The sequence below is a fragment of the Muscardinus avellanarius genome (assembly GCF_963383645.1).
Source record: "Muscardinus avellanarius genome assembly, chromosome: 11".
NCBI lineage: Eukaryota > Metazoa > Chordata > Mammalia > Rodentia > Gliridae > Muscardinus > Muscardinus avellanarius.
In genome coordinates, this window is record NC_137797.1 from 59,958,719 (window position 1) to 60,102,897 (window position 144,179).

Below are 144,179 nucleotides of genomic sequence, written 5' to 3' on the forward strand. Positions count from 1 at the left end.
TACCATTTTCAAAATAATATGCTATCTAAAAAGCAATATAATTTAAGAGACTTGGCTATAATTTTGTGAATAAAGTAGTCATACTTTGATGGAATTGGTAAAGTTACCAATTACTTGCTATTTTCATTTAAGAATACTTTACCAGATCTAACACAGAGGCTTCTATATCTTATTGTGAACATTTATAATTTAAAAAAAAAGAAAAGAAATATCGCATGTTGAAAGTAGAACTAATTTTATTACCCATAAAATTTCACATGAATTTACAAGTATATGTGTGTAAGAATAACATCAATTTGTTGAAATTACCAAAAATTATAGACCATCTAAATATTTTTTGGTAAAAGTCATTAAGTGAAATTTGGGGCACTTCATAGCAATGAAAGGAAAATGGACACATTTCAAGATAGAATTTTTAAGATTATATTAAATTTAAAGCAGAGTTTCAGAAATGCATTTGAATTATGATATAATTTCATAAGATATCAGAGAACCCATGTTTAAATTGCACATGAACATTTAACCAGGCATATACACCCATGTGTGTACATTCACACACACACACACACACACACACACACACACACACACACACACTCCACACTCACTTATAACTTAATTATTGGTAGTCTTTCCTCTTGAGAAAACTAGGGGTATTTGAATAAACATAAAACTGACTCCATCATTATCCATTTCATTACATTATACAAAACTTTAATAATCATGTTAAAATTGTGGTAGTGGTACCATTTTAAAATTGTGGTAGATACTTTGTGATGTTCAAGAATTTTCGACAATCTTGTTAGTTAAAAAATCAAATGTCTCAATCCTCTTAAGCTTTTATAGTTGTTCTACTTATAATTTTCCAATGTTTGTTATTTTTATGGTATTGTTTTTAAGGTAAATTGTTCTTTGCTTGGCTCCTTTGAACTTTGTCCTGTGCATGAGCAGATTAGTATAAGTGGGAAATTGAAGGGAAACCCCTCTGAGCTTTCTCCATCTTTTTTCAAAATATTTCCTATCCTATATTTTCTGTTCCAAAAATTCCAGCTGTCTCATTAACTCACAGTTTTAATCTGCTCTATCTCTGTCAACCGAACCATCACACTCTGAGCCTGCATTCCTTATACCAGAGTGGTACACATAAAGCCAAAAGCAAATATCTGATCAACTCTCAAAAATGTAATAGGTCTGAGATTTACCATATTTGAAATCTGACTGGTTGACATACTATTATTTCATAGATACTGTTAAAGGATGTCAGTCATCTGGGTCAGAAACAGAGGGAAAGTAAGCTGAGTTTTCCTTGTCACCCAAGTCTCATGGGTGTAACCCACAGGTAGGCAAATACCGATGCTACCCATACAGTAGTGTGTGTTTTCATTTAATACAGAGACGACCCTTGGCCATGCATCCAGAGAAAATGAAAGTGACCTAAATTTACAGTTATTTTCATGTAAAAACTAATCAGGTGAAAGTCACAACAAAAGAGAAGTCCCAGTTAATGTTGTTTTGAGGTTATCTATTTAAAATAACATGTAACCCAAATAATTATAAGTTTTTGAAAAACAGAACAATTGAAAGATGTTTTAGATAAAATTAGTATCTTTGCATGAGTTAAAGAGTTTAAATATTTTCTTTCAGTTTGACAAATATCTGTGTATAATGCATACATATGTATCTATTACACTAATATATAGAAAAATATATTTATATATGCTTAGATAAATGCATACAATATGGCTTACTCAATATTTGCTAATTTGGTAAGTACATATCTTATAGATTTGAAGTTAAAAAAAGATTTATTTGGTCAGAAAAATTTTAGTGCTCTAAAATCTCATTATTTTGTCAGAATATATTTTGTGCCTAAAATTTTTTTCTAATTTTATACCCAGATCACACCAATTTATTCTTTAAAACCATACATAAATGGTTTTAAATATATATTTAATATATATAAATGTTATTTTACTTATATAAATATATAAATGTTATTGTATTATATATAAATGTTATTTTATACCATATATAAATGGTTTTAAATATATTTATATATATTTAACATATATATGAATATATATATTATTTATGTTATTTTACTTAGACCAGTCCTGAGTTTCTATTATATGAATGAAGTACATTATCTATACATTATCTAAATGTAAAAATTTACAAATTAACCCCCTCTTTATTCCCTCCCTGATATTCCTGGCAGCTCGAGTAAGTTGATTTGGGGTCACACTCCTGGGTTACCCACAGATGCAAAGGAGATGCCAGATTTTACACCATAGCCCTAATTTATACCTTCCTAAGACTATCTTTTCTTCTTTTTACCTTTTGTCTCTCAAGTTTCACTTCTCAAAGATGTATCTGTAAATAATAGGCTCAATTAAATTTATGTAATTTTACTTTCAATAAAGCTTGGAGCTCTACCTGCATTTCTTGCATTGGAGATAAAGATTCTAAGTTAATGCTGCTCACAGAAAACTTCTAGAACCCTTACTCAGTGTAGATAAAAATTACGAAAAACTAGTTGAAAACGAGCTCTTATAATGTTGGATTGTTGAATATAGTTTTTAGTACTTTAAATATTTCCCTAGATATTATATCAGTCTACTAACCTCCAAAATATCCACTGTAATGCAGGGCGTGGTGGCGCATGCTTGTAACACCTGTGCTTGGGAGGCGAGACAGGAGGATCACACTGGTTCGAAGCCAGCCATGCTGGCTTAGGAGACCCTGTTTAAAAAAAAAAAATAGGTCTGGGAGTGTAGCCTGGAGGTAAAAGTGTTTCCAGGAACCCCAGTGCAAAATATATATATAATTTTATATATAATATATATATTTATATATTTATATATATTTATAATTATATATTTATGATTTTAATATATATATATGTATATAACCTCCACTGTAGTTTCCATACTACCTTGCCTTTGTAATTACAAAAACAAATACAATATAAATATAGCTTTCCTTTAATTTTTTGGTCAAGCTACTAGTTTCTCCTTAAACTTTACAAATAAGGTGATTTTCATTCTGTTTTCAGACAATAAATACCATGTGAATTACCTCATATGTGAAAGTTCAAAATGTGAAAAATGTTGGAATAGTATTAAAATTTTGATTTTAGTTATTACCCAGTCTATGCCAAGTATCTACGTTTCCATATGAAAGAGAATGTGTAGGGAATTTTAAGACAAATATTTTGTAAATTTATAGGAGAAAGTATATATTCATGTACCATGTTTTCAACTCACTCAAAGCTATGTTTATTAAAAGGCAGAATGAAAGCAGTTTGGGGCAGAGGCTTTCTCAAAGCCTATAATCAGTAGGTGCTTTTGCCAGAAGACTGAAATATCAATTTTATAGGAGTCAGAAATTTTCTGTAAAAAGTAAAAGAAAAATTGACAACTATTAGGTGCTTTACTAGCAAAATGGATATAAGTAATTTTTAGAAATTTTATTATAAAGCAAACATAAGTTGCATGTACAATATTTTTCCAGAGAACTAATATCAACAATATTCTAAACAGAATCAGGAATTTAAAAGACAAAAACAGCCAGGCCTGGTGGTGTACGCTTGTAATCCCCACGCTTGGGAGGCAGAGACAGGAGGACCTCGCAGGTTCGAAGCCAGCCACGCGTGCTGGCTTAGGAGACCTTGTTTCCAAATAAAAATGTAAAGATAGGTCTGGGAGTGTAGCCCGGAGGTAGAAGGGCTTCCAGGAGCCCCAGTACCACCAAATAAATAAATAAATAAATAAATAAATAAATAAATAAATAAATAAAATAAAAATATAAGACAAAAACATCCTGGCTGGTTCCATAGTTTGGCAATGCTGAATTGTGCGGCTATGAACATGGATACACATGCATTAATTTAGTAGTTTGGTTTCCATTCTTTTGGGTTCATAAACAAAAGTGATATTGCTAGATTTTATCGTAGATTTGTTCCCATTCTTCTGAGGATCCTGCATATTGTTTTTCAAATTGGTCACATTTTGAAATGAAATTTTGAAAATTAAAAGATTTTGAAAATTTTGAAAATTAAGATTAATTTTGAAAATTAAAAGATTAATTTTCAATCTCACCAACTGCTTGAGAATAACTGTTAAGTGAAGAAAATAAACTATAACAAAACAAGCAAAAAACAATAAAAGCACTAAATGTAACAAACACTAAAAATGAATCAGTAGTTGTTTGGTATGAGAAGCTCCCTTTACTCTTCTGAAATTTAATTTTCTCAAAGCATCAGTGAAAAATCTGTTCATGTTACCTGTCAGTTATTCTCCTAAAGCTCTAAAATGTATTGACACTCTATGAATAGATTATTTTAACCAGGATATAAATTCAAATTAAGGCACAAATTGAAATGTGACTTCATTTTGCTTAACGATAAATTTTGACAATCTTTCTTGAGTTGTTCTAATTGACACTCTAGTTTGAAGTTAAAGCACTTTAAGTATGATGGAGAGATTTGAAACAATTAATCAATTTAGTTTGATATATGTTAATAAATTTAAGCTACAATTTAGTTTCCAACAAAGACTGCTTAACCACAATCTATTCTCTTCTATTGCCACTTTAGTTCATTTTCTAAGAATAGAAATGATATCATGAAATCATATCACATTGTAAAATACTTTAATGCAGCTTTCAAAATATATTGCTTTGATTTAAACATAAAGGTTGCTTTACACATATATTGCTTTGTTTTATGATGAAGTGCCAAGTTTAATGGATCCCTGGAGAAATGTAAATAAATGTTATCAGAGAAATATTTCTTAATCATTATGAATGCATAACATTATTTGATTTTTGTATGTACTAAGCTGACACAATATTTCAAGTATTTGTCATTTCTAATTTAAGTAAACATTTATCCCTGGATTATAGGAGTACAAAACTTTTCCTATTGGCCGGGTGTGGTGACGCATGCTTGTAATCCCAGCATTTGAGAAGCTGAGACCTCAGGATTGCTGTTCACCGACAGCCCTGGCTACTTAGAGAGGTTCTTTGTAACTCAGTGAGACCCTGTTTCAAAATAAAGAATAAAAAATAGGGCTGGGGGTGTAGCTCAGAGGTAGAATGTCCCTGGGTTCCATTCCCAGTACCACAAAAAAAAAAAAACCAACTTTTTCTATGTAGTTACTGAATAATGTAAATGAATCAAAATTAAAGAAAATATTTTATTGATTAGTGGATATATTTGCTTCTACTTTGGCTTATCTAAAAATTTCTATAAAAATATAATTAAGCACAATGAATTATCTGATTACTTGAGATTACTATGACATCAATAATACAATATCCTGTTATATATATTTCCATCATATGACAGATAAGACTACAAAAAAGAAAAAAGATTCAGAAACAGGTCACTAACTTTGGCGAGTAAGTTAAAAAAAAAAAGGAACAAGCTTGAAATGTAGCATAGATTGTGTGCAGGGAAAAAGGAAACCTCTAAGAAGAAAAACTTTGCAAAAGGAAAGTAGTTCTCAATAATAAAGACAAGTAAGGTTCAAAGTCATGTTGTAGATAACTAGACTGGACTGTTCTTACTACAGCTGTCAAAATGTTTCTGTGACACAGTCAATCTATTACAAATATTTTTGCAAGATATACCACTTGGTCCACAATGTATAATCAAAAAGGCAGCTAAAAATATTTATTTTTATTTTATACTTAATTATGAACACATATTAATTGTGCAAATGAGTGGGATTTACTGTGATATCTTCATACATCCCTATAAGATACATTGATTATGCCCATCCACCCATCTGCATTTTTTCCTTTCTTTCTTCTATTTTGAATCTCCTGGTCCTCTTTTCAGTCCCTAATAATTTCTCTTCTGCCTTCAGGTCATTTATTTCTCCCAAATGTGAGAGAAAAGATGTGTCTAGTTTAATTTGTTGAAAATGATATTCTATAGTTCTACACATTTTGTTACAAAAGGCGGGCTCTTTTTCTTTAATGACTAAATAAGACTCCATGGTGCCTTATATTTTTAAATTTTCTTTTCCTTATCTGTTTGTCTTTGTTGTTACCTAGGCTGACACCCAAATTGTGGCTGTTGTGAATTCTGCTGTTATAAATATGAGTGTGCAGATGTCCCATTGCACGCTAACTTGATATATATACCAGAGAGTGGAGTAGCTGAATCATATAATACTTTAACTTTTAGTTTGGGAGGAATGTATAATACAGTTTTCCACCAAGGTTGTACTAATTTACATTCCTACCAATGATATATAAGGATTTTCCCCCCACATCCTCACTAGCATTTGCCATTTTTTTGTGGTTTTTTTTTATGGTAGCATACCTAAATGGAGTGAAGTTTTGAGGGGTTTTTTTTGATGATTAAAAATATTTTATTTGTATTTCTTCTTTTTAATTTCCTATTTTATTTGATTATTTCTTATTTTTTAAGTTCCCTATACATTCTGGATATTAGTTCTCCATCAAACGAACAGCTGGCCAAGATTGTTCTTCTCTTTTTCAGGTTGTCTATCCACTCTATTTAAATGGTTTTTTTCTATGCAGAATCTATTAGATATATTATCATTTGTCAATCCTTGCTTTTGTTTTCTGTGCTTTTGTATTATCCAGAATCTGGATACCTGTGTAAATAGCTTGAAGTATTTCCTCTCATAGTTTCAGTTTTAGGTCCATTTTATGTTGATATTTGTACACAGTAAAAAAGAATAGAGGTATAATTTAGTCTAATGCATTTGAAGAAGTTTGTCCTTTTCTGAACTAGATTTATCATACCTTTGTGAAGAAATCTATTGTCTGAAGATGCATGGATTTATTTATAGGTTTCTATTATCTTATTATTTTCTGTATTATATCTTTATTATCTTATTATTTTTATATTATCTGTTATTTTCTGCTTTGGATATTTCGGGTTTGTGTTTGAGTATGAATTTTATGATATTTTTAGTTCTGTAAGTAATGTCACTGGTATTTTGATGAAAATTTCATCAAATCTATAGGTTGCTTTGGGTGGTATGGCCATTTTAACAATATCAATTCTCCCAGTTTGTAAATATGGGAAGCCCTTACACCTTTTTGCAATTTTTGCATCTTCTTCAATTTCAGTGTTTTGTAATTTTGATTGTAGAAGTGTTTCATGCCCTTAGGGGTGTGTGTGTGTGTGTGTGTGTGTGTGTGTGTGCTGTGTGTGTGTGTGTGTGTGTGTGTATGATTACTTTCCTGAATTTTTTCTAAACAGTTCTTACTGATATAAAGAAGAGATATTTTTTCTTCCTTCATTTATTTTTTGTGGTACTAGAGATTAAATCCAGGACCTTCCATATACTAGTCAAGCACTCTACCAGTGAGCTATATCTCCAGCCCAAGTTATTGATTTTTAAATATTAATTTTAAAACTTGCTACTCTACTGAATTTGACATTTACAGTAGTCATTTGGTGAAGTACTTAAGTTTTTCCATGTATGGACTTATATCATCTACAAACAGATAATTTAACACTCTCATATTTGTTTGTCTTTTACTCTTTTTTACTAATTGCATGGAATAAAACTTCTAGTATGATACTGAATAGGATGATAAAAGTGAACATTCTTGTTTTGTTTTGTTTCTTAGAAAAATATTTTTCACTTTTTCCCATTCAGTATGATGTTGGCTATGGAATTGTAATACATAGACTTTATTATTTATTATTGTGGTGTAAGCCTTTATTGTTTTATATTAGGTATAATATTATATTACTTATTAGTTATATGCCTTCTATACCTATTATATTGTTTCTATAATAAAAGGGTATTCAATTTTATCAAATGCGCTTTCTATATTTCTTGAGATAATCATGTGTTTTTATCATTTTATAACTAATTATATTTATGTGTTATATTATGTTTATTGATTTGTATATATTAAATTGTCATTGCACCTTTAAAATGAATACAAAGTCATGATAAAATAAAATTAAATTAAATAAAAATTTAAAATATGAAGAAAGAATAAAGTGTATGCATGTAAACATATTTATATTCAATAAAAATAAACTTTTTAAAATAAAATATCAAAACCAAAAGAAAAAATATGACTTACTCCTCCTATCTGAGATTCAGGAACACAAGTGATCAAGATAATCAAGGTGTATGCTAATTTCAGCTTCTCTCCACATAATAGGTTTTACACTCTGGAGGCAAGAAGTTGTACCAGGGTTTTTCACTTACCAGTTGTTTCAGTAGTAAAACTTGCCAGCTATCAGAGCTAGGGGGTGAGGAATGGGTTGTCCTGGCTAAAGATAGTTGTAATATTTCTCACCCTTGGAGTACAGCAGGAATATTGGTTGTACCTAGCTTGTGTTTTCTCTGGAGCTTTTTTAGGCTGTGTTCCTGGGAACAGTGCAAATACATTGGTCATAGTAGACCCTTGTTCCTAGAGGAGTCAGGAAGAATTTCAGGCCATACCAGACACACACTCTCTCCAGACCTTTTCAGGTTGTGCACCAGGGCCTGGGTTGAATACCAAGACCACAGTAGGTAGATTCTACTGAATGAGCTAGAACAGATTACATGCTGCACCAGGCATATATTCCCCATAGAGCTTTTGGGGTAAATGTTGATGCTGCAGCCCATTTCTAGATGCCTCTAATGGCATGTGGGAATGACTGAACCATGGAATTCTATGCCAGATTGTGGAGGACTGCAAGAGTCACATGATCTGCCACACCCTTGCTCTCTAACCTGCTGTCTCCAGTCTTGGCCCCTTTTTAAAACCACACATGGGTGGTCTGTCCCCACATCTCAGATAGCAGGTGCACAGACCTACCAATTCCCATTTCCGGAGTGCAGGGTCCTCTGCTTCTCTCCACAATACAGTCCATGATCCTGTTCCATAGCACAGATGTCACAGCAGATTTATGTCAGAATCTCTTCCCCAAACCAGGACTGTCTTGTGAGGTTGCCTCTTGCCCATTAGATGTTGTTGAGACTATATAGGGTCCCTGAAATATGAATATACCATGACTTCTGATTCCCAAAACTGCATTCTCAGACGATAGGACCCTTTCATGATGGCTCCTGTGTATAGAATTCTGAGAGTTCATAAGGAGATGTAGTGAATCTTTCATCATAATTAGCAGGAGACTCTAGGTCCCTTAATTTATTTAAGCTGTGGATCTGCAGGGTGCAGGCTTCTGCAACAAGCTGTGACTATCATTTTTTTTTTTTATCTTTACCCCTTCAGAGCAGAGAATATTTCACTCTCCATTGTGGTACCAGGCACCAGGTACTGGGAAACTCTGTCTTTCCTGGTGTATTGTTATCCCTCATCTTTAAACTTTGCCAAGTCAGCCGGGTGTGGTGGTGCACGCTTGTAATCCCCACGCTTGGGAGGCTGAGACAGGAGGATCGCACAGGTTTGAAGTCAGCCTCAGTACTTAGTGAAACCCTGTTTCCTAATAAAATAAAAAATAGGTCTAGGAGTATAGCCCAGAGGTAGAAAGCCCCTGGGTTCCATTCCCAGTACCACCAAAAATAATAAATAAATAAAATAAAATAAAAAATAGAAATAAACTTTACCAAGTCTTAGTCTCTCTGCTGTTGAATTTCAGTGCTCACCTTCATCCACTCACCTCTTTCTTTCGTTGCATATGTATTGTTTTGGTTCTATACCACAGAGAAGTATATGAGGGCTTGGTACCTTTATTCTACCATTGTCTTGGTAGCTGCTATGATTTGGATGTGAGTTGTCCCCTGCAAGAACTCATGTATTGATGTGGGGGATGTATTGAGGTAAATGATTAAATTATGAGGGTTCTGGTCTTATAAATGAATACATCCATTAATTAGTAGACCGGTAGGGTGTGACTAGAGGAGGAAAGTTGCTGAGGGTGTGGCATTCAGAACAATATCTATCCATAGGCCCCTTCTCTCTCTTTCTCTTTCTGCTTCTAGTATCCATGATGTGAGAGAAAAGTCCCTTCACTTCTGTTTTTTCTCTGTTTTCTTCCGTCATGCCCTGAGCTCCACACATCTAGATTAACATGGACAGAACCCCTAAAATATCCAGAACTCTGAACAAATAATATTTCTTCCTCTATGTTATGGGGCTCAGATGTTTTAAAGAACAGTGGTAAAAGCATTGACTGAAAGATTAGCTAAAATACTTAATGGCAAAAGTACTAGTCACTACCTGTTTAAGCTCATTTTATGTTACAATAGCTGAATATCACTGGATAGTTCATAAAAAACAAAGTTTATTTAGCTCATGATGTGGAGGTCCAAGCACATGGCACTGGCAATCACTTGACATCTGGTGAGAGCCTGCTTGCTGGTTGGAACTCTGTACAGAGGACTAGAGCTACGTAGGGCTTCAAGTGGAACAAATTAGTGTTCTGGCTCACGTCTTTTTTCCTTTCCTTATCCAGAGTTCCATTGGGTTATGGACCTACCCTATGGATCATTTAACCTTAGTTACCTTTCAAATGTCCCACCTCTAAATGTACTTTCACTCTCTTCAAACCTAAAATAGAAGTTAGATCTCAACATAAATTTTTATAGGGACATTCAAATCATAGAATCCTCTAATTCCTATTTGCTATAATAAAAAGCAATAAAAATTAACAAATAAAAACTCAAACCAACAAGGAAGTTTATAATAATATTGAAAATAGAGGATGGTTTTTTGGTAATTATGAGTCTACTTGTAGAAAATAGGAGATATGTAATAAAAGAGGACTAGATATTCACAGAGAATATTTATTTAGAAAAATAGAAATAATCATTATTTTATATCAACTAATTTCACAGGTGCTATTTTTATTGCTGCTTATTCAATTTCTTCTTAACTGGTAATTGATGTTAATTTATATATATATATATATTATATTGATGTTAATATATATATATATATATATATATATATATATATATATATATATATATTGGTCGAGACTAGAAATGCTGCAAACAAATTATTCCTTACAACCCCATGACTTAGTCCAACAAATATTATTTATTGCTCACATAACATTTTCATTATAGGTTAATGTAATCTTTATCATATCTAGATAATTATTTAATATATGGAAGGTATTCTTCAAATATTCAGGATAGGTATATGACCTTGTAATTGTGCTGAGATATGTGGCCTCTGTGACTGTTGAATTAGCAATTAAACATTTTTTCCTAAAAAAATATGTGTTACTTTCACACAAAATTCTTTGGCAGAAACCAGTAATTTGATCCTCCATAACTAAAACCAAACAATGATAACTCTTACAGTGTTCAGCAGGACAAACTTGTTCCCACTAACATTAGTTAACCACAGGATAAAAAATATCCAGTCCTAACAGCCATACCTGTGAGCTGGTAAATGAAGAAGCTCAGAACTCAGTTTCTTTTGGATTATGAATTTCAACAAAGCTACTTTTTAAATGCAAGTAGAGCCGGGGTTGGTGACACACGCTTGTAATTCCCACGCTTGGGAAGCTGAGACAGGAGGATGGCACGGGTTCGAAGCCAGCCTCAGCTACTTAGTGAGGCTCAGCAACTTAGTGAGAACCTGTTTCTAATATAATATAAAAAATAGGTCTGGGAATATAGCCTGGAGTTAGAAAGCCTCTGGGTTCCATCCCCAGCGCTACCAAAATAAATAAATAAATAAATAAATAAATAAATAAATAAATGCAAGTAGAAACATGGAACATGTTATATTTTCAAACACACAAAAGTTTTGTCTTTAACTACAAACCTCACTATTCTGAGTAACCAAGTTTTTTCCATAATAAAACATTGAAACGAAAGTATTTCCACAAATTACTAATGCTTTTTGCTTACACAAAATTACTGTCTTTTCTACTATAATAATTTTTCTAGTGTCATCCTGGATAGATATGATTTATGATTGAAATGAAATAAAATATTTGTGTGGTGAATGCTTAAGTTAGAGATATTATTTTAGAAACAACTACATCAAAAAGAAACAAACAAAAATTACTGATTTCAATTAAACTAGATACTTTTAGCAATGACTTGCAATAAAAACTGACTCAGAGCAACCAAGACAAATGTAGTCAAGAAAATTAAGCAGATTTTAGAAATACTTCAGACATTATACCACTGTGTTTTAATATAGTTTAATACAATCTTGATATGAGATGCATTTTTCAATGTCACAGAATATAAAAAATAAACCAAATAATTCTTTAAATTTCCATAGGCAAAAAGAAATTTAATAGCTAAAATAACTTAATTTGACATATTTTATTTTCTGGTTCCTTTCAAATTTATAAACATAATTTTGGTGATGAAATACATAAAGTATTTATACTTGGTTAAACTTTATGCAAAAATATGGTCTGAAACCAAAACGACAGAAATAATTCTGGACTTTCTGCAAAACACATACATCTTCAAAATAAATTTTAGGTTTCATAGGTTTAGAGGAAATTATTTCAATTCCTTCCCCCTCTTCTCCATTGCAAGGTTAATTTTATGGGTCCTCAAAACTTCTCCATGTTAAATTTTCTTTGAAAATGATTTTTTGAGCATGTAAAATCTTTTATTTCAGCCTGATATTTTTTGTAGAAAATCAGTTGTTTTTCCCCATACTTATCTTTTCAGATCTGGGCAGATAGGGCTGTTGGAATTGTAGATGATTAGGGTTTTAGAGGAGTTTTATTGTCCATATTTAATTGTCTGTAGGACATGAAGATTTTGCAGAACCTAAGTCTGGGAAGAAACAATGGATGGGTGGTTTTGACTTAAGCATGATCATCTGATGCTTCCAAGCCCTCAAGCATTACATTTAAAAGATTTCTACCAGAGTTACCAAGAAATTCCTGTTTAATGACCAAGCAGTCCTTAAGCCACTGTATCATGACTAACTATTGTAACTGTGAGGTCATTTACCACATTTTCAGATATTTGTTCAGAAAGGAAACAACAAAGCCAAATGAATTTAGAGAGTTTATTATTTCAATATTAGTTATTTTTATTAGTTCATTGTTCAGTTACAATCTAGAATTTAAGCTTCCTAATTATTAAGACAACATAAGTCACTCTTCTATACTGGAATAAATTTTCTCACATTTATATTGTTAAAGGTTTATTAGATTGTGAACCTTGGTTTTGGACTATTGTTATGTTTAATTTTTTGTGTCAGTTTACAACATAGGGTACCCAAATATGTATTCAAACATTATTGTGGGTGTGTCTGTAAGGTGGGTGTGGATGAGATCAAGATTTGAAAATCAGTAGGCTAAGCAAAGCAAATTGACTTTCTAATGATGTGGGTGTCCTCCATCTAATCGGAGGTCTGAATAGAACCAAACAGTGGTATAAGAGGAAGAGTCTCTCCTGACTTTTTGAACCAGGATATTGGTCTTCTTTCTTGCCTTCAGATCTAATTAAGAATTTTGGCTTTTCTCAGGTCTTGAGTTTGCCAAATTTCCAATTAGTCCTACCACATTTACCTCCAGATGCTGACTGCAGGTCTTGGGACTTTGTATCTATAATCACACTAGTCTGTACCTGAAGGAAGATCTATTTTTGCTGCCATTTGATAAAGCCATTGACTCTAGAGATACGGTGATTTTTTTTTTTTTTTTTTTACTTAAAAAAGTAAGAGCTTTACTTAATGGCTGACAAATGTAGAAACAGGAGCTCTGCATTCAAATCTACTTCTCTCCTTCAGGGAGCTGAGGGGTTGCAGATGTAGGATAAGAATAATGACAGAGAGAGATAAGCTAGTAGTGGAAGGAACAGTCATGGGTTTCCTTGGAATTGATGCCAATCTTCCAGGGACTTAAGTGTCAGTTCTCTTGGCTCCTTCCATGGTCTGGTGCTGTTGGTGGTGGCCATGGGCTGGTGACCTCTTCCTGAAGGGAAAGAAGGAGACTAAGCAAGTCTAGGTCAAATTAATTAATTCTGTGTTATAGTTCTGGACAAAATATACACAATCAAGCAGTCTGTCAAACTGTGTTGTGCCTGATCATTCCCTTAAGATTGGTCATTACCTATAAGATTGGTCTTATAACTTATCAGTTATAAGAAAGTTGTCGTCTCCTGGGGGCTAGTGTCAACTCATCACAACATGTTCATACATAAGAACTTCTGTTCCTGAAATGCAAGGAGTAAAAAAAGACAGAGCAAAAGAGACAGATGGAAGACAGAGGCACAGATGCCAAGAATCTTATCTTGCTTTTAGTATATATTGTACATTTTCAGGTACAAATAAAGGGTCTAAGTCCTTGTTACAATTGATGAGCTCAAAATGAACATGCCCAGGCATGTACCCACCTTTACACTTACATATGATACATTTTTTGTATTAAAATGTATATATTTTATTAAACAACAACAAAATATCCTTGCTTTCTTGGGAGGAAAACACTTGAGATTTATCTCCAATGCTTTTCTTACTTGATGCAACTAATAAATCTCTCTTTCCTTTTATCTTCAGTTGTGTTTATTGGTTTTGCATTTGCCAAAAGGCAAACTCATTGCATTCAGTGACAGTGTCCGTAACTGGACATAATATATCATACATGAGAAACCAGGTACAGGCCCAGGTGCAGTCAGAGATAGCATTCCCAGTGTACTATGGACCTCTGTTTTTACCCTGACAATGACACTCCTTGTTCTATATTTATGTTCAAGTTTTTAGAATCAGTTTCCTTAAGAAGTACAAATTATTTCTTACTTGAGTACCTCCAAAGTTTATTCATTAAAATTTTTAGAAATTATTAGAGTTGTTAAAGGGTTCATTTTTTAATGGCTAGTAAAATGAGGGTGTCTCCTTCTTAGGTACAATATGCATTGGCACAAGTATACTGATTGTTAGGAATAATACACTTTGGCACAAGTATGATGATTGTTAGGAATAATATGAATTATTATTGTGTTTTTTTCCTCTAATGATACCTTTATCCTTTGAGTGAACATGTTTGTGACAGTACAGGCTGATCTGTTTAGATAGCTATGACTGCCTCAGTTGAGGAAACTATACCAGAAGACTATCTGTGTCTGCACAGAACATACCATATTGGACAAGTGTGCTCTCTTATCAAATTAAGCCACACAAGGACAAATTGTTTATAAGCCACAACCACAAACTATTAAATTAGACTCTCTGAGCTCCAGTATGCCATCTTTGAGGCTGAATGCTGTCTCAGCCAAGGCACTCCCTGGTAACCCTCAGGCTATTCCTCAAGATTGATAGGTTGGGTCACTTCCCCTACCCTCATGGAACAGGAGGCAGAACCCTGAAAGCCAGAAGCAGAGACATCGTGAGACTTCAGAGGTCACAAGACTCCAAATGTCATGGGGCAGACTCCAGATGCTGCGAGACTCCAGATGTCGTGAGAGGACTGGCAGTGCCACACCACTCACCACACTCCAAGACCCTAGCTACATTAATACCCTCACTTCCTTTCTGTGGCATGATTCTGCTGACCGTGACTCTGATGATGGTGACTCTACTGCTTGATCATTGGTCCCTTCGCCCAAAGTCGGCAGGCCTCACTCAAAAGTGCCAGTTTAATTAAAGAGGCTTGGTCTCACACAAAACTTGGCTGGTTTTTGCCTTCTTTGCCACCCCAGAATCAATTCCAATGTTACATCTGGTGTTGAAACCCACCAAACTTAAGTGGATTTATTTTTCTCTTATTTACACCACCTGAACCTCTGTGACTCCCCTTATAAGCCCTCCTCTTTACTCCCAGGAATCTGGACTCTCTAATTCTTAATTGGACAGACTGCTTCCACTTTCAGATAGGGTAAGTTCCCTTCTCTTCCTCTGGTCAGTGGGTCTTCTGGTTTATTGCCTTCTGGCTTCTTGCTTCTGGCTTTTTTGTCCAAATGTGTGGCTGCGTTAGAGTTGCCTCTGGACCACCAGGTCATCCTCCAGCCTTGAGAAGGGAGTGGGGAAATCCCTCACATCCTCTTTGTTCCTCTGGCCCTGAGAAGGGAGTGGAGAAGTGCCTCTTGTTCTTTTGGCCCTCGTTCCTGGGCATTGATCAGGATAATTGAGAATGCCTGTTTTCTGTTCTTCATTCTCATCCACAGACCAGACATGGGAAGCCAAAATTCCAAAACAATGGATCACAGTGACCCCAAAACAGAACTTTGGATTTTAATATCTTGACCTATCTCAGCAACTTTTGTAAGCAGTCTGGTAAATGGTTGGAAGTCCTCTATGTGCAGGCCTTCTTTTTCCTCTCCCCCCATCAGACACCATTTGCCCACCAGCCACCGTTTTCTTACTCTGCTCGATCACAGTCATGACCCTGTGGCATTACACAGTCACCATTTTGGTCGTCCCATGTGGCAGCATGCGTTCACCATCCTGTGACCCTGCCAAGTAAGAGGCTCAGTCATCATCTTGTGACCTTGTCAGGTTACAGCGCCGTTTTCTGATTTTATCCGGATCCCCAGGATCTCTCCTCACTGTCCCAACCACCATTCTACCCTAAAATGGCTTCTCATCCTAACCAACTCCTTTATTCCTTGCCGTCCTCCCTTAAGGGTCCCTCAGACACCTATTTGAGATTTGGTGAACATGGAATTTAAAGATTTTAATTCCTAAGAAGAACAGGCTGAAATGGAGCATACAAACAGGTTCCACCAAAAAGACATATTTACAAGCCTTTGCCTTAGTAGCAGCCCTGTGACCAGCAGTGGTGGCTCAGCCCTCTGGGCAATGAGTACCATGTAGAGGTGAAGGACAGCAATGACCACCACCTCCAGGAGCCTGCTTAAAGTACAAGGCCACACCCACCAACCAGACCTTGTCCAGTGTGGGGCCAAGAGGGACACTGGAAAAATGATTGCCATTGGAAAAACAGTGAACTCCAGATGCCTCAATGCAGAGGGACCACCCTTCCAGACCAGGCCCCACCACTGGCCCTATTCAACTTGGCCAAAGACTGAAGCTCCTGGACTTCTCAACCTACATCATCCTTGCCAAGCCCAGAGTAACTCTCAAGGTAGCAGCTGACTTAGCAAAGTCAGTGACTCCTGTTCTACTTATGCCACTGTTTCTTCCCAAGGAGGCCTTTTTCCCTCTTTTTATGCCCACCAAATGGGAGAGCATTTGCCAGGATAGGACTGGCAAATTGATTTCACCCATATGCCCTCTCACAAAAACTAAAATATCTTCTTACCATGGTCGACACCCTAACAGGTTGAGTAGAGACTTTTCCCTAACAGGTTGAGTAGAGACAGCCAGCAAAGTGGCCAATGCTCTATGATTGGACATCATCCCTCAGTTTGGACTCCTCAATTTGTTATAGTCTGATAATGTACCAGCTTTTATTTCTAAGGTTACTCAATAGGTGGCACAGGCCCTTAGCATTTCTTGAAAGCTCCATATTCCATATCAACCACAGATGTCAGGGAAGCAGGCCTACCTGTTTGTGTCTGGAAATTCATCATGCAGGAGACCTAGTTGCCCCCATGAATAAAATGTTGGGCCGACCACAAGGTGGGATCAGTGCAGTGCTCTCCTTCTCTGGATGCTATGGCTATAGTATTAAACTCTTTCTAAAATCTGTTACTGATGCTCCTGACCCTATAGCATGTTTTCCACTTAACCAGACTCACCCATGTTTACTCACTACTAAAAAGGATGATGTGTGTCTGTTTCTCAGGAAAAAAATGCTGCTATTATATTAAGTAATTTGGTCTAGTGGAGGGAAATATCTAAACTTTGACTAGGTTAAACGAGAACCTAAAATCATGGTACTGACAGTCTACCTCATATCTGGAAGAATTCCAAGGGCCAGTAGCTCCTGGGCTCCTTCCTTTCCCAGAGCTCATTCTCATGAGTTGCCTTCTCTTTTTAATAGCTTCTTTTCTGCTAAAGGTCATTCAAACATGCATTACCAAGCTGTTCAGGGTAACCTCCAATCAACTCCTGCTGCAGCCATACTTCCAACTGCCCTCTTCTGAATGACCCAACCACTCCTGGCTAAGGGGCCCTTATAATGATGTCCCTCTAACAGCAGAAGTAGTTATTGACTGGGTCGTCATCCAACATCACCAAAAAAACAGGATGATAGATCAGGTCCCTTCCTCACCCCTCAAGGGACAGGAGGTGGCACTCCTGAAGCTAGAAGTGGAAACATCAGGAGACTCCAGAGGTTGCAAGACTTCAGAGGTCGCAAGACTCCAAACATCACAGGGAAGACTCCAGATGTTTTGAGAAGACCAACATTCCCATGCTGCTAGCCCCACCCCAAGACCCTGACTACATAAATACCCTCACTTCCTCTCTGCGACATGACTCTGCTAACTGTGACTCTGCTACCTGATCATTGGTCTCTTCCCCCATGGTCGGTAGACTTTGCCCATAGGTGCCAGTTTAATTAAAAAGGCTTGGTCTCACACAAAAACTTGGTTGGTTTTTGCCTCCTTTGTGACCCCTGACTCAACTTCAACATGACAACGATGACTGGCAGATGCTCATAGAGTTCTCCCATCTTCTATTAGTGAGCCACGGAAACCTTTGCCACTGTGATATAAGATCCTGCTGCATTCAGTGAATGACCTCCGGACAATGACCTACTAACCTGCTCTCCAGTGATTGGTTAGAGTTCCCTGGCTGAGGCTCTGATAGTTAGGATTAGGATTTGTACTTCTCAATAAATTTAGCAGCATACCTTGACTTCATTTTTGTCCAAGTTTGGGTTGCAAATCCATCACAACACTTCTCTTATATCATTCTTTTTCAGTAGATTTTGATGAATGACATTCAAAGCCTAGTAAAGGGTTTAAAAATAAAAAATTAAGTCAGAGAAAGATGTAAGGTGTCCTCAGAAGACGTATTTAAAGAAAACAGTGAAAGTTGAACCAGGTGTGGTGATACACATCTGTTATCCCAGGACTTGTGAGGCTGAGACAGGAGGATTTTAGGTTCAAGGACAGCCTCAGGCAGCAACATAATTAGACTTTTAGCAACCTGGTGAGACTCTGTTTTAAAACTAAAACATAAAATAGGCTGAGGTGTAGGTTAGAGGTAGAATAACCCTGGGTTCAACCCACAGTATCACCGAAAGAAAAAATAAAAAAGAAAGAGCGAGAGCGAGAGTGAGAGCGAAAGAAAAAGTCACAGAAAGAAATTAAATAGAAGGCACTTCAATCCCTTATTTTACAAAGAAAGAAAACTCATGTATCCTCGCATTCACTTACATTTTTCCTGTGACCACTTCTCCTGACCTGAGTTGAAGGAGAGGGGAGGGTCGTGTGTCTCTTCTCATTTTCTTCTTTGCTCATCCAATGCTTGAAGTGTCTGGATCTTCTAATGCTGGACAAAAGGGAAGAGGGAGAATTAAAGTAAAAGGGTATCATATCAAGTAAAATGTACTGTTAGATCTCTCATCAAAGCTTTCAGTGTGTAATGGACACAGACATTTGTTTCTTTCTAGGCCATTTAATAAAGTTTTTAATCATTAAGACCTCCCATTTATCTGTCCTTTCTCTTGCTGGCAATTTATAATTCTTCACCAGGGCATGACATCTTAGAATGCAACTTCCATAGTGTCTTTAATAAGTCATTCTCAACTAATTATACACTACAAACAAAAATAAAACTCCTTAAGTCAACCAATAGTACTGCTAGTTCAAACATGAGTATATGATCGTCAAATTAATGATAAAATAAGTATAAATAAAGGCAAGATATACATTTTTTGAAAAATGCAAATACTGTGACAACCTGACACCTAATATGCCAGTCACATTTTATATCACATATTGAAATTTTGTTTGGGTGTTGCATTTGCTATATTTCCAATTTTTGCATATTTTGTTTTAACATTTAAGCATAAACATTTATAGCTAGAGAGACACTCCTCCTCCTCCTATGTTAGCTGTTTCTTAGGCATTAACCCAGTCAGTAGTATGCCTTTTTTATGGATATTAGCTAATCCAGATCCATACTTCCACGTCTGGCTCATTTACCCCAGGAGGTAATATTCCACTGATTCAGCATCCCAGGGCCAGGTACAAGTCAACTAGGGACACCTCCATCCTTTTGGAGTCTGCTGAATTTATTCAGACTAGCTAATCCTAAACTTTCCCCTACTCTACTTTTCCTTTCCTGCAGACTTAGGTTTTTCATCACTGTCACCATACACCTAATGATAACATCTTCAAAGAGAAAGGATTTATTTTGGTTATTTTATGGTTATTTTATTTAGTTATTTTTGCTGAAGATTTCAGAGAGAGAGGAATAGGTAAGGAATAAGATATAGATCTGTCCTTCCTAGGCATTCTCCCAGTGACCTACTTACTCCAAGTAGACCCTACCTCCTATACATCCCACCATCTCCAATAATGTCATCAAATTCTAAATCCACCAATAATGTGTGTGTGTGTGTGTGTGTGTGTGTGTGTGTGTGTGTGTGTGTGACTAAGAATTAAACCCAGGGGCATTCTAACTCTGAGCTAAACCTCCAGTTCAATTTTACTTATTTGGAAAAAGGGTTTTACTAAATTGCAGAGGGCCATAATAAGTAGCTGAGGTTGGCTACAACTCTGCAATCATCCTATCTCAGCTTCCCAAGTACTGGGATTACAAGTGTGCACCAACATGCCAGGCTCCACCAATAATGTATTAATCTACCTATGGCCCTTAGGATCTAATCATATCCCAAAGCCCACCTCTGAACTTTGTTGCATTGGGAACCAAGACTACAAAACAAGAGCCTTGGGAGTCATTGTAGGTCCATACCATGGCACCCATCAAGCTCTGCCTTAACACTGCTCTCCTTGCTCTTGTCTTCTACCTTCTGACCACCCTGGTGACATCATGTGGTCCTGAATGGTGCATATGTCTCTGGTCTCTTGGACTTTACAAAGATGTTTTACTTGACTAAACTTTAGCCAGGTGTTTCAACTTTCTCCTTAACCTATCTTTGTATCTTTACAGAATCTAGTTTTAGCAAAGATTTTCAGATCAAGTTAATAAGAAGACCCCACTCTCAATATTTTACCCTGCTTGAGATTTGATCAGGTTCCTCATTTTTCTTATCCACCATGTGAGGTTCATCATCCTATTTGTAGTATAACTCTCCTTAGGTTAATTTAGACAGAATCCTTTCTTCTAATGTTTTTTCTTTGTAATTTTTCATCTACTGACTCCTGGCCTTGGTCCTTGACTATAAATATCTGCTCTTCCTTGTTTTATTCAGAGTTGATTCCACTTTCTCTCTCCTGTTACAAAATTCCATTGTTGGTGGTTAATTAAACATACTATGATGGTCTTAAAGCCTTATTTATTATGCTTCAGTAAGTACCATTGAGTATATTAAAAAAAACAGATACATGAATAAAATAATTTTTTTGAGCCTCTCTTGTGCTTTCTCTGTGTTCACAAGAGGGTGAACATTTACTGAAAGACTACATAGATTTAACTGATTTTGTTGAAATTAGTGATTGAAAAAGACAAAATAACTAAAAGATAGACAAAATAGATAAAATAACTTCAGTTAGTGTTAGTGTTAGTAATCCAATGTGCATTATAATAGAATACTTCACTAAAACATGATTTTCCATTAGAATATCTGAGAATGGCTCTGAAGCAAAGTATAATTATGGTTATGGGAATAGTAAACCATAGTTACAAGTATAATGTATAATTAATTTTCTAATTAAAATCATTCTCAATAATTTTCAACAGTGATTAAAAATCATGAATTTAAAAGTCAATTTTTAACAAACATTCAGGAAAAGAGTTATAAAGCAATGAACTGGAGATAGACAGTGTTTGTCACTGTAATCCAGTACCTGAGAGGCTAAGACAGGAAGATTGCAGGTTTAAGGCTAACCTAAGCAATTTAGCAAGACCCTATTTTAAATTAAATTACAAATAATAAATAAAAAGGGCAGAGGTTTAGCTCAGAAATAGAATACTCCTGGATTCAGTCTTCAGTACAGAAAAAAAAGAAAACAAAAGAAAAGAAGGAGGAAGAGCCAGGTATGATAACACAAGCCTGCCATCTAAATACTTGGGAGTCTGAGACAGGAGAATTTCAGGTTCAGGGCCTGCCTTTGGAAGAGCTAATTTCAATATAAGTAAAATAAAATAAAATAAAAACTAGGGCAGAGGGTATAGCTTCTAGTTTCAATCCCAAGTAACACAGACAGACAGACGTACATACATATACACAGACACACAGACACACACATATTTATGATACTTTTTTTTCCTTTTTTTTGGATCTGGGAATGGAATGCAGAGGCATTTGAATTCTGACCTACATCTCCTGCCCTATTTTATATTCTTTATTTTGAAACAGGGTTTCAGTAAGTTGCAGAGAGCCTCACTAAAGAGCTGAGGCTGTCTCAGCCTCCCAAATGCTGGGATTACAAGCATGCAACACCATGCCTGGCTTATGCCACTTTTTTGATCCTACATATAAGAAATGACTATAATCTTTTGTACCACATTACCTATTTTGCCTTAGAATATTGTATACTACATGGTTTTATTCCATGAAATAAAAAATATTATAGGAACAAACTTTTGTTAAATTTAGGCCAATTAGATTTTTTCCTGGGAAATAAAATTGAAAGACCTGAATCTGTTGTACGCCTTCATGACCACTGCATCCACAAAGCCATTCACAAGAAAAATCTATATAACCTTTCATTTTGTAGAAAGAAAAGTTCTCTTATTAATTTGACCTGTTAATTCCAAAAGTTTCTAAATTCTTTGAGTTAAAACTTATGTGTAGAGTAAAAATGCTAAAATACATGTTATTTGAGGTCCACATGAAATTTTTCTGTGCCATTTTAAGATTTTTCTAATGAACCCTACATGTATAGATGTGCTGGTGGATTCACATGCTATCAATCATTCCGTGTATAGTATAATCATGTGATTTAACACAACATGACTGATGAAATCTCTCAGGAGCAGATGCAACTGACAGAGCCTAAATTGATGTTTTATGAAAATGTACTCTAGATATGCCTGGGAAGATAGCATCCAACATTAGCATGTTATCTCTATGACTTATGACTTACTAGGTTAAAAGTTTCAAACACATCTCTAGAGAAGGCAAGATCTCAAAATAATAAGAATGGTTTTATTCCTTCCTGGTACTCTTAACTTGATTTTTAAAAAATTCTTTTTGTACAATTTTACTTATAAAGTAAGTAATTTGAATTTATCTATTCTTCAGTAACACCTGTCACTTTTCCCCCTTTTTACTCATATAATTAAATGATAATCTAGATTGGCTATCCTTCAAACATATAAAAGTAAATTAAACATTTAAGTGGTCTTTTAACTTCATTAGATTTCATCCCACACATTCCATATAAAAATTATGTATGAACACACTACTCTGGTTGTTCCTTCCATTGTAAAACCTATATAAAATTTTCCCATAAATGTCCAAAAATATGTTGTATTAAAAGCAAAAATTTACTCAGGAGTCTGAGGCAGGAGGAATACAAATTGAAGGGGTTTACCCAGCAAGACCCTATCTCAAAATAAAGATAAAAGGACCTGTAATTAACCTTTGTAGTAGAGACACGTTTAAATCCCCAGTAACACACACACACACACACACACACACACACACACACACACACACACGAAACATTCTTCTTGAGAAGACAAATACATAAACCAGTGAATAGCAATTGAATTAAACAGTGTTTAGGAGCAGATATTATTAAATAGAAGGGGTTTGAGAATGTATCTCAGGGGTGAGTACTTGCCTATTGTGCAGAATACCCTAGACTTAATCATCAATAAAATAGTATTATAAGCACAAGACCAGTTTCAGAAACTTAGTAAAATCCTGTTTGGAGGTGTAATTCAGATATAGAATGCCTTCGATTTAATCTCAAGTACCCAACAGAATGTATATGTATATGTATATGTATATGTATATGTATATGTATATGTATATGTATATGCATATGTATGCATATATGTGTGTGTTTGTGTGTGTGTACATATATATATAGAGTTAGGATTTCAGTTTTGAGATCAGCATGGGATAACATAGGTAGACTCTGCTTCAAAATAAAAAATAATAGAGCTAAAGGTTTAGAAAGAGGTTCGAGTCCCACTACTACCAAAGAAAAAGAGTTTTTTTCTTTTAAGGTTATTCAAGCATTTAGAAAATAAAGAATGGGTCTGATATGAGTGTGAGAATCAAAGGAAGTGAACTGATGTATATGCTGGATTTGAAAGAACCAAAGTTTATAAAACACCTTGGGAGGGAATACATGAGAATTAGTCTGCCAAACATGGCAGAAGACCAGAATCAATTTGTAGAGTAGAAACAAAAGACAAGGCTTTTATTATTTTTTATTTAAAAAAAATTTATTGGTGTATTATATTCATATATCATATTGGGGTAAAAAACTTGAGCGTACATATATGTACAGATCACTGATTTAACCCCTACCCAATTCCAACCCCATTCCCTCCCCGTCCATCCTTCCCTTGCTTGGCTTAGTGGTTGACTTTGATATGTTTAAGTACATTGTGTGTTTTAGAGATTTTCCTCTTCCCCCCTCCTTTCTCCTCCTTTAGGTTGCCCTGTTTGCTCCTCTATAGGATTTACTTTTTCATCTAGAGTTCCTCCTATGACCCATTTCTCCCTAACTCTCACATATTAGGGACAGCATCTGATTTCTTATTTTTTGTGACTGACTAATCTCACTTAGCATAATGTCCTCCAGTTCCATTCATTTCCTAAAAATGATGTAATTGAGTTTTTTTTAATGGCCGAGTAAAATTGCATTGTGTACATATCCCACAGTTTTGTAATCCATTCATCAGCTGATGGACATCTTGGCTGGTTCCATAGTTTGGCCATGGTGAATTGTGCAGCTATGAACATAAATACACATGCATTAGTTTGGTAGTTTGGTTTCCTATCTTTTGGGTAGATACCCAGAAATGGTATTGCTGGACCAAATGGTAGATTTGTTCCCATTCTTCTGAGGATTCTCCATACTGTTTTCCAAAGTGGTTGCACTAATTTGCAATCACATCAGCAATGTCTTAGAGTTCCCACTTCTCCACATCCTCGCCAGCACCTTTGTTGTGTTTTGAATGATGGCCATTCTAGTTGGAGTTAGGTGAATTCTAAGGGTAGTTTTGATCTGCATCTCTCTGATTGCCAGTGATGTTGAGCATTTTTTCATGCATTTATTGGCCATTTGAATTTCTTCTTTTGCGAAGTGTCTATTTAGTTCATTTGCCCATTTTGTTGGATGCTTTGTTTTCTAGTGTTGAGTTTCTTGAGTTCTCTGTATATTCTAGATAATAGTCCTCTATCGGTGGTGTAGGTGGCAAAAATCTTCTCCCATTCTGTCAGCTCTCGGTTGAGGTTCTTGACAGTTTCCTTTGCTAAACAGAAGCTCTTCAGTTTCATGCAATCCCAAGTATTGATTTGCCTTTTAATTTGTTGTGCCTCTGGGGTCTTGTTGAGAAAGTGATTATCTGTGACTATGTGTTGCAGTTTTGGACCTATGCCCTCTTCAAGGAGCTTCAAGGTCTCTGTTTTCATTTCCAAGTCTTTGATCCATCTTGAATAGACTTTTGTACAGGGTGAGAAAGTGGGATTAATTTCCAATTTTCTGCATATGGTTAACCAGTTTTGCCAACACCATTTGTTGAACAGGCTACTTTTCTAGTGTATGTTTTTGGCCCCTTTGTCAAAAATCAATTGGCTGAAAGTGTGTGGACTTGTTTCTGGGTCTTCTATTCTGCTCCATTGGTCTATGTATCTGATTTTTTGCCAGTACCATGCTGTTTTTATTGCAATGGGTTTGTAGTATAGTTTAAAGTCAGGTATTGTGATTCCTCCTGCATGGTTTTTGTTGCTGAGAACTATGTTGGCTATTTTGGGATTTTTGTTATTCCAGATAAATTTAAGGACTGATTTTTCTATGTCTGTAAGGAATGATCTTGGTAGTTTAATGGGCATTGCATTAAATCTGTAGATCACTTTTGGAAGGATGGCCATTTTAATGATATTTATTCTGCCAATCCATGAACATGGAAGACTCTTCCATCTTCTAAGATCTTCTTAAATTTCTTTTTTCAGTGTTTTATGATTTTCTATGTAGAGATCTTTTACCTCCTTGGTCAAGTTTATTCCTAAGTATTTTTTTTTAATGTGTGGGAGATCCTGAGTGGAAGTGTTTTCTGAATTTCTTTTTCAGTGGATTTATGGTTGGTGTACAGGAAAGCTTCTGATTTTTTAAGATTGATTTTGTATCCAGATACCTTGCTGAATTTGTTGATCAGTTCTATAAGCCTTTTGGTTGAGTTTGTTGGGTTTTCTAAATATAGTATCATGTCATCTGCAAATAGTGAAAGTTTGAGTTCTTCTTTTCCTATTTGTACTCCTTTGATTTCCTTTTCTTGCCTTAGAGTCTCTAGTACTATATTGAAGAGAAGTGGTGATACTGGACATCCTTGTCTCATTCCAGTTTTAGGGGGAATTTTTGAAGTTCTTCCCCATTTAATATGATGTTGTCGGTGGGCTTATTGTAGATTGCCTTAATAATGTTGAGATATGTTCCTTCTATTCCAATTCTCTGCAGTGTTTTTTAACATAAATGGATGTTGAATTTTATCATATGCTTTTTCAGCATCTACTGAAATGATCATGTGATTTTTGTCCTTGGTTCTGTTTATATGGTGAATTACATGGATTGATTTTTGTATGTTGAACCAGCCTTGCATCCCTCGGATGAACCCTACCTGATCATGGTGTATGATTTTCTTGATGTGGTTTTGAATGCATGTTGCTAGTATTTTGTTTAATAGTTTTGCATCCAAGTTCATCAGAGATATGGGCCTGTACTTTTCCTTCCTTGAACTGTCTTTATTCGGTTTGGGTATTAGTGTGATGTTGGCTTCATGGAATGTATTTGGGAAAGTCACAGTTTTTTCTATTTCGCGAAATAGTTTGAGTAGTATTGGGGTTAGCTCTTCTATAAAGGTTTTATAGAATTCACTTGGGAAACCTTTTGGTCCTGAGCTTTTCTTTGATGGTAAGCTCTTTATTGCTGTTTCAATCTCTTTGATTGTTATTGGCTGGTTTAAGTTTTCTATATCTTCTTGACTCTGTTTAGGAAGGTTGTATTTATCTAGGAAGTTGCTGATATCCTTCAGATTTCCATTTTGTTGGAGTATAGTTTTTCAAAGCAGTTTCTGATAATCCTCTGAATTTCTACACTGTCAGTAGTAATGACTCCTTTTTCATCCCTTATCTTCATAATTTGGGTTGATTCTCTCTTTTTTCTTAGTTAGATTGGCTAGTGGTTTATCTATCTTGTTATTTTTTTCAAGAAACCAGCTTTTGGTTTTGTTGATTTTCTGTATTATTTTTTTTATTCTCCATTTCATTAATTTCTGCTCTAATTTTAATAATTTCCTGTCTTCTACTGGTTTTGGGTTTCAATTGTCCCAGCTTTTCAAGGGCTTTGAGGTGTGTCATTAGGCTATTTATTTGAAGTTTTTCTGTTTTTCTTTTGTGAGCACTCAGTGCTATAAATTTTCCTATTAATACTGCCTTCAAAGTGTTCCAGAGGTTTTGATATGTTGTATCTTTATTTTCATTTCTTTCTAAAAATTTCTTGATTTCACTTCTTACACCTTATATGACCCATTCTTCATTCAGAAGTGTGGTGTTCAGTCTCCACATGTTTATGTTGTTTCTCTGGGTCTTCGTATAGTTGATTTCTAGTTTCATTCCATTATGGTCTGAAATGACACAGGGAAGTATGTAATATTTTTTAAATTTGCTGGTGCTCATTTTGTGTCACAGGATGTGATCTATTTTGGAGAAGATTCCGTGACCAGCTGAGAAAAATGTAAACTCCTGTGTAGTTGGGTGAAATATTCTATATGTGTCCAACAGGTCCATTCAGTTAATGGTGTTCTTTAATTCTGAGGCATCTTTACTGACCCTTTGTCTGGAAGATTGGTCTAGTGTTGTGAGAGGTGTGTTGAAGTCTCCCAGTATTATCATATTGGGATTTATGTGTGACTTTATGTCTCAAAGAATTTGATTTATGAAAGTAGCTGCCCCTATGTTTGGGGCATAGATGTTGATTATTGTTATTTACTCTTACTGAATTATTCCTTTTACCAGTAAAATATGACCTTCTTTGTCTCTTCTAATAAATTTGTATTTGAAGTCTAACTTGTCTGATACCATATTTGCTACTCCTGCTTGTCTTCGAGTTCCATTGGCATGGATTACCTTTATCTAGCCCTTTACCTTGAGTTTGTTTCTATCTTCACTTGTATGGTGTGTTTCTTGTAAGCAGCAGATGGATGGATTCTGGCTTTTAATCCATTTTTGCCACTTTATGTCTTTTTATTGGGAAGTTGAGGCCATTTACATTCAGTGTGATTATAGAGAGATAATTTTTAATTCCTAACATGTTACAATTTTATTTCTGTTTGAGGTACTGTTTATTCTTCTTTGCTTAGTTGTCTGCTGGAGAGAAAATCTTTTTTCTTTGGTTCTGGTGTGTATTACCTATTTCTTCTTTGCAGTTAATCTCCTTCAGTATTTTCTCTAGCGTTGGTTTTGAAGACATAAATTCCTTCAGTTTCTGTTTGTCATAGAAGCTTCTTATTTTCCCATCTAATTTGATAGATAGTTTTGCTGGGTAGGAAATTTTGGGCTGAAAGTTGTTTTCTTTCAGAGTTTGGAATATGTTACTCTATGCCCTTCTGGTTTTCATGACTTGGTTTGGGAAGTCTGGAGTGATTCTAATTGGTTTGCCTCTGAATGTCACTTGGCCTTTTGTTTTTGTTGCCTTTAAGATTCTCTCCTTGGCTTCCACATTAGTCATTTTGACAATTATGAGGTGTGGGGACCCTCTTCTCTGATCCTGTCTGAAGGGAGTTCTGTAAGTTTCCTGGACCTGTGTATCAACCTCTTGCTCTATTTTTGGAAAATTTTCTGCTATCACTTCCTTGAAGAGATTATTGATCCCTTTAGTTTCACCTTCTTTTCCCTCCTCTATTCCAATTATTCTTAGGTTAGCTCTCTTAAAATGGGCCCATATTTTTTTTTTTTTTTTTTTTGGGGGTGGTACTGGGGTTCCTGGAAGCCCTTTTACCTCTGGGCTACACTCCCAGACCTATTTCATATTTTTGAAACAGGTTCTCTTACGCCAGCGCGGCTGGCTTCGAACCTGCGCGATCCTCCTGTCTCCGCCTCCCAAGCACGGGGATTACAAGCGTGCGCCACCACGCCCGGCTGGGCCCATATTTTTTCAATGTCAAATTCCTGCTGTCGGGTCGGGTGTGGTGGCGCACACTTGTAATCCCCGCCCTTGGGAGGCAGAGACAGGAGAATTGCGCAGGTTTGAAGCCAGCCACGTGTGCTGGCTTAGGAGACCCTGTTTCCAAATAAAAATGTAAAAGTTGATCTGGGAGTGTAGCCTTGAGGTAGAAGGGTTTCCAGGAACCCCAGTACCACCAAAAACAAAACAAAACAAACAAAATGCTGCTGTCGGATTATTTTTCCAAGTTAGAGACTATGCATTCATTTTTGGAGTGATCATCTTCTAGGAGAAAGATTCTATTCTCCATATTGTCTCATCTGTTGTTTATACTTTGAATTGAGGCCTTTACTTCAATGATTGCATCCTTTATCTCTTTTTGACTCTCTCTGAATTCTTTTCGAAAGTCCTCTATTATTTCTACAGTTATTTTCCTGATTTGATCTTCTAGAGATCTCTGAATTTCTGTGTTATCAGGTTCTGATATTGTGGGGTTGTGGGCATTCATTGCTCCATTGTTATTTCTCTTTCCCATGATTTTGGAAGTTTGTGCCTTCTCTGGGTTCTTCCCTGAGTCACTACAACTTCACTTAAGGTGCTCTGGATCTTGATTCTGTGGTATTTCTGTCACCACTACTCCTTTACTGGGTTGTATCACAAAGTCTCAGACCCAGGGAGTCAATCAAGGCTGCCCAGTCCATGTGGGGTGCCAAGTTGGGCGTTCTCCAGTGGGGAGTTATGACTATGGTGTGATATCTCTGCCACCGCCACTCCCTCACTGGGTTGCACTGCTAAAATCTCCAACCCAGGGAGACTCTCTGTGCAAGTCCCTGGGAGTACAGTACTGGGATTTCTCCCCTAGGGACCACAATTTGACTCATGGTTGTTGAGTGCTCTGGTAGAGCTGTGGTGGACTTGTTGAACTCGCTGCTGCCACCCCTAATAATATGGCGCTGCTGTCATGCCTTCAGCCATAAGGCTGGTGTATTTCTTCTCTGGTTTTGAGCTCTGGGCTCTGAGTCCCTGCAGGGTGTGCTGAGCCCGGCCACTGGTAGCTTTAGACGCTTCTTGCACCGAAAAAACTGCTGAATTACACCCGGCTGTTTTCGCAGCTGCTCACCTCAGCTCGCTGTCCACCCCTCCTCTCTCAGGGCTTTTAAATTTTAAAATGGATAGGTATACTATTTTATCTTGAATGTATTGAATTATTTATTTAAAAATATTTAATGGATCCTTATTATATATTAGTTACAATTATAGATTATGGGGATTCTTTAAGGAAAAAATAAAAATTTTAGACTTCAAAGAGCTTAGATTTAGTACAAAAGAAGCTAAACATAAATAAGTAAACTATGAAGGATTTTAGACAATATATGTGTAAGAAGGAAAATAAATCTAGGAAGAGAGATAATAAATGCTTACACACAATTTAAAATTGGTATCTATGAAGAATTGGGTTTAGGGCTTTCCAAAAATATGAAAATCTGCCTCAGATTTCTCACTTAGTGTATAGTATTTTGCATATAACATGTGCACATTCTCGTGAATACTTTAAATCACCTCTATATTACTTATAACACTGAATTTGATGTAAATGTCATGTAAATACTGTTATATTGTACTTTAAGAGAATAGTGACAAGAGAAAAAGGTTTTTACATGTTCATTTGGTTTCAATTTTGTAGTTCTGCAAATTGAATTTTAGGGTTTTTATCTCTAAGCAACACCTGTAGTCGTATCAATGTTCTTTCTTTCTTTTCTTTTCTTTTTTTTTTTTTTGGTACTAGGGGCTGAACCAGGGGCATTCTACCTCAGAGTTATAACCCCAGTCCTATTTTTTATTCTTTATTTTGAAACAGGGTCTCACTAAATAGTGGAGTCTAGTCGTGAACCAGAGACCCTCCAGTTTTAGCCTCCCAAGTACTGAGATAATAATAATAATAATAATAATAATAATAATAATATATAAATACAATATTGCAATATTATATATAATATTATCATATATTTTGAAAAAATATATATCATATATAATATACAACATAATATATTTTGATTATAATATATAATATATAAATAATATCATATTTATATATTGTGTGTCTATACATACACACACATTAAAAATCCAGTGTATGCCAGTCATGGTGGAACATGCTTGTAATCCCAGCATTAGGAAGGCTGAGACAGGAGGATCACTGTTAGCAGACCACCTCAGCTACTTAGTGAGGTCCTTTGCAACTCAGTGAGATCCTGTTTCAAAATAAAGAATAAAACATAGGGCTGAGGGTATAGCTCAAATGTAGAATGTCCCTGGGTTTTATCCTGAGTACCAAAAAAAAAATTCCAGGGTAATAATAAATAATAATAATGCATGTGGAGGCCACAATTTTCTGGAAGAAAAGCTGATTAAATGTGAAATATCACAATATGCTGTATGTGTAAAGTGGTTGTTCTTAATTTGGTGAAAAGAGTCTTCCAATAGTGAAAAAAGAAAAAAGTAGATAAATGAAGGAGTGGGAGGTATTCTCAATTATGAAATAAGAATTGGTCTCATTTATTTAGTGTGATAATGGAAAGGGAAGTGCTGGGTTTCCATGAAAAAAGAAAGTATGAAATAATCAACTACAGAACTAAAAGTTTGAATTAACAAGACCAATGCAATCTAATTGACAACAACTTAGGGGTCCAGTTGAGGTAACTGATTCTACATTTCAGAAGAAGGCAATCCATATGTCTTTCTCATCTATGTTCAGCAATGTAAGCACATATGAGAAGGTACTAGATTTGGAGGGTTAACAAAGATTGTGATTTAATACAGACAGTACTACGAAGCCAGAAAATACTGAAACGTTTATGTGAGAGAGTTATTGTGATAATTTTTCTAGTGAGATCAGGTGAGTAACAAAGGGCATAAAAGTTTGAAGTAAGTCAGGAAAAATAAACTGTAAATAGGATGCAAATTTTAAACAAGATCCATATTCAGTTTTGTTTAGTTCAAACTGGGTAGTGAAAAAAGTGAGAAGTACTGATCAGAGAAAATGGTATTTGAAATTGAAGTAATGTAAACATCTGATTTTGTTTTCTTTTCCCCAGTATTTATTAAAGCATATTGCAAACAACTTAAAGCATAGCTGGGTATGTATGTGTGTGTGTGTCATAAAAAGTAAAATAAAGGGTAAAATTTTATAGTTGGACAAATATGGTAGAGAACAAGAATAAACCAAATATAATGGCATATGATTGCTTAATTGAACTAATTTAGCAAAAGCAGAATTTATGAGCCATACATGATTATGAGAACATATGCCTCTTGGGAATTTTTAGAAATTCTCTGGAGGGCAATACATTTTTCAATATCACTATACTGAAAGTTTAAGGACATTTTATTTCTAGCTAAAAGAATATCAAGCTAGTTGATAGTTGGGATATATTTTGCGTCAGTTATAAGTAACTGATATATCAGAGTGAGTCACAATAATTTTGAACAATAAGACCTAGAAGACAAAACACAGTTCTAATTAAAATGGTGCCTTATAATAGCAATGACATCATCTATAAAACAATGCTTTTGAAATATTCAATGAGAAGTTAGCTTAACTTGTTTCACTATTGTGTATGCCTTCCAAAGTTAGTCAGCTTTAAGTAACATTAGTAAAAGTTGTCATCCTTAGTATTTTTGCCAAATGTTACTGAATATATTTTCAAAATTCCACTATTTCATAATAGGCCTTTATGATGGTTTTGAATTAGCTTTCTTAGTATGGAGGATACTTAGAAGAATGGAAACAAACTTACCATTTGATCCAGCAATACCACTTTTGGGTATCTACACAAAAGAAAGGAAACCAAACTACCAAACTAATGCATGAGTATCTGTGTTCATAGCTATACAATTTACCGTAGCCAAACTATGGAATCAGCCAAGTGGTCCATCAACAGATGAATGGATTACAAAACTGTGGGATATGTACACAATGGAATTTTACTTAGAAAAACACAATTAACATCATTTACAGGGAAACAGATGGAATTGGAGGACATTATGCTAAGTGAGATTAGTCATTCACAAAAAAGAAGAAATCGGATACTTTCCCTAATATTCAAAAGCTAGAGAGAAATGGGTAATAGGAGGAACTCTAGATGAAGAAGGAGAACCTATAGAGAAGTAAATAAGGCAACCTAACGAGGGGATAGGAGGAGGGAATAGCGAAACTCTAAAGCACATGATGTATTTAAACAAACATCAAAAACAATCACTAAGCCAAACATGGGAAAGAGGGATGAGGAGGGAATGGGGTAGGGATTGGGTATGGGCTAATTGGGTGATGTGTGCATGTATGTCTACACAAGTCTTTTATCCCATTAAGATGTATGACTACAGTGAACCAATAATTTTTTTTTAAAAATGAAAGAAGAAAAACAGAGCTAGTATGAGTTATTACAATTTTATCAAGAAAGACCTATATTTGGTATCTACATTTTTATGGTATAATTTGTTAACATTACAAATGAACTTGTGTGTGTGTGTGTGTGTGTGTGTGTGTGTGTGTGTGTGTGTGTGTGTGTTATTGAGGATAGAACCTCTGGGCTAAAATTTATATTTTGTTTTGAAACAAGTTCTTGCTAAGTTGCTGAGGCTGACCTACAACCTGTGATCCTTCTTTCTGGACCTCCCAAGTTCCCAAGTACTGGAATTACAGGTGTGTACCACTATGCCTAGCTTCAATTTATCTTTCAAACCAAGCATAATCCTCACTAAATCCAAAAAATCTATTGAAAAAAAGAATAATAATATAAAAATTATTCGATAAAGTATATCTATATCTACTATATAATATATTATTTGGATGTTAATGTAAAATGTAGTAGTTAAGGTCTTGAAAGATATGGTACTAAATTTTATGATTTTTATAGAGGTGTATATTTTTAGAAAGTAGTATTAAGAATTAATTAGATATTTAAAAGTAATGAGAATTATATACAAACTTACTAAAATGTATAAATTAAATATAGAAAAGCAATTTAATTAGCTATTCATTATTATTGAAGAAAGTGCTAAAATATGTTCTGATTATCTTTCCTACTAATAATAAAACCCTTAGAAAATATTGCCACCTTCGATAAGTGTTTTCTATTTTTCTTTCTTCTTACATTATTTAAAAGTTTCTAGTCTCTTTGAACATTCAAATTTTCCTTTTTACTGTCATTTGTTAGAATATAATGGTGCATGAACTCAGAAGGAAGGAGCAGATATAAGATGACAAATTACAGCTTGCTCAGATTAGATAACATGGCAGCAATTGCTCCTCTTATCATTCAGGTGTGTTGTGATGTCTATAAATCAGCACAAACTTTTTAAGCTTTCTGAACTTTGTGAATCCAGTGTTGATCCATCCAATTGCAGAATCTTTTGCCAAACCTACCTGAATAATATTTAGAAAACTACTTATGTATAAATATTAAGGCTTGACCAGAAAATACTTTTTTTCTTCTTTTTTGTCTTTTATTAGTGCATTTTAGTTCTACATCTTAATGGAATACAAGATTGTAGAGGCATATATAGACACATCATTCATTTAGCCCTTCCCCAATTCCCACCCCGTTCCTACCCCTTCTCTCATTCTCATGTTTGGCTTAGTGATTGACTTTGATATGTTTGTGAAAGTGCATTAGAGAATTTTCCTTTTCCTCCCTTCAGTCCCCCTCAGTTAGGTTGCCTTGTTTGCTCATCTATAGTTTCTCCTTATTTTTTAAAGTTATTTTAAATTTTTTCTTATTTATTTATTTATTTATTTATTTATTTATTTATTTATTTATTTTAGTGGTACTGGGGGTGGAACCCAGAGGCTTCCTACCTTTGCGTTATACTCCCAGACCTATTTTTATATTTTATTTGGAAATAGGGTCTTACTAAGTTGTTGAGAGCCTCTCTAAGTAGCTGAGGCTAGCTTTGAACCTGTGCAATCCTCCTGTCTCAACCTTCCAAGTGTGGGGATTACAAGTGTGTGCCACCATGCCGGGCTCAAAATTTTTTCTATGTAACCTTCCATAATGGTTTTAAAATGTTTTAATCAATAAACAATTTATTTTCAGTAATTGGGAAAATGTCTCTTTTTATGTTAAAATATATTAGCATTTGCATTTATAATTAAGGAACTTTTATTTATTTAATTTAAAAATTGTTTTATGGTACTGGGGTTCCTGGAATCCCTTCTACCTCTGGGCTACACTACCAGACCTATTTTTATACTTTTTAAAATTTGGAAACAGGGTCTTTTAAGCCAGGGAGGCCGGCATCGAACCTGCGCGATCCTCCTGTCTCCGCCTCCCAAGCTCGGGCATTACAAGTGTGCACCACCACGCCCGGTTTAATTAAGGCACTTTTAAATATAAAATATAATTTTCAAATAAGTATATGTATAGCCGGGCGTGGTGGCGCAAGCTTGTAATCCCCACGCTTGGGAGGCGGAGACAGGAGAATCGTGCAGGTTCAAAGCCAGCCGCGCTGGCTTAAGAGACCCTGTTTCCAAATAAAAAAAAGTATATATAAAAAAAAAAAATAGGTCTGGGAGTGTAGCCTGGAAGTAGAAGAGTTTCCAGGAACCCCAGTACCACAAATATAAGTATATGTCTAATGTAAAATCTTTAAAATTTTTGAAAGTAGAAAGATTTTTTGCATCAGTTATGAAAGTTAAAATTTACATATAGAGAGAGGCTAGGTGAGATCAAGCTTATATTCTTAAATCTTAAAAATCTTAACTTTAGGAAAATTGAGGGTTATGTAATATTATTACATAAAATAGCACTCTTGTCTCATTAGAAGCAGATTAAATAATGTAGATTGTAATATCTACCTAGAATACTGTTTTTCTTTTTCTTTTTTTTTTTTTTTAGTTTTTGTTGTTGTTGTTGTTGTACTGGGGATTAAAGCCAGGGGGATTCTACCTCTGAGCTACAACCCCAGGTCTATTTTTTTTTTTTTTTCTTTTGAGACAGCATCTCACTGAGTTAGTTAGGCTACCTTTGAAACTTCAATCCCTCTATCTCTGCCTTCCAAGTATTGGATGTGGGATTGCAGGCATGCACCACCATGCCTGGCTTAGAATACTGTTTTATCTGAACACATCCTTCATAAAAACATTTGAATTTTTATAAAGACAATACTGGTGATTACAAATTTTGAATAAAGAAATAAAAATAATATATTTTAGAGCTTAAATTTTTTCATTTTTAAGGAAATTATTGGACCATAACCAGAATAATGTCTTGATCTTTAGAAATTACAAATGAGACAAATATATAAAATCTTTTGTAGAAAGCTGAAACATTGATATTTTTGATTGACAGAAAAATACAGGACTGATTCAGGAACAGGTATGATACCTAGAATTTATAGAAATTTTCCTTTATAATTTTCTGTCAATTATCTTATGAACAATGTGCTATGCATAATTCTGCTACTCTACACCCAAATTTCTACATTTTTTCTTCAACACTATAGAATCAGGTGTATTTGTGTGTGTGTACGTGTGTGTGTATATGTGTATGTTTACATAAAGGAGATTAAAATGATGATGTTTATAAGATGAAAAGCCTTTTAGAGTAACGGCAATGTAAACACAGAATTGTGAACAGTTATAAGACTGGTTTTCTTTTCATCTAATACCCGCCCCCCAGAGATACTCAGTCTCGTAGACTTGAACAATTAGACTCATAATGACAAATTTGTGACTGATATTTACTTTACAGAAAAAGTTGGTTTTTATGCTTTGTTTTAATTTGATAATCCAGAGTCAAAGGTATAAAATGCTATGAAATTTTATCATGAAGGTTACACACTAACATTTTATGAAATTAAACCAACTGCTCAAATAGAGAAAAGCAGGTTTGTGAAAGAGTAGCTTTGTCTTCCTGCAAACCCCATGAGGATTTACTCATGCTGACTCCTTATCTTAGCGTGTAACACAATCGCCAATTAGTGTCAAAGTGCCACAGCCATCACACCCAACTGCATTAACCTTATGTACTGGTTCAAGAGAAATCCAATTATTATCCTTCTAAATTAATCACTAATTTCAAAGTTATTATTAACTAATTTAATCTTTAAATTGGCATAACCTATCAAGCCACATACCAAATTTATTGCTAAAAAAGGGTATTTGGATATATGTGTTAAACCAAAGCAAGTAGAAATAGATTTTTCTTAAATTAAGAGAAAGCAAAGAAACCATGCTTTTAACCTTGTCCAGGTCAGAACCATTGGAAGAAAAAAAAAGACATTATTCATGTCATTGAAGACCAGGAGTAATTTTTCTAATTCCCTGGCATATTAATGACCAACAATAAGTGAACCCCTTAAGTACCTCATTTATTGTCTTAAATATGAAAATGTTTTAGAGATTAGAAGGGAAATTGTTTGAATTAATTAACTGAACTGGCGCTCAAGGGATCTAGTACAAGATTTTCAGACAAAAGCTGGGAATTTACAATAATGACATTTCTTTCATGGTTAGAAAATATAGCACCACTGGGATTTGGAGGCACTCTTAACATTTTAGCTGATGTCTGCTGAGGGCTTAAGAACCCTCTGAAACCATTTATTTTATTCATTGGAGGCTTCTCTCAATTACAGTACAAAAGGCATCACATTAAAATAGCCATGAGGCCCACAAATTTCTTCATGTAAGTGGAATCGGATAACTGGCACAATGAAAATTCAGAATGCAAATGGAAGCTATTAAAGTAATAGCATCATTTTAAAATATTCTTTTTGTAGGAAAGGTAATGTGTGAAAAGATAAAAACAGAACAGTGTTGTACATGGTTAGCTTAATCACATTTTCATTTCCCTTCTGTCTGGGTTATCAGTTGCAAATGAAACTCCCCTGTGCTTAAAAACCCATTCATATAGTGATTACTTCCTATTGGTATGATAAAAGAATTTGAAAATCATTTTGGCTTAACCTATATTATGTAAGCACCCCAAAATATAAACTTTAAGGTTAGTCTAATATGTTAATTTATTTTTATTTATTTATATATCTATAATTTATTTCTCCATTTCTGTATCTATCATCTATCTACCATCTTCAACATCTATCATCTGTCTATCTATCTATCTAATCTTTCCTTTAATCATATATACCCGATTTTTTCTTGAGTGAACACTATATGTCATAGAAAATCATACTTGATACTTGCATTCTTATCAGCAAATGGATTATTTAGAAGTGATGGACAGTAAGGCACAATTTTTAAAAAGTGGTGCATTGTAGTCACACATCTTAATGTGATACAAGATGGTGGGGACATACATGCACACATCATCCAATTAGCCCTCACCCAATTCCTGCCTATTCTCTTCCCCTCCCTTCTTCTCATGCTTGGCTTAGTGATTGACTTTGATATGTTTGTTAAAGTACATCATGTTCATTAGAGGATTTCCCTCTCCCCTCCTCCCATCTCCTCAGGTAACCTTATTTGCTCATCTATTAAAGCTCCTTCTTCATCTAGAGTTCCTCCTATGACCAGTTTCTCCCTAGCTTTCACATATTAGGAAGAATGATTTTCCTTAGGGGACCCCATTTGGCAAGGAATACTTGAGTATGCTTCACATATTGGTCCCTCCTCCCTCTGAAGTTAACTTTATTATCTTTCATTATATATGGAGATCTAAAGCACAATGTCTATTGGTCTTCAACAATCACTTTTTTCTAGTTTTATGCACTTTATTATGGTACAATTGGCACAAATTATACATATTTAAAGTGGTATTGACATAGGTTATATATACCAAATACCACAAAATAATGAACATATCCATCATGCCAAAGTTTCCTCATGAAAATTTGATTTTTTTATTCTCTTCTTCCACAGTATTTTAAATTATACTTATTTGCACATAGGATGCATACAAAATAATAGTTACTATGTTATTTATGCACATGTATATATCATATATTGATTAAATCCATCAACCTTTCTTTGACCCTCTTTCCCTTCTTCTCTCTCTTATATCTAGTTCACTTTCTGACTTTCTGGTCTCTGATAGTCTTTATTCTTTTTTTTTTTTTTTTGGTGGTATTGGGATTCCTAGAAGCCCTTCTACCTCTGGGCTACACTCCCAGACCTATTTTTTACTTTTTTATTTGGAAACAGGGTCTCTTAAACCAGCAAGGCTGGCTTCAAACTTGCGTGATCCTCCTGTCTCCGCCTCCCAAGTACGGGGATTACAAGCGTGCGCCACCACGCCCGGCTGTCTTTCTTCTGTTTAAAGTTATTTTTTATTAGTTTCTATAGAGAAAATATGTACTACCTGTCTTTGTCTGTCTTATTTTGCTTAAGATCAAATTTTCCAATTCCATCCATTTTCCTGCAAATGAATTATATCTTACATTACTGAATCCTTCAATCCAATAAACCCCAACATTTATTTAGATATTTTTAAAAAACTTTACTTACAGCCAGGCGTGGTGTCACATGCTTGTAAAAAGAAAAAAAAAAACTTTGCTTACTAATAAATCATAGTTTTTTTTAGATTTTTGACATCTCTTTTTTTTCAAAATGGTATCCTAAATGTTCTGTATTTTATGGTCAACTGGTAAATGGAATTATTTTTTTAAAAATTGGTGTTACTGAGGATTGAACCCCATAAAGTTCTACCATAGAATTACACCTCCAGCCCTTTGAAGTTGTTTAACTTTGAAATAGAGTACTGCTAAGTTAGGTGCTGTTGTTCTTGAAGTTGTGATCCTCATTTCTCAGCCTCCCAGTTACTGGGATTACAGGTGTGTGTCTTTGCACCGGTTTGGAATTAATATTTTTACTTATTGTTGATTGCCTGATGTTTATTATATAAATATATAAAAATATAAGTATAATATATATATAAATATAAGTATTGATTTTATATATCGATCAAACAACTTTTCTATAATCACTTATTAATTTTGCTAATATTAGTAGATTCTCAGATTTCTTTATAATGATCATTTTATCTCTAAATGAAGAAAGGTTTACTTCTTTCTCCAAATCTGGATACCTTATAATTGTTTTTCATTATTATTGATAGCACTAACAGGTATCAATACAACATTGAATAGAAGTAGTTCAAGAAGATACTTTTGGCTTGTTACTGATCTTAAAGAAAAAATATTCATTGTTTCACCATTTAGTATATTGTTTGCTATAACTTTTAAAAAAGCCTTTTGATTGTGAAAATGTTTTCATTATAATTTTCTCTATATTCAAATGATTATGTGATTTTCCTTTTGCAACTTTAATTATGTTGAATTACAAAGATTCAGTTTGGATATTAAATAAAACTTATAATACTTAGTCATGTTATTTTATTATTTTACATAGTAATGGTGGATATAATTCCTGAAAATTTTGTTAGGGTTGAATCACCTGCATTCATGATGAATTTTTTCTAACATCTTTATTTTGATATTTTTTGTAATATCTTTGATACAAGTATAACTGTGGCCTAATAGAGCAATTTGGCAATTACTCACTTTTTTCTCAAACTTTTCTGAAGATTTTTGTAGAATTTCTAATATTTTTTTTCCTTAAGCCAGGGAATAGAAATCAACAGTAACGCCGGGCATGGTGGCACACTCTTGTAATCCCGTGCTGGTTCAGAGCCAGCTTCGCTGGCTTAAGAGACCCTGTTTCCAAATTTAAAAACATAGGTCTGGGAGTGTAGCCTGGAGGTAGAAGGGCTTCCAGGAACCCCAGTACCAAAAAAAAAAAAAAAAAGAAAAAAAGAAAAAAAGAAAGAAATCAACAGTAAAATTATCTAGACCTAGAGTTTTTTGTACAGAAATTATTTTTATATCTGTATGCTTTACATACAAATTAATGATGTGATAAATATTAAATAACACTAATCAAGGTTTTTGTGAGTCACTTTGATAGTTTGTGTATTTTGAGAAATTTGTTGATTTCATTTATCTTTGTAAAACTTATAGGCATAAAGTCATTCTCAATACTTTTTGTTATTTATTTATTATCCAGAAAGTTTGTAGTATACTACTTCCATTATTAATATTAATTTGTATTTGTGTTTTCACTGTTTTTTTTAAATCAGTATGACTAAACGTAATCAAACTTATTAATTTTCTCAAGTTAGCAGCTTTCAATTTTTCATGTTTTCAGACCTTGACAATCACAATTCTTCTTTCTATCATTATGGGTTTAAATATCTCACATATTTTATATGTGTGCAATGATATAATACATGGTGTGTGTGTGTGTGTGTGTGTGTGTCTGTGTGTCTCTGGGTCTGTGTGTGTGCTTGTGTTCATCTCTATTATTTCCTTTGGCACAATAATCTTACTGTTGTTGTTCTGTTTTGTTTTGGTATTGTTTTTTGAACCCAGGGGTATTCTATCTTTGAGCTACACCCCGAGCAATATAATTTTTTATTTTGGAATAAAATCTTAGTAAGATGCTAAGGATGATCTTGAACCTTCAATCCTATTGTCTTAACCTATCAAGTACTGGAATGACAGGTGGTATCCACCATGCCTGGCTAAGCACAAGGCTTTTTAGGTTCATAGGCCTTATTGCATAGGTCAGCATTTCATACCAATTTAGGTCTGCATACTTTTGTTTATGCACTTCTCTAATGACGAAGACTTATTTACCCTTTTTTGGCTAATATAAAAAGTTCTGTTGTCAATTTTGCTTAAGTAATTGCTTTATATAGTATTTTATAACAACTGGTAATAATTGTAAAAGCTAATTTACCTTATCAATAATTCTAATTACCTTATTAGTGATTCTAATTTTACTATAAAAACTATTCTTAATGCATTTTTATTTCAGTACACAGCTGTATTAATTTAATTTTATTTTAGTACACAGCTGTATTAATCCTATTTGAGAACTATCTTATTTTTCCATTTTTAGTGTACTCTACTTAACTATTTCCATAACCCATGCAGTCTACATTTTTATTTTTCTACTTTAAACATTACAGCAAGTGTCACAACTATTCTTAAAATTATGAAAGTGTTTAAAGTAAAAGCAAATATCTCACTAAAACAGCATAATTTTGGATAAGGTATAAAAATGTGTTTCAATTATTTTGTTTGTGGAACAATAAAGTAAAACAATTGGTATTTTTCTTTAGTTCTTGAGTCAAGATACATGTGCGAATGCTATTTGCCACACTTACTGGGTGAAAGGAAATTTGCCAGATTTCAGTGGAGCCAAGAACAGGGAAGAGGTTTGCAGCAGGTCTGGGCTGAAGTACAAACACCTCCCCTTGTGAAGCATCCAACTTGGGAAGTTAAAGGCATCTTCAGTGGGAGAATGCTTTCTATGTAGCTTAGGGTCATTTCTAATGATACAATTTTTCAAACTAGACCTTTGGATTCATGAGCAAAGCCATGGTATTAGCTTCAATACAAAAAGAGCTCTTGTTTATGCTGTAGAAATTAGTAGATGATGAAAGCATGTGGCTAACTAAGGACAGAGCATTCAAAGAAGAGGATACTGGGCAGACCAAGAAGGCTGAAAAGCAAGGGGTCTCTGGCATGTCCCTCAAATAGCCTGAAATCAGAGGTTCTTAGAAAAGAAGGGAACCCCACCAGGAAATGAGGTCAGAGAATAAAAGTGCCCGTATGTCGATCTTCAGGACAAAGAAAAAGATTTTTTTTTTTACCAAGATTAGAATGGAAGAGATTTTAACATTGCATAATTTTATTTTACCTTGGAGAATATATTATAAAAAGCAAGGTCAGAAGAAAGAGATTATTTAATAGTCAATTGTCATATTTCAGGTAGGAATTAATAGGAATCCTCAGATTCAAGAACCTGGTTTATTATAGTTTTAAAATTAAACAGTTTTTTGGACTGGCATAAATTTGTATATATGTATCCTCATATAAAATGTGTATGTATATTGGATAATGACTTAAGTTATATAATATATCCATTATATTAAGCTTGAATAATTTTTTATGATGAGGACATTCAAAATCCTCTTCTAATTATTTTGAAATATATAACACTTTATTGTTAGCTACATTCACTCTACTGTGCTATAGAAGAGAATTTATTCCTCTCTATTCCTCTTGTCTAACTGTAACACTGAACTCACTGAACAACCTTTCCCCATCCCTCCTACCCTCTTATCTGTCCAGTCTCTGGTAATATTATTCTACTCTGAATATCTGTGACATCCACTTTTTTTGTTTCACTTGTGACTGAGACCATGTACTATTTGTCATTATATGTATGAACGCATTTCACTTAACATAATATCCTCATGATGCAGCTGTGTTATCACAGGTGACAGATTTCATGACTTTTTTTGTTGAATAGGGTTCCATTGTGCATATTTACCATTTTTTATCTATATATCTGCCAATGACATTTAGGTTGACTCCATATCCTGGCTATGGTAGATGTGCTGCAATAAATATGGGAGGTCAGAAATCCCTTCAACACATTGATTTTGTTTATTTGGGTCGAGCCCTATGGTTGTTCTATTTTTATCTTTTCCAGAATTCCCTATAATATTTTCCATAATGGCTTCAATAAGTTACATTCTCAAAAAGGGTGTAAGAGGCCAGGTGAGGTGGCGCATGCTTGTAATCCCAATACTTGGGAGGCTGAGACAGGAGGATTGCAGCCTCAGCTACTTAGTGAGGTCCTCCCAAACTTAGTGAGACCCTGTTTCAAATAAAGAAAAAAAAAATGGTCTGAGGATGTAGCTCGGAGGTAGAATGCCCCTGTGTTCAAACCCCAGTATGACAAAAATAAAAAAGTCAACCGAGCAGGGTGTGGTGGCGCAAGCTTGTAATCCCTGCGCTTGAGAGGCAGAGACAGGAGGATTGCACTGGTTCAAAGCCAGCTGTGCTGGTTTAAGAGACCCTGTTTCAAAAAAAAAAAAAAATACTTAAAATAGGTCTGGAAGTGTATCCTGGAGGTAGAAGGGTTTCCAGGAACCCCGGTACCACACACACACACAAAAAGGGTGTAAGAATTTCCTTTCTTCCATGTCCTTGCTTGCATGTTGTTGTTGTTGTTGTTGGTGGTGGTGGTGGTGGTGGTTTTCTGATAATATGATGAGTCATTCTAACTGCAGTAAAGTGATCTCATATGGCTTTGATTTGTATTTCTCTTATAGTTAGTGATGAATACTTGTTCACATATCTGTTGGTCATTTTTATGTCTTCTTTGAATATATATATATAATTTTATGTCATTAAATTGACTCAGGTGGCTGATAGTGATGATAGATGGAAGAGGTTGATACTGTTATAGGACCATGAGTTTCCATAAGTTCTTGTCTCCTCAAAAGAAATATTTTACTTGGGGAACACAAGGTAGGCATAGAAGGCTTTATTGGGTAGGTTCCACAGGGAGGGCATAGAGCTGGCTAGTCCAGGAGTGGAACAAAGGAGAGAAGGACACAGACTACCATATAGTGACTTTTTTTTTTAATTGGTGCATTGTAATCATATATCACATTGGAGTACAAGACTTGAGAGGATATACAAGTACACATCATCCAATTATCCCTCATCCAGCCCCCATCTCATTCCCTCCCCCTCCCTTGATCCCATGCTTGTTTGGTGATTAACTTTGATACATTTGTTTATGTACCTCCTGCGTTTTAAAGAGGCTCCATCCTCCCATATTCCATACCCTGTGATTGGTCACCTTAGTTGCTTCACTATAGGGCCCTTTCTATAGCTCGACCTTTTCCTGTTGCCCCTTTCCTCCCAGTTATTGCCAATTAGGGGAAGCGTCTGATTTATATTTTCTGCGATATTTCTCTGTGCATGCCGCGTTGCAAGTACTGATCCCACTCTTGACGGCCCCAGTAGTGGCCTGGCTACCTGCTGGACTGATCTAGACCTCGCTGACTCAAGCAGTGGCCTTGCCTCATGGGAGGCCCCGATTCTGGTCTCACTAGCCCCGACACCAGCCTAACCCCTCAGCTGGCTCCGATCCAGGCCTCAGAGGCCCCCGTAGCGGCCTTGCCTCACGGCAGCCTCCAATTCCAGAATCGGAGGCCACAGTAGCAGCCTTGCCTCCTGTCAGGCTCCGATGCCAGCCGTTGGCCCCGACATTGGCCTAACCCCTCGGCAGGCTCCAATCCCAGCCTCAGAGGCCCCAGCACCAGCCTTGCCTCACGGCAGGCTCCGATCCTGACCTCGCTGGTCCCAGCCCTGGTCTAAGCCCTCGGCAGGCTCCGATCAGGCCTCAGAGGCCTCAGTAGCGGCCTTGCCTCACGGAAGGCTCCGATGCGGGCCTCATGGCAGGCTCCAATCAGAGCTTTGCTGTGTCCATTGCCGGCCTCACCCCTCGGCAGGCTCCAATCTGAGCACCCTCTTTGCCCAACCAATTGTCCCACGTTCTCGAGGGTGCGTGGTGGTAACATTCTGCCTCTGGGGTTATTATTTCAAAGGTTCCAGGTGTAATGCATCAGATCTCTGCCTCCCCTGAGTACTGGCCACTGCCATTGCCACTGCCTCCACCATTTCAAATCCTTCCCAAGCTCTTTTTCCACTCTGAATGTTGTCCAGTATTCCTAAGCATGCATGAAGGTAGCATGCGACATTTGGTGTAATTTCTCCAAAAAATAAGGTTGGTAGGATTCAATTTCTACTTCCGCTGAATACAAGTTTCCACCGCCATCGCAGACACCGCTTTCAATGCTGCCTTTCTCCTTGGTCTCCGCTAAACTCTCTCCTTATAGGTGATGTCCAAGATTCTTAACAATATAGAGAAACAGCAGTCCTCTTTCACAAGAAATTTTTCCATAAGTTCCAGTCCATTTGGATAAGTTTTGTCTGCATCTCCAGTGTCCTGGCATCCGCCACGGCTTTCTTAACCCCTCTCCAATATTTTTCCTTTTTTTTTCTTTTCTTTTCTTTTTTTTAAATAAGAGAATACAATATATGTGGTTTGAGGAAGTAGTGGGATCATGGCGCTCAATAGCACTGTGACCCGGTCGGTTTCCCCAGGGGCCCAGCGTGCTCCGCACTACTCTGCCTGGGGCCCAGAGTCCTGCGACCCAGGCCCTGGCTATTCTGGGATCCAGCGTGCCTTACCTGACCCCTGCCCAGGACCCAGGGTCTTACTGGGCCCGGTTTCTCCAGGGGTCTGGTGTGCTATGCACGATCCAGCCCAGGGCCCAGAGTCCCGCGACCTGGGCCCCGGCTGGTGTGCCCCGCGTGACCCCTGCCCGGGACCCAGTGTCTTACTGTGCCCGGTTTCTCCAGGGGTCTGGCGTGCTACTCGCGGTCCAGCCTGGGGCCCAGAGTCCCACAACCTGGGCCCTGGCTGGCATGCCCCGCGTGACCCCCGCCCGGGACCCAGGGTACTGGGCCCGGTTTCTCCAGGTGTCTACATAGTGACTTTTATAAAGTTTTCAAATTCCACTTCTTCTCATGTATAGTAATTTGAAGTGGTTACTTTTTTGGACTTTATGCTAGGGCTTCCTATGAGTGCATAGGATTGTGTCTTGTTAGAAATCTAAAGCTGTGATGTAATAGGCTGGAAGTCTCTGACCATAGCTGGGTGGAGCAATCTCTGTCCCCATTTTTCCCCCTGTTCTTCTCATAGCTAGCTATTTAACATTACTAGGATTTTAGGCAGTAATGACAGTATTCCTGAGGGGAGATATATATATATATATATATATATATATATATATATATATATATATATATATATGTATAAAATGATCTAAGAGTTTGACATTGAGGAACAGGAAAGAAAAGATGGATTTGACATTTGGGCTTACAACTCGGAAGATCAGGATAAAATTTAGTATTGAGATATTCAGCCGGGCGTGGTGGCGCACGCTTGTAATCCCCGCACTCATTGGATATTTAAATGGAATTTTTAGCAGGGAAAATGATGATTATAAAAGTCACCGAAGAGAACCTGATTGAAATACCACTTAAATAACATTTCTAATCTGTTGAATTGAAAAAACATCTGAAAATACCTCACATCATTAAGAATTTTTAAAATAAAAATTTTGTATTCTGACATTTTTGGAATATACATTGTAACAACTCAATTCAGAAGAAAGTTTGCTGAGTTCAGAATGATGCAAATAATTATTCTACTTATTTTAGTTGAAATACTTTGTTAGCTAAAAATTAAGCAGAGATCAACTTTGGAAAGGAATATTTTAAAATATGAACATAATTATCTTTATATTAGCTTAGAGTAGTTGATGCCATTTTATAAAGAAAAAAGGAAAAGTATCTTCAAATATACTAATTTCGACAAAGAAAAACATCTTAGAACATATGTATGAAATGTTTTTTGTTGGTTATTTCAAGAGTAAGATTGTGAAATTGGAGATAGCAAGACTGAAATCTATCATTTTGTTAATAAAAATTTGTAGTTATTTTCAGACATTTTGTATCAAAGCATAAATTATAAAATGTTACTTTTAATCATAATAACTTTTTAATATTATATTTTATACTTATTATGGCTATTTTGATAAGACTGTAATTGATGCAGGCATTGAAATATGTTATAATAAAACAATATTAAGGATTGCTTGCACAGCTGCTAAATTTCTTTCATTTAATCCTCAAACCTCATATTGTAAAATAAGTTACGTATCAGAAGCAGAATGATTATTATTTATTTGGGATGTTTAGACACAAAACAGGTGGCTATATACTTAAAACACAATCATAAATTTTTGGCAATAAAATCCAAATCAAATTACACTGACTAATATTCTGTTATCACCTTGACTCTAGGGGGATTTTTGTAAGCAATCCTTTCTATTTGAAGTATTATTAGAAGTTAATTAGTTATTTGATGGTGAATTCAATGTTATATATTATATTTTTTAAAGAAGACATGCTCTTTCTCTTTACCTAGATATGGGTCAAGTTTTCTACAGCTAGAGTTGATGGAGTTTCACTGTGCTGCCACAAGGAAAAAGTTTGAATTTATAGCACTTAAAATTAAATAAAACATCAGAGTATGAGCAGTATCTGCACATGAAAGGATCAACTAGAGAAACTGTACTATCTTCTTGGTTAGAGTCTGCCAGTCAAACACAAATGCTCACCAGGAAAGGCTGCATGACTGGGGCTCAATGAAATGATGGCCTATTTTTAGCTTATCTCTTTTTCTCCATGTGAAAGGCATGGCTGAGCTTTGTGTTTGTGTTTTCATAAAATGATGGCTAAATACATCAGCTAGAGCCAAGGACAGAGAAGGCAAGCATCTCTATACATTTCTGCCAGTAATGCCTCTTTTTCTTCCCATTTTGTATTGTTTTTAGTAAATACTGCCAAATATTCAGAGTCATGCCAGACAGGATAGAGGGTCTTTTATGAACCATTGACCCCTAAGACTCAGAATTATATCCACGAATGACTAGACCTATAAGGCAGGATTCATCTGGTCCTGTGATAAGTGAAAGGAAATACTGTCATGTATAGGAATTACTAAACTGGAAAATGCTCCAAAAGTTATTCAGCTCAATTACACTCTAATTCTTATTTTAAAGAAATGAGAAAGAAAATGTTGTACTGATGTCAAATCCATTTAGCTACATTCTTTTTCATTATAGGCACTTTGATTTATTATAAATGTGTGAAACTTTCTGATTCTTGATTGGAAACTTGTTAATTTTAAATTGTAGTTTATTTTTCTGAAGCAATCAATTTCACTGATTCAGTTTAAACTGTTTCTGAATGAGCCTCCTAAGTTTACGGTCAAATTTATAACCAAATTTGTAATGATTTTTAAAACAATAATAAATAATTGACATTTAATTTTTGTATCGATTTTTAAAGAATGATAACATTTTATTTAAAACACATTGAAATGTTTAATATTTTCCAAACTCATCAGTGAAATATATTATTAAAGTGAAAGCAAATTTTGTTTTTATGAGGAGGAAGATGGCAGCTGAAGGCAACAGCACTTACCTTTCCTGCTGACTCCCAATCTCCATTGCCTCATGAACATTATCCTACAAAACCAGAAAATACTATCAGTGAAGGTATAAAAACAATAAGTATAAGGGACAGAGAAAAAGATTAGAAGACCGACCAGATAGCAGAAAAGAAACAGGCCTGCTTTGAGGAAGTGGGAGCCATGGCAGCTCCAGCTTGTCTCACATTATCAGACTCCAGAAACAAAAAGAAAAGTAAGGACATAAAGTAAACAGCTGCAGATCAGTGGGTTTATAAGCCATTGTTTCTTCCTGCACAAACACCAGCTACAACTGCCATCAGCAGAGCTCACCACGCCTTCCAGAGATCCAGAGTGGAGCTCAATAACAGAAAAGAAACCCATCCACCTTGTAGCTGAAGGTTCATGGCAGTGCCATCTTGCCAGCAGTGGCTGAGCTCACCACTCCCTCCAGAGATCAAGACAAGTGTGCAACAAAATCGTAAGTGAAACTACAGTCCCTGCAGGAGAACTACCAGCTCTGAGCCCCCAGGGACTTGTACAGCCATGATAAACTCCCTGGGTCTGAGATCTTGCAGTTTAACCTAGTGAAGAAATAGTGTTGGCTGAGATTACCATGCCCTCAAGCAAAGAAGAACTAAGAGTATTTCAAACAGAAGCAAAATCTCAACATATCAGGAATTAAAATTCATCTCTCAATAATCACACTGAATGTAAATAGCCTCCATTCCCCAAAAATAAGACATAAAGAGTCAAAATGTATTAAAAACTAGAATATATCTATCTGCTGCCTACAAAAAACACACCTTACAAGTAAAGATAGTAACAAACTTAAGGTAAGGGGCTGGAGTAAAGTAATCAATGTCAACAGAGTTTAAACAAGCAGAAGTAGCAACTATGATAACAGACAAGTTAGACTTCAAGTCCAAGCTTATTAGAAGAGATAGAGCAGGTCAATTTTTATTGGTAAAAGGAACAATCCAGCAAGAGGAAGTAGATAGTCAACATTTATGCCCCAAACCTAGGTGCAATTACTTTCATAAAACAAACTCTGTGACATTAAGTCACACATAAATTTAAATACAAGAATACAGAGAGACTTCAATACCTCTCTCATGGCATTAGTCTGATCTTCTAGACAAAAGATCCTTAAAGCCAGGCGTGGTGGCACACGCTTATAATTCCTGCCCTTGGGAGGCTGAGGCAGGAGGATCACACAGGTTCGAAGCCAGCTGCGCTGGCTTTAAGAGACCCTGTTTCCAAATTAAAAAAAAAAAAGTATAAAATAGTTCTGGGAGTGTAGCCCGAAGGTAGAAGGGCTTCCAGGAACCACAGTACCACCAAAATAAATAAATAAATAAAAATCAGTAAAGATGCCTCAGACCTAAAGAACACCATTTATCAAATGGACCTGTTAGACACATATAGAATATTCCACCCAATATCATAGTTTACATTTTTCTCAAATGCTCACAGAACCTTCTCCAAAATAGATTACATCCTGGGCCACAAAGAGGGTGGTAGCAAATTCAAAAAATGTGACATACTTCCCAGTGTCTTTTCAGACTATTGACGGGTCCAGCCCATCAGTGGTGGGGCTAAAAAGGAAAGAGAGTGCCGACAGCCCGAACAGAACCACAGGAGCCAGGAGACATGTCGAGAAGGATCTCGTTTATTTCTCTCAGGCAACCCAATTTAAAGCAAAAAACTGCAAAGGGGGGGGGGGGTTTCCAAAAGGAAACTATTCTAACCTATCAAGCTGAAGGTCACTCTTGCATATGCAAAGCACATAACTTGCAGCCAATCATTAACCAATGCACGAGGGGTTCACGAGCATGGAAGCATTATTTGAGCCAATAAGGCTCAACATTACCAAATTGGGCTAGCAGGGGCAAGGAGAGCAGTTACCCCCTCTATATCCGCTTGGTGCTACATGTTGCCGATTCATTGGAAGTTTTCAAAGTTCTGTCAGGAGGTTGTGCAGACCTCAACATGCTCAGTGCTACATGTAGCTGATTCATTGGAAGTTCTGTCAGGCGGTTGAGCAGACCCCAACAGACTATAATGGAATAAAACTAGAAATCAACTATAAGAAGACACAGAGAAAACACATAAAAATGTGGAGACTGAACACCAAACTGCTGAATAAAGAATGGGTCATAGAAGAAGTGAGAGGTGAAATCAATAAAATTAAAAAAAATAGAGATACAACATATCAAAACCTCAGCGACACTTTGAAGGCTGTATTAAGAGGAAAATCCATAGCACTGAATGATCACATAAAAAGAAAATTATCAAATAAATAAACTAAGGACACACATCAAACCTCTTGAAAAACAGGAGCAACTAACATTAAAGTCAGTAGAAGATAGAAAATTATTAAAATAAGAGCAGAAATTAATGAAGTAGAGAATAAAAAATAATACAAAAAATCGACAAAACCCAAAGCTGGTTTCTTGAAAAAAATTAAAAAAGAAAACTACTAGCCAAACTAACAAAAGAGAGAGAGAGAGAGAGAGAGAGAGAGAGAGAGAGAGAGAGAGAGAGAATCAACACAAATTACAAAGACAAAAAATGAAAAAGGAGCTATCACTACTGAGTATAGTGATAATTCAAAGGATTATCAGAAAGTACTTTAAAAAACTATACTCAAACAAAATGGAAAATCTGGAGGAATTTGTATTCTAGATAAATACAAACTACCTAAACTGAGTCAAGAAGGTATAAAAAATTTAAACCAACCAATAGCAGTCTCAAGAGATTGAAACAGTCATAAAGAGCTTACCATAAAAAATCCCAAAACCAGATTGTTTCCCAAGTAAATTTATAAAACCTTTATAAAAGAGCTAATCCCAATACTCCTCAATCTATTTTGTGAAATAAAAAAGTGACACTTTCCCAAATACATTCTATGAAGCCAATGTCACATTACTACTAAAACCAAATAAAGACAGTTCGAGGAAGGAGAACTATAGGCCTATATCTTTGATGAACTTGGATGCAAAACTGCTAAGCAAAATACTTGCAACACTCATTCAGAACCTCATCAACAAAATCATACACTATGACCAGGTAGGATTCATCCCAGAGATGCAAGGCTGGTTCAACACATGAAAATCAATCCATAAAATTCATCATATAAACATAACCAAAGGTAAAAAAATCACATGATAATTTTAATAGATTCTGAAAAATTTGTTAAAAATTTTAAAATCCAACATTATTTATGATAAAAGAACTGCAGAAAAAGGGAACAGAAGAAACATACTGCAACATCATAAAGACAATATACAGTAAGCACACACCCAACATCATATTAAATGAGGAAAAACTGAGAATTTATCCTAAAAACAGAAACAAGGCAAAGATGTCCATTATTACCACTTCTCTTCAATATAGTACTTGAGGCTCTAGCCAGAGCAATAAGACAAGAAAAGAAAGTCAAAGGAGTACAAATAGGGAAAGAAGAATTCAAACTTTTACTATTTGCATATGACATGATACTATACTTAGAAGACCCAACAAACTCAACCAAAAGGATTATAGAATTGATCAACAAATTCAGCAAAGTGTCTGAATACAAAATCAATCTTTAAAAATCAGAAGCTTTTTAATATATCAACCATAAATCCACTGAAAAAGAAATTCGGAAAACACTTCCACTCAGGATTTACTACAAAAAAATAAAATACTTAAATATAAATGTAACCAGGGAGGTAAAAGACCTCTACAAAGAAAATTACAAAACAATGAAAACAGAAATTGAAAAGGATCTTAGAAGATGGAAGAATCTGCCATGTTCATGGATAGGCAGAATAAATATCATCAAAATGGCCATACTTCTAAAAGTGATCTACAGATTCAATGAAATACCCATTAAATTACCAAGATCATTCCTCACAGACATAGAAAAATCAGTCCTTAGTTCATTTGGAGCAATAAAATGCCAGAATAGTGAAAGCAGTTCTCAGCAACAAAAAACATGCAGGAGGAATCACAATACCTGTCTTTAAACTATACTACAAAGACATAGTAAGAAAAACAGCATGGTACTGGCAAAAAAAAAAAAACCCCAGATACAGTGGAGCAGAATAGAAGACTCAGAATCAAATCCATACACTTAAAGTCAATTGATTTTTTTACAAAAGGGGCCAAAAACATATACTGGAAAAAAGATAGCCTGTCCAACAAATGATGTTGGCAAAACTAGTTAACCCATATGCATAAAAATTGAAATGAATTCCACTTACTTACTCTGCATCAGAGTCAATTCAGGATGTACTAAAGACTTGGAAATTAGACCAGAGACGTTGAGGCTCCTTGAAGAGGTCATAGGTCCAATTCCGCAACACATATGAGCAGATTAAAACTTTCTCAACAAGACCCCAAAGGCATAAAAACTAAAAGGTGAATCAACATATGGGATTGCATGAAACTGAATAGCTTCTGTACAGCAAAGGAAACTATTAAGAACATCACTCAAGAGTCAGAAAATGGCAGAATACTTTTGCCACCTACTCCTTTGATAGTGGAATAATATTTAGAATATAGAGAGAAACTCACCACTAAGAAAACAAACAATGCAATAAAAATGGGCAAGTCAATTAAATAAATACTTCATGAAGGAAGAAATTCAAATGGACAATACATGCATGAAAAAATTCTCAACATCATTAGCAATCAGAGAGATGCAAATCAAAACTCCCCTGAGATTTCACCTAACTCCAACTAGAATAGCAATCATTCAAAACACAAACAACAACAACTGCTGGCTAGGATGTGGAGAAGTGGGAACTCTAATACATTGTTGGTGGGATTGCAAATTAGTGCAACCGCTTTGGAAAACAGTATGAAGGATCCCCAGAAGAATGGGAACAAACTTACCATTTGATTCAGCAATACCACTTTTGGGTATCTACCCAAAAGAAAGGAAACCAAAACTAATGCATGCATATTTATGTTCATAGCTGCACAATTCACCATTGCCAAACCAGAGAACCAGCCAAAATGTTCATAAATAGATGAATGGATTACAAAACTGTGGGATATGCTCACAATAGAATTTTACTCAGCCATAAATAAAAACACAGTTACATAATTTACAGGGAAATGGATGGAACTGGAGGATATTATGCTAAGTGAAGTCAGTCAGTCACAAAAAAGAAGAAATCAGATGCTTTCCCTAATATGCAAAAGCTAGGGAGAAATTGGTAACTGGAGGATCTCTAGATGAAGGAGATTCTACAACTGAGCAAATGAGGCAACTTAACTGAGGGGAGGGAAGGGGGGAGGAAAACTCTTCAAAGCACATGATGTACTTACATGCATGAAAGTCAATCACTAAGCCAAGCATGAGAAGGAGGGAGAGGGAGGGAATGGGGTGGGAACAGGGTAAGGGCTAACTCGGTGATGTGTGCATGTATGTCTCCATGATCTTTTATCTCATTAAGATGTGTAACTACAATGCAATAAAAATTTTTAATTGATTTTGTGGCATGTGAGAAAATTTCCTCTTTTCCACTATGTTTAACCTTTGAACCTCAAGTGTGAATGTCAGAGTGTAGATTAACCTAAGGCAGATCACTTCATTGACATTTTCATTGAGTGATTGTATTTTGTAATGGACTGGGCATGCAAAGCCAAATAAGTTATGGTCACTGTATTTTAGGAAAGAAGGATCTGATTAAAGATAAATATATCAGTAAGTTATCCAAAACCTTAATTTTAATGAAAATTAAGACAATAAAATAATGAGGCAGGTCAAAGCATGATCTAAATAAACTGGAACTGTAAGTTTTTCAATTAAAACTCCTCCAGACATTGTAAATAAAAAGGACCCCTTTCTTCATTACTCCTGCATGTAGGGATAAAGATCAGATGAGAAATAAGTAATCAAATAAACAACTATAGTAATTTCAGAGACTATTAAGGTACTCTGCTGTAAATTATATTAATGAACTAGAAAAAACTAGAAATGGGTGGATATGGATTTTGGATTAAGGAATATCAAAATGCATCTCCAAAGAAATGATATTTGAGTATATATATAGTGGAACCCTTCTACCTCCGGGCTACACTCCCAGAAGCATTTTATATTTTATTTGGAAACAGGATCTCTTAAGCCAGCGTGGCTGGCTTCGAAACTGCGCAATACTCCTGTCTCCACCTCCCAAGTGTGGGGATTACAAGTGTGCGCCACCACGCCCGGCCTTGAGTTAATATTTTAATGGTGATATAATTTTAGGGTTTATGGGTTTTCCACTGTAACTACAACAATTTTTACACACTGATACTAAGATAGAGTGTCATTCCTTAACTGATATTTTAAGAACCAAGAGGTGGATACGTAATTTTGTTAAGTAATTTTGGGGCTAATATGCATATTGCTTTATTTCAAATAATCACAGTTATGTGCTGATGATTTTTATTCCCCAATTTAAAATGTCTAGAATATGGTTTTCCTTATTTGTTCTTTTGTATCACATATTCTTTTTGCTTTTCTCTCAAGAAACACTAGCATGACTTGGACATTCACAAAAGAAAAATTTCCTCTGGAATTATAGCAAAGTTATTTTTTGTGGCTTACATCATATTATTGAGCACCAGATTTTTCTTCACTTTTATGCTTCCCAAAATATCCAGTCCAGTAAACACTGGGCTGTAATATTTATAATTTTGGTGGGTCTAACTGACTATATAATGTGGTATATGCCAGATAAGAATCATAGATGAAACTCTCTTTTGGCATCAGTACAGGTTCAAATAGCAAAGTACTAATGGAGAGCTATCTTTCATCTGATATTTTTTTCTTGGCCATAGATAGGTACACTGATGATAAAGCATTCTGCTTACTAGCTTTGGCAAGGGTATATTAGCTTTCCAGGTATCATTTTATGTGTTTTACTATAACATGAAATTCAGCAGTGTATTGTGAGAGCAGGGAAATCTATTTATGATCTTGAAGTTAGTATTTGGGTGATTATTTTAAAAGTTATTATTGGTTTACAAAGTTAATTTTTCAAGTAGTTTTCATAAATATGAAAATCTCAAAGATTGACAAGAAACTATTAAGTTGATAATTATTTTACAGTCTTTCCTTCATTGTTCTCCTGCACAGTAGTTCAGCTGAAACAAGAAAAGGCTGGACATTAATTTAATCTTTGTTTTCTACTCTAACCTATCTGTATGTGATTTAAAGTAGCTTTATATCTTTAAATCAATATCTGCAATGTCTCCTTAGATCTTTCCTCTGTTCATCTTCTCTGTGTTCCTGTATTCATTTCTGCTTTACATCTGACATACTAATATTTTCTAGTAAGCATTTTTATTAGTATAATTTAAAGCATAATTTCTAATATAATTTGTAGCATAGTTAAATAAATCTTATTCCAATGAATTGAAACATACTATGAGAACTCTATTTACACAGTTATTTTTAATTTCCTTTTTATAATCTTGAATTAGGGTATCTATAATATATATATATATATATATATATATATATGGTAGTTGCGGCTCCTGCCGAACTGCGCGTAGCACGCCAGACCCCTGGAGAAACCGGACCCAGTAAGACGCTGGGTTCTGGGCGGGGGTCGCGGGCTGGGCACGCCAGATGGGGCCCGGGTCGCGGGACTCTGGGCCCCTGCCGAACTGCGCGTAGCACGCCAGACCCCTGGAGAAACCAGACCCAGTAAGACGCTGGGTTCTGGGCAGGGGTCGTGGGCTGGGCACGCCAGATGGGGCCCAGGTCGCGGGACTCTGGGCCCCAGACCGAACTGCGCATAGCACGCCAGACCCCTGGAGAAACCAGGCCAAGTAAGACGCTGGGTTCTGGGCTGGGGTCGCGGGCTGGGCACGCCTAATGGGGCCCGGGTCGCGGGACTCTGGGCCCCTGCCGAACTGCGCGTAGCACGCCAGATCCCTGGAGAAACCAGGCCCAGTAAGACGCTGGGTTCTGGGCAGGGGTCGCGCGCGGCGCACAAAAGCCGGGGCCTGGGTCGCGGGACCCTGGGCCCCGGGCCGAACTGCGCGTAGCACGCCAGACCCCTGGAGAAACCAGGCCCAGTAAGACGCTGGGTTCTGGGCGGGGGTCGCGGGCGGGGCACGCCTAATGGGGCCCGGGTCGCGGGACTCTGGGCCCCTGCCGAACTGCGCGTAGCACGCCAGACCCCTGGAGAAACCGGACCCAGTAAGACGCTGGGTTCTGGGCGGGGGTCGCGGGCTGGGCACGCCAGATGGGGCCCGGGTCGCGGGACTCTGGGCCCCTGCCGAACTGCGCGTAGCACGCCAGACCCCTGGAGAAACCAGACCCAGTAAGACGCTGGGTTCTGGGCAGGGGTCGCGGGCTGGGCACGCCAGATGGGGCCCGGGTCGCGGGACTCTGGGCCCCAGGCCGAACTGCGAGTAGCACGCCAGACCCCTGGAGAAACAAGGCCCAGTAAGACGCTGGGTTCTGGGCGGGGGTCTAGCACAGGGCACGCCAGCTGGGGCCCGGATCGCGGGACTCTGGGTCCCGGCCGAACTGCGAGTAGCACGCCAGACCCCTGGAGAAACCGGGCCCAGAACAGAAAAAGATAAAGAAAAATATCGGAGAGGTGGTAAGAAAGCCGTTATGGATGCCAGGACACTGGAGATGCAGACAAAACTTATCTAAATGCACTGGAACTTATGGAAAAATTCGCCGTGAAAGAGGACTGCTATTTCTCTATATTGTTAAGAATCTCAGACATCACATATAAGGAGAGAGTTTAGCGGAGACCAAGGAGAAATGCGGTGTTGAAAGAGTTCTTCGCAATGGTGGTAGAGACTTGTATTCAGGAGAAGCAGAAACCGGATCTTACCAACTTTATTTTTTTGGAGAAATTACACCAAATGTCGAATGCTACCATCACGCATGCTTAGGAACACTGGACAACATTCAGAGTGGAAAAAGAGCCTGGGAAGGATTTGAAACGGTGGAGGCAGTGGCAATGCCAGTGGCCAATATTCGGGGGAGGCAGATATCTGATACATTACAACTGGAACCTTTGAAATACTAACCACAGAGACAGTGATCGGAACCTGCTGAGGGGTTAGGCGGGCGCCGGGGCCAGTGGCCGACATCGGAGCTTGCTGTGAGGCAGGGCCACTACTGAGGCCTCCGTGGCGGGATTGTAACCTGCAGAGGGGTTAGACCGATGCTGGGGCCAGCGAGGCCGGCATTGGAGCCTGCCATGATGCAAGGCTTGTGCTAGGGCCTCCGAGGTCGGGTCCGGAACATGCTGAGGGGTTAGGCCGATGCTGGGGTCAGCGAGGCCGGCATCGGAGCCTGCCGTGAGGCAAGGCCAGTGTTGGGGCCCCCGAGGATGGGACCGGAGCCTGCTGAGGGGTTAGGCCGGTGCTGGGGACAGCGAGGCCGGCATCGGAGCCTGCCTTGAGGCAAGGCCGGTACTGGGGCCTCGAGGCCAGGATAAGAGCCTGCCGAGGGGTTAGGCCGGTGCTGGGGCCAGCGAGGCCGGCATCGGAGCCAGCCATGAGGCACGGCCGGTACTGGGGCCTCCGAGGCCAGGATAAGAGCTTGCCGAGGGGTTAGGCCGGTGCTGGGGCCAACGAGGCCGGCAGCAGAGCCTGCTGTGAGGCATGACCAGTGCTGGGGCCTCCGAGGCCGGGATCGGAGCATGCCGAGGGGTTAGGCCGGTGCTGGGGCCAGCGAGGCCGGCATCGGAGCCTGTCGTGAGGCAAGGCCGGTACTGGGGCCTCCGAGGCCAGGATAAGAGCCTGCCAAGGGGCTAGGCCGGTGCTGGGGCCAGCGAGGCCGGCATCGGAGCCTGCCTTGAGGCATGACCAGTGCTGGGGCCTCCGAGGCTGGGATCGGAGCCTGCCGAGGGGTTAGGCCGCTGCTGGGGCCAGCGAGGCCGGCATCGGAGCCTGCCGTGAGGCAAGGCCGGTACTGGGGCCTCCGAGGCCTGGATAAGAGCCTGCCGAGGGGTTAGGCCAGTGCTGGGGCCAGTGAGGCCGGCATCGGAGCCTGCCTTGAGGCAAGGCCGGTACTGGGGCCTCTAGGCCAGGATAAGAGCCTGCTGAGGGGTTAGGCCGGTGCTGGGGCCAGCGAGGCCGGCATCGGAGCCTGCCGTGAGGCAAGGCCGGTACTGGGGCCTCCGAGGCCAGGATAAGAGCTTGCCGAGGGGTTAGGCCGGTGCTGGGGCCAACGAGGCCGGCAGCGGAGCCTGCCGTGAGGCATGACCAGTGCTGGGGCCTCCGAGGCCGGGATCGGAGCATGCCGAGGGGTTAGGCCGGTGCTGGGGCCAGCGAGGCCGGCATCGGAGCCTGCCGTGAGGCAAGGCCGGTACTGGGGCCTCCGAGGCCAGGATAAGAGCCTGCCAAGGGGCTAGGCCGGTGCTGGGGCCAGCGAGGCCGGCATCGGAGCCTGCCTTGAGGCATGACCAGTGCTGGGGCATCCGAGGCTGGGATCGGAGCCTGCCGAGGGGTTAGGCCGCTGCTGGGGCCAGCGAGGCCGGCATCGAAGCCTGCCGTGAGGCAAGGCCGGTACTGGGGCCTCCGAGGCCTGGATAAGAGCCTGCCGAGGGGTTAGGCCAGTGCTGGGGCCAGTGAGGCCGGCATCGGATCCTGCCTTGAGGCAAGGGCGGTACTGGGGCCTCTAGGCCAGGATAAGAGCCTGCTGAGGGGTTAGGCCGGTGCTGGGGCCAGCGAGGCCGGCATCGGAGCCTGCCGTGAGGCAAGGCCGGTACTGGGGCCTCCGAGGCCAGGATAAGAGCTTGCCGAGGGGTTAGGCCGGTGCTGGGGCCAACGAGGCCGGCAGCGGAGCCTGCCGTGAGGCATGACCAGTGCTGGGGCCTCCGAGGCCAGGATCGGAGCATGCCGAGGGGTTAGGCCGGTGCTGGGGCCAGCGAGGCCGGCATCGGAGCCTGCCGTGAGGCAAGGCCAGTACTGGGGCCTCCGAGGCCAGGATAAGAGCCTGCCAAGGGGTTAGGCCGGTGCTGGGGCCAGCGAGGCCGGCATCGGAGCCTGCCTTGAGGCATGACCAGTGCTGGGGCCTCCGAGGCCGGGATCGGAGCCTGCCGAGGGGTTAGGCCGCTGCTGGGGCCAGCGAGGCCGGCATCGGAGCCTGCCGTGAGGCAAGGCCGGTACTGGGGCCTCCGAGGCCAGGACAAGAGCCTGCCGAGGGGTTAGGCCGGTGCTGGGGCCAGCGAGGCCGGCATCGGAGCCTGCCATGAGGCAAGGCCAGTACTGGGGCCTCCGAGGCCAGGATAAGAGCTTGCCGAGGGGTTAGGCCGGTGCTGGGGCCTCCGAGGCCGGCATCGGAGCCTGCCGTGAGGCATGACCAGTGCTGGGGCCTCCGAGGCCGGGATCGGAGCATGCCGAGGGGTTAGGCCGGTGCTGGGGCCAGCGAGGCCGGCATCGGAGCCTGCCGTGAGGCAAGGCCATTACTGGGGCCTCCGAGGCCAGGATAAGAGCCTGCCAAGGGGTTAGGCCGGTGCTGGGGCCAGCGAGGCCGGCATCGGAGCCTGCCTTGAGGCAAGGCCGGTACTGGGGCCTCGAGGCCAGGATAAGAGCCTGCCAAGGGGTTAGGTCGGTGCTGGGGCCAGCGAGGCCGGCATCGGAGCCTGCCGTGAGGCAAGGCCGGTACTGGTGCCTCCGAGGCCAGGATAAGAGCTTGCCGAGGGGTTAGGCCGGTGCTGGGGCCAACGAGGCCGGCAGCGGAGCCTGCCGTGAGGCATGACCAGTGCTGGGGCCTCCGAGGCCGGGATCAGAGCATGCCGAGGGGTTAGGCCGGTGCTGGGGCCAGCGAGGCCGGCATCGGAGCCTGCCGTGAGGCAAGGCCGGTACTGGGGCCTCCGAGGCCAGGATAAGAGCCTGCCAAGGGGCTAGGCCGGTGCTGGGGCCAGCGAGGCCGGCATCGGAGCCTGCCGTGAGGCAAGGCCAGTACTGGGGCCTCCGAGGCCAGGATAAGAGCCTGCCAAGGGGTTAGGCCGGTGCTGGGGCCAGCGAGGCCGGCATCGGAGCCTTCCTTGAGGCATGACCAGTGCTGGGGCCTCCGAGGCCAGGATCGGAGCCTGCCGAGGGGTTAGGCCGCTGCTGGGGCCAGCGAGGCCGGCATCGGAGCCTGCCTTGAGGCAAGGCCGGTACTGGGGCCTCCGAGGCCAGGACAAGAGCCTGCCGAGGGGTTAGGCCGGTGCTGGGGCCAGCGAGGCCGGCATCGGAGCCTGCCGTGAGGCAAGGCCAGTACTGGGGCCTCCGAGGCCAGGATAAGAGCCTGCCAAGGGGTTAGGCCGGTGCTGGGGCCAGCGAGGCCGGCATCGGAGCCTGCCTTGAGGCAAGGCCGGTACTGGGGCCTCGAGGCCAGGATAAGAGCCTGCTAAGGGGTTAGGTCGGTGCTGGGGCCAGCGAGGCCGGCATCGGAGCCTGCCGTGAGGCAAGGCCGGTACTGGGGCCTCCGAGGCCAGGATAAGAGCTTGCCGAGGGGTTAGGCCGGTGCTGGGGCCAACGAGGCCGGCAGCGGAGCCTGCCGTGAGGCATGACCAGTGCTGGGGCCTCCGAGGCCGGGATCAGAGCATGCCGAGGGGTTAGGCCGGTGCTGGGGCCAGCGAGGCCGGCATCGGAGCCTGCCGTGAGGCAAGGCCGGTACTGGGGCCTCCGAGGCCAGGATAAGAGCCTGCCAAGGGGCTAGGCCGGTGCTGGGGCCAGCGAGGCCGGCATCGGAGCCTGCCGTGAGGCAAGGCCAGTACTGGGGCCTCCGAGGCCAGGATAAGAGCCTGCCAAGGGGTTAGGCCGGTGCTGGGGCCAGCGAGGCCGGCATCGGAGCCTTCCTTGAGGCATGACCAGTGCTGGGGCCTCCGAGGCCAGGATCGGAGCCTGCCGAGGGGTTAGGCCGCTGCTGGGGCCAGCGAGGCCGGCATCGGAGCCTGCCTTGAGGCAAGGCCGGTACTGGGGCCTCCGAGGCCAGGACAAGAGCCTGCCGAGGGGTTAGGCCGGTGCTGGGGCCAGCGAGGCCGGCATCGGAGCCTGCCGTGAGGCAAGGCCAGTACTGGGGCCTCCGAGGCCAGGATAAGAGCCTACCAAGGGGTTAGGCCGGTGCTGGGGCCAGCGAGGCCGGCATCGGAGCCTTCCTTGAGGCATGACCAGTGCTGGGGCCTCCGAGGCCGGGATCGGAGCCTGCCGAGGGGTTAGGCCGCTGCTGGGGCCAGCGAGGCCAGCATCGGAGCCTGCCTTGAGGCAAGGCCGGTACTGGGGCCTCCGAGGCCAGGATAAGAGCTTGCCGAGGGGTTAGGCCGGTGCTGGGGCCAACGAGGCCGGCATCGGAGCCTGCCGTGAGGCATGACCAGTGCTGGGGCCTCCGAGGCCAGGATCGGAGCATGCCGAGGGGTTAGGCCGGTGCTGGGGCCAGCGAGGCCGGCATCGGAGCCTGCCGTGAGGCAAGGCCAGTACTGGGGCCTCCGAGGCCAGGATAAGAGCCTGCCAAGGGGTTAGGCCGGTGCTGGGGCCAGCGAGGCCGGCATCGGAGCCTGCCTTGAGGCATGACCAGTGCTGGGGCCTCCGAGGCTGGGATCGGAGCCTGCCGAGGGGTTAGGCCGCCGCTGGGGCCAGCGAGGCCGGCATCGAAGCCTGCCGTGAGGCAAGGCCGGTACTGGGGCCTCTGAGGCCAGTTTAAGAGCCTGTCAAGGGGTTAGGCCGGTGCTGGGGCCAGTGAGGCCGGCATCGGAGCCTGCCGTGAGGCATTACCAGTGTTGGGGCCTCCGAGGCCGGGATTGGAATCCTGCCAAGGGGTTAGACCGGTGCAGGGGCCAATGGCCAGCATCGGAGCCTGGCGTGAGGCAAGTTCACTCCTGCGGCCTCCAAGGTTGGGACCAAAGCCAGCTTAGGGGTTTGACCGGTTCAGGGGCCAGCGAGGCCAGAACTGGGTCCTCCCATGAGGCAAGGCCGCTGCGTGAGCCAGCGAGGTCTGGATCAGTCCACTGAGTAGCCAGGCCACTACTGGGACCATCAAGAGTGGGATTGGTACTTGCAACGCAGCATGCACAGAGAAATATCGCAGAAAATATAAATCAGACGCTTCTCTTAATCAGCAATAACTAGGAGGAAAAGGGCAACAGGAAGAGGTTGAGCTATAGAAAGGGCCCTATAGTGAAGCAACTAATGTGATCAATCAGAGGGTATGTAATACTGGAGGACGGAGCCTCTTTAAAATGCAGGAGGTACATAAACAAATATATCAAAGTAAATCACCAAAGAAGTGTGGGATGGAGGGAGGGGGAGGGAATGGGACGGTGGCTGGAGGAGGGCTAATTGGATGATGTGTGCTTGTATATCCTTTCAAGTCTTGTACTCCAATGTGATTGATATATGACTACAATGCACCAATTTAAAAAATAAATTAATTAAAAAAAATATATATATATATATATATATATATATATATATATATATATATATATGGACTCAGTATATCTAAGAATGTTAAAAAGTACCAGTGTGTACATAAATGACAGCCTTTTTAAACATATTTTACTGTGGTGACAAAATAATTTCTTATAGAAATTGTACATGTTTTAGAATCAAATGAATAAAGTATAAAGAATTATAATTAATATAATATGAAATTTTGATATCAATTTCCAATGTGTACTCTCCATTCTGTCTCATGGTCTTTTCTTCTAGAGTTGTATTTTTATTTTTAGGCCTCTTTTTGCTTTATTTTAAAAACTTTTATACTTTTATTGGTACAATTTAATTACACATCTTTTTTTTTTTTGCGGGTCTGGGGATGGAACACAGGGGCATTTGACCTCCCATCTACATACTCTGCCCTATTTTTTATTCTTACTTTGAAACAGGGTCTCACTAAGTTGCAGAGGGCCTCACTAAGTAGCTGAGGCTGTCTATGAACCGCAATCCTCAGGTCTCATCCTCCTGAATGCTGGGATTACAAGCGTGCACCACCACTCCCAGCTTAGTTACACATCTTAATAAAGTTCAAAGTGATTAAAAAATACATGTACACATAATTTGATGTATTTTCTTCTGTATAACTGTATAATAACTCTTCCCTTCTGCCCTCACCAGACATGTTGATGAGATTGTCAGTGAAAACTTGTATGGATGTAACCTAAAATATGAAGAAAATCACATCAAATGTTTTTATGCTTATAAATATTCAGATTGCTTTTAGAATAGCCTTGAAATTTTTTTCTGGAAAATTTCTTCCTACAACTCTATAAAAAAAAAATTGCAACTACTTCAAGTTGAGTAAACCAGAGTCTCCTTGTTGATATAATAGAAGTAATACATTTAAAGGGGGATTGGACAAAATGTATGTAAAGCACCAGGAAATTGTCTCCAACAAAATGGGCATTTAATGAATAGTTGCCACCTTGAATATGAAAAGAAAGCAAAGAATGTGAGAAAAGATGTCACATGAATAAATATGTGGCAAGTTAGCTTGCATTATACATTAAGAATGGTTTCAGTATACAGGTTCTGAAATAAACATTTGCAGTTCATTAGGCTACTCAAAGACAGATGATTCCAGGATAAAGAATTCCTGCCATCCTCAGATGACTTTTAAAACATTTTTGGTTTTTTTTGGGTGGTACTGAGGGTATAACCCAGAGGCTTTCTACTTCCGGGTTATACTCCCAGACCCATTTTATATTTTATTTGGAAACAGGGTCTCACTAAGTTGTTAAGAGACTCATTAAGTATCTGAGGCTGGCTTTGAACCTGCACGATCCTCCTGTCTCAGCCTCCCAAGCGCGGGGATTACAAGCGTGCACCACCACGCCCAGCTAAAACATTTTTATATTGACATAGGTTCAGGAGCAGTGGATGGAAGCTCTCTAGAGACATCTATGGTGCCTTTGTTTTCTGTGAACAGTCTAAGTTTTAAATATTTAAGTGCAGTTGAAGGATGTAAAATTCGAAGAAGATATAATTTTTATTTTTTAATGGTGCCTACTACTTAGTTTACTCTGTTTTTATATGACTACTATTGCAAATTTCACAAACACTGTTATTATTTCAGGATCCTTCCTCAGGTGATTTATAAAAGTAATTTCCAAGAGATTTCTAGAGCTAGCTTAATTTTCCTATGGGGCACAGAGTCTATTTATCAAGATAAACAATTCTGTTTTGTGAGGGTGATTCTCAGCAAACATATCTGATGAGGTAATATTTTAAACATTGCCCTTATTTTGTAGTCTAAGACGCTCTCAGTGTGAAGCTACTGGATGTCAGCTCATCATAGGACAAACACTGGATCTGAGGTTTATTATTATCTATTTCCTCATTTATTTAATTCTCTGTACCAATCCTAGGACTCAAAATATGAAGGCTATATTATATAACCTCTGCATTTTGAAATGCAAATATCATATAAACATTAAAAAGGCAAATGTAAAGAGAGTAATTTGTGCACTGTATTCTGGGAGTTTATAAGAAAATCAGATAATCAAAACTGAGAAAAAGATTGAGGTAAGAGTTTCATGAACATTTTATAGAATTAATCCCTTCTACACTTATTAAGTAGTGAATATAAGCAGACATCTATAATCACAGTAATTGGGAGGAAAACCTGAGATAGGAAGACCACAAGTTCAAGGCCAGGCAACAACTTAAGGAGAACTTCAGCAACTTAGCAAGGCTCACTTCCAAAACCAAAACGAAACAAAACAGAAACAGAAACAAAATGGAAGGGTGTGTTTAAGATAGAATGCCCCACAGTTTAATCCCCAGTACTCAAATAAGTAAATTTAGTTTAAAAAAATTCATGGCTAAGCATGGCCTAGATTAGGAATGCATGTATATTTCTTGTCAAGACTTCAAGGTACACAACACACACCTCACTGACTGAGTTTGAACAAATGATGCACTCTCTTATTGTCTTGGATCTCAAATGGCAAATCAATTCCTGCCTATGATCTATGCAGTGTCAAATTTTGTGAATTTTTTTAGTGACTTTGCTGCTTTAAATGTCCTCCACAGATAGCATAAAAGTGCTGTCCAATGTTCCCAAATGCAAGAAATTAGGGATTTGCCTTAGTGAAAAGGCTGTGTTAGATAAGCCTCATTCAGGCATGAATCACTGGGTTTTTGCCATGAGTTCTTTGTTAATATATGAACAGTATATATGTATTCATGAATAACATATATTCAGTGTTAATAAATGAACTGTATGTATATAAATATATATGTGTGTGTATGTGTGTTTGTGTAATCGTTATGCAGAAATACAAATATGCAAGCTATTTTTTAATCAATTGATAAAAATGTCATAACTCACAGGATGTTCTCTTCCCAAAGTCCTGAATGCATATTTTTTTGCAAGTAATCATTCAATATTCATTAACCCAGCATTCATAGTAACTTTATGTAACATGACTACTATGAATAATTAGTGTTGACTAGCATTTGTGATCCTGGCCATGGTGCCAAGAAATAGTAATGTTTTTGTGTGTGGTACTGAAGATTGAACCCAGGGTCATATATCCCCTAAGCTATGTCCCCAACCTCTTTATTTTGAAACAGGGTCTCTCTAAGCTGCAAAGGGTCTCACTAAGTTGCTGAGGCTGGTCGTGAACCCGGGTCCTCCTGTCTCAGTCTCCCAAGTACTTCAGTTACAAGTGTGCACCACCATGCCCGGCAAGAAATAGTAATTTTGCCAAAGCAGATTAATAAGGTCTCAGGTTCATGGTATGTGTCTGCTGATTTGGCAAATGTATTGTTTTGTATTTGAATAGAAAAGAGGATCAGCAACAGTTTGCATTTCAGTGGAATTGATAGCAGTATTCATTTAACATTCTATTCCAAAGCTTTACTACCGCCTCTAACCTTGTAGAATATGGTTCACCAAGATATTGATTACTTGCAATCCTACAAGCCATCACATTGATTTAATAAATCAAACAGCATTAGCCAAGCAAGAAATGGCTAGTTTACTGATCCTTGATAAAACACATGTACTCCAGCAGGTGGGAGATTAACCCTATAAAATTTTGAATACCTGACACTTTTTTTTTTTTTTTTTGGTGGTACTGGGGGTGGAACCCAGAGGCTTTCTACCTCCAGGCTATACTCCCAGACCTTTTTATATTTTATTTGGAAACAGGGTCTCACTAAGTTGCTGAGAGCCTCACTAAGTAGCTGAGGCTGGCTTCGAACCCATGTGATCCTCCTGTCTCAGCCTTCCAAGCACGGGGATTACAAGCGTGCGCCACCATGCCCGGCTGAATACCTGACACTTTAGAAGATGTTTAGGTATACTCTACACTGGTAAGGACTGACAGACTTCTCCCTCCAAAGTCAAAGATACTTTGTTTCATTTCGTATCATCATCCAAAGAAATAATAAATAGTACCTTATAGAATTCTTCAAATTCTGGAGACTATGGAGTCTCTACTGATGAACATATCAGATGACAAACCTTGATATATGTAAAAAAAAAAAAAAAGCCTCACAAAGAATAAATTCTGTAAAACGCTCAAAATACAATACAACCAGTATCATGAGTTGGGACATACTACTTAGCAATTATTGTGTAGGAGGAGACAGAATTGTAAAGGCTGAAGTGTGGATTCAGTTGCAAAGACAATAACCCTCACAAGTTTTATCATGGGGGATTCACTTCAGTTTCTTGGTGTTTAGGGGACACCAAGCAGTATATCTATTGTGGAAAACTACATGCTAAGCACTTTATCCACAAGAATTATTTTATTTTAACCAGAGGGTACCAAATGCCAATGTATTCAGAACTTTATCTTTTTAGCAGGATTTGGTTGGCCTTACCATATTTTGCACATGGAAGGGTCTGGAAGCAAGGTTGGGATCCATGTTTGAAGAAAGACAGGACAAGAAGTCAGGAGTGCCTGCAAACACAAGTTAGTAGCTCAGAAGCTAATGACATTCACCATGGTCTTACCCTCTCATACATATTCCTCTACATGAAGGTATCCAATGACCTGCTACAACAGTGGGCAAAGGCTAAAATTGGTGAGTTGCTGAGTCATCTTGGGAATGAACCCAAATTATGGCAGCTGCCTTGATATCAGATTTCTGAATGCCTCAAAAACAATTAAGATGAAAAAGTTTTCTACAGGGCAAAGCTGGAGCGGTATACCTAGTAATCTACTTTGTGGGGAAGAAATGGTTTGAGATAATAATATAAAAAATTCCTGGGAAGTGGTTAGTAGTAGGAGGCTGTGAGGGAAAATGACTGGAGGGTCAGAGACAAAAAATTTAGGAAACAAGCAACCAACAGATGTGAGAATCCACGTGAAGTGTGAAGACATTGTATTCACATTTATAATACTTACCAGGAAGTATCCATCCATCAGAGAGTAGACACTTAAAATCCAAGTAGACACAATCATGCAGTCAGTTATAATGATCTCATCTTATTGGCTATACTACATCAGGCATAAGAACACATTTGTGGATTCTCCACAGTGGCTGGTATGCAGGATATTTGCAAGCTCAGCAGTATTCACTCTGATTTACTGAAATAAGCATGATTAATATTATATCTAAATATCATTCAGCCTACCAGGTAATGTTGTTTCTAATGTTGTTTCTCCATCATTTTTCAAGGATTAATCAGTTGCTGTTTACTGGTCAACCATATTAAACCTCTTCTCTTCTAGATGGGTAGGCAGTTTGTCCTATTCTGAGTGTAAACTTGTCTACACCAAGCATTATTTTTTTTCAAGTTGAAAAACAAACATCTTTATTATCTAGAAATATAAAAAAATCCCCACAAAAGGCTCTACTCTCTCATTTCCCCATTTTCCTCTTCTTCAACACCTCTGATATAAAGGACATTATTACACCTTATTAAAATTTCACCCAGATGTCCAGACAATGCCCCATCTATGTATTCTTCTGTATTTGCAAGCTGCATGTTCATATAGCCATCTACAGATACCAGATAGCCCTTGTACTCCATTCCCCACTTAAGTTTCACCATCACTGGCTTTCTTGTCAATCCATTGAGGAAAGGTTTGGGATTGAGGGGTAAACTCATCGCGAATCGCGCCAATGCTGCGGGTTGCTCGCAGCCGACCCAGGTGCCACCGGTCAGTCCTTCGTGCCTGGAGCAGCTCCCACTGGGCCGAGTTGCTGGGCTTCCTACACCAAGCATTATATCCAGGGCCATATTAAGTAGTGCTTAGACTTCTAAATAACACAATATTTAACCAGAGGATTCACTAAATAAAAAATAATGTAGAGAAGTTGGTAAATACTAAGCGATATACTAATTATATCATGTATATCACTACCTAGTAGGTGATAGTCTAATAAAGCACTAGACTACCCTTTTAGAGGCACAGGTAAAACAACTATTGGAAGGCAATATCTGAAAGGATGGAATGCCTTCAGAATATAAAGTACTTACATTGAACCAGAAATATCTATACTGTACTGTATCACAATATCAAGAATTCAGGAATCAAGTGGTAAATATAGTACTCGTCAAACTTATCAACATTCTCAATGACCAAGTAGGAAAATTTATGTCATCTAGCTTTGAAACCCAGAGCTCCCCAAAGGGGAACAAATAAAGTTTCTGTTGATCTATTAGACATAGCTATTTCCAGTGATTTAAAAAAAATATATGGGTATATTTTTGGTCTATGTTTCAATAGCCATGAAGAAGAGTTATCCAAATAAAGTAAATTGACCCTGATTTGCCTTCCTTTATTACAGTGGAAACAATAAAGAGTATATGTTCATTTGGGTGCTTCCAGGGTTTGGTTCCTTTGAGCCTAATTGTCTGTGATGCTTTGTAATGCCTGGGAGATGTGCATCTCTGTGGAGTAAGTAGTGGATCTGGGCAGCAATGGAAGTGTGCTGTTGAATCTCTATCAAGAGATGTGACTATAAGGAGCATGGCTAGCTGACAGTCCAGCTGTCTCTGGTATGAAACCACCATAACATTCACACCAAAATTAACTTTCTCCAGTCTACTGTTAGCTAATGACAGCATGGTGGAGTAGCAGTGCTGGTTTGGTTCTGCAGGGCATCGAACTCTTTTACTGAACTTGTTTGCTTTAAGCTCTCTTTTAGTCTGGCCCCAAATCTCTTCAAATGGCCACGGGAAAACACAATAACTTCCATGGGTTCTTGGCTTTTGTGGCAAAAAGATTTGCAACATGCACCAGTCAGAAATAAAGGCAGAGGTTTATTTCAAGTAAAGATACACATTCAGGGGAAACGCTGACTATCTTGAGAGTATGAGAGGCTCAAGAGCAGGAGAGGCTTAAGGGGCCCCCAGTGGTATGTGGAATCCTTCTTCTGTAGGCATCCTAGAGCGCAGGTGGTGACTAAAGACACATGACTGGATCGGGGCAGGGCGGGGGGGGGAGGTAGTCTGAACTTCCTCCTCCCAGAATCACAATCAATGGGTGATGGCTGGTTGGTATCTGACCTTTTTCATCCTAGGATCTTGTGTTTACAAGGCTTCTCAGGAATCTCAGGTGGGGAAAATGGCCATTGCGATTAAGGGTCTGAGCTCATTGAGGCTTCCGCCTAAGACATACACTTACAGGAGTTAGAGATTATGACCTTTCCAGATTTTAAAACTATAGTTTCCTTTCCTTCCCAATTTGTCACCTTTCTACCTAAAGTTTTATTTTTTCTATCTTAACCTCAAAACCATGCCACAATATGAGATGCCATTTTGCCCAATTTCTTCTTAAACTGTTGCCATTTTTCCTTAGAACTAGATTTCCCTTACTGTCCTACCCCACCATCTGACTCTTAACATTATTTCCCCAGTAAATTTTATACTTCTAATCCCATTTTGATGTCTGCTTCTCAGAGGACCTGAATTAACACAGTGATCAACTGCTAAGTGTCCTATTATGTGTCAAATGAAGCTTGCAAAGTATGCCTCATTCTACAATATAATATGTAAGTAAAAATATGTTCAGCATTACTAAAATTGGCTTTCTCAGAAATATTTTTGCTTGCTGGGAATGATTTTTTTTGCCTTAAACTTGTAAATAATAGTAACAATGGTGTTTTGGACAGTATCAGACATTTCTGAAACATGTTTTTTTAAAAATTGCACAATATGTATATAATTTAAACCACATATATAGCTATATATGAAGTTATATAACACATTGAGTTTAAAGGTTCATAATAGTTGATGTGATAGCCCAATAAAATGATAGGTGCTCTCAAAGAGTCCTTTCAATTGGCATATAAAATAACCCTATTAATTAACACCAAGTATATTCTCCCTGAGTCTAAATGTATTCAGTTAGCTGTGGACTAGCAAATACTGACTAAACAATGATGCATTTTGTTGACACTCACACGCAGAGGTTATTTAATGAACTGGATAGGACTGAGAAGCACTTGAGAGAGAGAGAGAAACCAATTCAATCATTCAATCCCTGGATTGGGGGGTGTTGGGTATTCCATAGTTTCTCACAGCCATTGCTTAGCTTTTGAAGAAAAAGCAATAAAATATGAGGCAGAAGAGTGAAGACTATGTGCCTACCGCATTACATCCCAAATTTGGATCTTAATATTGAGCTTGAGATATTTGACACAGAATAATGCAAGTGGATAAATAAATAGTGGAACATTTCTATAGTAGAATACTGATGTACAAATAAAGCTACCAAATGTAGTTACATAGTTTAAATTATATCTCAGATGTAATATCAAACAAAACTGCTTAAAAGAAAACATAATATGATATTCATTTATGTAATGTTTAACACATAAAAATAAAACTATTTTTCCATTATTTGGAAAGCTATAAAAATCAAGACAATGGCATCCCAAGTAACTATATAGTTATTATTCATAATTATTCTATGACTACACATATACATGTATATTATGTCCCTTGTATTATTCTCAATAAAATTACATTAGATAAAATATACAATTTTTATCAACATTATTATTTCAGCAATATTAAGAATGCTTGAAATAAAATATTAAAGAAAATATGATTAATAAGAAAGTTTTAAGAAGCATTATTCTAAATTTATACAATGAAAAATAATCTCATCTAACCACTTTTAGTAGTAGAAGATCCCAACTATATATTATATTCAGAAAGAGACATTTAAAAAACAAAATGGAAGCATTATTTTAATAAACAATAAAATTTTGATATAGGATTAGCCCAAAATAGTAATATTACAGCTGAAAATACTTCCATATGATTTTTTTCAAAAAAGTATACATCTTTTTTTCTTGTTTATTTTCTAATAATGCATGTGGTCTATTTATTTGTTAGAAAACTCACTCCATATCAATGAATTGTAATACCTATCACAAACTGAAGTTATCTAACATTCATTGTATTCAGCCATGTTTCAGCATGATTCATGTGGTTATTTCTTGGAGCAAGTAACTGAAACTCTGGCCCTCAAGGAAATGGATCACTGAATGTGACAATTGTTCAATTTTGAGGTAATCCCCTCTGAGAAAAGCATAGAAAATATTTTCACTGTGGATACAATAAGTTGATGGGCTCCCTGGAGAAGAGAGGAGACAGAAAGGGAAGTTAAAAAGTGTAATAAAACCAAATTTTACCCATTGCCTAGTCTTTCTAGGAACTGTTCTCTTTCCATTGCACCTGACTCCTGAAGCAAGTAGAGAAATTAAAATGTACTCTACCTTAATTTTTTCCCAAAGACCATGCCATGGACTAGAATGAGAACTTCCAAAGAATGTCTTAAGAAATAAACCGTTCAAATATTGATATGCCCATATATGAAGGAATTACTACCAATTATGCTAAATGTACTGGGTGAGTGAAAATTCAGAGAGAAATACACCAAGTGATGTGTGCATGTATGTTTGTGTAACTTTGGCTCTCACTATCTGTATAATTATGATGCACCAATAAAAAATGTAAAAAAAAAGAAATAAACTAGCATCTGTGATAGGCTGACCACCAGAGAAGACCACTCAGACTTAGTTTAAGTCAAATAGAAAGACTTTATTAGCCAGCTGGGGGCTACATTACAAGGTGTTTAGTCCTGAGTTCATCCCTGAGACATTTCTCAGGGCTCCTTTTATATGTGAAAATCACAAGCTCAGGAATAAAGAGTTTAGTTTCTCATAAAAAAACAAATAATTCCCAATAGTTTCTTTCAATGGGTATGCAAGTGAAGAGGAATAGAGAAACCAGGAACAGCATTGTGCAGGAGCTCAATAACCCATGCCTGTCTCTTCTATTGTCCGCCTTTTGATTGTTTTAAGGATAGAAAGTTCCTATGGGCCTGTTTCCTTGCAGGTGCAAGTTAAGCAGGAGTTACAGAAGCCAAAGAGGCAGTTATGTGTGACTAGCAAGGTACATTAGAACATTAGTTCTAAGGCTGAGGAACATTAATGCCTTGGGATCACCTAGGATAACATCATGGTATTACTGAAGCAAAGGCCTAGGCTCTCTTTATCACATTCCCCACTGGCTCTATGGGCATGAATTAAATTGTGGACTCATTGTGGGAGAGGGAATTTTATTGATCCCTAAGCACCAGAACCTTGACAGACTTAATTATTTTCGTGTACATATCTCATGAGGCAGTTAGGCAGGGTTCTGCTGTTAGGGCTAGAAGCAGAAGAGTAAGTGGGCCTGCCATAGCTGTGATTAAAGTATTTGTCCATGGGGACCCAGAAAATAGAGACTGATACCAATTGGCAGAAGCAAGCCTACCTTTTTCTCTCACTTTTGGTGCTTTAACTAAGACCAAACTCTCCCAAATTACTCCCGAATTGTTGGCATAGAAACAAGATTTTCCTAGAGCCATAAATAAGCCCCCTGTTTTATGAATAGGAGATCTAGGCCTCTCTGGTTCTGGATTACTACACCTGTCAAGGAATCTAGTTGCATTTTTAGTCTAGAGAAGGAGTTTTCTAAGTGTCCTAGGTCAGCGTCAATTTGAGCACTGAGTTTCTTATTATTAGATTGTGCCACAGACTCAGCTATTTCATCACTAAATAGGATTGAGACTAGAATGGCCCCAGCTCTTTTTTTTTTCTTTTAGCCTGTCCCAGATCTAGGTTGAGATGGATCTGTCCTTCAGCCCCATTACGTCCATATACCTGGGGAGTGATGAAGCCTAGGAGGCAAAGGGTGCCGTCTGGTCCTTATATCAGAAGTTATATCAGAAGTTACACATTTGGTTAAGCCATTTGTACAAGCGAACCAGGTTGTTTTTGGAACCTGGAAATACACTCTCTTAGTTAAATACTAATGTTATAGTTATTAGAAATTGTTTTGTATTTTCCACCTTTTTAAAACTTTTATTTGCAGGTTGGAGAGTGGGGGAAGAATCCTTGCTCTCGTGGGATGAGGAGTACCTCAGAGATGGTGAGGAGGACAGGTGTGCCTGGTGCAGTCTTATTTTTAGCAGGTTTGAGGTATGGGAGAGAATTCATTGTTCACCATCTTCCTTGGCTTCTTTAAGTTGTGAATGATATATTCAGGAAATAATGCCAGCTACCTTTACGTCTGTTGTGGGTGGTGAGGATTACAATATATGGGTTTTTCCACGTAAACTCCAATGTCCACTCAGGAATTTTCTTAATCCACGCAAAATCGCCATGTTGATAATAATGGGCGGGTTTGGAGGAGCATGGAGAGGCGTCTACCTTAACTAACTGGTGGATAGTCTAATGAGTCTATTGTAGAGCCTGTAGGATTTTGATGAGAATGTGATTAGTTATCTCAGCCTGCTGAGTGTCTCTTAGCTTAGGAAGGAGCAGTGGAGATCTCTCAAACATTATTTCATAAGAAGTGAACCCTTTTAAATATGGGGTGCACCTTACCCAGAGTAGGGCAAAGGGAAGGAGACTGATCCAACTCTCACCAGTTTTAATGACTAATTTAATCAAGGTTTATTTAAAAGTCCTATTTATTTACTCTACCTGTTCTGAAATTGGAGGCCTGTGTTGGTAAGACAATGTAATTTTTAATCAATATTTAATGCCTTTGCAAAATTTTGAAAGATTGTCATTGTGAATTTGGGGCCACTGTCAGAACCTAAGGTAGGGGCAACCCAAACCAAGGAATTATCTCCTGATCTTCTTAGATGGTCTCAATTTGCATGGGAAATGCCTCTACCTACTCTGTGAAAGTGTCTACAAGCACATGGTTGGTCTTATCTCAGTAAAGTCCAGTTCCCAGTGTTTATCAGGTTCATTTCCCCAGGTATGGACTCCAACTTTGGTCCCTCTCTTTGGTTCACCTGTGCCCAAGTGGGGCATCTAGAGACTAGGTGTTTTACCATCAAGTCCAGTTTAGGGATATAGTACCTGGGTCTGAGAAGTTCACTGCTTTTTGTTGCCCCTTGGTAAGATGTCTGGTGGAGGTAGGCTACTAGTTTTCTTCCCAAGGCAGCAGGGAGGACAGGTCTTAGTTCTCAGGGTGATAAACATTAGTACCTTGGGGTCACCTAGGGTAACATCATGGCATTACTGAAAATAAGGCCGAAACTCACTTTATCACAAAACAATAAGAACTATGCCATTACATTAATTGGGCCACTGGACAAATAAGAAAAAGTAAATGATTTTAATTGTCAGAACCTCATGTTTACTGTTATGGCTATACCTGAAGCAGGTTGATTGAGACATTATCCGTCAAAAAAGAGAATATGGAAAATACATAAATGACAGCAGCTATAGAGGTAGACATCATCTATATTTTACCAATATTGTGACCTTATTTCAGCTTTCTGCTTCTTTTCATTTCTCAGGGATCCTATAAAGTTAAATTTTATCATCATCATGGGAAGATGTGCATGGCATTAACCTTAAACTCCATTAGCAAGGATTCAGTCAGCTTCTTATACTTCTCTTAGCCTTTCCCCTGCAAATGCACATGCATAAGAGTGCATTCAGCGCCTCAGTTATATCACTGCAAGATAAATTAAAAAATAATTTCTAACTTTATGCTGGCTATCCCTAAGATTTACTTAAAAAGTGAAAACAGCAATAATAAATAGTTCTCCTTTTTTTTTTTATTCTGGGGATGGAACCCATGGGCATTCTACCGCTAAGCTATACCCACAGCACTAATTTTTATTTTTTATTTTGAAAGAGGGTCTCACTGAATTGCAAAGGGTCTCACTAAGTAGCTGAGACTGGCCATGATCCAATATCCTCCTGTATCAGCCTCTCAAAGTACTGGGACTAGAAATGTGTGCCACCATGCCTAGCTTTCTTTCTTTCTTTTTTAAACTTGCTTTGAATCAATGTGTGACAATTATACATATGGTATATAAAACATAAAAATCTTACTGCCCCTACCAGGGGCTTCATATAAGGAATCAATGATTGATGTATCAAGCCTAAGACTATTAGATTATTTCTTCTTAGAATTTTGGAATGTGGTATGCTTGCATTTGAGATACTGTAGTAATTACTTATTGATATATAGGAAATAAAATACAACTATGTGATTTCCAAAATATTTGCTGGATTTTTGTTTTTATTGCTGTTATTGTTATTTTTGCTTGTTTATATTCTCTGTGAATCTTCAAAATTATTTTTCCTTTTTGATTTCTTTATTTTTATTTTGCAAGGTTTTTATTAAAGCATACTTACACAGACTAAAGATTTATATACATACATTCATACATATATCTAAAACATGTTAAAGTTCATACTTCTTCATTTCGGTATACTATAAACATTCTTTACATTATTATTTTTGTTACATTGTTTATCAGTTTTATTTTTTACAATTTCTGGAAATATAATTTTAAACATAAACCTTTTCAAAAGAATACTTTATAGAGATTATTCTCAGAAATATTACATGCATGTTCTGTTTTCTGAATACTTGTGCACCTAAAAATTATTTTACCTTTTTTTGTAATGATGTCATAGCTGAGTAATGTACTCTTAAGTTTTCAAAACTTTCTTCCAGTAAACCAGTTTTGGATGATTGAGTTTTTATATTTAATACTGATTCTAACAATATGCTACTTCTCTCCCAAAGATAATTTGTGTGTCAATGGAGAAACTTTGACTTTTTTTCCTCAGTTCTCTACTTCAAGTATATTTCTGGAGCAATATCACATATACAAAGTATTCTAAGGACTTTATAAATAAATCATTTAATTTTCAAAATATACATTATCTGACAGATATAAAATTCATATTGGATTACTGAACATATAAGAAAACATATTTATATTTTTTATACTTTTATTGGTATATTATAGTCTCACATCATAATATAGTTCATAGAGATGGTGAGATTTCTCCAGATCTCTCCCAATTCTCTTCTTTCCCATACTTCTTTCCCATATTGAGACTAATTTTGGTATTCTCACATATGCATATGATTTCAATGGAAGCAATTCCTTCAAAGATTGTCCCTATCCTCCCCCCCTTTTCTAGGCTACTCCCCTGACTTAGAGTTTTTCCTTCATTATATGAAGTCCCTCTGGTATCCCATCTATTTCCTAGCTTCTGCATTGGAGAGAAAACATAAGGCCCTTCACTTTCTGTGACTGGCTGGTATCACTTAAAATATTGTTATGATCAGTGTTCTTGAAGCTATAATCTAAAAGGTTTACCATGTAACATAGAGGAAAAATTTGTTTTCTTATCATTTTGGGTTAAGTCCATGTGAGGCCAGGGACTGTGAATCTCAGGAGATGGCGCAGGAAGCAGAGAGAGGGAGAGCTCATGGACTGTGCTCACATTATGGAGGCCAGAGAAAGAGAGCAATCAGGGGAAGGAGGACCCACTTATATATCCCTAAGACTACAACCAGGGATCCACCTCCAGCAACATCCTACTTGCCTGAATCACCACCTAGATCTACTTATTTACTTATCTACTGCTGCAATTGCAACCCCATGACTCAATGACATTATGCCAAAACATTAATAAATTATCTCTTTAGAGGATACTTTATATCTAATTATAACAATAATTTTAGGTCCATTCATTTTTCTGTAAATGATATTATTTTGTTCTTTATTGTGAAGTAGAATTCCCTTGTGTTTGTATCCCATAATTTGGTAATTCATTTACATGTTGAGGGACATCTAGGTTGTTTCTGGAAACTGGCTGTTGTAAATTGTGTTGCTATCAACATGCATATGCATGTGTAACTATAATTTTCTGATAGTCATCTGGATTATATGATGGATCCACTTTCAATTTTCTGAGGAATCTCCATACTTATCTCCATAGTGGCTGTGCTAATTTGTAATCCTACCAACAGCTAATATCATAAATATTTTCCCATGCCTTCACCAGCATTTATTGTTGTTTACCTTCTTGATGGTTGCCATTACAGTTGGGATTAGATGGAATCTCAGTGTAGTTTTGATTTGAATCTCACTAATTGGTAATGGTATTGAATATTTTTATGTACTTAGTTTTAATGTATTTTTTCAGTATTTTTCATGTATTTATATACCATTTGCATTTCTTCTTTTGTAAAGTGTCTATTTAGTTCAGTAGCTCATTATTGATTAGGGTATTTGTTTGATTTTTTATTTTAGTGTTAAATCTTTTAAGTACTTTGTATATTCTAAATACTATTTTTATCAGAAACATATTTTAAAGATGAAAAATTAAAACAGTGAGACATTAAGTAATTGATAGAGTTTATGTACTAATAAATGGTAAAGGAGGATGTTAAACCTAGGTGTAGAGCCTTGCCTAACCATAAACAACTCCTTTGTTTCTTTTCCCACTATATAAGTAACATTATTTTAAATCAATTTTTTACCTACTGATATCTGGTGTAGGATTACTCAATCTTTAGGTGGGCCTACCTGTTTAAATCTCATAGGTAGTTGTGAATTGGAAAGCATTAGAAGATGGTGAATTCTTTACATTCTACTTTTTTTTATTTTTGCAGGTCTGGTGATGAAACCCAGGGGAATTCAACCTCCGAGCTACACCCCTGCTCTACTTTTTATTCTTTATTTTGGAACAGAGTCTCACTAAGTTGTGGAGGGCCTCACTAAGTAGCTGAAGCTGTCCGCGAACCACAATCCTCCTTTCTCAGCCTCCTGAATGCTGGGATTACAAGCATGCACCACCATGCCCGGCTCATTCTCTAATTTTTAAAAAATAAAATTTAGTTTGAAAACTCTTGACTTCAGGATTCTGGTTTACAGGAAACAACATGTCTATGTTTATAAATAGAAATAATATTTCTCAGCACACATTGCCACCCCCAATCCCAGCAGCACATGCAGAAATAGCATAGAACATTGTGTTATAAAGCAGGAACAATTCTACTAACGGTGGTATCAGTGGTCTACTTTCTCATGTCCATTCTAAGTTATTATCTTCAAGAATAGATTTTTTACTTCTCCCTGGCCTTTCTATATCTCATACATATTTGCTTTTCACACCAATATTTATAATTTATCATATACTCTTTAGAGTATCAAGTGCAGCACTAGCATGGGTTTCTTCTGCTTTACTCCAACAGCTCAACACATTTTTTTGCCTCTAATAGGAGATGGGAAGTGGAGGCTGGATTGAAGTTTAGAATTTCTCCCAGATTTTCCCATCACTCATCAATCATCATACAATGTGAAAGTGACAACTTTGAAATCTTTAAATTTGCATAATGCTTTATAACTGAAACTATTTTGTGAGACTATTTTATTTTTACTCTATGCTAACTATAAAGACTAAGCTCCAAGCTTTGTATTGCACTTTTAGGAAGTAGTATATTTTTTATTCTAAAATAAAATCATTTATTTTGTAAGAAAAATTACTGCAAATAGTAGTTATATAAATTCAAGGCAATATGAAATATCTCAAAATGTTCTCTGGTTCTAGGCCCATAATATTTTTATTTGATTGTGAAACATGTATTTTTTTTTTACAGTTATGTTTTGTTTCTCAGGAGGCTCTATTTGCCCTAGGGTAATTTTGATACACAGAAAGAAAAAATAATCCTTCTATTAAATCACAGTACTGTCTGTGCCTGACTATCAGTTCATTGTGGAAATCCTGATTATCAGTGCAGAAACATTAGTGTGGAGAATTTCACTTGGGTGAATTTAAGGTTTGCAATAGCTTCCCATGATCCTACTAAAAGATGATTATTGCATTTTAGTGATACTTTAGAATATATTCTATCAATATCATCAATAAGCCTTATTTTTTATTCCTTATTGAAGTTTGTCTTTAAATTTTCTTCTTGCTTTGAACATATTTTCAGTAGCAAGAATAATTATATTGTTTGGACTTAAGGCAAAGGACCTCAGAGGTTTCGATATATAGTAAGAAAACAGTTATTGTAATTTTGGCAGCTTTTCATGTTATTTGCTTTCACTCTTATTAATGTTGAATTTGTTCCAAAACAAATACATCTGACAATCATTGGAAGGTAGTTTTAAGAGAGAGGATGCCAGATGGACCTGCTGTTTTTCCACATTTAGTACTTCCAATTATATCTTGACCTCACATTTTTCATGTGGACAAGAAAAGTTTTCACTCAATTTACTGTGTTCACTTTGAAATATTTTGCTTCTGATGTTTACTTTCTGCTGAGTGTTTGCTTAAGACTAAATACTGAGGAGGTATTATATTCAAGTTAACAAAGATTTAATGAGTGATATTAGGCCTGCCTTTACAAAAGAAACTATCATCAAAAACAAATGATGATGGGTGAATTTAGAATTTGTAAATATTGTATTATAAATACATATATTACTATAAATAATGTTATTGATGATTATATAATATACAAATACATAAATTGTATATATATAATAGACAGCAAAATATATGAATATTATAATAGTGAATATACTGTATGATATATAGTGATGCTTAAAATTTGAAATAGTACATAGTATTAAGGAAAGAAATATAAGTACATGCAGGCCAACCATGAGTATTCAGAGCATAGCAGAATAAATAAATAAATAAATTAATTAATTAATTAATTAATTGAACCCAGCCACGGTGGCACACATTTGTAATTCCAGCATTCCGGAGGCTGATACAAGAGGATCTTGGTTTGGACAGCCTCAGCTACTTAGTGAAGCCTTTTGCAACACAGTGAGAGCCTGTTTCAAAATAAAGAATAAAAAATAGGACTGGGGGTGTAGCTCAGAAGTAGAATGCTTCCAGATTCCATCCTCAATACCAAAATAATAATAATAATAATAATAATAATAATAATAATAATAATTGAAAGCTCCATAAACTTTTAAACTTTTTTTGTGGGTCTGGGGATGGAACCCAGGGGCATTTGACCTCTGAGCTACACCCCCTGCCCTATTTTTTATTCTTTATTTTGAAACCGGGTCTCACTGAGTTGCAGAGGGACTCACTAAGTAGCTGAGGCTGTCCGCAAACCACGATCCTCCAGGTCTCAGCCTCCCAAATGCTAGGATTACAAGCGTGCGCCACCACGCCCGGCTAAACTTTTAAAATTTTAAATTTTTAAATTTTTTTATTGATGCCTTGTAATTTTATGATTCTAAGATTCATACAGATTTATTTATATATGTAAATTATTTGGTTTGTTTTATTTCCTACAATCCTTTTCCCTCAGCTCCTTCTCTCAATCCTCTTGCTACTCTATTGGTCACCTTTCTCATTTTTATGAGGTTCCTGTTCTCTCTTTTTTGTTCTCTAGATTCTACATATGAGATAAACATGTGACCCAGCTGGGCATTTGTGGCTCATGCCTTTAAACTTAGTATTTGGGAGGCTAAGATAGGAAAATCGCTTGTTTGAAGACAGCCTCCTCATCTTTGCAAGTCTATCATCAACTTAGTGAGATCCTGTTTCCAAATAAAAAAATAGGAAGGGCTAGGTGTAGCTTAGACTTCCTCTGTGTTTAGCACACACATGTGTGTACGTGCACGCGCGCACACACACACACACACACACACACACACACACATGTGACCCTTGATTTTTTGAGTGTTGCTTATCTCTCTTAGCAATGATAGTCTCCAGTTTTGTTCTTTTTCTTGCATATGACATAATTTAATTACTCTTTTATGTGTGTGATACTGAGGATGGAACCCAGGGGCATTGTACCTCTAAGATACACTCCAAGCTCTATTTGTTTAGTCTTTTTATATTTTAAAACAGGGTCTCACTGAGTGGCAAAAGGCCTGAGTAGATGAGGCTGTACTCCAAATGCAATCCTCCGGTCTCTGCCTCCCAGATGCTGGGATTAAAAGCGTGTGCCTCCACACCTGGCCTAATTATTCTTTATGACTGATAAAAACTACCAATAAAAATTGTATGTATACCACATTTTTATCTATTCATATGTTTGTGGGCACCTAGGTTGGTTATATAAGTTTGTATTCTGAATTGTGCTGTTATAAATATGGGTATGTATGTATTATTATAGAATTTTAAGTTTAATTCTTTTGAAAAGATACCAAGGAATCATGTAGCTTGGTCATATGATGGTTTCATTACTATTCTTTTGGGAACCTCTGTACTAATCTTGATAGTGTTTGTACTAATTTACAATCCTACCAATAATACATAAGCATTCATTTCCCACCACACACACAGGCTCACCTGCATTTATTATTGTTTGTATATTTGATGATTTGTCATTAAAACTATAGTAAGATAAAATCTCAGTGCAGTTTAAAGTTTGAAAATTTAATTTCTCTGATTGCTAAGGATATTAGACATTTTTCATACATATATTGCCCATTAGTGTTTATTTTGAGATATGTTCAATTGCCCAGTAGTTGTTTGAATTATTTTTTTTGAGTTTTTAATTTTTGAGTTCGTTATATTTTTGAGATATTAATTTTCTGTCAGAAGAGTAACTGACAAAAATATACTCCCACTTCAAGGGCTCTCTCTTCACTTTCTTGATTACTTTTTTACTATGAAGATTTTGTTTTCTTGCAGTACTGGGGGTGAAATTCAGGGACATTCTATCTTTGAGCTACACTCCTCAGTCTTAGTTTTTATTCTTTATTTTAAAAAAGGGTCTCACTAAGTTTTGGAGTGCCTTACTAAGTAGCTGACGCTGTTTGATAACCTGCAATCCTCCTGTCTCAGCCTCCTAAGTACTAGGACTACAATCCGGTACCACCATGCCTGGCTTACTTTGAAGATGTTTTTAATTTGATGTTATCACATTTTGTAAGCTTTCGTTTTGTTTCCTGTGCTTTAGGGATTTAAGTAAGAAAGTTACTGCCTGTGTCTATATGTTGGAGAATTGGTCCTATATTTTCTTCTAGTAATTGCTGAGTTTCTAGTCTATTTCATAGAAACTGACTTTTGTTCAGGGTTAAAAGGTATTTGAGAGTTTAGCTTAGTGGTAGAGTTCTTAAGAGCATGTGATAGACCCTGATTCAATGACTAGAATTATAGAAAAAAGATTCATAAACTTTTAGTTAAAAAATTGAAGCCTAATAGAGTGGTAAAAATGGGGAATATTAAGAGCATTTAAAATAAAGCAATAACAAATTTAAGGCCCCATTGAATAAAATAACAGTTATTTCTTTGTATGACCAGTTTAAAGATAGGGTCAAGTTTAACTTGTCAGGGTAATTTAACAAATTTTATGATTTGGTTCATATTTCTTAAAGGCTACATCATTTGGAGTTAAAAGAGATAGTTTACTTAGGCCAGGTCATTCTAGCCCCTGATAGATCACATGATATTTGTGTATGTTAAGAATAAGAACACTTGCATGATAGCCAACCTTATGACAAAATATAAGTGGACAATTGTTAAATATAGGCACAATGTTGTTTGATAGATCTATAGAACTTACTCATCTTGCGTAACTGAAAATTATATATTAATTTCTTATAGTTAGATATAAAATGTCTCCTAAAGAGCTCTTTTATCAATTTATGGAGTCAATGTAATTGAATCTTAGGGGTTGTAATCCCAGTAGTAGATAAATACACTTTAATGTGTTTACCTGGGAGGTACCCGGGACTCATAGAGTGTGGTTGGTGCATTAGGATCATGGGGATATGGTCTCAGAGATTATATAAATGGCTCCTCCTCCCCTGCACTCTCTTTTGCTTCCAGCCTCCATGATGTAAACACAAGCTCTGTGCTTTCCTCTTTCCACTTCCTGTCACCATGCCCTGAAATCCATAGTTCCTGACCTCAAATGAATTGAACCCAGAATTGTAAAAAAATAAATCTTTCTTCCTCTAAGTTATGTGGCCAATCTTTTTATTATAGCTGAACGAATGCTGACAGATATACCACTGAACAGCAACTCACCATTTCCTCCCAAGTCCTTGGAAATCATCATGTTATCTGCATTTATTATGAGTTGGACTATTTCACATACTTCATGTAACTGGAATCATGCAAAATTTGTCCTTTTCTGGCTGGTTATTTAATTTACATCCTTCATAATCCAGGTCCACCGTCATTCTTTGGTATCACTAATCATCAGAGACGTGTACCGCAAAACCATAAGGATGTTAGGATAGCTACTGTAAACAAGCAAAAAAAAAAAAAAAAAAAAAAAGAGGTAATAAGGACATGGAGGAATAAGAAAACTAATACTCTTAATGAAAATGTTACATAATGCAACTATTTTGGGGAAAAAATGGAGTTTTTCCCAAACATAATTATCTAGCAATCCTTCTTCTGTATCTATATCCAAAAGGATTAAAATCAGTGACTCAGGATTTACAAATGGCAGAATGGAAGAAGGGAGCACGTATTGGCTGCTCTGATACTTGAAAATCAGTAAGCAGGATGACTGCTTCTTGACAAGAGAAGAAAAGCAATCGGAATTCAACAGCAGAAAGATAGTTGAAATATGGCTTAGTTGGAGGCAGCACAGGAAATAGAAGACTAAAAAAATAGCTCCACACTTCTCATTTGGTGAACTCTTGTGAAAGTTGGTGGCTGCCAGAACCTGTGGGTCTCAGAACTGGTAGCTCTCAGAGATCAACTCCAGCAAAGAAGAAGCTAAATCTTATCATCCAGTGGTTTCAGAGAACCAACACAAAAAGAATCTGTATTCTTCTTTTCACAATTGAATGACACAAGATTCCCCAGGCCACCTAACCAAATCACTCAGTGAACTTCTTTGTGTGGCTGCAGCTGAACTCAGCAAGACCAATAAACTAGTCCTGTCCTACAGGGATTCTAAACACCACTGGGAGTCTCCAGACAAACCAGTCGGATGACCCAGGGAAACCAGTTGCTGTACCCGTACTCATGGGGACCAAGAAACAATAGACCCTTTCTTCAGGAATCTAAGCAAAACTTACCAAGATAGTGAGTGTAAAAACTGTTTTAGTGGTAGCCTTTGCAGCTGTGGAGACTTGCTTGGCAATGAACAAATTCATAGGGTCTGTGAGTTGGCAAACCATCTCTGTGGAGGTGGGGATAGGAGCTACAGTCTGACACAGCAGAAATGTGAAATAGCAGAGAGTACCTAAGTACACTCAGGTGGGTCAGAAGTTCACACTTCCTCTGTTTGATCCCAGGTGAACACTATTGGATCACCAGAAGTGTGTCTGTGGGGGTGAAATGACTTGGCTAACCATGCTTCAGGTTCAGAAGGCTATATACTCTTGCCCAGTGGTGTTTGTGTGCTACAAGTATCAAGTGGTGGCCAGCAAGATCTCAAATGATTGCACTGCCCAATCAGGAGCATCTCTGGGGATAAATAACTGAACCATGCAAGCTCCAGGCTCAGAAGAGTACAATTTCTCCTTACCAGAGTTTGGACACTGCAAGTAGGGGGACTGGAGGCCAGGAGAAAGCAGGGTTTTATGTGATTGCAGCTGGTGGAGCAATAGTGCTGTCTCTGGAGCAATTTAATAAAAAAAAGGACAATTGAATTAATTGACACTAATACACACTTAGTAACAGGAAGCTGACTAATACATACTTCACAGAAGAAGAAATGCAAATGGCCAATACAAACATAAAAAAGTGTTCAACGCCATTAGAAATCATAAAGATGCAAATTAAAACTGCATTGAGATTCTATCTAATCTCAATTAGATGGCAATCATAAAGAAGTCAAACAATAATAAATGGTAGTGTGGATGTGGGAAAATAAGAACTCTTCTACACTGTTGGTGGGATTGTAAATTAGTGCAGCCACTATGGAGATAATTGTGGAGATTCCTCAGAAAACAGGGGATGAATCCACCATATGATCCAGTTATACCACTCTTGGGTATCTTTTCAAGTATCACATACATATCCATGTTTGTAGCAGCACAATTCACAAAGGCCAAATTATGGAACCAACTCAGGTGTCCATTGATAAATGAATTAATTTTTATAGGGTATATACAGAATGAAATTCTACTTAGCAATAAAGAACAAAATTATGCCATTTATAGAAAAATGGGTTGACCTGGAGGAAATTATGTTAAGTGAGACTAGGGAGTCACATAAAGTGAAAGGTTTTACGTTTTCTCTCATATGTAGAAGTTAAGGAGAATTGAGATATCATAGGGACTTCATATAATAGAGGTCAAACTGCAGTGGAGTGGTGGAGCTTGTTTTGGAAAGGATGGAAAGGTGGCAAGAGGGAGAATTAATAAAGGAAACACATCCACTGACACTATTTTTATATGTGAGAGTACCAAGGCCTATCTCAACATCTTATCTGAGGAAGGGTTGGAGTGAAAAGAGGGAGCCAAGTGAACGCCTGCCAACTGCTATGTGTATGTATGTCACTATCAGTATGAACCACATGCTAATACAATACTACAATGTACCAATAAAAGCATAGCTAAATTAAGAAATCAGTAACTCAGAGAAATATTTATACTTTCATATCAATGATAATACTAATCACAATAGCTGAGACATAGAAATAACCTGAATGTCCTATTGATAAAAAAATGTATTATATGCATATAAAGCAACATTTTTCAGTGTTAAAAATAAATTTTGCAATATGCAATAACATGGAAGAACAACATGCAAAAATTAAATTAGACTTTTATATAACACTAAAAATAAACTCAAAGTGGATTACAGACTTAAATGTAAGATTTCAAATAAAATAGCTTAAAGATAAACATAGAATAAAACCTTTTTGCATTGATCTTGTAATAATTTCTTGGTTATGCTACGGAAAACACCACAAAAGCAAAAAGCAGGCAAGAGGGACTGCATTAAATAATATCATTCTGCACAGCAAAGGAAACAATCAACAGAGTGATAAAGCAAACTGTACAATCAAGGAAAATACTTAAAAACCATATAGGTGATAAGGAGTTAATATAAAAAATATGGAAGAAAGTCCTATACTTAACTAGCTAAATAAATAAGTAAAAAGTTGTCAAAGGCCCTGAACAGATATTTCTTAATAGAAGAAATACAAATGCCATTTAAAAAAGGAACAAAAATTTTTAAATTCTCTTTATTTTATGCTGAGAATGAAACCTAGGGTTTTATGCATACTAGGGAAACACTCTACCACTGAGTTATACCACAAGCACTTAGATTTATTTTTATTGGTGCGTTGTAAATATCATCTTATTGATGTATAGAGTGAGAGGAATGTACCGCATACAACACCATTTATTTCCCTCTTGATCACATTCTACTTTCCCCTTCCCCTTACATGTCATTGAGGGTCCTGATAACTTCATATACATACATATGCACCAATAAAAATAAAAATAAAGATGACTATGTTAACTTCCACACATATTTGATTGAGATTCCTCTATTTAAAGATTTTAAACATTTGTTTTTCTTTCTTGTCAGAGTTGTCATTCCCAACTTCTATAAATGTCTTTGATCAATTAAAGTACATTCGATTACATTTTTAAAAATGCTGCACCCTCCCAAATCTTAAATTTTGATTGTATCTTTTGTTAGCTAATTTAAGAATATCTGTTTCTCTTTTTTGTGTGCCAATGTGGTAAGTGAATATCAGAGTCTATTTTGAGAATAATCCACTTACGCCTCATTCCCATTAATGTTTCTTCCCTTATCCAGTTACTTCAAATTATCACAGCATCTAGGCAAATACCTCTGTGATTCCAATGGTTTTCTTGGATTTTTATGACTCGCTGCCCTCTCTACATAAAGTAATAGCTGCCACTCACTAAGGCTGTATGCATTCCTTGTAAGTTCTGTCTACACGGGCTAACCATCTTTCTATTTTATTAAAGAATCATATGTTTTGTCTATTGGCTTCTAATTGGGGAAAACTGTTATCTTTTCCATATCTCATTCTAATTTGTCCTTTATAATGAACTAACCAAACATCTAAGAGCCTGTTTTCTTTACATATCTCACATTTCATATTTTTCTACAACTTTTTTGTGTCAGGAGTTGCTAAAAACAGTGTCACTGTCGCACAGTAAAACGTTACATTTCAGAATTGCACCTTCACATCAAAGTTAGCTTTTCTTCTGCTCTTGCAGGGTAGCTGATTCAGGATGTCCAATGGAAAATTATAGTCATTCATCAATGAAGACTGGGGAGTCATCATTTATTGTAAAACCTTAGGCTTCTAGATGATTGTAAACTATCACAGACAGAATTACACCCTTTGTACTCCTCAGGGCCTTCTTGTTTCTCAGAAAAGAAAAACAGAGATAGTAAAGTTTATTTGTTTCTTAACCACTGTCTATCTGGAGACTCCAAATATGTCCTTGTCTCAGACCTCTTCTAAATTTTAGGTTTCTTTCTCAGAAAGTATTAAATGTGGCATTCAAATGCGTATGACTTATAACGTGGTCTAGTCTACTGTTGAATCTTCTGCCTAGTTCTGCTTAGGGAAGGCATTGGTTTATGAAAAAATTTGTGGAGGTTTGCTGCTGGGAGAGTGAAGAGTCAAGCAAAAAAGATAGTGTTTTTGCTTTTGTTAATATATATATATATATATATATATATATATATATATATATACTTTTATTTCTCAGAATTTGGGCACAGAGAGAGCTACTCATCTCCTATCTGAGAAAGTATGTCAACTCTCATTTCCTAAAAAATTCTCCATGAATCTTATCTCAATTACAGTTTTGAAAAGTTTTATGGTTCCATCAGCTTAAGATTGTATTTATTAGCGGGGCGTGGAGGTATATGCTTCTAATCCCAGTATTCAGGAGGTGAGACCAGAGCATTGCGGTTCAGCCTCAGCTATTTAGAGAGGCCCTTCACAACTCAGTGAGATTCTGTTTCAAAAATAAAAAGACTAAAAAATAAGCCTGAAGGTGTAGCTTGGAGGTACCGCATCCTTGGGTTCCATCCCCAGTATTGAAAAAAAATTTTTTTAAATATGGCAGTTGCTGGGCGTGGTGGTGCATGCTTGTAATCCCAGCATTCTGGAGGCTGAGACTGTAGGATAATGGTTCGCAGACAGCCTCAGCTACTTAGTGAGGTGCTCTGAAACTTAATAAGACCCTGTTTCAAAATAAAAAAATAAAAGAATAGAGCAGGGGATGTAGCTCGGAGGTAGAATACCCCTGGGTTCTATCCCCAGACCCACAAAAAAGAAAAAAAAAGAAAAAGAAAATATGGCAGTTGCTTTTTAACTGTCTTTCTCGCTTGCTCACACTAGTTATATTGAAATTTATTTCTCAGATCTCTCTAGAGTACTAGAGGGGGGAAACCCATAGAATATAAAAATTTAAGACAGTATCTATTACCCATGGTAATATTATTAGTAGTAAAATTATATCCCTTAGTTTGGTAATGAAGTAATTTTTGTTTATATGTATATGTGTATGTGGTGTTGGGGATTGAATCCAAGGCCTTTCTACCTCTGAGCTTCATCCTCAGCTCTATTAAATTTTTATTGGGTGTTGGCTCAAGCCACATATGCCAACTAAATTTGCTTTTTTTTACAGATACTTTTCAAATAATAAATTTTCAAAACACTCATCAAAAATATATCGAGCTCACATTATGTTCTAGTAGCTATTTGACACACAGGGAACCCAACTATGAGCAAAATAGACAGTAATCTCTGCTTTACCTTGCTACATCCCAAAATCTGTAATAACTTTTTTTCATACAGAAAAAATATATAAGCTAGTGAATTTTTCATTTCACTCTAGGTTATAGAAATTTTTTATTGCGACATAATTTTCACCTTTTTTCTACTTGTAATAGTTTTCCATTTCTATCTCTTTCTTTGTTATCACATTTTTTTTTTGTGTGTGTGTGGTACTGGGGATAGAACCCAGAGGCATTCTACCTCTGGGCCTCACTAAGTAGCTGCGGCTGTCTGTGAACCATGATCCTCCTGTCTCAGCCTCCCAAATGCTGAGATATGACAATTTTAATTAATACAATTTTGTTTTTAATGGTGCTAAAAATTGTCTTCAGTTCTTTTTGAACAAGACAAAATTAAATATATAGATATCATGAATAATAGTCATACTTTGAGAACAAAAAAATCAAATTTACTAAAAATTTGAATTTTTCATAATCTTAGGCTTTAACACTTTTACAAACTGCATAAATGTATACTTACATCAAAGAGGTATGATTACTCATGATAGACAGCTCTATCATTAGTAAAGTAAAAAAGGATATATTTCTGTTTCATTATTTTAATGTATAATAATGTACAAATTATTACCTATCTTGAACACAAATTACAAACCTCTACTCTGCCAAATGAAACATATAACTTTTGTATAATTTAGCCTGTTGTGAATATCTGCCAATAAATAATTCTTAACTTAAGCTAAGTAGTTCTTATCTTAGCTTTTATTGAGTTCTTCATATGTTTTGTGTTGCTATAAGTGAATAGCTGATCCTGGAAAATGTATAAAGAAAATATTTATTTGACTCACATTTCTGGTGGTAAAAAGTCAAAAAAGTATGTTGCCACTGTTGGAATGCATCACAAGTGGAGAAGCATAAAGGGAATTGTTCGTGTGTGTGTGTGGAGAGGGAGTGTGTGGGAATAAGAAAGTAAGAGAGTTGGTGGAGCCAGACTCCTTCTTTGATAAAAAGGGACTGCCCCACAATTTAGCAAACCAATTCACTCCTGTGAAAGCATTAGCTCATTCATGAGGCTGAACCTCCCTCCCCTGTTAGGCCCCACAGCCTGAAGGTTCCATTCCCTTAATAAAAGCACACTGGGGACCATGCTTCCAGAACATAAAAGGTTTGAGAAACAACCATATCTAAACCACAGCATAAGGTATCAGATGCCTCCCTAAATTTCTTATATACCTTATTAACTTGATTAAGTCTATTAACAACATTAATTTTATTAATTATTAATCCAAAATAACTCTATATGGGGTACAGGATTATTATTCTCCTTTGATGAGAATAAATGGGGTTTAATTTAGAAGCAGTTATGAAGAAGTTATCACAATCAGTAAGAGTTCTTACATTTGAACATAGACATCACAACTATAAGACTTAATCACTACATAGCTAATGCTTATTGTATATGCAGTAGAACATGCATTCGTATATTCATAGGAAAATATAAATAAGAGGAAAGGGTGGGGAGTGGGTGGGACCTAAAGGGAAGCACAAGAAGACCTGTGTGCATGTTTGTTTGCATGATTTTGAACCTCAATATGAAGCATAATTACGATGTTCAATTAAAAATATAACAATATTTTTAATAAAGTTGATAAATGAAGCCTAGAAATTTTAGTTCAAGTGGATTTTAGTACTAGAAGATACACTCTTGAATATTCCTGAAGAGTATTTTGGGGCTATAAAATTAATCTAGTTTTTGGATGTTACATAGTTATTTAATATTAGAAAGTTGAAAAATTATTAAGGAAGCAATATTGTATAGTCACAGATTTTAGAATTGAAAGAGCTTCTAAAGGCTACTGGAGGGAGGTGAAAAAGTGTCACCCAAAAGATATCCACTCTCTAAAATCTAGATTTTGTGAATATGCTTTGTTATTTTGCAAATAGAACTTTGCTGGCATGATTAAATATTTAGGCTCTAAAGTGGAAATATTTTCCTAGACTATCCAAAAGAGTACATTTTAATCTCATGAGCTCTTAAAATGATAGAACCTTTTGCATTTAAAATCACATAGAATTGGAGAAATGTGATAGAAGAGAGGTTTGAGCCGGGTGTGGTGGCGCACGCTTGTAATCCCTGTGCTTGGGAGGTGGAGACAGAAGGATTGCACAGGTTTGAAGCCAGCCTTGATGGCTTAAGAGAGCCTGTTTCCAAATAAAAATATAAAATAGGTCTGGGAGTGTAGCCCGGAGGTAGAAGGGCTTCCAGGAACCCCAGTACTAAGAGGAAGAAAAAGAGGAAAAAGAGGAAGAAGAAGAAGAGGAAGGAGGAGGAGGAGGAGGAGGAGGAGGAGGAGGAGGAGGAGGAGGAGGAGGAGGAGGAGAAGGAGAAGGAGAAGGAGAAGGAGAAGGAGAAGGAGAAGGAGAAGGAGAAGGAGAAGGAGAAGGAGAAGGAGAAGGAGAAGGAGAAGGAGAAGGAGAAGGAGAAGGAGAAGGAGAAGGAGAAGAAGAGGTTTGAAGGCCTAGAAGAACTCCACCAGACTTAGCTGGCTTTGAAGATGGAGGAAAGGTCAGGAGCCAAGGAATATGTTGGATGATAGAAGTGAGAATTGTTTAGGGTGACATCTAGCAAAGAACTTAAGACCTCAATCCTACAAGAGCAAAGAACTAAATTCTGCGAATAATCTGAAAGTTATAGGAAACGGGTTCTCTGCCTGAGTCTCCACAAAGGAATTGTGGCTTCTAACATCTTGCTTTTAAATGGACAAGTCCCATGTTAGACTCATGAGCTACACACTTTGAGGTAAGTTCACATCATTTACCTCCTGGAATTTGTGGTAATTTGTATAGAAATAATAGAAAATTTAAGAAACATTGTCACATAAGCTGGTAAATTATGTAAGTGACTGTATCTTAAATAAGACTTCTGGAGTTCTACTCTAGTTCAATATTTTTATTTATTTATTTATTTATTTATTTATTTATTTATTTATTTATTTTGGTGGTACTGGGGTTCCTGGAAGCCCTTCTACCTCTGGGCTACACTCCCAGACCTATTTTTTACATTTTTATTTGGAAACAGGGTCTCCTAAGCCAGCGCGTGTGGCTGGCTTCAAACCTGCGCGATCCTCCTGTCTCTGCCTCCCAAGCGCAGGGATTACAAGCGTGCGCCACCATGCCCGGCTCTATTTTTATTTTTAACATATGTTTTGGGAATTGTAATTATAGATAATAATGAGATTTAGAGTGATAGAAGCATACATGAACAGAGGACTTGATGTGTTTTTCTCTGAGTCCAACCTAATTCCTCTCCTTCCCCATACATGCTGCTGAGATTGGTCTTGATAATTTTGTATATGTACATACCAGTATTTGAACTTTTTCCTTTATCAAGTGCCCTTCCCCCCACTCTCCCTACAACCCCCTCCATAATTCGACTTAAATTTCTCCTCTTTATTTGAAGTCCTTTTTGCTTCTCAAGTTCTCTGTATAGCGTCAACATATTAGAGCAAACATATAATGTGACAGTTGCATTTGAAAAATTCTATAATAACAATATATTCATCCTAGACTTTTTAAAAACATTTTTTGTGATACTGGGGGTCGAACCCAGAGACTTTCTACCTCTGGGCTATACTCCCAGACCTATTTTATACTTTATTTGGAAACAGGGTCTCACTAAGTTGCTGAGAACCTCACTAAGTAGCTAAGGCTGGCTTCAAACCTGTGTGATCTTCTTTTCTCAGCCTCCCAAGTACTGGGATTACAAGTGTGAGCCACCACACCTGGCTAAACTTTTTTTTTTTTTTTTGAGATTTTGGTTTTGCTATTTTGTTTTTGTTGTTTTTGGTGCTGAGGATTGAACTCAGGGCCTTGCTGGGCAAATGTTGAGTTATATTACCAGCCCCATTTTGGTTTTGAAGATCCCTGGAAAAAAATAAAATCAAAATCATTGTTGGTAATGTATTTTAGGGAATAAAATACCTAACTAAAAGCTTAAATATTGGTAAGAAGGATTTCAATTTTGAGTAATAAAATTTGTTCAGGACATTATAGATGTTTGAGTTGGGGGCATATTTGAAGATAAATCAATCCTGAAATTTTTACATATAAGAAGGCTGATGACTGGAAATGATCTCTATAAACTTAGTTTTCCTGTTTGGGAAAAGATTTTTGAAATTAATTTTCAAATTTAAAAAACTTTTTCTTCCATCGTTGTTTCTGTTTTATCCTTATGCTAGACAGAGAACTATAACCCTAGCCTCATAAGAGATTCTATGTATGCCCATGAATCTGTAGCCTAATTATGGAATAAAATGCTAAAGGGAAGTATGAACCTGAATTCCACCAGAGAAAGCTATTGTAATGATTTATTATGAACATGATTCATTATATCATCACTAAGATGGGAACAACAACCCGTATTACAAGGGCTACATGGCTCGCACTTCTCATGCCATATTTTAGCAACCTTAAACCCAAATTGTGACAGGTATATATAAAGGGAATTGATTTAAAATCCCTTAAAATGCAAATACATTCATAACTTTAAGTCTGCACATATATTCTACCAGTGACTCAGACTTCTAAACAGTTTCAAATTTTTTCAGACCTTTTTATGGTGTTCCCATACTTATTTTATATAAGGCTTCAGTTTTGTCATTAGAGACACAAATGCATCCTCAGGAAACATACATATATAGTAGGAGAGCTTAGTGAATCACCTTTGGCAGTTAATAAAATCTACAGAGAAGAGCTGAAAAAGACACAGGGTTTCAGCATATTTCATTGTCTTAGTCATCCTCATATCACCAATAACAAACCCCTAACACATCATTTTGTCCCAATTTACTGGACGGAACGTATAATAATAGCACATGGGATGAGTACTGGAGAATTCTAGCATATGGCAATTTCATTCTCAGATTTTTTTAACCATATCATTATTTTTGTTAATTAATGTAATTTTAAAATTAAGCAAAATTAGAATACAGTTTCACCCTTAAAAATGCAACCCTTTTTGAGAGAATTAGGTCAGGAATATTTTAAATAATAATTTATGTTCAAAAGTCCTTGATGGTCACAGTCACTATCAGCATATATGATTGCCTTCTAGTTGAGGTGGTATTTCTTTTTGAATAGATGATCTATTTTGTTTTTAATTAATCACAATGATTTATAGATTCTGCAAATCATGTCTGCAATTGAACTAGAGAGTGGTTTTGTCTAGTGGATAGCCTGACACTTCCTAAATTTTCTAAGCAGGACATAGCTCAAATAATTTCATAGTAATATCTAGTATGAATGCTCACAATATTATTAAAATATAACATAATTTGTTTAAATCCACATTTTTGCTTCTTTATGTAGCCAACTAATTGTCAAAATATTTTTTTGCAGGAGAAGGAGTCAGAGAGAAAAGAGTCTCATCCAAATGAGTTAGACCTATCAACATTATGACTGATAAAGTAATTCAAAAGAAATTTACAGCTTGAAAATTCTTGATGTTACTAGTAGTTTTATACCATTTAATTATAATGATGATGATGATGGTGATGATAACAGCAAATCCAGAAATTGTTTAATAAGTACTTGTTTTGGGCCAGTTATATACACATTTTACCCTATATAAAAAGCACCCAGGAGTGGAAATACCTAAGGAATGGTTGACTACTGAAATAATAATAATAATAAAGTGATACCTAAATTTGATAAAAAATTAATTACAATTCAACTAACATTAATTCCAAAGGTAATTACAAAATGAAAAACTATGTTGATATTTTTTCTAAAACTAAATTATTTATGAAAAGAAAAAGAAGTGATATCTAAATATTTTTATTTTATTTATTTTTTTCATATTTTATTTTATTTATATGTGGAAAATATTGAAAATGGTGTACATTTAGATTGTACTTCGTGCCCTCTCCTCCCCATTCTCCTCCCCCCCTCCCAATAATGAGTGTCCAGGTTAACCATGCTATATTTATACTATTACACATATTCGGATGTAGCTCCTCCATTTAACAACCTCATCTTTCTTCCTCTCCTATCCTTCCATTCTAGCTTTGCTGAGATTTTCCTTCCATTAACTAGACTTCCTCTGGTATTACCAGTACTCTCTAGTTTGGAACTGGAGAACATTATGTTAAGTGAGATTAAGAAAGAAAAGGGACATATGTTTTCTCTAAATATTTTTTATTTTAAATGGAAACAACCAGATATAAGGTTTTTAAAAGGCAATTTGTGAAAATATGGTGATGAATTGAAGATTTTAATCAATAAAAGAAAAAGATACACAATTTTCAAGTTACTGTTGAAGCAGCAGACTGGAAGGGAATAAATAAAAAAGAAGAAAACATTTTATTTATTTATTTATTTTGTGTGTGATACTGGGGATGGAACCCAGAGGCTTTCTATCTCTGGGCTATACTCCCAGCCCTATTTTATATTTTATTTTGAAACAGGGTCTCACTAAGTTGTTGAAAGCCTCACTAAGTAGCTGAGGCTGGCTTCGAACCCGTGCGATCCTCCTGTCTCAGCTTCTCAAGCACGGGGATTACAGGCGTGTGCCACCACGCCCGGCAAAAGAAAACATTTAAAAGCAGACAATATTCAGATAAGGACTTTAGCATAGTTGTAGGTGTCAGACTTACATTCTGTCTTAAAAAGGAAAAGCATTTTTTAATCAGAAATATGATAGCACACACCTGTGATGCTCAATAGAAAGAAACATAGGAGGTGACCTCCACATCCTCCTTGGCTGCCTGTGGCAGTCATTACCCAAATTACAACATAAATGTATCATCAGAAAATTAGTGTGACTGTCAGAAGAGCTTCCTCAAACAAAGAGTTCTAACTGGGAAACATGTAGGTTGGAGACTGAGGTTGCTGCGTTAGTTAAAATTTACAGGACAGAAAATTAGGAACTACACAAATATACAGTTCCAGAAGACTCATAGTAGTTTCCATGAAGTTGGGCTAATGGATAACTTGTACACATCCTGGGTAAGACTCGACAGCCATAGTAATAGAGGTGTCAGGAATAAGAAGGAATATTCTGGAAGCCCCACATTTTGGGGAAAATAAAGAAATATGACTACAGTGAAGATGCTCTTTAAACATCTAGGTGGCCTCTGTGATCTGGAAAAAATGTGGCAGGAGCAAGTTTGCTCAAGTGCTTAAGTGAGGAATGTCTCATATGCTGTGTAACTGCCTGAAATCAAGGTTTGACAGGACCGGGTTGATCTGCTTGTTGGCTAGAACAAAAATCCGTGTTACTGAAATATAGACAACAGGAGTACACCGCATCTGCTTTATTCAGATCATATTACAATTATGAGATTTGCAAAGAAGCAGGTGAGTATGACTCATGAGCAGAAGATAAAACGATCCATAATTATAAACTTAAAAATGTCATAGGGTTTTTTTTGAGGGAATTTAAAGATAGGTATATGAAAAGGTTTATAATAAGTATATTCATATACGTAAGAGTCACAGAAAATAAAAAAGAAAAGTCACAATAAGTCACAATAAACAAGACTGGAAAAAACCAACAAAGATACAGAACAATCAAAACCAATTACACTGCATCTTCAAAAGTGAAAAAAAAAAATCAGTATCTGAAATGAAATAAACATTTAGCAGCAGATTACTTGTTGTATTACTTGTACATGCTTCCTAGAACACGTACATCTACTCAAGATAATATCATAAAGCAGTTATTAGCATATTTTCAAGATGATTAGGCCACATCACACACTTTTATTACCAGTAGTTCCCTCTCAGTAATTGGATGAGAAACGGATCACAAGTAGTGTGTTCAAACTCTCAACACCCCCTTTATCTTTATTGATATTTCTGTGTGTGTGTGTGTGTGTGTGTGTGTGTGTGTGTGTGTGCATGTGTATGGCAAGTAGCTTTTCATTATATTAAATAATGACTTCCTCAGTTCATTTCATCATGAAGATTTGTTTTTGCCTTTTTACCTCAAAGTTTACCATCTGCAAGGTAACAACAACAGAAAGTATTCCATCAAAGAAAAGCCCATATTCAAATAGGTTTCCAGCTGAATTCTACAAAACTCTTATTTATTTACTTACTTACTTATTTATTTATTTATTTATTTATTTATTTATTTATTTAGTGGTACTGGAGGTAGAATCCAGAGGCTTTCTACCCCCAGGCTATACTCCCAGACCTATTTTATATTTTATTTGGAAACAGAGTCTTGCTAAGTTTCTGAGAGCCTCACTAAGTAGCTGAGGCTGGCTTCAAACCTGTGCGATCCTCCTGTCTCCTGTCAAGCATGGGGATTACAAGCATGCTCCACCAGGCTTGACTCTACAAAACTTTTAGAGAAGAACTAAACTTAATAATTCACAAGTTAATTCATAAAATCAAAAGAGAGTTCTTCCAAACTCCTTCTATGAGGCCAGTATCACATTAACACCAAAACCAAATAAAAATTTGAAAAAAGAAAATTATAGACCAATATTATTGATGAACATAGATTAAAAATTCTATATAAAATACTAGCTATGCACATTCAAAACCACATTAGGAAAATTGTACATCATCATCAAGTTGGTTTCATTCCAGGAAAGCAAGGCTGTTTCAAGACATGAATTAATACATTTTGTTTGCCACATAAATAACACTAAAAACAAAATCACATGATCATATCAATAGATGATGAAAACTTATTTGACAAAATCCCCATTCATGTTAAAAAACTGAAGAAAATAGAATAAAAGGAACTTATCTCAAAATTATTAAGGCAATATATAATAAACTCAAAGCCAACATCATTTTGAATGGGTAAAAACTGCAAGAATTCCTTCTAAAATCAGGAACAAATATGCTATTACCATTCTTTTCAATATAGTTTTCAAGACTATTTCCAGAGCAATAACAATAGAAGGATATCAAAGGAATTCAAATAAAAAAGAATTAAAATTATCTTTGTTTACCTAAAGAGAAAGTCTACAGAATGGGAGAAGATCTTTACCAGCCACCACTCTGATAGAGGGCTAATATACAGAATATACAAAGATCTCAAAAGACTCTATGCTAGTGAAACAAATAACCCAATCAAGAAATGGGAAACTGAGCTGAATAGACACTTCACAAAAGAAGAGACACAAATGGCCAATAGATACATGAAAAGATGTTCAACATAATTAGCCATCAGGGAGATGCAAATCAAAACTATGCTAAGATTCCATCTAACCCCAGAGTGGCAAGCATAAAGAAATCAAATAAAACCAAATGCTGGCAAAGATGTAGGGAATGAGGAACACTTTTACACTGTTGTTTGTGATTGCAAACTATTTCAGCTTCTATGGAGATCAGTGTGGAAATTCCTTAGAAAACTGGGAATAGATCCACCATATGATCCAGCTCTACCACTCCTGGTTATTTTTCCAAAGAGGTTGAAATCAGAGAACTACAGTAAAATATACATACCTATGTTCATAGTGGCACAATTTGTAATAGCCAAAATATGGAACCAACCTAGGTCTCCATTAACAAATGAATGGATTGCAAAATTATGGGAAATACACACAATGAAATTGTATTCAGCTATAAAGAAGAACAAAATCATGCCATTCGCAAAAAGATGGAAAGATCTGAAGAACATTGTGTTAAGTGAGATTAGCCAGGCACAGAAAGAGAAGGGACATGTTTTCTCTAATATGACCAAACTAGGGAGCTTTGGGGATAACAGAGGAACTCCAGATAATGTAGGAAAAATCTCAGCAAAGCTAGAATGGAAGGAGAGGAGAGGAAGAATGCTGAGGTTGATTAATGGAGGAACTATATTCAAATATGTGTAAAAGTATGAATCTAGCATGGCTAACCTGGACACTCATTGTTAGGAGGGGGGAAGGGGAACTGGAGGTGGGGGGAGAGGGCACCAAGCACAGTCTACATGTATACCATTTTCAATATGTTTCACATATAAATAAAATTTTAAAAATTATCTTTGTTTGCAGAAAACATGATCCTATACCTATAAGATCCAAAACACTTAACAAAAAGACTACTGAGCTGACTAAAGAAATCATCAAAATAGTGGGATACAAAATCAACCTAAATAAATCAGTAGCTTTTCTATTTGCCAATCATGATTCCATGAAGAAGGAAATACAAAAAATGTTTCTATTCACAATAACCTCAAAACCAATAAAATACTTAGGAATAAACTTAAACAAAGAGATAAAAGACCACTACATTGAAAATTATAAAACACTAGAGAAAGAAATTGGAAAAGACCTTGAAAGATGGACGATGTCTCTTGCTCATGAATAGGCAAAATCAATATCAAAAACACTATTCTATTCTATCAAAATACATTGTTTGAGACAAATTCTGTGGTAATGAACAATAATCACTGTTTACTGTATAATTAGGATGTTTTGAGCTCTAAAAATGAAACTCATTTAAAAATCAAGTAAAAAATAGAAAAAAACAATAGCTGTATACTTGTATTTTTATTCAATTTTATCAAGTAAAGAAAAATTAAAAGCAAATTTATAAATCAATTTCATAAAAAATAAAATAGATTTATTTTGTAGATATTAAAAATAACTTTTAGCCAGGTGTGAGGGCACACAACTATAATCCCAATACTTGGGAAGCTGAGACAGTAGGATCTCAGGTTCAAAGCCATTCTCAGCAATTTATTGAGGCCCTCGGCAACTCAGCAAGACCCTATTTCAAATTAAAAAAACAAAATAGTACTGGGGATATAGCTCAGAGGTAGAATGTCCCTGGGTTCAATCCCTAGCACCAGAACAAATAAATAAGATAAAAATAATAAATAAAAAAATAAAATATCTTTTAAGTAATGTTAGCTATACTAATTATTTTATTTTACTACTTTTGAAAAAATGTAATGTCTATGAATGAAAACAAATTAAAATACTTTAAAACATAATTTAATATTTTAACCTTTTTAATTTGTGTTTGAATTATAAACATATATGTATATATGTATACATACATATGCAAATCATGCTTTCACATGTGCTAAAAAAGACAGAATTTTTAACAAATGATCTCAAGAATACTGTATATCCAGATGTAGAAGACTGAAACTTGATCCTTATCTTTCATCTTGAACAAAAACCAATTCAAAATGGATCAAAGACCTAAACCCTATATTTAGTACCGAGAATTTAAACTACTAGAAGAAAACATAGGGAAAACACTTCAAGATAGAGACAGAGGTAATGACTTTCTAAATAGATCTCTAATAGCTCAGAAAATAAAATCAAAGGTGGACAAGTTGAATTGTATTAAAAGGCTTCTGCACAGCAAAGAGAATGATTAAAACATAGAAGAGAAAGCCTACAGAATAAGAGAAAAAAATTTTGCCAATTAACTTCTTTGAGAGAACATTAATATCCAGAATATATAAAAAACTCAAATAAATTAACAAAAAATAACTCAATACATACATAGGCAAATTAAACAAACACACATTTCTCAAAATAAGTATACATTATTAATAATTGCATGAAACAATGTTCAACATTTTAGCCATCAGGAAAAAAACAAATCAAAATTACACTGAGATTACATTTTGCTCCAGTCAGAATGACAATTATCAAGAATACAAAAAATAATAAATGCTGGTGAGGAGGTGAGGGAAATAAACTTTTATATGCTGATGGTGAAAATAAAAATTAGTATGGTCATTATGAAAATCAGTATGGAAGGTCCTCAAAAAACTAAAACTAAAAACAATATATGAGCCACATATCCCACTCCTGGTTGTATACCTCAAGGAAATGTAGTCACTATAGTTAAGAAATACCTGCATATAAATATTTACTGTGGCACTATTCACAGTAGCCACGTTATGAAATCAGCCTAAGTGCCTGTCTGCCTGGCGATGATTAAAAGTATAAAGAAAATAGATGCACATGATAGAGCATTATTCTACCATAAATATAAATAAATCATGTTTTATGAAATAAAATGAATGGAAATAATGCGAAGTAAAATAAACCAGACTCAGAAAGACAAGTTTTGCATGTTCTTACTTCATATGTGGAGTTAAAAATAAAAGATGACATCCAAGTATCAGGAGACTATTAGAGAACAGGAAGAGATCAGGGGAGAAGGAGAGGGTAAGAGAGGGTGGTTTGGAGGTAAATATGATCAGAGTATTGCCTTCATGTATGAAGATGTCAGAGTAAAGCCCAATAGTCTGTATAATTAAAATGCACCAAGCCGGGTGTGGTGTTGCATGCTTGTAATCCCAGCATTAGGGAGGCTGAAACAAGAGGATCATTCTTCTTGGACAGCCTCAGCTACTTAGTGAGACCCTGTTTCAAAATAAAGAATAAAAATAGGGCAGGGGGTATAGCTCAGAGGTTGAATGCCCCTAGGTTCCATTCCAAGACCTGCAAAAATAAAACAATGCCCCAGTCAAAAAAGGGAAAAATTAAAAAATATAAGAAATCAAGTTTTCTGCCAGCTCGGGGGTGCATACTTATAATTCCAGTACTTGGGAGGCTGGGCAAGAGGATCACAGGTTCAAAGCCAGAATCAGCAACTAAAGCCAGCATCAGCAACTTAGTAAGGCTATCAGTAATTTATCTTGGAGGTAGAATGCCTCGAGGACCAACTCAGGCAGTACAAAAATAAATAAGTAAATAAAAACAAAAATAAAAAAGAAGAGAAAGAAAGCAGGTATTTATTTAAATTTAGGTACCTATAAAGTGTTTGGGTATATTTATATCTTTAGTTATTACACTGATATATTTATTTCTGTCCTTGCTAATTTCTAAATATATGTGCCTTAAAGCATACAATCTAAAGAAGTAGATAATGTGACAGTGTTTGACATATTATATGAAAAAATATTTTTAACCAGACCTAATACAATTTTCTATATGTATTCATTCAAGAATGTGTATCCAAATTAATTATAGGAATGAATATTTTGGTATGCCAATAATTGAGATTCTCGTTTAATTTATTTTATGATTTAAAAAAATCAATGTACTTTAAAATATGGAAAACAATCTAAATATATTTATATCTACCAAACTAAAATTTGGAACTGAATTCATTACTGAGCTCATGAATGGATCTTAAAATCCAATTTGAAAACATAGTATTGAATTTTCAGACAAAATTGCTATAAAAAATTCTTTGTGATTAGTACTGGGATTTTCTAATCCAAGAAATTTCTTCCATGCAGGGCACTGGAAAGGCAAGAAAACATTCAATACAAGTATGAAAACATGGCAGATGTTATTGATGGTGTCAATCACGAGTCATTATAGTTCTTCATAGTCTAAAGCCTCACACCATACCTAACATAAATTATCCTGTTTCTGAAATTACATTATTGAGAGTATGTTTGCCCTCAAAGAAGAAATATTTTTTTCCTCTACAAAGATTTTGGTATCAAATTTTATAGTAGAACCCAAAATAGTCATATTAAGTTGGTTTAATATAAAACTATCTATATATACCCAAAGAACATATAATATACAAATCACAGAAAAAAAAGACTATCTCCAGAACAAATGAGAAAACTCATAAAATTTATCTATATTTGCATAAATTATTTAAGTTGTTGAAATGAAATACCAGTATTCAATTGATGGGGTGTGTCTATACAGCGCCTAAGGAGATTCAGTCTGAGTGGCCTACGGCCTAAGGAAAAACTTTAAGTAAAGTGATTCAGCAAAAAAGGGGCAAAGATGGCGCCTGGAGGAAGCTACGAAGGTGTGGTTTCCCCATTCATTATGGGTGGGGAGACTGAGCGGTTTTTCCCTTTCTACCTTTAAAGGAGCTTTCCGCACACATGAATGGCTCATGTACTGGCCTGGGATTGGCTGTAAACTACGTGCTAGTGATCTTTATCCCGGATAGGCTAGGCTATTTCTCATGGAAATTCCCCTCGTGGCTTGGTGCTATATATAGGACTGCTTGGAGAGAAATAAATGAGATCTTGCTTGACTTGACTCCCGGCTCGTGGGTTTGTGTTCGAGTCGTTGGTACTCATCATCTCGCCAAGCCCCGTCAGCTGTCGGGCTGGATTCCCGACATTCAATGCATTAATATTTTGATTACTTTTACTATGGTATGATAGATACATATCTACACATCTCATATCCTGAAAAACTAGATATACTTACCATATAGAATTGTATTGGGTTCCAAACACATGGTTTTTAATGTAATACTAAAATAGTTTATTTTTATTTCATTAAATATGGTTCATTTAATGATATGGTTTTGTCTTTCAATAGTTGAATTACTCCTATTATTCAGAATATAGTCCCCACTATATTTTATTTTATGTTTTGTTTTATTTTTCATATTCTCATGTTATTTTCCATAAGGCACAAGCTTTTATAATAAATTTTAATATATGCCATTATAAAATAAAATCGATAACCTATAAAGTATACATTATTGCAAATAATAAAATTTCATTTTAAGGCTGAGTGATAGCCCATATATTTCCCAAATTTATTTATCCACAAACCTATCAATAGACATTTAAATTGCCCCCATAGATTAATTATTGCAAAAAAGTAAATGAATGTGGAGGGCATTATAAGTGACATAAACTAGATATATGTTACATAATTTCATTGATATGAAAAACCTAAAGTAGTCAGATTCATAGATGCAGATAATGAATGGGGGTTGCCAGGATCTGGAGAAAGAGGGAAATGGAGAGATATTTTTCAAAGGATACAACAAAGGATAACTTCAGTTATACAAGATGAATATGTCCTAGACATCTATCATAATGCATAGTTCCTATAGTTAATAATTCTGTATGGTATGTTTGAAGATATGCTAAGTTGGTAGATGTTATGCTAAATGTTCTTAACAGATATATAAAGATAAAGTGAAATAAATTTTGGAGATGATGGTTATGATTGTGGCATCAATTCTGATAATAGTTTTCACAGGTACTTTTCTCCAAGCTCATCGAGTTTTATACATTAATGATATACAGTCTTCTGCATGTCAGTCGTATCTCAAAAATATTATTTTTAAAATAACCAGAGAGAAAAACATAACTAGTATCTTCTACGAGTGGTTTATGTCAAAAAATACAAAATTCCACACACTTAAAAGGTTTTCAAGAAAAAGCCTTAAATAAAAAGTTTTCTACTCATGCACATTTTTTCCATCATTCATTTTTCAGCAACTTAAAAGGTACTGAGGTTCCTGGAAACCCTTCTATCTCTGGGCTACACTCTCAGACACCTATTTTTATATTTTTATTTGGAAACAGGGTCTCTTAACCCAGCGAAGCTCGCTTCAAACCAGCGTGATCCTCCTGTCTCCACCTCCCAAGCGCGGGGATTACAAGCGTGCGCCACCACGCCCGGCTATATTTTTAATTTTATTTTTCCTGTTGACAAAACTCATTCATTAACTTCATTGTTATTTCCTAGATAATCTGTCCCTTATCGTTTCCACACAGAGACTGCTTTCAAGATTTTCTCTGTATGATATCCATCATTATGACAATATGATTCTTGGGGTGGTTGTAGGTATATTTATCCTGTTTTGGATTAGATGACCTTCTTGAAACCATTGTTCATAAAATTAACAAAATTGTTGCTATTGCTTAATTGTACTGTACCATTCTCTCCCTCTCTTAGTACTCCAGTTAAATATGTTAATTTATTGGAAAAATTTTTTGAGTTACCAAGGTTCTGCTTATCATTTTTTATCTTTGTTTCTACTTTTCTTGTTTTTATATTGTATGAAATATTTTAGTTCACTTTTCATTTGTATAATTTGTTTATTTTGCTTTGTTTCAATGACTTTACTGTATATTTAAATCCTTTTCACTCATTTTTGTCATTGTTTTCTGCACTGCAATTTTAATCATGTTGGGGTTACAGAGTATCAGAAAAATACATGCACACAACTCTCAGTGCCCTCTCCACCAGTTCTCCAGGCTACCATATGTCTTTGAAACTAGAATTGGTAATTTTGTATACATTCACAGTATTATTTCAACTCTTATATTCATTTAGACTTTTCCTCTTCTTCTTCTTTTTTTTTTTTTTTTTGGTGGTACTGGGGTTCCTGGGAGCCCTTCTACCTCCAGGCTACACTCCCAGACCTATTTTATATTTTTGTTTGGAAACAGGGTCTCTGAAGCCAGAGCGGCTGGCCTCGAACCTGCGCGGTCCTCCTGTCTCCACCTCCCAAGCGCGGGGATTACAAGTGTGCACCACCACTCCCGGCTTCCCCTCCTTTCTTAATCCCTTCAGTCACTTTCCTGGAGTCTCTGCTCATCTATCTGATGTTGCCCTTACTTCCAAATATTTCTCTAGTTTTTATATGTAAGGGAAAATATACATCTCATTTTGTGAGACTAGTTATGCTCACTTATAATATTCTCGAGTTCCATCCATTTTCCTTCAAATTGTGTGATTTATTTCTTTTTTATGGCTAAGTAAAATTCAATTGTGTGTGTATATCAAAGTTTTTTGACTCATTCATCTGTTGACAGACACCTAGGCTAGTTCCATAACTTGGCTATTGTAAATTGTGCTGTTATTAACATGGATATGCAAATATCATTATAACAATCTGATTTCATTTTCTCTGGGAAGATGCCCTGAGTACTATCACTGGACCATATAGTAGTTCCATTCCCAATTTTCTTAGAAACCTCCACACTGATTTCCAAAGCTGCTGTACTAGTTTGCAGGCCCACCAACTTTGTATAAGGCAGGAGAAAGGAATCAAAGGAATACCAATAGGGAAAGAAGAACTGAAACTATTGGACTTATAGCCCTTCCTGTTATTTCTGATAATAAAGGTACTCTATGATGATGATGATTTTGAGTCACATTTGCCTCACTTTTTACATATCTAATAACTATTGAATGCATGCTAAACATGCAGATTGAAGGATTCTTTCTTATCCTGTAGAAACTATTTTTGTTCTAAGATACAGTTTAATCACTATATGATCATATTGAACTCTTAAGACTTGATTTTAAGGTAAATTATGTCTCTCTTGGTTTGCCCATGATCCTAAACCAAACTGCTTTGTTCTGCAACATAATCATTTCTAATAAGATGGAATCTTACTGAGTTTCAGTGAAAAATCTAAGGCATTTAATAAGTCCTTCAAATTTGGTGAGGTTCAAAATTCTCACTCTCTCCTAAAGTGGACAGCACCTATTTTTTATTTTTTATTTTTGTGCTGGAGATTAAACCCATGGGCATTCTAACACTGAGCTACACCCACAGCCCTTTTGTACATTTTGTTTTGAAACAGGTCTTGCTAGGTTGTAGAGAGGATTGCTATGGTCAACACTGTGATCCTCCTCTTTCAGCATCCTAAATATTAGGATTACAGGTGTGAACTAACACGCGTAGCTGATAGCAGCTAATTTTGGCTTCATTTATTTCAATCGTTGCAGGTGCATTCTTTTAAGTTTGTTTAAGTCTACGTATCTGAACCCAGATATTTGAAAGTCAGCCAAGATTTAAGGATATTGGTACATTTGGAGGGTTCTTCCTTGTCTCTTGCCTAATATTTTATTATTACATTTTCAGCTGCCTTGCCAGCTCCACATTCCACTGTGTTATACCTTAAACCAACGAGACTGTGGTCTTCCACTTGAATTCTGTTTGTTCTTTGCTTGGGAAAGAAGGATCTATCTGCTTTCAGGGGAAACTTATATAAATGTTTATCCCAAACAGTACATTTTTCTTTACTCAAGCATTGAATTTCTCCAGTTTCTCCCCAATTTGCTCTTTAACCATCTATGTTATTTATACTTATTATTTCAAATATAAAATTTTGTATGTAAAAATTTTTAAACTGTCATCAGATGAAAAGTCAGATTCAAGCAATTGGATTATTATAAAAACTTTAACATCAATTTCCTCATTTTTTTAACTTTTTTTTTTCCAGTACTGGGGATGGTATCCAGGAGCAGTCTACCTTCTAGCTATACCCTTAGCCCTATTTTTATTTTTCATTTTGAAAAAGGGTCTCACTGAGTTGCAAAGGGCCTCACTAAGTAGCTGGGGATGTTTGCAAACCACAATCATCCTGTCTCAGTCTCACAAATGCTGGAATTACGGTGTGCATCACCATGACTGGCTTTAATTTTTTTTTTTTTTTTTTTTTTGAAACAGGCTCTCCTAAACCAGCGCAGCTGGCTTCGAACCTGCTGGATCCTCCTGTCTCCACCTCCCAAGTGCGGGGATTACAAGCGTGTGCCACCATGCCCAGCGTGGCTTTAAATTTTTTGTTAACCAAAATAGATACTCGATATAGCATGAGCACTACTGTAAAAGGATGCTCATATGGTAAATGCTACCCTAATTTCAGACTCAATTACAAAGAAATTTATGATTAAATCACTCTGTGATAGAAAATTTTATATGTCAATGATTTTTAAATTAAAATGGTCTGGAAATGGTGGTATACACCTGTGACCTTAGGATTTTGGAGGCTGAGACTAGCCTCAGTAACTTATACTCTCAGTAACCTAGCAAGAATTTGTTTCAAAATATAAAGTAAAATAAAAATTAAAAAGGGGGACTGTAAATGTAGCTCAGAGGTAGAATGTTCCTGGATTCAATTCCCAGAGCAATAAATAAATAAACAAAGAAGTAAATCAATCAATAAATGGTATTATATTTTATTAACATTTATACTAGCTTTATAAAAGTCTTTCACTTAAACTCTTAATTTAGTCTGGACATAGGATAAACACACCTTTGAGCTGAAATATTATAGGAGTAATGTTTGACTATAATTTTATCAATAGAAAGCTATTTGTTAGAGGGAAAAACTAATTTTTTATTTATATGAATTGTTCTTTTTCAACATCATATGTAAAAGAAAATTTGATAATTTTTATAAATTTATTGGTGCATTATAGCCTCACATAATATAGATCATAGTTGCACAAATATACACACAGCATTTGAGTTATTTTTGCATTAAAATTACAATAATGTCCTATGAGCTGTTCATACTACTGTTTTAGATTAATTTTGGATGAACCAATAAAATATGCTTTAAGTATATTGGAAAGATAAAGTAAATTTTCTGGAAGATTTGGATAAAGTAAAATACCTGATTACAATAAACTCAATAAAACCACTGAGATTTATAGAGTTTAAAATGGTAATTATAATTGTTATTTTTTGAAATACTGGGGACTGAACTTGGGATATTCAATAACTAAGCTATACTCGATTTCTTTTTATTTTGACACTGGGTCTCACTAATTTACTGTGCATTGGCCTTGAACTTCCAGTTCTATCAAAACTTTTCAAGTTCTGGGGTTACAGAGAGTAATTATATTTTTAAATCTGAAAGAATAGGAATTTTGTCTGTTTTTTCATTAGCCAACCACAACCTGATTGATATTAGCAAGCAGCACTTCCTAAATTCATTTTCTAAATCGCTGAGTTTAAAGCTGGTGAATAAGCCATGTGTGGTGGCACATGCTTGTAATCCCAGGACTTAGAAGGCTGAGACAGGAGGATTACATGTTTGCAGCCAACCTCAGCAACTTAATGAGGCCATCTGAAACAGAGTGAGACTCTATTTCTAAATAAAATAATAAAATAAGGCTGGAGTTGTAACTCAAAGGTAGAATGCCCCTGGGTTTCATACCCAATAACACACACACACACACACACACACACACACACACACACACACGAAAAAAGCTGTTGAATATAGTATAGTATAAATATATTATCTGTGAACACTGATAGGAGAAAATATTCTTCTATTGCATAATGAAATACATGTATCATATTAAAGGGATAAATGCATATATTTGCATAAAAGTATAAATTTTAAAAGTGGATGTTATTAGTAAACATTCTATTTCACTCATCCCCAGAGCATGCAGTAATGCCATTTTCCTTAAATACTCTATCTCAATAGTTTTATTTTCCTTAAACAGTTCAATTATTTGTAGTATTACATAGCTTTGCCCATAGTCTTCATAGAGAAATATACATTTTACAAAAGAATAAATCCATCATGTGCATTTGAGTTGCATTCACATGTTCCAAAAATGAAGATACAGAAGAACTGGTAATTTGTAATTTGTTTCCATTCTTTTGGAGAACCAAAGGTTCACATTGTGTACTACTAACTTCCATATTACTAGGTTAAAGAAGCCTGGTCATTAGCCTATGGAATTTTACTCAATAATGTCATAATAATGTCTGACTATTAAAATAATTTTAAAATAAATTGAAAAAATAAATTATATTGATTTACTGTTTCATGGATAGATTTTAATATTATTATTCTAATTTTAGTACTGTGCTTTTTACATATATATATACAAGATTTGTTCACATGTGGACTCTAATGTACTTATTCTAGTGGGAATCTGTTTTTCTTTGGTTTTCATAAGCTTACAAGGTGATGCTCATATTGTGTAATTTGAGAGTCCTACCTAAAATAAAGAGATCAGGTCAAAACTATTTATATGCTTTTTGCTTTAACATTACATTTTGAATTACTTTCAAAACTATTCATGTCAGAGAAGTCATCAAAGAGTAATATTGTAATAGAAACTAATAGTAAGGAAGCTAGAAAATGCATATTAAAATATAATAGGCTACTATTTGATGATGTTATAAACATATTTATATAGAGGATAAGTATTTTTCAAAAAAAGAACATAAAATTATTGTCAGATTTTTTTAGTATGTAAAATGCCTCACATTGTGGAGAGCATTAAAGAGAAGCACAGGTGAAGATTGAAGATGGTAGTTACTATTTAAGAAGTTGTCTTGAATTTTTGCAAGCCAGGGAAAAATATTTTAAGCCATATTCTCATGGGGTCTCAAGAATGAATAAGATTGACAAACCCCTGGCCAACCTAAACAAGAAAAAGAAAATCAACTCAAATTCCTAAAATTAGAACTATTTCATAATAGCTAATGCATGAGATCAAAGTATCCAACAATGGATGAAAGAACAAAGATAATATGATATATACATATAGTGAAATATTATTTAGTATCGAAAAAGTATTTCCTATTATTTATGACAACAGGGGTGAATCTGGGGTACATTATGCTAAGGGCAGAAAGCCAGGAGCAGACAAACAAATACTGCCTGATCTCATAGTGAAATCTAAAAGAGTTGATTTCATAGAAGCAGAGTAGAATGGTGATTACCAGAGGCTTTGCAGCTTAGAGAAAAGAAGGCTCATTATTCTTAAGAGAAAAATTCATTTTAAAATGCATAATTCACTTTTATTTGATGATTTGAAGAGAGCCAATATAAAGATCTGTTAAAAGCAAGAGCATCAGATTTCTAAGGAGAACATTGTACTAGATTTTATTAGATGATAGTCTACAAAGTCTTTTTTTATGAAAAGAAAAAAAACTTTAAGTCAGTAATAACATGAAAAATGTTTACATTCTCTTAAGTATATTCTGAAATATAGGTGTGTCTTACCAAATCAAATATAGAATTTGTTTCTATTAAGAATTAATATGCAACTGTGAAATGTAAAGTAACTCAATAGAAAAGCAAAAACGAAAGATTTGTTAACATAGTATCACAGGGAGATATACACAAAAAAGTGAAAGAGATAGATAACAAGGGAATACAGTAATTAAATCATGGGGTGCACTGGAATGCTATAAAATAAAAATGAAAATAATGTATTTTTAAAAAGTCTCAGTGTCATATTTGCCTTGCCTAAATTATCTGTGCCTACAAATATTGAAGAAAATAACAATAGTTTATAAACATTATCAAAGAGATAAGCTATAGAAAAGTTATTACAGATTCAAAAATAAAATTGATTAAGCTGAGTATCATGGCACATGCTTGTAATCCCAGCATTTGAGAGGCTGAGACAGACAGATCACAGTTTGTAGATAGTTTCAGCTACTTACTGAGGCCCTTTGTAAACCAGTGAGACCCTATTTCAAAGTAAAGAATAAAAAATAAGGCTAGGGGTGTATCTTGGAGTTAAAATGCCCCTGGGTTTCATCCCCAGTACCACAAAAAAATTAATGAAAGTTAACAGCACTTTTAAAAAGGAGTAACATATAATCCAAGTGATATTATGTTAAAATCAAGTCAAGGCATATTTTTTTAAAAGAATTGCATGGTATATAAAGAGAAACTTTAGCTAGAAATTGCTGTCAACTCTATTTAAGTCCTATAAGGTAGAGCAGCATTTTATAGTTTATTTTAGAGGCTATTCAGTTTTAACTTATGTTTTATTTGATTGGTTTCAAAATGCTCTTTCTTATACTTGAGCTTTGTCACTTAGTGACAAAATATATATATGTTTGCAAAATATCCTGTAATATGTTATATTATTAATCACCATTTTATATTGAAATTATTATGTAGTAAAAGCCTGGGAGATAAAACAAAATATCATCAATAACAATGAGAAAACAGCAAGAGTGCATGTTATCACCTTGAAGAGGTAATGAACTGTATTCTCATAAAATAAACAGAGATACAAGGCTATAAAATGGGCTCCATAAATAAATTCTTATTATATATTATTCATAGTGTTGTGTCTTTGTCCATTGATCTCAGTCACTAGCTGGAACTATTTTTAATAGAAATCCTTTGACAAATAGTATTTTGAGGTTCAATTAGAAAGAATCAAACAAAAGGAATACCTGTTTGATAAGTCTTATTATTGATTGACGCACAATAATTGTACATGTGGTATTTATAGGGTAAATATGATGTTTTGATCCATGTATAGATTATGTAATGATCAAATCAAGGAAACTAGCATAACACTCATTTAAAATATTTATTAAGCGGGCCTCTGGCCCCAACCCTGGGTGGGTGGGCAGGCGCTGGCGGGGCACCCCTAGGCGACCCCCTTTCCACATGAAAGGACCCTGTGTTCTGGCCCCAAACCTGGGCGGGTGGACAGGCACTGGTAGGGAACCCTTCGTTGACCCCCTTTCCATCCGGAAGGACCCTGTGGTCTGGGCCTCTGGCCCCGACCCTGAGCGGGTGGGCAGGCGCTGGCGGGGCACCCCTAGGCGACCCCCTTTCCACCCAGAAGGACCCTGTAAAAAAGGAAAAGAAGAAGAAAAAAGGAAAATATCAGAGAGGGGTCAAGAAGGCCATGGCTGATGCCAGGATACTGGAGATGCAGACAAAACTTAACCAAATGAACTGGAATTATTGGAAAAATTCCCCACTAAGGAGGACTGCTTCTTCTCTACATTGTTAAGAATCTTGGACATCACCTGTAAGAAGAGAGACTTTAGCGGAGACCAAGGAGAAAGGCGGTGCTGAAAGCAGTCTCTGCATTGGCGGTGGAGACTTGTATTCAGGAGAAGCAGAAATCGCAGCCTACCAACCTTATTATTTTTTTGGAGAAATTACACCAAAGGTCGAATGCTACTGTTGCGCATGCTTAGGAACACTGGACAACATTCAGAGTGGAAAAAGAGCTTGGGAAAGATTTGAAATGGTGGAGTCAGTGGCAATGGCAGTGGCCAGTACTCAGCGGAGGCAGAGATCTGATGCATTACACCTGGAACCTTTGAAGTAATGACCCCAGGGGCAGAATGTTACCACCACGCACCCTTGAGAACGTGGGACAAATAGTTAGGCAAAGAGGGTGCTCAGATTAGAGCCTGCCAAGAGGTGAGGCCGGCGATGGACACAGAAAAGCTGGGATTGGAGCCTGTTGTGAGGCAAGGCCGGTGCTGGAGCCTCCAAGGCCAGGATCGGATCATGCCATGAGGCAAGGCCGGTGCTGGGGCCTTCGAGGCCAGGATCGGAGCCTGCCGAGGGGTTAGGCCGGTGCCGGGGCCAACAAGACTGGGATTGGAGCTTGCCGTGAGGCAAGCCAGTGCTGCGGCCTCTGAGGCCAAGATTGGAACCTTCCGAGGGGTCAGGCCGGTGCCGGGGCCAGCGAGGCCAGGATCGGAGCCAGCGTGGCCGGGATCGGAGCCTGCCATGAGGCAAGGCTGCTATTGAGGCCTCTGAGGCTGGGATTGGAGCTTGCCAAGGGGTTAGGCTGGTGCTGGGACCAGCGGCCAGCATCGGAGCCTTCCGAGAGGCAAGGCCGTTATTGAGGCCTTCGAGGCTGGGATCACAGCCTGCCGAGGGATTAGGCTGGTGCCGGGGTCAGCAGCCGGCATCAGAGCCTTCTGTGAGGCAAGGCCACTATTGAGGCCTCCAAGGCCGGGATCAGCCTGCCGAGCTGTTAGGCCGGTGCTGGGGCCAGTGAGGCCGGGATTGGAGCCTGCCGCAAGGCAAGGCCGATGCCGGGGTCTCGGAGGCCGGGATCGGAGCCTGCCGAGGGTTTAGGCCAGTGCCGGGGCCAGCAAGGCCGGCATTGGAGCCTTCCGTGAAGCAAGGCCGCTACTGAGGCCTCCGAGGCCGGGATCAGACCCTGCCGAGGGGTTAGGCCGATGACGGGGCTATCAGCCAGCATTGGAGCCTGCCATGAGGAAGGCCGGTGCTGGGGCCTCCAAGGCCGGGATCGGAGCCAGCTGAGGGGTTAGACCGGTGTCGGGGCCAGCAAGACCAGAATCGGGGCCTTCCATGAGGCAAGGCCGCTGCTTGAGCCAGCGAGGTCTGGATCAGTCTACCGGGTAGTCAGGCCACAACTGGGGCCGTCAACAGTGGGATCCATATTTGCAACGTGGCATGCACAGAGAAATATCGCAGAAAATTAAAACCAGATGTTTCCCCTAATCAGCAATAACTAGCAGGAAAGGGGCAACAGGAAGTGGTCGAGCTATAGAAAGGGCCCTATAGTGAAGCAATTAAAGTGACCAATCAGAGGGTATGGAATAGGGGAGGATGGAGCCTCTTTAAAATGCAGGAGGTACATAAACATATGTATCAAAGTTAATCACCAAACAAGCATGGTACGAGGGAGAGGGAGGGAATGGGATGGGGACTGGATGAGGGCTAATTGTATAATTGGATGTGTGCTTGTATATCCTCTCAAGTTTTGTATTCCGATGTGATGCATGATTACAATGCACCAATAAAAATAAAAATAAAAAAACAAAATAATAAAATAAAGAAGAGCCTAGGAAGCAGCTGGAAAAAAATAAATAAAATATTCATTAAATCTTGATAATAAGGCATTCACAAACCTCTCATTTAGTTGTTTTAAAATATTCAATACATTGCCGGGCATGGTGGCACATGTTTATAATCCCCGTGTTTGGGAGGTGGATACAGGAGGACCGCGCATATTCCAAGCCTGCCGTTCTGGGAGTATAGCCCAGAGGTAGAAGGGTTTCTACGAATCCTAGTGCCACCAAAAAAAAAAAAGAAAAAAAAAATATATATTCAGTACATCACTATTAACTATAGTTGACCTGATGTTTATTAAAACTCAGTAATTTATTTCTATACTATATAGAATTTATATAATATTTTATAGAATAACATAATATTATTATAACTCCAATGTTGCATCATTGGCCAATCTCTCTCCATTGACCACTTTTTTCCCTTCTCCCCTTCCTTTTTTCTTTTTTTCTTTCTCTTTTATGGTACTGAGGATGATACCCAGGGGCACTGTACCTCCCAGGGGCATTGTACATCCCAGGGCATTCTACTTCTGAGATATCCCCCTAGCCCTATTTTTTTATTCCTTCTTTTGAAACAGGGTCTAACTAATTTGCAGAAGATGTAAGTAGCTGAGGCTGAGTAAGACTCTATTTTAAAGTGAAAGATAAAAGGGACTGGGATGTAGTTCAGAGGTAGAATGTCCCTGGGTTTAGCCCCCAGTACTCCTAAAAATATAATTTAAAAACATCAACTTTATATAATTCAACCTCATATATTTTAATTTTAAGTTTATTTCATTGAAGTACTATAGTCCACATCATAATGTGTATCATGTTGACAATGGCATATATTCACACAGCACTTGGTACCCTCCTCCCTTCCCTGCTTTCCCCTTTCCCTCCCTCCCAATATTGAGTGTCCAGGTTAACAATGTTATATTCACATATATACACCTCATATATTTTACAGTTGTCATTAACTTTTCTTTGTATCCATTGCATTAAGTCCTATGAAAAGATCTAGGCATTGGCTCATTTTTATTTTCATAATAATCACGTAGGTGAAAGTTCAAAGACCATTTTTTCTTTTACATTTATCTCCTGCAGGCACAGATGTGGATGAAGTTATGTGATTTTGACTAAACAAAGTTTACCATGCATGCTCACATCATGCTGATGTGAACATGTGCCATTTTTATTGGATCCTTATATAATGGACAGATCTGTAGGATAAATTGCTGTTTCTTCTCCTCTAGATGGTAACTTCAGGTGTGTTCTTCTTACTGGGAATCCCACCATTTAAACTTCCCCTGAAACCATAGCTGACCTAGGACAGGACCTATGACAAAAGGTGTATCCAGAAGGATAGAGTCATTGCCCCACATACCCCTCCAGAGGAACAGTCCTGGGAGGAACAACTCAGAGTGCAGCAAATGTGGCCCCAGCCTCTCTGGGACTCCCAATAGTAGGATTTCCAGTAGCATGGACCCTGCTGGGGTTGGGCCCATCCTCAGGGATTTGGGATTGGGATGAGGCACATTCCCAGCCAGAAGAAATAAAAAAGGCTTAAGCACTGGAACTGCATGTTTCAGAGTGCACCACCAACAGAGTAGGCCCTGCAAAATGGCCTGGCTGCAGTGGTAGAAGTGGGAAATAGGGGTGGGGAGGAGAAGGGATCAGAGGGGTGACTTAGCTCATCATCTTCTAATTAAACCTGCCCAGGCCCTTTTAGCAGCAGGGGACAAGCTAGAATCATCACCCTGGAATGGCCATCATTCTGGCCACCGTTCTTTTTCATGATGAGCATGTCATCCCCATTGTCCTGGAAGGGAAGGACTTACATATGATAGTCTCTCTCTCTCTCTCTTTATTTTTCTCTCTGCCCTGTCCTACTGTTCTGGTTAATGATAGAAAATAGCCTAATTCCAGGCACACAACTTTGCATAGCATATTTTGTATAGAATAGGTGAACCAATCTAAGACAAATTGAATTGCTGAAATATTGCACCAAAACCTTTTTTTTTGTTTGTTTAAGGGAATGGCACTATAGATGTAGAACTACAGGCAGAAGCCTTAGCCTAACACATTGCCTGAAGCTTTAAAGATATCTGATCAAGCTCTTTCCCTTTTGAAGGACAAAACCACCCTGATGAAGAAGGTGGTTTTGCAGAAAAGAATGGTGTTAGTTATGCTCACTGCTTTCTAGGGTGAAATGCATTGTTCTCCATGTAGAACGTGCATATATTCCAGACCATCAGCAGCAGATAAGCCTTAGTGGAGATGGATGTGGAGGTACGGGCTATTCAGGCCTTAGAGAAAGACCTGCTTACAATTTGGTGGAAATCACTGGGTTCATATTGGAGATACGTGTTGACTATCCTCATCTGTGTAACTGGACGATTAATACTTGTTGTGCCTTCTATTGTTTTTGTAGCATTTCGGTCCAATGTAATGCTCTTTTCGGAAAGTTGTGTACCATCACCCTGTAGAGGGTAAAGTGTAAGGGCCTGGATGAAGTACAGGCTGGAAGTAAAGACATGATGTCCTGCAGCAATAGATGTGTGTGCATCTTGCACTGTTGCAGATGTGTGAATAGTTATATAAATATGACTAGGCAAAGTGTAATGCACATGTGCACATCATGCTAATGTAAGCTTGCACCATTTTGACCAGAACTCTGTATAAGAAAAAAGTCTATAGAATAATGCTGCTGTTCTCCTCTGCATGATGACTCCACATGTGTTTTTCTTACTGGGGATCTCACCACCAAAACCTCCCCTGCAGCTATAGGTGGCTTGTGAAAAGACTCCTGGCACTATATAAATTGTAAGAGGCCAGGCGTGGTGGCGCACGCTTGTAATCCCCGCGCTTGGGAGGTGGAGACAGGAGGATCACGCTGGTTTGGAGCCAGCCTTGATGGCTTACGAGACCCTGTTTCCAAATTTAAAAATACAAAATAGGTATTGGAGTGTAGCCCAGTGGTAGAAGGGCTTCCAGGAACCCCAGTACCACCAAAATAAATAAATAAATAAATAAATAAATAAATAAATAAAATTGTAAGAGGATTTTCTGTGTATGGATTTCTAAACACAGCATTGCATAATCTATGACATTCTTTTTTACACATTGTTTAAAAGATATATGCAATGATGTGATTTTAAAATTAGGTTAAACGCAACTTCAGTTAATTTTTTTGCAGTTATGATCTAAAAAGTTGTGTGAATTATGAGTTAGGAAATTCCAAACTACTGCACCAAGTGAAAGTACAGGGTGAGATTTTTATACTGTGAGTCTCTGCTCCTAAAATTTTGTATTATGTATGTTCATTTGTCAACATTCTTGTAAAAAGTAAAAAAGCCAGTCTCTTAAAAATATGAAATAATATACTTTCATTAGTGCATTGCATGTGATACATACATTCATACATACAGTACTTGGTATGTTTCCTCTTGGATCCCAATTTACTCCCTCCCACTCTTGCATGTTAGTGAGGGTGGTAGGGATAGATTCACATATGGACATTAGCACTGGAAAACTAGTCTTCTGCCAAATATTTTTTTTCTGTACAACAGTATGTATTTTCCAAAATTTTTCCCTAGAGTCCTAATCTGCAGAACCTGCTGGAGCTTTAAATTTAATGTTTTTATGCCCTATTTAAGTGTACAGGGTAGCCAGGACTGGTTGAAAAGGCTTAGCCTTTTTCTGAGAATCAATAAAGTGATGATAAATTTCTCAGGCTTTCACTTTCACACAATACTGTCTAATATGCTTGTTATTTTTTCTCTTCTTTTTTAATGAGTACATTTTTCAGTTTTAGATTTACAAGGAAAACAGTAGTAAATACAAAACATTCCAATATGTCCCATAGTTTATAAGGACTTACTTTTGTGTTATACATTTTAAGATTTTGGCCAAGGTATAATGACATCCCATATATAATTCCATTGAAACATACCGAATAGCTTCATTGACCTAAAAATATCACCACTGCTTCAACTGGCCATTCCTCTTTTCTTCTATCAAAACTTCCAGAAACCACTGTCCTTTATTCTGTGTATAAATAATTGGCTTTTCTAGAATGTCATGTAGCTGATATTGTACAATAGGAAGCTTTTTCAGACTAACGTCTTTCACTTAGCAGTAGACATTCAAGATTTCCATGTCTCTTTTTGGCTTGAGAGAGTATTTATTTTATTTTTATCACTGAGTAAATATTCTATTTTTTGTTGTAGCACAGGATGTATGTGGTCAAGAATGACATCTTAATTGCATCCAAAAATTGTTAATTATTAATAAAGTTGCTGTAAGCATTCATGTCCAGGATTTTTTGAAAACATAAGTTTTTGCCTCACTTGGGTCAATACCTTTGATCGTAATTACTTTATCCTACAGTGAAAATAAAGCATATTTCTTTTTCCAAGAAATGGTCAAATTGTCTTTCAAAGTGGCTGGACCACTTTGCATTCTCATTAGGAATAAGTAGGAATTCCTCTTGCTGCAATTCCTTACCACCACTGTGTCTTGTCGGTGATTTAGAATTTAGCAATTTTACTAGTTGTATATTGGAATCTCAAAGTTGTTTTACTTTTCAGTATCTTAGTAACATATTTTTTATCAGTTTTGATCTGATGAATCCGATTTTATCATTTTTGCCTCTTTTTAGGCCACAAAACATGCTAGAAATATTATTATAGTTATTTACAGGGTGGTTTAATGTAAAGATAAATAAATCCCTCTTTTGTGATTGATTTGCAACAGTAAATCTAAGCATGAAGCCAAGGTATGCTGCTTAATTTATTGGGAAGTATAAATCCTAGTCCTAATTACCAGAGCCTCAGCCAAGGGACTCTCACCAATCCGGAGGACATTCACCAAGTATCGAAGCAGAATCTTATATCACAGTGGTTCAGGCTTTGATCATTTGCTGATGAGAGAACTCTGTCTATGAGCCTCTGGCAGTTATCTTGAGGAACAGCCTGGTGGCTACCAGGGAGTACCCTGGCTGAGCCAGCACTCAGCCTCAGAGATGACAGAATGGAGCTCAGAGAGTCTCATTTAACAGTTTGTTACTGTAGCTTATAAATAGTTTGTCTTTGTGTTTCTTAGATCCATAGGAGATCAGGTCTGGGGGTTTTAGTACGTTCTGCATGGACACAGATAGTCTTCAGATGGAGTTTCCCCTGCTGAGGCAGACATATCTATCTAAGCAGGTATCAATTACCCCATACTCTTACAAACATTTTCACTCAGAGGGATAAGGTATCACTTAGAGGAAAAACATAATAATAATGCCTATTATTCCTAACAATCATCATACTTGTTCCAATGCATATTATTCTTAACACCCCCTTCTTTTTGTGAAGATACCACATTGTATATTATTTAACATGAAACTCAAGATGAATAGCTCTGTAACTATTTTCAAAACAAAGCTTATCTAAGCACTTCAGAGAAGAAACATATCTCAGTGTCATAAACTCAATCTACAATAGCCAACATCATATTAAATGGAGGAAAAGTGCCAGAATTCTTCCTAAAAATAGGAACAAGACAAGAATGTCCATTATCACGGCTTCTTTTTAATATAGTACTTGAGGCTCTAATCAGAGCAATAAAGTAAGAAAGGGAAATCAAAGGAGTACAAAGAGAAAAAGAAGAACTTAAACGTTCACTATTTGCAAATGACATTATACTAAGAAGAACCAAAAATCTCAACCAAAAGGTTTATAGAACTTATAAACAAATTCAGCAAAGTTTCTGGATACAAAATCAATCTTAAAAATTTGGAAGCTTTTCTGTATGACAACCATAAATCCACTGAAAAAGAAATCCAGAAAACACTCCCATTCAGGATTTCCCACAAAAAATACTTAGGAATAAATTTAACTAAGAGGTAAAAGATGTCTACAAAGAAAATTATAAAACATTCAAAAAAGAAATTAAGGAAGATCTTAGAAATTGGAAAGATCTTCCATGTGCATGGAGAGGCAGAATAAATATCATAAAAATGGCCATTCTTCCAAAAGTGATCTACAGACTCAACATAATACCCATTAAATTAGCAAGATCATTCCTCACAGGCATAGAAAAATCAGTTCTTAAATTGGTTCGGAACAACAAAAAAATCTAGAATAGCCAAAGTAGTTCTCAGTAACAAAAACTATGCAGGAGGTATTATAATACCTGACTTTTATTTTATTTTTTATTTTTTATTGGTGCATTGTATTCATACATCATAATGGGGTAAAAAAAATTTTGTGGAAATACATGTACACTTCACCCATTTAGTCCTTACCCAATTCCCACCCCATTCCCTCCCCATCCCTCCTTCCCATACTTGGCTTAGTGTTTGACTTTGATATGTTTAAGTACATTATGTGCTTTAGAAAATTTCCTTCTCCTCCCCCTCCCATCCCCTCATTTAGGTTGCCTTGTTTGCTCCTCTATAGGATTTTCTTTTTCATCTAGAGTTCCTCCTATGACCCTTTCCTCCTTAGTTTCACATATTAGGGAAAGCATCTGATTTCTTATTTTTTGTGACTGACTAATCTCCCTTAGCATAATGTCCTCCAATTACATCTATTTCCCTGAAAATGATGTAATTAAGTTTTTTTATGACTGAGTAAAATTCCATTGTGTACATATCCCACAGTTTTGTAATCTATTCATCTGTTGATGGACATCTTGGCTAGTTCCATAGTTTGGCTATGGTGAACTGTGCAGCTATGAACATAAATACACATGCATTAGTTTGGTAGTTTGGTTTCCCTTTCTTTTGGGTAGATACCCAGAAGTGGTATTGCGGGATCAAATGGTACATTTGTTCCCATTCTTCTGAGGATTCTCCAATACTGTTTTCCAAAGTGGTTGCACTAATTTGCAGTCCCACCAACAATGTTTTAGAGTCCCCACTTCTCTGCACCCTCTCCAGCATTTGTTGTTGTTTGTGTTTTGAATGATTGCCATTCTAGTTGGAGTTAGGTGAAATCTCAGGGTAGTTTTGATTTGCATCTCTCTGATTGTGAATGATGTTGAGCATTTTTTCATTCATTTATTGGCCACAATACCTGACTTTATACTACAAAGTCATTGTAATAAAAACAGCATGGTATTGGCATAAAACAGATACATAGAACAATGGAGCATAATAGAAGAATCAGAAATAAATCCACACACTTATAGCCAATTGATTTTTGGCAAAAGGGCCAAAAACATACACTGGAACAAAAGATAGCCTGCTCAACAAATGGTATTGGCAAAACTGATTAACCATATGCGGAAAAATGGAAATAAATCCCATTGGTTAATTCTGCAGAAGAGTCAATTCAAGATGGAACAAAGGCTTGAAAATTAGACCAGAGACATTGAGGCTCCTTAAAGAGGGCATAGGTCCAACACTGCAACAGACAGGAACAGATAAAAAAATTTTCAACAAGATCCCAAAGGCACAAGAAACTAAAAGGCCAATCAATACATGGGATTTCATTAAACCAAAGAGCTCTGTACAGCAAAGGAAACTATCAGAAACCTCAATTGAGAGCCTACAGAATGGGAGAAGATTTTTGCCAACTACTTCTCTGATAGAGGACTATATCTAGAATACACAGAGAACTCACAAAACTCAGCACTAAGAAAACAAATAGCCCAATCAAAAATGGTCAAGTGAGCGGCATAGGGGCACATGCTTGTAATCCCAGCACTTGGGAGGCTGAAACAGGAGGATCACACAGGTTCAAATCCAGCCTCAGCTACTTAGGGAGGCTCTCAGCAACTTAGTGAGACCATTTCCAAATAAAGTATAAAATAGCTATAGCCCAGAGGTAGAAAAGCTCCTGTGTTCTGCCCGCCAATACCACCAAAAAAAAAAAAAAAAAAAAAAAAAAATGGGCATATGAACTAAATAGACAGGTCAGGAAGGAAGTAATTCAAATAGCTAATGAATGGATGAAAAAATGCTCAACATCATTTGCAATCAGTGAGATGCAAATCGATACCACCCTGAGATTCCACCTAACTCCAACTAGAATGGCAATCATTCAAAACACAAACAACAGCAAATGCTGGCGAGGATATGGAGAAGTGGGAGCTCTAAAACATTGTTAGTGGGATTCCAAATTTGCAACCACTTTGGAAAACAGTATGGAGAATCCTCAGAACAATGGAACAAACTTACAATATGATCTAGCAATATCGCTTCTGGGTATCTACCAAAAAGAAAGGAAACCAAAGTACTAAACTAATGCATGTATATCTATGTTTATAGCTGTACAATTCACCATTGTTAAAATATAGAGCAAGACAAGATGCCTATCAACAGATGAATGAATTTCAAAACTATGCGATATGTACACAATGGAATTTTATTCAGCCATGAAAAAAACACAATGATGTCATTTACAGGGAAATGGATTGAACTGGAGGACATTATGCTGTGAGCTTTAGTCAGTCACAAAAAATAAGAAATCAGATGTTCTCCCTAATATGTGAAAGCTAGGGAGAAAATGGGTCATAGGAGGAACTTTAGACAAAAAAAGGAGATATTGTAGATGAGCAAATAAAGCAAACTAATGGGAGGGAATGGAGAGGGGGAAGAGGGAAATTCTCTAATGCATATGATGTACTTTAACAAACATATCAATGTACTAAGCCAAACATGAGAAGGAGAGAGGGTGAGGGAATGGGGTGGAAATTAGGTAAGGGCTAAATGGGTGATGTGTGCATGTATGCCTCCACCATTTTGCATCCCATTAAGATGTATGAATAGAATACACCAATAAAAAATAAATAAATAAAAAATATAAATGAAAAACAAAGCTTATCTAATGACTGTATTTTCTGCATCTGGCATATCACAGCCATCTTTTGCTTAGGAATACTGCACAAAACTTCAGCACTATGTTTGGTTTTCTAAAACATGAAACCATGAAAAAGAGTACGAAAATGTGAAGAATGTGACACTAATTTGGCTGAAAAGGGCCATTGTCTACAATCAACAACAAGATAGAGCATTGCATTTTTTAAATTTAACTGAAAATGTACACATCAGGGGACATCATATTATGTTCTGCTATGTATATATGTGTAAAGAAATGTGAAAAATGTTAGAGTATGGGCTCCTGGGTTACAAATAAATTTAGCCTGTCACCATATTAGCAAATATAAAATCAATAAATCGTGAGAATTGGCTGTATATGTTTGGATTCTGTATTGTAGCAGAACTTGCACATAAAAGGTTGTTTTTCTTTTCTTCTTTTTTCTTTTTTTTTTTTTATAGTACTAGGGATGGAACTCCTAGCTACACTCCCAGTCCTATTTTTTATTTGTAGTCTTTTTTTTTTTTTTTTTGAGACAGGGTCTCACTGAGTTGCAAAGGGCCTTGATAAGTAGCTGAGGCTGTCCACCAACCGTGATCCTCTAGTCTCTGCCTCTCGAATGTTGGGATTACAAGCGTGTGCCATCATGCTGGACTAAGTGGTTATTAACATGACTTACAATATTCAGAATTTGAATGAAAAGTTATTAAGATGTAAAATGCTTACCTCTTTTTCTGACCCCCAGCACCATTTTTTAAAATCTTTATAAAGAAAGGTACCACCCATGCTCTTCCTAAAGAAGTAATCTTAAAATTAAAATGTCTCAGAATCATTAAAAAGCTTCAAAATAAAATAATATCAAACAGGCTAGTAATTGTGGAGAGACATATTTAAGAGAGAAAATCTCATGCCTCTGAATTCATTGTATTGCAATCATCACCAAGTACTATATAGTCTTAGTGTGAGAGATTTCCACATTTAGACAACAGTATTTTTACAGTACTTTTATTTATTTAAATTATTCTTTATTTTTTAAATTCAAGATATGAGTCACAGGAATATTTATCACTAAACATATATTGAATTAACCAAATCTTTTATTTAAACAATGCTAAAATGTAAGAAAAGCTTTTGATGACATTTTGGTAATATTTATGCCTAGAGCTCACGCATAAACATTTTCAGATTCTCTTGTTGTACTTTTCTTTTAAATAAAGTAGCATAGTTATCATGACAGATAGTACTGCATAAATGTAAGATTAAAGATTATTTAATTGTATGATAATGAAGTATTTGAAATAAAATGACAGTGGTATATATATATTATTACTTCTATAGATAACAAGAAATATTGTTATGGATATTAAATAATATATCTTATAATTTTATGTACTTTTAATAGCTAGAGATTTATTTTATTAAATGCTCATGCACAAATATATATTTATTTGAAACTAAATATTAATATACTTGAGGTATATACTAATTTAGGATAAATATGCCCATCAGATTAGCATGAACACTCATTATTATTTTGTTTAGAAAACAGTAACTGGTGAACTGACAAAAAGTCCTGCTGTTTACATTTTTAACTAAAATTTTAAATACTCCAAACCAAACTGCCTACAACACACTTTCACATTCAATGTGATGATTTGGAGCCATTTCTTTAAGCGTGATGCAATTGAAGTAAATTTAATAAAGTAGAATTTCCTCCAAGAGCAGAATGTTAGAAAATTACTCTTAGTGCCATAAAGCAGCTGGCAAGGCTGTTGAATGAATTTTTTTTTTCCAGAGAGTTCAATAGATTTTTTAACACACACACACAAAAAGAAGCAAAAGCTATATCATTCTAAAAGTTATGTATTCAAATACAACATTTCACTTGTACATCATGAGTATTTATTATGAATTCCAAGTTATATACCGAGTTTTTACATTTATTTTCTTTCTAATGAACTATTGATGTAGTCTATTACCTCACTGGTATGCTTACTACTTAGTTAACTAACTTGTCATGATTAAAATCTAAGTTTTGTAATCTTAGATTTTGTTTCTATCTACATATGAATATGAATTGAATATTATAACCATGGTAATCTAAATTTAATTTTATAGTAAGACATTTTGTAATAGATTATTTTAGGTGTGAATTCTTAAATAAAATATTTGCTACATAATATTTATTTTCATTTTTGGAAGGTTTTATGTTAAAAGAAATCAATGATTTTAAAATAAATAAAGTATAAAATTAATTTATTTTATTATTAAACTTACAAAATTCCATTATAAGTAAAAAGACAATTCCATAAATATTTATTTATTTATTTATTTATTTATTTATTTATTTATTTATTTTTGGTGGTACTGGGGTTCCTGGAAACCCTTCCACCTCCAGGCTACACTCCCAGACCTATTTTATACTTTTTAAAAAAAAATTTAGAAACAGGGTCTCTTAAGCCAGCGCGTCTGCTGGCTTCGAACCAGCATGATCCTCCTGTCTCCACCTCCCAAGCGTGCGTCACCAGCCCGGCAAGAGTATGCTTTTTAAATACTTTTAAAACATTAATTTTAAGATTTTCTTGTGAATTCCAACTACCAACTGTTATTAGTGACATATTGAATTATTGTATTAATAGATTTTATTCTTAACTTACCTAAATTAGTTTCATTTTGTGAGCATAATATTATAAAAAATTAGAAATACAGTTTTTTCATTCAGTAGTCAGTTTCCTAAATAATTACATGAAAATTTTAACTAAAAATTATTTTAGAAGGGTTTTTGTAAATATTTTAGAAAAATGCATATGTGTATAACTGGGAAGACTCTTTTTAAAGAGGACAAGAAACATACAGATGATTCACATAGCACTTAGCTTGGCCACTTATCTGTATGTTCATAAGAAATATAGAATAAACAAACATGCTAACCTACTGGCAAGTAATACAATGTAGAAGATACTGAAATATTTGCAGAAGTAATAACTGGCATTTCCTAAAGAATGTCACTAAAGTTTCACATTACAGAGGCCAGGGGGACCTCCCACAGTGAGAGATATCAGTAAATTTTATCTAAAGTAACTCCTTACTAGTTTTAGAGCAAATACCACCACCATACAAATTTTAGAAAAAGGCTGTGAGATATTAGAAATATAAATAATAGTAAGTGTTAATGGGATAGTTACAAAAGATAGGAAAGTATATGTGTGTGTGTGTGTATATATATATGTTTACATATATGCAAACATATTAATTATAACCCAAAGGAAATTTCAAAATATTAATTTGAGATTTTAAATTAAATTTTAAATTAACTTGAGATTTTAAATTGAGATTTTACTATCTTGTAAAAATGAATTTGTCTTATAGATATTGAAAAATTTTATTTTTCAATTTTAGGCTAGTATTTTTAGCCAATTAATGGTTCATGTCTTTCAAATTGAAATGTGTTGCTACATATTAATCCACACAAAATTATACAGGAGAATTGTAGGATAGCCAGAAACCTATTAGCGAATGAAAATGATGGAGTAAGGTCCTTGAGAGTTTATTCAAATATAATGCAAATCTTGCAAAAGTTATAAAAATAAACATCCTCAGAATTTATAATTAAAAAAGGCTTGGTGAATATTTAGTCAAGTAAAACAGCTGAATCTTCTAAAACCAGTGATACTTGTGTCATTCTAACTAACTTTTGTTTCATGTCCAACCCCCCAACCCAGCTCAGCTAAAACAGCCTTCTACATTTTTGGTTCCAGAGGATGCAGAATGGACTTCATCCCCCCAAACATATCTTTATTTGCTAGTAGTTCAAGATAGTCTTTTAGACTGAAAAAAAAAGATAATCCTGAAAGGCCTGTCTTTTCTTAAAGACTGCACTCTAGTTTCTCCAATGCTAAATAACATGAGTAGAAGAATGTTGAATAGTTTAACATCATAAATGTCTGAGGGAATGGAAAAGAATTGGAATAAACAATAGATAACAATTAAGAAAAAAAAAAACTTTTGAAAAGCTGGAGAATGAGATTTCCATAAGAACTTTTCAAAAGTTTCAACAAAACCCTGTCACTCCAGAAGTCCATAGTCATGTATTAGGCTGTGCACAGCTTAGGGTAGGATCAGAAAAAAATTGAAAAGCCCTAAGTTCTCACCTCTGACCACAGTCCTCTGGGCAATCAAGAAGTGAAGGCTGAGGACAGTACCGCACTGTTAGCTGCCTCTCCAAAGTCCTAAAGCTTAGGCTAAGACAGGATCAGGTCCTGCAGCCTCTGAGGTCATCTCCGAAGCCTCACTCACCAACACCAATGTCCTGTACCTTGAGAGACCTTAGGTGTCACTGAGGATCCCCCTTCTGTTGGGCATCAATTTCCAAAAAAACTGACATAAAGGTAAACCTCAAACTTTTCAACAGACTTTATCTTTCACGGAGGCCTGCTTTGATCATCATTGAACAACTGCAGATAACATGATCATATGATATGATATGACAGGACATAATATAACATAATATAATATATAATATTGATTTGGTACTATAGATTAATCCCAGGAGCATATACCTCTGAGATATACTCCCAGCTCCCTTTTTAAAATGTTTAAAATGTTTTCTTTTTAAACAGGTCTTGCTAATTTGCTGAGGGTCTCACTAAATTGCGGAGACTGGCCTTGAACCTGCAACCCTCCAGAGTCTCAGCTTCTTAGGCAAGTGCCACCACATCAAGTGATCAACTGGATTTTAATAATTTTGTGGTTTATTCATTATGTGGTTACTACGTTTTGTCTATCTACTATGTTTCCTGGGAAATTTGTTCTCATCCTCCCATTACCAGGCATCAAGAACCTAAGGAAATAATACTTCTCTTTGTAAAACAATAAGCTGTAATTTGTCAAATCATATTTTCATATTCTCCTTGTTTGGTGATATAAAATAACACTGAATATCTAGAGATTTCTCTTTTTAATATTCAAATTAATTATTTTCTTCTTGACAAATCTAATTCAATTTTCATTATTTTCTCCTGACACATGATATGGTATTTGATCTGCAGATTCAGTTAATCTGTTGTTTGAATAGAAATTTCCTAAGTTATTTATCTAATTATTATTATGCTACTTGTCCTGGTTGAGTTGTTTAGTTTTGGAATACGAATCACATTTTTTGTATATAAACTTTGCTTCAACTGCTTCAATTTCTAGATCTAATTGTTTCATATTTATTGTGCTTGTTGAAAGTATTTGTTCCATGTCTTTATTTTGGAGTAAATGGTTACCACTCTCAAACAGTGCCTTAAAAGATTTTTTTTCTTTTTCTTGACAATTATACTTTATTTCACTTGATTCTACTCTTTAAATGAATGGTTGTTTCTAATTAATTAATTTTGTCTAGTGTTTTTTGTTTTTGTTGTTGAATATGATAAAAGATTTTTTTTGGTAATTTGCCTTGGAGAAGTTGTGTCTGCTTTGGCTCATTTTATTAAATATTCTAGGAAAGAGTTTCTTTGTTTCTTTTCACATCATTACCCATTATATTCACAAAGAACTCTACAAATACCTTCTTGTCTCAATTGGCTCACGTATAAAGTAAGGAAAGTGCATAGTTGAATTAGATATGTGAATTCCTTTAAAATACTTTAGAAGTATCTTGTATATATTTAAATATATCATAAAATTTTGAAAAGTTGAAATTAAAACAGTATTTTCTTTTTCCATAAGCAAATATTGAACACATTAACAAAATAAACATTATATTCAATATGCTTTCAAATGACTTCTTTTGGGGTAGAATTTGAGAGGAGGGAAACTATCCTGTCACTTTTGTTTTTTGAAAATATTGTCAATTATTTATGGGTAATTGTATCTTTTCAGTGATACCATAAAATGTTTTCTTGCATACTTTCAATATCATACATTAGTAATGCAAATTGAATTAATACTTTATGCATGGCTTCACTTAGGATAAACATTTGATAGGACTTAGGTCAAAGAACTGGGTGGCCTTAATGGCCTAATTACTGTACAAAAGCAAGAGATTCTTAATATAGGTTAAGAAAAAATTTGTGTGAAAATAATTGTAATGAGTTGAATAATTTTATAGTTCCAACTTGCCTATTAATCATATATACAAAGTAAGAAGTTGTAAACCTTAATGGCTCAAACATAATTTAAAAATCATACTGCTTTTTTTTCAAGCATTTAGAATATAAAGAAAAAAAAGTATTCAGTACCTTCCTGGACACTTGTACAACACCCTTATTTTTATTTAATGTCCTTTAATTGTATCCAAAGCCACTACCAATCCCCTGTATCTGGATCTTTCCAGCATTACCTCAGGGGCAATATTTTCTATTTTGGACATATATGTTAGAGTATAATAAAGTTAAAACTCTCATTGTATTGGTGAAAGAAAAGGTATAAAAGAAAAAAAATTGTTACCATTTGCAAAAGTCTGTTTGTACATGCCTGTAATCCCAACACTTGGGAGGCAAACACAGGAGGATCTCAGGTTGAAGGGCAGTATCAGCAAAATCTCAGTAACCTAATGATACCCTACATTATTTTATTTATTTATTTATTTATTTATTTATTTATTTATTTTGGGGGGGGGCTGAGGATGGAACCCAGGGCATTCAGCCTCCAAGCTACACCCCCTGCCCTATTTTTTATTCTTTATTTTGAAACCAGGTCTCACTAAGTTGCAGAGGGCCTCACTAAGCTCACTAAGTAGCTGAGGCCGTCCGCGAACTGCGATCCTCCAGTCTCAGCCTCCCGAATGCTGGGATTACAAGCGTGCGCCACCACACCCGGCTTGCCCTACTTTATTTATTTAAAAAAAATTAAAAAGGGCTGTGTTTGTAGCTCAACCGTAGAAAGCCTCTAGGTTCAATCCTCAGTCACACACACACACACACACACACACACACACACACACACACACACAAATTAATAAAACTATCACCATCAACTTTTGTCCTTAGATACTTCCCACATGTATGAGAAGCCAGTGAGGTTATTATTAATATTAAAATATGAGTAGAATGATGATGCAGAATAGTCACTGTGTCAGCTGAGAATCCCATCATCATTCATGTGAGTCTTCAAGAAATAAAGAACCATTCTATTAATGCATTTCACATTCATAATTGGCTGAATTAATTTATTTTTGATATATATCATAATAGATGAATATAAAGAATATGAAATAACTTGAACACACAGCCAGTAAGTTGAAATCAAAATAAAATAATAATAATAATAATAATAATAATAATAATAATAATACTCTGGGCTTTTTAAATGAGAAAAACTTGTTTTGAATATGGTAATGGAAAATAACCTAAGAGAAAAAAATAATATGAACATAAAAATGATTAAATATACAAAATAATAGTTAAGAACTATGCACTATGCAAGATAGATTGCGAAGGTTCAAAAGTATCTAAAATAAGGAGAAGAAATGTTCTCAGATATAATGGCTGTTTTTTGAGTTAAGATTGACAGGAGTGGGATCCAGAGGGAAATGCATTGAGTGGTATACAGCCGTATGCTTCTATCGCACTAAACTTTAATACAATGTATGGTTACAATGCGCCAATAAAAGTATATTTAAAAATCCTCAGATTGAAATTCAGTTCAGATTAAATTCATATTATAGGATTCAAATTATTTTCCTATGTTTCCTGTATGTGAATAACAACAGAATAAAATATAATTTCTTTTTTGTGTGTGGTACTGGGATTGTAAACCAGTGGCATTCTACCTCTGAGTCGCACACCCTGCCCTGTTCTTGACTCTTTGTTTCAAAACTGGGTCTCACTGAGTTGCAAAGGGCTTCATTAAGTAGCTGAGGCTGTCACTGAACTGCAGTCCTCCAGTCTCAGCCTCCCAAATGCTGGGATTAAAAGCTTGTGCCACCACACCTGGCTAATATAATTTCTTTAGCTACAATTTGCAACTGCTTTTCATATAAAACAATAGCCAAAATAGATAAAAGCAGAGAAAAGAAAAATATCAATGGAACATTTAAGTGCACACTATTATTGAAAAAAATTTCCAGCTTCAGTGCAGTGGTACATGCCTGTAATTCCAGGACTTGGGAGGCTGAAACAGGAGGATGGCAGGTTTGAGGCCAGTGTAGTGTGCTGTAATTTAATATAATTGGTATAAAATCCTTTTTTCCCTGGCCCTAGGGATTGAAACCAGGGGCATTCTACCTCTGAACTACATCCTAGGCCTATTTTTTTATTCTTTATTTTGAAACAGGATCTCACTAAGCCGTGGAGGACCTCACTAAGTAGCTGAGGCTGGCCTTGAACCTGCAATCCACCTGTTTCAGCCTCCAAGTACTGGGATTATAAATGTGCATTACCATATACAGCTTCAATTGGTATAAAAATCTAATTTATGCAGTCATAAATTAAGTCCATTTTATTTAATTATATTAATAGAATATACAGGCTCTATTTCTATTTCTATATAAAATTCTGAGAACGCTAAAAAATAAAAATTGACATCTGAAATAAAGTTGTAGAGTTTTAAGATAATTATCAGTGATGAATTAATTACATCCTAATTTACTAGGTGAATTAACACATTTTTAATTATCCTTAATAATACAACTTGCGACAACAAAAATTAAACTAAGCAGACAATTTTTATCTTCTATTAAACATAGATAAATAAATTTTGGAATGTCTACCATATCTCAAGGATATTTTTATTAATGCCATTATATTTTGGAATAAAATATCAAAGATAGATTTATTTTAACTAAAAAATTATCATGCTTTCCTTTTCAAATGACATAACATTGGCTTGACAAAATGTTTATCATGAAGTTAGGATCAAAATGATAGACAAAAGTCACTTTAACTCGAATCCTATGTATACATATTATTTAAGGATTAATGTATATTATAAGAGTGCATTTTAATTATCTTATGCAGGATAAAGCTATGTTATTCTTAAGTACTTTCTTAGTTCCTTGGATTTTCCCTGTAATGAGGTATTTCTTTCTTTTAGTCCTGTTACTCTAACAGTCTTGCTGGACTGGAAGAAAAACGTTAGGTGAGCGTTCAACTTTCGCTTTGTTAAGTAATAGATATTTAATCTTATTCAAACTGAGATACTTGTAAAATGAATGTGGATAAACTCCTAGTCTAACAATGTTAAAAACTATATATCATAGAAAACATGCTTACTACGGTGCCTGATTATAGTAGAAATTAAATACATAAACATTAATTACAAAATAATATTACAAAACACAAAATAATCTTACAGAATGGTTTATTTCTTCAAAATTTTATAAGTAAAAATAAAATAATTTCTTGCTACTTATAATTAGCACAATCATGTTTTAATATGCCTATTTTAGAACTATTTATAAAGCTGAATACACATTGCACTTAAGTTTGTTCTTTCCAATCCTATTCATCTTGCTAGCTTACAGACAGCTACTACTGGTCCATTTTGTTTTAGTCTTTTCATAATAGCTTTTAATATGTTAATAAGCTTATTACTTATATGTGTGTGATTAAAATGATATTTTTCTTTTTTCCTGTGAATGATATTCAAATTAATTTAAATTAATTTAACTCTGCTTGAGTTAATAAGTATATAGGACGTGAATCTACCACCGATGGTAAACAAATCGCGTAATAAGGTCATGTGGCAAATCAAAAAAGTATAAAATGAGTGTGGAATAAAGACAAGTCTTTAGATAAATTAGTATTATACACTATTTCTCATCGTTAGTTTTAGGCGGAGGGACCCTGTTGTAATCCAAAGCATAATTTCATTGTCTGCAAAGTCTGAAATGTCCGTAGAGCTTTTTTTTCCTCAGATACTAGATCCTCCTTGTGCTGAGGAAGAGCCTCAGAGGGGTAACCTCTCCCTTGGCTTTCAGCTTTACACAGAAATGTCATTTTCCCACAGAGGCCTTTGAGGACAGGCTCTAAGATTCCTGATCAACTCATAAATGAACTGGACCATACTGCATTTTCTGTAAAGTAGCTTTCCTGTTTTATTTATTTACTTTTTATTTTTTGGCAGTACTGGGGATGGAACCTAGGGGCATTCTACCTTCAAGCTATACCACCCCAGCCCTATTTTTTTTTTTTTTTTTTTTTTTTGCGGGCTTGGGGATGGAACCCAGAGGCATTTGACCTCTGAGCTACTCCCCCTGCCCAATTTTTTATTCTTTATTTTGAAACAGGGTCTCACTGAGTTGCAGAGGGCCTCACTAAGTAGCTGAGGCTGTCTGCGAACCGCGATCCTCCAGTCTCAGCCTCCCAAATGCTGGGATTACAAGCGTGCGCCACCACGCCCGGCTTTGAAACAGGGTCTCACTGAGTTGCAAAGGGCCTCACTAAGGAGCTGAGGCTGTCCACGAACCCAGATCCTCCTGTCTCAGCCTCCCAAATGCTGAGATTACAAGCATGCCCCACCATGCCAGGCTTCATGTTTTGTTTTATTTTATTATTTTATTTATTTATTTATTTATTTATTTATTTATTTATTTATTTATTTATTGGTGGTACTGGGGTTCCTGGAAACCCTACTACCTCCAGGCTACACTCCCAGACCTATTTTATATTTTTTTATTTGGAAACAGTCTCTTAAACCAGAGAGGCTGGCTTTGAACCTGCACGATCCTCCTGTCTCTGCCTCCCAAGCACCGGGATTACAAGCCTCCGCCACATATTGTTACATATTTTAAATATAATCATATAATTTCTTCATATATAGAATTCAATAATCACTTTTTTAAGTTCAATTGTATTTTTAAGTTCAATTGAGATTCAGATAATATTGTTATTAAAATAAACAACCTCGCCGGGCGTGGTGGCGCACGCTTGTAATCCCCGCGCTTGGGAGGCAGAGACAGGAGGATCTGGCAGGTACGAAGCCAGCTGTGCTGGCTTAAGAATCCCTGTTTCTAAATAAAAATATAAAAAATAGGTCTGGGAGTGTAGCCTGGAGGTAGGAGGGCTTCCAGGAACCCCAGTACCACCAATAAACAAACAAACAACCTTGTTTTTATTAGTAGCAAATAAATATATTTAAGGTTGAAAGTTATTTGTAATAAACATTCTCCAAAATACATTAATAATGAGACTAATGCACATTTCAGTTTATATATTCAAAATAAAACACTAATTTTACTTGCGCTATTGACTAATCTTGATACTCTAAGAATAACAAGACAACTAATATAAGTAGATAATATAAGTAACAACTAATATTTAGACTAAAGTTTACCTACTTCAGAATTCTTTTCCATTCAAAAATCATTACATTTTCATAAAAAAAATACGCATTAACATTTTCATTTTAAGTTAACAAAATAGATTCTAAAGCATAATTTCTGTCCAAGCCCAGAGAAAATGTAGGACTGCACATTCAGGTCTTGGTCATCTGATTCTAAATTCATGCTTATCATTTGTTTTTCTTCCTTGAAAATCCATCTTGAAATTCATTGAGTACATCTTTGACTACTAGTGACATTTTTTAATTTATCAGAATAATCACAGTACAGAAATGATTCTAATTTTAAAATGATTTAACAATATTAAATAGACTTTTGTATATTATAACATGCTTAGTTTCTTTTATTTCCACTGCATAGGAATATATATGAATAATAAAATTAATGGAAGCATAGTTTAACTTTTAAATGATATAGGCAACTATAATGGTGGGTAGGGAACAACTTCTTGCTTCAAATTCTGTATGAGTGGGATTTGATTTGGAATTAAAGGACAGAAAAATCTCATAAAATACATACATGTACTGGGTTTATAGTGACTGGTAGCCCTAATCTGTTGTTTACTGAAAAATGTGAAAAATGCAAGTTAATGACTTAAGAGAAGATGTCATTTAAGAATATTTTATGTCTTAAAATTCTTTCCAAAAAGACATTTTTTTTTGCCGGGTGTGGTGGCGCACACTTGTAATCCCCACGCTTGGGAGGCGGAGACAGGAGAATCGCGTAGGTTCAAAGCCAGCTGGGCTGGCTTAAGAGACCCTGTTTCCAAATAAAAATATAAAATAGGTCAGGGAGTGAAGCCCAGAGGTAGAAGGGCTTCCAGAAACCCCGGTACCATCAATATATATATATATATATATATATATATATATATATATATATATATATATATATATATATATAGTTCAATCAATGATGCTCTAGACCAGCCAATTTTAGCCAATAGTGCTTCCTTCCTTGTTTATCAGCTCAGAAGGGATGATCTCAGTGGAGGAGGAGAAGAGCTAAAGGGACAAGAATATGCATTTATAATAACTACCTACCACAAATGGCATTTATGCTGATTATATGGAATACAACCATTATCACTAATATTTATATTTTATCACCTTTGAAAATGACATTAGTTTATTTGTATACAATATTTAGTTAGTAAAGCCATGGAAATAAAGGTAATATATATCCCAATGTTGGAGAGTTTGATTTTCTTTCCATATGTAATATCGATTTACACTGAAAGACAGTTTCACATCACTATAAATTTTTCAAGCCATTTTTTTAATTTAACCTATGGTTGATTTTTTTTATTATAGTATCTTTAAAACATACTTAACACAAACTTCACCAAAGTTTTTTTTCTAGAAGTATTTTGATGACTAAATAAAATATTGTAATCTTGAAAATTGTCACTCTTTTTATTTCTTGACCCATCTAAATCTCAAAAGTTAGAGGAGAAGATTGACATGACCAAGACATCATAGAAATTTTATCATACCTTGTAAATTTTATTAGGGAAACACTTTGGAGTAAAAGTTGACTGCCGTAACACTTTAATTTTCATCCTCATTCAATATCTATAAAATCTAAGAACTCTGCTTTACCATTCAGATTCTTAAACCAGAATCAAACCTTTTAACTCTTATCTCTAGTTTCAGCTTAACTTCCAGTAGAAAGAAAAATGATCATTATATATGCCTTTAGTTTTTCATAAAATCATTTTATATATACACTTAATCCTACAATATGACATGCAGTTAATATTTTTGTCTAAAATCATTCATAAATCTTTTTCTTATGCAGTTTGTAAATTCAAATTAAAAATTAACCATCATGTATGTGTAATATAGGTTAACAATGCACATTCTAATTACTTGCTGGTTAGAAATTATTTTAACTTTCATTTTTCCATATATGCAGCATAGTTTGCAAAAGTCTAAGAAATACTATCTTATATTAATAAAAGACATACATATAAGCATGACTTATGCATAAATATACCATAATAAAACCCACCATATATATTAAAAAAGTAAAAAACAATAATTAAAAATATTCTATACTGTTAATTATATAAGCAGGAGGCTGTGGACTAGATTTGTCTTACAGGAAATAGTTTATTATACTCTGTTTAGGCCATTAAATTTTGTGATTATTTGTTATATATTAATAAAAAATACAGAGACCAAAACTCTATTGAAAAGTCAAAAAAGGCTGGGCATGGTGGTGCACCCTTGCAATCACAGCATTTGGGAGGCTGAGACCAGAAGATCATGGTTCACAGACAACCTCAGATACTTAGTGAGGCCCTCTGCAACTTTCTGAGACCCTGTTTCAAAATAAAGAAAAAAATAGAGCTGGAGATGTAGCTTGAAGGTAGAATGCCCCTGGGTTCCATCACCAGTACTGCAAAAAAAAAAAAAAAAAGAAAAAAAAAAAAGAAAAAAGTCAAAAAAGCTTTTTTTTTTATTAAAAAATGCTATATTTTCTACTTACATCAGTGAATGATGCAACGTGTTGCTTTTCTGGGGCTAGGTTGCCTGCTTTTGTTGTTGTTTTGTGTGTGTCTGAGTGTACAATTGTCAATCCAGTTATGCAGTGCTATTTAAACAGGAGTGAAAGGTTATTTCCTGAAAAATCATATAATTTTGCATGACACAGCTATATTATTATAGTTACATTAACAAATGTTGCCAGCTTTCTTCTGGTAGAAAGATGAACATGTTTAAATTAAAAACTAAGTTACAAATTGCTATGCAATTTTACTGTTGTTCAAATTTCAGTAGTAGCTTTACCTAGTTAGCTCCTTTCCTATTATCTGCACTTTCAAATCTCCGTCTCTGGAGTTATGGCAAATGTTTGGATCATCCTACTTACATTTTCAAATATACTTCTCAATATGACTATGATTCATTATAACTTGCTATCATGTCTGGTCAAAACTTAGAGTCTCCTCAAAAGAAGAAGCAAGAAAAATGTTACGGAAAACTAAACAAAACTCAGGAATATTAAAAATCATTTAATACAGACCAAAATGAAGATTGGAAGTTATGTGATATCTAATATGACAGTTACATGATGTTTAATGTGATATTAATAGGAAGACAGACTAGAATAATTGCCTCTGATATGAAAAAAGTATACAAATGTATTTTAATTGAGTTAGATGTGATTGATTGTCAGGAATCCAGCCCGACAGCTGACGGGGCTTGGCGAGATGATGAGTACCTACGACTCGAACACAAACCCACGAGCCGGGAGTCAAGTCAAGCGAGATCTCATTTATTTCTCTCCAAGCAGTTCTTTATATAGCACCAAGCCAGGAGGGGAATTTCCATGAGAAATAGCCTAGCCTATCTGGGATAAAAATCACTAGCACGTAGTTTACAGCCAATCCCAGGCCAGTACATGAGCCATTCATGTGTGCAGAAAGCTCCTTTAAAGGTAGAAAGGGAAAAACCGCTCAGTCTCCCCACCCATAATGAATGGGGAAACCACGCCTTCCTAGCTTCCTCCAGGCGCCATCTTTGCCCCTTTTTTGCTGAATCACTTTACTTAAAGTTTTGCCTTAGGCCGTAGGCTGCTCAGGCTGAATCTCCTTAGGCGCTGTATAGACACAACCCATCAATTGATGTATAATGCTAAAATTTTAAAAACCCATACTGACTGGGAGAATATGTTTTCTCCCAACATTATTTAAAAAGCATGAATAAGCCTGAAATTCACAAGCATATAGTTGACATATTTTGGGTAGAAATAATCTTGGGAAATTATTTGCTCTGTAAAGAATACCTTTTCCTCTTGGAGAACTCAAGATTGTAGTCATGTATAGCTATTATCATCTTTATCATCATTCTTACTCTTAAGGTCATAATTTTAGTCATTGTTTACTAACATTTTATGCTATTATATTATTTTAAAGTTATAATTATACTACATATTTTATTATAGTAAAATCGAGTTATGGAATGGAGATATAAAATTAAAGTTTGGGAATAAAAATATGAGATATAAAATCTCACACATTCACATACACACACACACACACACACACACACACACACACACACACATAGAGAGAGAGAGAGATACCCAATAGGAAAATAAAAATGCAACAATTTTTCCTTTCTATATAAAAGAATAGTTCTGTTACACTGTCAATTAAAACTTTCATGCCATCCCCTTTAAATTTTGTTATGCCATATCACAGTTAAAGACAGCCAGCAAAAATAACATCTAATTAAAACTATTCAGTAAAACAACCATGTGAATAATCACAGTAAATATAAGTAATCACCTATGTGAAGAGGCAGAGATTGATTGCCAGATCAATAGACATACATACACCCATGCACATGCACACACATACACAGCCACATAAACAATGGTGCATCTGAGGTTCTCCAGTAAACCTGCCTAACCAGTTTCCCCAGGAACAACACTTCCCCTTGAGTATAAGTTCCAAAGATGAGTTTTAGACATCATATATATTTGAATTGAGTTATGTGAGATGCACCGGCTCTTTCTGGGGATGGAAGCTGGGAGCACTCTACTTTCGAGCTACACCCTCAGCCCTATTTTTTAGTCTTTATTTTGAAACAGGATCTCACTGAGTTTCAAAGGGCCTCACTAAGTAGCATCTGAGGCTGTCCACAAACCACTATCCTCCTGTCTCAGCCTCCCAAATGCTGGGATTACAAGCATGCGCCTCCATGCCCAGCTTGGCAGCACTTTTAACAGAATGGATAGGGGGAGCAGACTCATGGCACAGGCCAGGCACAGTCAGAGGGTCAGAAGACCAATTGACTGGGAAGGCCTATGATCAGAGACCACTCTCAAAGTTTAAGGTTTTCTTCCCCTCTTCTTAAGCCTGTGTTCGTGTCAGTTATATATCTTTCATAAAGATTAAGCTATTCCTGTAAGGGTCAGACTTGTTTTAAGTTTTATGAAAAGTCGAATCTGTGATGAAATTTTCTGGTCTCCCAGACTTCCTTTCACCATGTTCGACTCACCTTCTGATCCCTGCATCCTCATTCTTAATCTCCCTAACAAACCCCCAATTGATGCTTTGAGTCAATCAAATTTGACCTTTTCTCAGAGGTAGCATTAACTTCATGGAGTACTTATACTAGGATAGGACAGACTTTTTTTCTTTTCTTTTCTTTTCTTTTCTTTTCTTTTCTTTTCTTTTCTTTTCTTTTCTTTTCTTTTTTTGTTTGTGGTACTGGGGATGGAACCCAGGGACATTTTACCTCTGAGCTACACACACACCCCTACTTTTTATTCTTTGAAACATGGTGTCACTGATTTCAAAGAGCCTCACTGAGTACCTGAGGCTGTCCATGAACCGCTATCCTCCCGTCTCAGCCTCCCAAATGCTGGGATTTCAAGTGTGTGCCACTACGCCCGGCTTTGAGGACAGACATTTTGATGTCAGTGGGGACTAAACCATAACAGTGACCATCTCATTGATTTTCAAGTCTAATGTATCAGTTTTTCTTTTCTCTTTTTCTATTATTATTATTATTATTATTATTATTATTATTATTGGTATTGGGAATTGAACTAAGGGTCATTCTACCTCTGACTATACCCACATCCTTTTTATTTTGAAACAGAATTTCACTAAGCTACCGTGCTTTGGCCAGGATTTTCGATTCTCCTGTCTCAGACTTTCTAGAATTGAGATTGCAGGAATGCAGCACTGTGCCAGCTTGATATAGCTCTTTTACTAATATGAATTTTCCTCCCTTTGTATATATTTTTTTATATTTAAAGGACTATTTTCTGTTCCAAAGACATTAAAATATGCAGTGACCAAGCTAGTTGACTTTCACTTGTCATCATTATGAGTCTCTGAAAAAAATATTTAACAATGTTTTGATTATCTCTGCTCCTGGCTGACTCTTGATTATGTTTCACACGATACAACCTGGTTGCCTCATGTTTTGATATCACCACACTCATTATGATTGCCATTATTACCATTATGACTACCACCACAATCACCACCATCCTCATCGCCACTATCATCAGCACTTTGTAATCACAGTAAGCTAGAGAAGAAATCTTTATCAAAGTGGTAAAGATATTTGGAAATGGTAAATTTCTTAGCAAATAAAATATTGAACTCCTCAAAGTATTGTCTATATTATAATGTCTACGCATGTATCCATAACCATCTGAAATGTCATTTTGTAGTGAAGTTTTTTCTGATTTTTCATTACTACTGAAGCACTTATTAGATTATATCACTAAGATTTGATAACATTCATTTTTTTCATATGATGAGCTTATTAAGATTAGAAGCTCTACATGAAGGAGGAGATCCTATAGAGGAGCAAATAAAGCAACCTAACTGAGGGGAATGGGAGGAGAGAAGAGGGAAACTCTAAAGCACATGATGTACTTAAACAAACATATCAAAGTCAATCACTAAGCCAAGCATGGGAAGTAGAGATGGGGAGAAAATGGGGTGGGGATTGGGTAAGGGCTAATTGGTGATGTGTGCATATGTCTCCACAAGTCTTTTGTACCATTAAGATATATGACTACAATGCATCCATTAAAAATTAAAAAAAAATTAGAAGCCATAGCCAGGTGTGGTGGCAGACTGCTGTAATCATAACACTTGACAGGCTGATACAAGAGGATCGGAGGTCAGAGGCCATCCTCTGCAACTTAACAAAACCCTGTTTCAAGGGGGGAAAAAATTAAAAGCCACATTATTGGAATCTTTAAATTTCCAGTGACTAGCTCATTGTTTGGCCCCAAACAATTGGTTAATAAAAACTACTGAATATTTGAATGAACAAAGCTGCGTATGGGGTAGATTCATATTTATCTAAGGATAATGACAGGATATAATAGTTTTATTGTATTTATTTTCTAGGTATTCAAGAATACATTTATAATTACCAGTAAATCTTTGCTTTACCCCTGCACAAAATGATTACAAATTATTTATCATTCTTTGTTACTGTGCTTAAAAGTCTTTTTGAAATTGGGAGCATTATTTTTAATTTTTTCATGAATTTCCTTTAGGGTTACTTTTATCTTTGACTCGTGGTATTAATTTCACTGCCAGGTATTTTAAAATATGTGACCAACTAATTTTAATCCCAGGACTGCCAATCTTTCTAAATTAACTTCAGGATGAAGGAGTGAGGTAAGGGTCAATCTAGTGGATTTGCCTCGAGGTAGAGGAACTGCCTATAGGGAACTAATTAAAGAAAAGAAAGAAGATTTTCAACCTCTCCACTCTACTTTTTCCCCGGCCCATGTTAGGTTTCTTATCCTCACATCTTTTATAGACAGAGTAATGAGCAGGGGTTTGAGACGAACTCCCTGTTCTGTAATCCACTGACTATGTGGCCTTAAACCAAGTGTGGAACACTTTCTGAACTGTGCTGTTCACTTTTTACATGGGAATTACTTTCTTATGCTAATACTGGGAGAAATGAATGAATTAATGAAAATAATACATAGAGTATAAAATGACACTTAAACAAATGTAGCTTTCTAATTTTGATCACTCTATTTTTAAAAGAATATTACTGAAATAGGCAATAAAATTATGGCTAAATGATTTAAACTATAAGCATCTGTATTTAAAATATGCTCATAAACCCCAAATACCCTATTACAAAGACCTAGAAAAAGTGTTTTATTTAAATTAAAATAACTCTAAATATATTTTTTAAAAAATCTGAAGCAGTGTATTTTGAGAGTATTTCAACAACATGTTGTTTTGCTTTCTTTTTCTTCGAACATAGGTGTATTCACCTCTAAGCCACATTCTCAGCTCTATTTTATTTTTTATTTTGAAACAGGATCTCACTGAGTTGCTGAGGCTGGTCTTTTGTGGGAGAGGGAGGGAATCACTGGGGATTGGACCTAGAAGGACATTGTACCTCTGAATTAAACCTCCAGTCCTAGCAGGGTGTAGTGTTGCACTGCTTGTAATCCCAGCATTTGGGAGGCTGAGACAGGAGGATCACAGTTCAAGGACATCCTCAGCTACTTAGTGAGGCCCTTTGCAAGTCAATGAGACCCTGTTTCAAAATACAGAATAAAAAATAGGGCTGGCGGTGTAGCTCAGAGGTAGAGTGCTTCTGGGTTCCATCACCAGTATCACAAAAAGAGAAAAAAACAAAAAACAAAAAACCTTCAGTCTTATTTTTTTTAATTTTGAAACTATTAAGGTGGCTGAAGTTGCTGAGGCTAGCTGAGAACTTGTAATCCTTCTATTTTAATATCCCAAGTACTAGAATTATAAGTGTGCATCACCATGCTCAGTAAGGCTGGTCTTGAATCTGTGATCTTTTTCTCTCAGTCTTGAAAATACTGGGATTACAAGTGTGTGACCTGGTGCCTGGCTAAGCATTTCTTAAGAACATAAATACGGAATTTTTTCTTTTTCTTTTCTTTTTCTTTTTTTGGTGGTACTGGGGTTTCTGGAAACCTTCTACCTCCGGGCTACACTCCAAGACCTACTTTATATTTTTATTTGGAAACAGGGTCTCTTAAACCAGCGAGGCTGACTTCAAACCTGCATAATCCTCCTGTCTCCACCTTCCAAGCGCCACCATGCCCGGCATTTTTTTTTTTGAACTTTTTCTAAGGATATTTAATATACTATATAAAGAAATTTTAAAGCCAGAATACATATTCTCACCTTCAGTTCCCAACAAAAATTTGTGATGTGATGGAATGAGGCAATTTAATATTTTTCCTCCTTTTGTGCAGGAAAAAATTTATACTAGAGCATGAAAATCAAAAGTGACTGCTTATCTTTGCCCTAAGAAATCTTTAATAATCAATTCTATGTCCTTCAAATAGCTACCTGAGATACTTGACAGATGAGCCACATTACATGTCTACGTATATGTCTGTATGTAGGTAGATATGAACACATGTGTGTGCATGCATAAATATATGCAACCATGCATCTAGATATGACTTTTAATATTTAATTTATTTAT

General features: G+C 36.5%; 1 protein-coding gene across 1 annotated transcript; it reads right to left on the reverse strand.

Annotated features, from left to right (window-relative positions):
* Positions 1–68,953: 68,953 nt before the first annotated feature.
* LOC308269721 (small nuclear ribonucleoprotein F-like) lies at positions 68,954–69,211 on the reverse strand (the record flags this gene model as incomplete). The annotated part of the gene is made up of 1 exon (XM_080705089.1): positions 68,954–69,211. One exon carries the CDS (start codon positions 69,209–69,211, stop codon positions 68,954–68,956), a length of 258 nt encoding a protein of 85 aa, XP_080561215.1.
* Between the last annotated feature and the right edge of the window lie 74,968 nt (positions 69,212–144,179).